The sequence below is a fragment of the Salvelinus alpinus genome, chromosome 3 (genome assembly GCF_045679555.1).
Source record: "Salvelinus alpinus chromosome 3, SLU_Salpinus.1, whole genome shotgun sequence".
Classification (NCBI taxonomy): domain Eukaryota; kingdom Metazoa; phylum Chordata; class Actinopteri; order Salmoniformes; family Salmonidae; genus Salvelinus; species Salvelinus alpinus.
Window position 1 is genome coordinate 81,113,926 of NC_092088.1, and position 144,179 is coordinate 81,258,104.

The 144,179-nt window shown below is 43.0% G+C and overlaps 3 protein-coding genes and 2 pseudogenes across 8 annotated transcripts; 3 read left to right on the top strand and 2 right to left on the bottom strand.

Annotated features, from left to right (window-relative positions):
• Positions 1 to 9,582: 9,582 nt before the first annotated feature.
• Positions 9,583 to 32,374, bottom strand: LOC139571436 (uncharacterized). 3 transcript variants are annotated; one of them, XR_011674294.1, is made up of 4 exons: positions 30,435 to 32,374; positions 30,028 to 30,139; positions 20,178 to 21,734; positions 9,583 to 11,544 (listed from the first exon to the last, which is right to left on the bottom strand). XR_011674294.1 is itself a non-coding variant. In XM_071394308.1 (3 exons), exon 3 carries the CDS (start codon positions 21,711 to 21,713, stop codon positions 20,574 to 20,576), a length of 1,140 nt encoding a protein of 379 aa, XP_071250409.1. In that variant the 5' UTR covers positions 21,714 to 21,734; positions 30,028 to 30,139; positions 30,435 to 32,374; the 3' UTR covers positions 19,366 to 20,573. The 3 variants fall into 3 exon arrangements, 1 of the variants encoding a protein (XP_071250409.1); XR_011674295.1 differs by lacking the exon at positions 30,435 to 32,374 and having other exon boundaries at positions 30,028 to 30,420; XM_071394308.1 differs by lacking the exon at positions 9,583 to 11,544 and having other exon boundaries at positions 19,366 to 21,734.
• A 321-nt stretch (positions 32,375 to 32,695) lies between these two features.
• On the top strand, positions 32,696 to 105,088 carry LOC139571437 (centrosomal protein of 170 kDa-like). Of its 2 annotated transcripts, XM_071394309.1 has the most exons (18): positions 32,696 to 32,906; positions 56,155 to 56,301; positions 61,595 to 61,684; positions 63,416 to 63,494; positions 63,741 to 63,799; positions 66,732 to 66,915; positions 71,045 to 71,182; positions 75,715 to 76,179; positions 80,361 to 80,944; positions 83,106 to 83,246; positions 92,965 to 93,100; positions 93,267 to 94,835; positions 99,831 to 100,089; positions 100,919 to 101,120; positions 101,922 to 102,172; positions 102,281 to 102,374; positions 102,518 to 102,569; positions 102,737 to 105,088. In XM_071394309.1, the coding sequence occupies exons 2-18, from the start codon at positions 56,197 to 56,199 to the stop codon at positions 102,991 to 102,993; spliced, it is 4,665 nt and encodes a 1,554-aa protein (XP_071250410.1). In that variant the 5' UTR covers positions 32,696 to 32,906; positions 56,155 to 56,196; the 3' UTR covers positions 102,994 to 105,088. The 2 variants fall into 2 exon arrangements, with proteins under 2 accessions (XP_071250410.1, XP_071250411.1); XM_071394310.1 differs by lacking the exon at positions 75,715 to 76,179 and having other exon boundaries at positions 32,699 to 32,906.
• Positions 105,089 to 106,519: 1,431 nt separating this feature from the next.
• Positions 106,520 to 113,227, top strand: dync2li1 (dynein, cytoplasmic 2, light intermediate chain 1). 3 transcript variants are annotated; one of them, XM_071394311.1, is made up of 13 exons: positions 106,520 to 106,663; positions 106,927 to 107,062; positions 107,723 to 107,757; positions 107,852 to 107,921; positions 108,005 to 108,093; positions 108,222 to 108,417; positions 108,525 to 108,593; positions 110,501 to 110,578; positions 110,838 to 110,917; positions 111,089 to 111,159; positions 111,287 to 111,384; positions 111,488 to 111,583; positions 112,509 to 113,227. In XM_071394311.1, exons 1-13 carry the CDS (start codon positions 106,650 to 106,652, stop codon positions 112,569 to 112,571), a joined length of 1,095 nt encoding a protein of 364 aa, XP_071250412.1. In that variant the 5' UTR covers positions 106,520 to 106,649; the 3' UTR covers positions 112,572 to 113,227. The 3 variants fall into 3 exon arrangements, with proteins under 3 accessions (XP_071250412.1, XP_071250413.1, XP_071250414.1); XM_071394312.1 differs by having other exon boundaries at positions 106,930 to 107,062; XM_071394313.1 differs by lacking the exon at positions 110,501 to 110,578 and having other exon boundaries at positions 112,509 to 112,741.
• A 5,544-nt stretch (positions 113,228 to 118,771) lies between these two features.
• Positions 118,772 to 123,360, bottom strand: LOC139569763 (ATP-binding cassette sub-family G member 5-like; annotated as a pseudogene).
• Positions 123,361 to 132,828: 9,468 nt separating this feature from the next.
• LOC139569857 (ATP-binding cassette sub-family G member 8-like) lies at positions 132,829 to 140,721 on the top strand (annotated as a pseudogene).
• The last annotated feature ends 3,458 nt before the right edge of the window (positions 140,722 to 144,179 follow it).

The following is a 144,179-nucleotide window of genomic DNA, read 5'->3' on the forward strand; positions in this document are numbered from 1 at the left end:
CTTTCGTGGTAGAAACTGTTGTTGTGCGTCATCCCTCAACGCTGATCTGATCTGTTTCACCTGTCTTTGTGATTGTCTCCACCCCCCTCCAGGTGTCGCCCATCTCCCCATTATCACCTGTGTACTTATTCCTGTGTTCTCTGTTTGTCTGCCAGTTCGTCTTGTTTGTTCCGAGTCAACCAGCGTTTTGTGTCTCAGCTCCTGTTTTTCCCAGTCTCTCTTTTCCTGTCCTCCCAGTTTTGACCCTTGCCTGTCCTGACTCTGAGCCCACCTGCCTGACCACTCTGCCTGTCCCTGACCCTGCCTGCCGATCTGTACCTCTGCCGCCCTCTGGATTACCGACCTCTGCCTACCCTGACCCTGAAGTACAAAGGACAGGACTTCTGTCGCCCAAGATGGAGGAATTTCAAATTGACACAGGAATAACAAAATGGTTGCTCTCCCTTTGTTAGCTGTAGCATCTCGTGCAATCTAATCCTACTTTGTACACTTTCAAGCATAACATAGGATCCCTTTAAACAAGGGAATGGTTTTACTAATAATGTCTTACGATCAAACCCTTTTCGGCATTATTTTTGCGATGTTTTAACCAGAACGCGCGGAAAACAACGGAATACACAGTGGTATCCTCACGAATGAAACACGAGAGACAGAAGTAGCACCTTTGGCCCAACGCATCTATTTGTCAAATTTCTATAATTAGCTGGATCGTGTCCTAGCACTAAAAATGTAATCTAACCCAACACTGACTATGTCAGAGAAACAAGATGGAGGGAACCTCCTTGTATTGTTCAAATGCAGCACACGTCAACAAATCCTGTCTACAACTCCCATATTGTATAACATAATCTGAGTGCAAGATGTAATCTGCTTTCCAATTTTATATAGGCCGAATCAAAATAAATGCCTCATTCTATCTTAGATTCCTAACACGGGGCACCATGTGTTGATCGAATGGGCCCTACCTAAATTATTAATTTAGGTTTATAAATTGCTTCAATTATTTATTTACTAACTAACTTAAAACTTCTTGCAACTATAGGGGGTGCTGTTCCGCATTAGCATTTTTGGGTCTCCAAATTAAACTGCCTCGTGCTCAATTCTTGATCGTACAATATGCATATTATTGTTATTATTGGATAGAAAACACTTTCTAGTTTCTATAGCCGTTGGAATTTTGTCTCTGAGTGGTACAGAACTACTTCTACAGCACTTTTCCTGACAGGGAGTCAGATTTCAGAAATTTTGACCCCTGATCTGGGGTCGGTTTTAAGGTGCCTGTAAATGCTATGGAGAAACCGACACTGCCTACGTCTTCCTCTGGGTGTCAGTACGTCATCACGCTTTGAATGGAGTCGATTGCACAATCAGAGCCACTATAAAACAACAAAACGTGGAAGTACCGTCCTTTCCCTTCGCGCGTCTTACGCAAGATGGACATCGGACTTGCCTCCTTCCAAATGGTTGTTTAGCCAGTGATATTTCTCCGGTCATGTTTTTAGTCGTTATAGTTGTTAAAAACATCATAATGTAGTTAATTTGAACCGTTTTATAGCAATTTATATCCGTTTAGTGCGATTTTGAGGAATTTCTTTGTCGTGCACTTTGAAGCTTTGGTCACGTTTCGGGGTCTCGGTCGATGTTAGTGGACATTTCGAAGGACAGAGGACATCTATCGACCAAAAGAAGATTAGACCCAAGAAAGGATACATTGCCCAAGAATCTGATGGAAAATCACCTCATAGTAAGAAATATTTAATATGATAAATCGTTGTTCTGTCGAAATATTTTAAACGCATAATCCGCCATTTTGTTTGTTATCGCTTCACTTGGCGAACCCTGTATTGCACAGTAAGGATAATTTTAGAAATGTAAATCAGCGGTTGCATTAAGAACTAATTTGTCTTTCGATTCCTGTCAACCCTGTATTTTTTAGTCAAGTATATGATTAGCTTTCGATTAAACTAGATCACTCTGAAAGATGACGTCCGACATTTTGAGGCTTGATTTGCTAGTATTTTCATTGTATAACCACGGTTTTGTATGGCTAAATATGCACCTTTTCGAACAAACTGTATATGTATGTTGTAAAATGATGTTACAGGAGTGTCATCGGAAGAATTCTGAGAAGGTTAGTGAAAAAATTAATATATTTTGGCGATGATTACGTTATAGCTCTCTTTGGCTTGAATCGATGCTCTGGTAACGTTTGCACATGTGGTATGCTAACTTATCAATTTATTGTGTTTTCGCTGTAAAACGCTTAGAAAATCTGAAATATTGTCTGAAATCACAAGATCTGGGTCTTTCCATTGCTATGCTTTGTCTATTCTTATGAAATGTTTTATGATGAGTAAATTGGTCATACACGTTGCTCTCTATAGTAATTCTAGTCGAGTTGTGATGGTCGGTGCAATTGTAAACTGTGATTTCTACCTGAAATATGCACTTTTTTCTAACAAAACCTATCCTATACCATAAATATGTTATCAGACTGTCATCTGATGAGGTTTTTTATTGGTTATTGGCTATCAATATCTTAGTTTAGCCGAATTGGTGATAGCTACTGGTGGAGAGAAAAAATGGTGGACAAAGAAATTGTGTATTTTGCTAACGTGTTTAGCTAATAGATTTACATATTGTGTCTTCCCTGTAAAACATTTTAAAAATCTGAAATGGTGGCTTTATTCACAAGATCTGTATCTTTCATCTGGTGTCTTGGACTTGTGATTTAATGATATTTAGATGCTACTATCTACTTGTGAAGCTATGCTAGCTATGCTAATCAGTGTGTGGGGGGGGTGGGGGGTGATCCCGGACCCGGGGTAGAGGCTCGTGAAAGGTTAAACAATCACAGAATTACATAATCAAACACAACTAGTTCATACATGGGTTACTACATGATAAAGAAAAAGTCCCTAGCGGACGAAACCAATATGACGGCTTGGTAGACAAAGGAAAGGGGGTGGGCACCGCTCAAGAGCGAGAGACTCATAGCTGATAACTACACTCATATAAATTGCTAATACTTTGAATATGAACAACCGCTCTTTCGAAAAGAAATTACAGTTTACATATTGACGAGTGTATGTCTTGTTGTCTCTCTCTGTGGTCGCCTGTCCCCACGGACCATTCCCACATTCTCAAATATATAAATATTGTTTAATTATCAAAACTTTTGATTGTCCAAGTGTCTCTCTGTTTTCCACAGTTTACATTCCAAACTCGAACACTACAGAGCATAGAGGCAGCATATTTTACGACTGCCATAAAACAGCCGACTTCCCGGTCTCCCCCCTCTACGGGAGAGAGCACACTGTAGAGCGGACCCACTGTAACCTGATCCTTCAGATGGTCACAGGAGAGTTATGACACTACACTGTTTGTATTCGGCCATATTCCCAGTCACCTTGCCATGGTTAAATGCGGTGGTTTGCACTTTCAGTTTTGCGCAAATGCTGCCATCTATCCACGGTTTCTGATTTTGGTAGGTTTTAATAGTCACAGTGGGTACAATATCTCCTATATACTTCCTGATGAACCCAGTCACCGTATCCATGTATTCGTCAATGTTATTCTCAGAAGCTACCCGGAACATATCGCAGTCCACGTGATCAAAATGGTCTTGAAGCATGGATTCCTATTGGTCAGACCAGCGTTGAATAGACCTTAGCACGGGTACTTCCTGTTTGAGTTTCTGCCTATAGGAAAGGAGCAGCAAAATGGAGTCGTGATCAGATTTTCCAAAGGGAGGGCCTTGTAGGTATTTCGAAAAGTTGAGTAGCAGTGGTCAACTGTTTTACAAGCTCGAGTACTACAGTCAATGAGTTGGTAGAACTTCGGTAGTGTTTTCCTTAAATTTGCTTTGTTAATATCCCCAGCTACAATAAATGCGGCTTCAGGATATCTGGTTTCCAGTTTGCATAAAGTCCAGTGTAGTTCTTTGAGGGCCGTCATGGTATCGGCTTGAGGGGGAATATACACGGCTGTGACTATAACCAAAGAGAATTCTCTTGGCAGGTAATGTTGTTAGCATTTGATTGTGAGGTATTCTAGGTTGGGTGAACAAAAATACTTGAGTTTCTGTATGTTATCACAATCACACCATGAGTGGTTAACCATGAAACATACACCCTCGCCTTTCTTCTTACCGGAGAGGTCTTTATTTCTGTCTGCGAGATGTACTGAAAACCCAGATGGCTGAATGGATGGGGACAGTATATCCCGAGAAAGCCATGTTTCCGTGAAACAGAGTATGTTACAATCCCTGAAATCTCTCTGGAAGGAGATACTCGCCCTGAGCTCATCTACTTTATTATCCAGAGACAGAACATCAGCGAATAATATACTCGGAAGTGGTGGATGGTGTGCACGCCTCCTGAGTTGGACTAGTAGTCCACTCCGAATACCTCTTCTCTTTGTATGCGTCTCTGTGTGTGGAGTAAAGGTGGTCTAGAGTTTTTTTCCCTCTGTTTGCACATGTGACATGCTGGTAGAAATGAGGTAAAACAGATTTAAGTTTGCCTGCATTAAAGTCCCCGGCCACTAGGAGCGCCACTTCTGGATGAGCATTTTCTTGTTTGCTTATGGCCTTGTTGAGTGCGGTCTTAGTGCCAGCATCGGTTTGTGGTGGTAAATAGATGGCTACGAATAATACAGATGAGAACTCTCTTGGTAGATAGTGTGGTCTACAGCTTATCATGAGGTATTCAACCTCAGACGTAGCTGCTCTGTCCTGCCGATGCATGGAGAAGCCAGCCAGCTCTATATTATCCGTCTTGTCGTTCAGCCACGTCTCGGTGTAACATAGGATATTACAGTTTTTAATGTTCCGTTGGTAGGATAGTCTTAATCGTAGATCTTCCAGTTTGTTTTCCAATGATTGCACGTTGGCCAATAATACGCAGGGAAGTGGTGGTTTACCTACTCAACTGTGAATTCTTACAAGGCACCATGCCCTCCTCCCCCTATTCCTCCGTCTTTTCTTCACACTGATGACATGGATTTGAGCCTTGTCTTGACAAAGCAGTATATTCTTTGTGTCGGAGTCATTAAATAAAACATATTTGTCTAATTTGAGGTGAGTAATCGCTGTTCTGATGTCCAGAAGCTCTTTTTGGTCATAAGAGACGGTAGCAGCAACATTATGTACAAAATGAGTTACAAACAATGTGAAAAAACAAACAAAATAGCATAGTTTGTTAGGAGCCCGTAAAATGGCAGCCTACCCTCCGGCACCATTATTTGTTAATTTGTTAATTTTAACAGGAGCCAGACACAGCCGTCTGCAATGGGTGAATAGTATCAATATAGCTGTCTCAGACTCAGACTGGCAGCAGGGCCTGCATGGTCATAGAACCACACTGAGTCAAGTAGTTTCCTTATCAATTTAACCACACAAACAACACTGATCCACCAAGTGAACTGGCCAGATGACCGTACCTTCTCGGAGAGTGCTGTATCTAGAATGTTCTGTCCATCTGTTCACCACAAACAGGTAGGCGGCTTGTCTGGGTTTGCTATGACAGAGGCATCATGAATATTTGGGAGTTTGATGTGCATGTTTACGCCTGCAGGTCCCTCTTTCGAGTAGGGACATGATTATCAATCTATCCAAACGCTGGGCCCCACATTGCCAACGACAGTTGGCAAACACCAACATTAAAATGGACGCAACATTTAATGTAGATGAAATGGGGGGGAATTCAGGGGTGTACAGTATGTTTCCCTTCCAAGCCTCAGTATAGATCATTACCACCAAACAGAAAGAGGTTTTGAATAGTGATGGGAGTTCAAGTGTGTTGGTCGGTTTTTAGGCATGTTTTTTGTCCCGCACTATGGGGTCCCCCGAGAAGAGCAGAGGAGGGAAGGGGAACGACAAAAAAACAGGAGTAAACAAACCAACAAACCAAGGGACTAGGAGCTGAACAGAGTGGGGGGATTAGGACAGATCCTCTTCTGTCAGAAGGAGCTGAACGCAGTGGGGGGGGGGGGGGGGATTAGGACAGATCCTTAACTGTCAGAAGGAGCTGAATAGAGTGGGGGATTAGGACAGATCCTCTTCTGTCAGAAGGATCTGCACAGAGTGGGGAAATTAGGACAGATCCTCAGCTGCCAGAAGGAGATGAACAGAGTAGGAGGATTAGGACAGATCCTCAGCAGTCAGAAGGAGCTGAACAGAGTGGGGGGATTAGGACAGATCTTTAGCTGCCAGAAGGAGCTGAACAGAGTAGGGGATTAGGACAGATACTCAGCTGTCAGAAGGAGCTGAACAGAGTGGGGGGATTAGGACAGATCCTCAGCTGCCAGAAGGAGCTGAACAGAGTAGGAGGATTAGGACAGATCCTCAGCAGTCAGAAGGAGCTGAACAGAGTGGGGGGATTAGGACAGATTCTCAGCTGTCAGAAGGAGCTGAACAGAGTAGGAGGATTAGGACAGATCCTCAGCAGTCAGAAGGAGCTGAACAGAGTAGGGTATTAGGACAGATCCTCAGCAGTCAGAAGGAGCTGAACAGAGTGGGGGGATTAGGACAGATCCTCAGCAGTCAGAAGGAGCTGAACAGAGTAGGGGAAATTAGGACAGATCCTCAGCAGTCAGAAGGAGCTGAACAGAGTGGGGGGATTAGGACAGATCCTCAGCAGTCAGAAGGAGCTGAACAGAGTGGGGGGATTAGAACAGATCCTCGACTGTCTGAAGGAGCTGAACAGAGTGGGGGGATTAGGACAGATCCTCAGCTGTCAGAAGGAGCTGAACAGAGTGGGGGGATTAGGACAGATCCTCAGCTGCCAGAAGGAGCTGAACAGAGTAGGAGGATTAGGACAGATCCTCAGCAGTCAGAAGGAGCTGAACAGAGTGGGGGGATTAGGACAGATTCTCAGCTGTCAGAAGGAGCTGAACAGAGTAGGAGGATTAGGACAGATCCTCAGCAGTCAGAAGGAGCTGAACAGAGTAGGGTATTAGGACAGATCCTCAGCAGTCAGAAGGAGCTGAACAGGGTGGGGGGATTAGGACAGATCCTCAGCAGTCAGAAGGAGCTGAACAGAGTAGGGGATTAGGACAGATCCTCAGCAGTCAGAAGGAGCTGAACAGAGTGGGGGGATTAGAACAGATCCTCGACTGTCTGAAGGAGCTGAACAGAGTGGGGGGATTAGGACAGATCCTCAGCAGTCAGAAAGAGCTGAACAGAGTAGGGGATTAGGACAGATCCTCAGCAGTCAGAAGGAGCTGAACAGAGTGGGGGGATTAGGACAGATCCTCAGCTGTCAGAAGGAGCTGAACAGAGTAGGAGGATTAGAACAGATCCTCGACTGTCTGAAGGAGCTGAACAGAGTGGGGGGGATTAGGACAGATCCTCAGCTGTCAGAAGGAGCTGAACAGAGTAGGGGATTAGGACAGATTCTCAGCTGTCAGAAGGAGCTGAACAGAGTAGGGGATTAGGACAGATACTCAGCTGTCAGAAGGAGCTGAACAGAGTGGGGGGATTAGGACAGTTTCTCAGCTGTCAGAAGGAGCTGAACAGAGTAGGGGATTAGGACAGATACTCAGCTGTCAGAAGGAGCTGAACAGAGTGGGGGGATTAGGACAGATACTCAGCTGTCAGAAGGAGCTGAACAGAGTGGGGGGATTAGGACAGATCCTCAGCTGTCAGAAGGAGCTGAACAGAGTGGGGGGATTAGGACAGATCCTCAGCTGTCAGAAGGAGTTGAACAGAGTAGGGGATTAGGAAAGATCCTTGGAATAAAGTCCAACTGTATGCAATCTTCGTGTCACATGATCTCAGAATATATACACCTGTTCTGAAAGGCCCCAGAGTCTGCAACACCACTAAGCAAGGGGCACCACCAACACCACCAGCAAGCGGCACCATGAAGACCAAGGAGCTCTCCAAACAGGTCAGGGACAAAGTTATGGAGAAGTACAGATCAGGGTTGGGTTATAAAAAAATATCAGAAACTTTGAACATCCCACAGAGCACAATTAAAACCATTATTAAACATTTTAAGAATATGGCACCACAACAAACCTGTCAAGTGAGGGCCGCCCACCAATGGACCAGGCAAGGAGGGCATTAATCAGAGGCAACAAAGAGACCAAAGATAACCCTGAAGGAGCTGCAAAGCTCCACAGCTCTGTCCATCGGACCACTTTAAGCCACACATTCCACAGAGATGGGCTTTATGGAGGAGTGGCCAGAAGAAAAAAAAAGAAACAAAAAAAGCAAACACGTTTGGTGTTCGCCAAAAGGCATGTGGGAGACTCCCCAAACATATGGAAGAAGGTACTCTGGTCAGATGAGACTAAAATGTTGCTTTTTGGCCATCAAGGATAACGCTATGTCTGGAGCAAACCCAACACCTCCCATCACCCCAAGAACATCACCACAGTGAAGCATGGTGGTGGCAGCATCATGCTGTGGGGATGTTTTTCATCGGCAGGGACTGGGAAACTGGTCAGAATTGAAGGAATGATGGATGGCGCTAAATACAGGGAAATTCTTTTGGGAAACCTGTTTCAGTCTTCCAGAGATTTGAGACTGGGACGGAGATTCACCTTCCAGCAGGACAATGACCCTAATTATACTGCTGAAGCAACACTTGAGTGGTTTAAGGGGAAACATTTAAATGTCTTTGTAACGATTGTCGTCCTCGTCTGATGAGGAATATGAAGGATCGGACCAAAATGCAGCGTTGTAAGTGTCCATGATAATTTATTATATCAGGAGACCTACAGGAGGCCTGGTGCGTAGAGGAGGCACCGGATGGACAGGGCTGTGGGGGAGAACTGGAGCTCTGGTGCGCATCCTTGGCACCACTCCTCCAGGCTGGATGACCACTTTAGCCCGGACCCTCCAGAGTGCAGGCACAGGTTGAACCGGGCTGGGGGAGAGCACTGGAGCTCTGGTGCATACCACTCGCACCTCTCCCTTAGGCTCAATGCCCACATTCGCCCGGCACGGGCGGAGCGCAGGCATAGGGCGAACTGCACCCTCCCAGCGCCCCAGAGACACAGCACGCAGAGCCGGCGCAGGATACCCTGGGCAGAAACGGCGTACCGGAGACCAAACACGCTGGGCTGGCACAATCCGCCCTGGCTGGATGCCCACTCTCGCATGGCACTTGCGGGGGGCTGGCCTATAGCGCTCCGGGCTATGAGCGCGTACTGGCGACACCGTGCGCTTCACCGCATAACACGGTGCCTGACCAGTACTGCGCTGCTTTCGGTAAGCACGGGGAGTTGGTTCAGGTCTATCGCCTGACTCCGCCTGACTCCACCAATGTCCCCGTGTGCCTCCCCCCAAATTTTTTGGGGGGCTGCCTCTCGTGCCTGTTGCGCTGCCTTACCTCATATCACCGCCGCTCAGCTTTAGCTGCCTCCAGTTCTTCTTTGGGGGCGGCGATATTCCCCAGCCTGTCTCCAGGGTCCCTTGCCGTCCAATATCTCCTCCCATGTCCATTTCTCCAGATATTGCTGCTCCTCCTTACCCCGCTGCTTGGTCCTTTGTTGGTGGGTGGTTCTGTAACGATTGTCGTCCTCGTCTGATGGGGAATATGAAGGATCGTACCAAAATGCAGCGTTGTAAGTCTCCATGATAATTTATTATATCAGAACATGAAAAATACAAAATAACAAAGTGAATGACAGAAATGAAAATCGAAACAGTTCTGTATGGTGAAAACACAGACACAGAAAACAACCACCCACAAACAAAAGTGGGAAAACAGGCTACCTAAGTATGGTTCTCAAACAGAGACAATGATTGACAGCTGCCTCTGATTGGGAACCATACCAGGCCAAACACAGAAATACAAAACATAGAACAAAACATAGAATGCCCACCCCAACTCACGCCCTGACCAAACCAAAATAGAGACATAAAAAAGGAACTAAGGTCAGAACGTGACAGTCTTGGAATAGCCTAGTCAAAGCCCAGACCTCAATCAAATTGAGAATCTGTGGTATGACTTAAAGATTGCTGTACACCAGCGGAACCCATCCAACCAGAAGGAGCTGGATTAGTTTTGCCTTGAAGAATGGGCCACAATCCCAGTGACTAGATGTGCCAAGCTCATAGAGACATACCCCAAGAGACTTGCAGCTGTAATTGCTGCAAAAGGTGGCTCTACAAAGTATTAACTTTGGTGGGGTGAATAGTTATGCATGCTGTTTTCAGTTTTTTTGTGTTATTTCTTGTTTGTTTCACAATAAAAAATAGTTTGCATCTTCAAAGTGGTAGGCGTGTTGTGTAAATCAAATGATAAACCCCCCCCAAAACCCCCCTCAATTTAAATTCCAGGTTGTAAGACAACAAAATAGGAAAAATGCCAAGGGGGGTGAATACTTTCGCTGCAATGGAAACAACTACTTCAAGGTCTCAGAGCAAGTGACGTCGCCGATTGAAACGCTATTAGTGCGCACCCAGCTAACTAGCTAGCCATTTCACACTGGTTACACTGCAACACCATACAACCTCAGATATGCCAAGTTCTCCAATTTGAAAAAGGGAAAGGCATCCTCATGTTTTCAACATGACCAATAAGGATGAATCATAAATCAATCCCAAATGAGGATGAATCATAAATCAATCCCAAATAAGAACAGAAATACTGAGGCAGAGATTGAGAGAGGCTGTCAATGTTTTACACAAACACCTGAGAACAGTCAACTTTCTAAGATTCCTTCATTTCATCTGACACCAGCACACAATCAATACAAATATTGTGCAATTTTTTTGTGTGACAGAGAGGACGATGGTAACTATATAGTACTGTAAATTGAGCATTAATAAGAGACAGAATTGACTTAATTGGAGATCAATGCACAGTCTTCATTCAGTAAATAATGATTGCGTTGTTTGTAATCATTGCTTAATTTGTCAATTATTAGGCGGCCCAATGAATCAATTCTTAGAATGTCAGGCACGTTTTCACTTTACGTTGTTTAGTGGGCAGCTGAATTACAGAGGAGGCAACTTGAATTAACTGATTGATTTTATTCAAATTGTTAATTTGCAAACAGTGAAAATTATTTTGTATGCCACGAGGTACCGAATCCTGGCAAATGGCTTCCGGAACGAAACCGTCCAAAAGTGAGAGGCGCCTCAGGATCCTGTTCAAATTAAGCACTAGTTGTAATGATCTACCCTCAATAAACTCAACTGCCTCCTAGACCTACATAGAGCTTGACACTTCAAAATAATATTTTTAAATAAACAAGGCTTTGGTGCCACCCAGCTGCATTAAAATGCATTACAACAATGTTACTGAAATCACTCTCAAGTTTTGAAAACTCTGTGATAGTAGTGTGTACTGTGTCTGCAACTGCCAGTTCAACAGCTTAACCATTCCACCAACAGGCTACAACCTGGAACTTCTTTAGGTGTTGACAGCAGTAAGGTGTCTCCGGAACCTTGCTGCTGGTGTCCTGCTCCTGTGATGTGAGTTTGCATAGGGTCTCGTCCAGCTGGGAGCTCAGGGAGCCCCTCTCTCTGTCCCCCCTGGCCAGATGACTGACCAGCTCTGCTACCCTCTGGGACAAGCTGGCCACCTGTGAGTGGAGACACAAACAAATTAATCCTACTGTCTTGAAGAACACTCCATCAATTTTAAATGGGTGTAATTGCATAGTTATTCTACTAGGTATGTGGAGACATATATATGGTGGAAAATATGATAACTGGCCTCTGGGATCTGAGGTCAATATAATTTATTCAGAGGACAAAAGTAACTTTGTTTTACATATACATTTTACATACAGTACATGGTACTTTTTTTGACAAAGTAGTTACATAGCAAAGATAGTTTTTAAATAATCTAATATTGCATCTTCAATATGTTCTATTCTTGGTGCTATTGGAATGTGGCCACGAGTTGGTCTCTAGGCTACAATGTTACGCAAACCCAGTGGTGACGCATCATTCAGGGCAAGTGTCACATATCAGAATCAAAATGTAATATTGAGTTAATAAAGCCACATACAAACATGGTCTCTTTTTTGCTTTCTTGAGTAAGGCAGCTAAAAAATGCAGGTGTTTCAGCCTAGATCAGTGCTTTCTGTGGTGGTGGTGGGACAGAAATACAGAGCGTAGGGGTTGGTAATGTTCTCTAGTTGCGCCGTGATTGGCTCAGTGTTCTGTCACTCATGGGGACTCTACGTCACCGCAAAATCTACCAGCAGAGCTCGAAAATTCAAACTCATGGATGCTGCCATAGAGTAAATGAAATGTTTAAAAATATATATTTAACCCCTCCACCACCACCTCTTCAGAGGACAAATATCTTAGTTATTTTACAGCTTTTTTGCTACATATACATGCATATACATATCCATTTTACATACATGGTCCTTTTAAATAAAGCAGTCACATAACAATAATACATTACCAAACATAAGATTTTTAATCCCAACCCTCAGCCCATCCCACCTATCACCATAGACCACCCTCATTTGGTTTCCATGTGCCATATATTTTTCAATTGTGCTGTGATGTTTTACAACATTTCTGAACCTTTCTAATCTAATCTAATTTCTAATTCTATTCTATATATTATCCACAGATTGTGAGCTAAAGATGAAAACCTTTCCTACTAGTATTATTATATTATTTACTGACTGACTATGGCTTTCCAAATCGCCCAAAACTGCTATTTGTAAGGTTAATTTTAAGTGCATGTTGTGATTTTTTAACCATCCATGAACCTGTGACGAGAAACAAGCTACATAGGGCAATACCAGAATAAATGATCTATTGATTCTGTCTCTTCGCGGCAAAATCTAGAGCTGAGATTGTTGTATGCCCCATATACAGTGGGGCAAAAAAGTATTTAGTCAGCCACCAATTGTGCAAGTTCTCCCACTTAAAAAGATGAGAGAGGCCTGCAATTTTCATCATAGGTAGACTTCAACTATGACAGACAAAATGAGGGGGAAAAAATCCAGAAAATCACATTGTAGGATTTTTTATGAATTTATGTGCAAATTATGGTGGAAAATAAGGATTTGGTCAATAACAAAAGTTTATCTCAATACTTTGTTATATAACCTTTGTTGGCAATGACAGAGGTCAAACGTTTTCTGTAAGTCTTCACAAGGTCTTCACACACTGTTGCTGGTATTTTGGCCCATTCCTCCATGCAGATCTCCTCTAGAGCAGTGATGTTTTGGGGCTGTTGCTGGGCAACACGGACTTTCAACTCCCTCCAAAGATATTCTATGGTGTTGAGATCTGGAGACTGGCTAGGCCACTCCAGGACCTTGAAATGCTTCTTACGAAGCCACTCCTTCGTTGCCCGGGCGGTGTGTTTGGGATCATTGTCATGCTGAAAGACCCAGCCACGTTTCATCTTCAATGTCCTTGCTGATGGAAGGAGGTTTTCACTCAAAATCTCACGATACATGGCCCCATTCATTCTTTCCTTTACACGGATCAGTCGTCCTGGTCCCTTTGCAGAAAAACAGCCCCAAAGCATGATGTTTCCACCCCCATGCTTCACAGTAGGTATGGTGTTCTTTGGATGCAACTCAGCATTCTTTGTCTTCCAAACACGACGAGTTGAGTTTTTGCCAAAAAGTTATATTTTGGTTTCATCTGACCATATGACATTCTCCCAATCTTCTTCTGGATCATCCAAATGCTCTCTAGCAAACTTCAGACGGGCCTGGACATGTACTGGCTTAAGCAGGGGGACACGTCTGGCACTGCAGGATTTGAGTCCCTGGCGGCGTAGTGTGTTACTGATGGTAGGCTTTGTTACTTTGGTCCCAGCTCTCTGCAGGTCATTCACTAGGTCCCCCCGTGTGGTTCTGGGATTTTTGCTCACCGTTCTTGTGATCATTTTGACCCCAAGGTCCTCTCCTCTTGCGTGGAGCCCCAGATCGAGGGAGATTATCAGTGGTCTTGTATGTCTTCCATTTCCTAATAATTGCTCCCACAGTTGATTTCTTCAAACCAAGCTGCTTACCTATTGCAGATTCAGTCTTCCCAGCCTGGTGCAGGTCTACAATTTTGTTTCTGGTGTCCTTTGACAGCTCTTTGGTCTTGGCCATAGTGGAGTTTGGAGTGTGACTGTTTGAGGTTGTGGACAGGTGTCTTTTATACTGATAACAAGTTCAAACAGGTGCCATTAATACAGGTAACGAGTGGAGGACAGAGGAGCCTCTTAAAGAAGAAGTTACAGGTCTGTGAGAGCCAGAAATCTTGCTTGTTTGTAGGTGACCAAATACTTCTTTTCCACCATAATTTGCAAATAAATTCATAAAAAATCCTACAATGTGATTTTCTTTTCCTCATTTTGTCTGTCATAGTTGAAGTGTACCTATGATGAATATTACAGGCCTCTCTCATCTTTTTAAGTGGGAGAACTTGGACAATTGGTGGCTGACTAAATACTTTTTTGCCCCACTGTACATAGCATTCTGTTGGTGGCAATAATTGAATATAATAATTTAAATTGAAAACACTAAGTGTTGAATCAAGTGTAGTTTTTTGTACCAGATCTTAAACCATATGCCATGGAATTGGTACATCGAAAATTATCCTCCCATTTATTTTGCAACCTGTATGGTGCAGCTGTCAACATTTTTGTCCTCAGATGAAAATGGTATATTTTTCTATTTATGTAAGTTCCTTTCAGCCAATTTGAATCTTTAATATATGGCAGGCAAACAAGTTCCCTACCTTCTCCCTTTTCCACTTGCCTCCTCCATTTTTGTGGTAGTGCTGCAATCAGTTGGTTGTAAGTTTGGATTGAGCAGATATTCCCATATATTTTCGATAACTGCATATGTGACATAACTCCTCCATTTCTATTCATAATATCCCGAATTAATATAATACAATAAAAAAACATCTATAAAGAATGTTTTTTCATTAATGAGTATATTTGAGTTGAACCATAACATTTGTTGTAATATTTGTTCTATCTTTTCTGGAGGTTAAAACTGAAATTGTAACCAACTTTGTATGGCTTGTTTAAGAAAGGGCCATACTTTAAACAAAATGTCATTTTCAATTAGTCGGAATTGATAAATTGGAATCTGTATAAAGGAAAAAGGGCAATTTTTGAACAAAGGATGAGCCTTATTTAATAATCTACTGGAGAACCATTTGGGGTTTAAGTATATCTTATGTATGAGTGAAGCTTTTACTGAGAGGCTTAAAGCTTTAATATTTAATAATTTTAGCCCCTCAAACTCATATTCATTATATAAATTGGTTTAATATTGTCTGGCTTAGCATTCCAAATAAAATGTAATATTTTTTGCTCATATGATTTAAAAAACGAGTCATCTGGATTAGGCTGTGCCATTATTAAGTAACCATGGAGAGGTAAATACTTGTCTATTTATGGAAAAATCCCATTGATTAACTCTTTGGTCCTATCACAGTGATAGTGATAATCAATGGGATTTTTCCATAAATAGACAAGTATTTACATCTCCATGGTTGCAGAATCTTATCTATTTTTGCTAACTTTCTATTGAAATTACTTGTGGTGAGTTAATTTATATATTTTTAGATGTGAATATGTAAATATGTCTATTTCACCATCCACCCATTTTATTAAGGTAGTATCAACACTGTATTTTTTTAACGACCCAATACGTAACATGGTACACTTGTCATAATTAGGTTTTAATCCAGAGAGGCTAGACACGTGATCAAGATGTTCAATGAACTTGTGCAGGGATCCAGATTGCAGACTTAAGAAAAAACTAGAGTCATCAGCATACATTTACACTTTTGTTTTTATCCCCTGGATTTCTGACCCTTTGATGTTCTTGTTGGATCTAATTTTAATAGCTAGCATTTCAATGGCCATGATACATAGATATGGAGACAACGGACAGCCTTGTTTTACTCCTCTTAAAAGCTCAAAACTTTCTGAGAAGTAACCATTACTTACTATTTTACATCTGGGGTTGCATCTAGGTTACACAACTTTAACCCATTGTATAAGAGATTCACCAAAATTAAACTAATCCAGGCATTTATATATACATTCTAGTCGTACTTTATCAAACGCATTTTCAAAATCTGCTATGAAGACCAGGCCTGGTATCTTCAATGTTTCAGAATGTTCAATTGTTTCAAGTAACTGTCGTATATTATCTCCAATATATCGTCCATGTCAAAAACCTGTCTGAGCAGCATGAACAATATCTGGTAAAACCTTTTTTATTCTATGTGGTATGCATTTCGCCAGAATTTTCGCATCACAACATTGAAGTGTTAGAGGCCTCCAGTTTTTTAAATGGACTGGATCTTTATATTTACCACCTGGGTCCTGTTTTAGTAGTAATGAAATCAGACCTTCTTGTTGAGTACTTGAAAGTCTACCATTTGTATAAGAATAATTAAAACATGCTAGTAATGGATCTTTGAGTACATCAAAAAATGTCTGATATGCCTCTACTGGTATTCCGTCAAGCCGCTGGTGTTTTTCCTATTGCCTCAAAAAGTTCCTCTTCTGTAAGTTGGCCTTCACACAGGTATTTCTGTAAATTTGATAACTTTACATAATTATTATTATTAGGAAAGAAATCCTTACAGTTAACATCATTCAGTGGAAATGGAGGAGACTGAAAAGAAAACATATGCTTAAAATAGTCTGCTTCCTCTTTCAAAATATAATTGGTTGAATCATGGATAACTCCATCATTTGTAACGAGTTTCTGTCAAATCTTTGTGGTAGAATTTCTATGTTGAAGATTCAAGAAAATGTTTGTGCATTTTTCACAATTTTACGTACAATTTGCTTTATTTTTGTAATACATTACACTTGATCATTCTTGAACAAGTACCTCCAATTCTTTTTGTTTTACCTCTAATCTATTTTGTGCCTCTATGGTGCAGTTTCCATTACCATCTACCTGCACTGTTACTTCCTCTATTTCCCTTATTAGTCTAATCTCTTTTGACCTAAACTGCTTTTGTTTTAATGATGAGTATTGTATTGAATGGCCTCTAAAAGTACATTTAAAAGTGTCCCATACAATAAGGGGATCTGCTGTACCTATGTTGTACGAGAAAAGTAAATTATGAGTTATTTTGTCTTAGTTAAGAACAAATTGTCATGCAATAGGCTTTGATTCAATATCCCCGTCCACGTGGAAATTCTGTAAGAGTTATATGGAGGCCAATTAGATGGTTGTCCGATCGCATTCGGTCTCCTATTAATACTTGTTTTACTTTTGATGCCAGCAAGAACGAGAGTGCCATAGAGTTACATTAGAAGTGCCCATCCAAGAAGACTCAATGTCATTGGCTACATATAAAATGAGGTCAAATCACGTTATAGCTACAGTAGCTTTGATTTGACTGACCATGTCAATGTCATACTTTCATAATCTTAGCTAGCAAGCAAGCAGTCATCATCATGAGTCAAGTCGACGATCTACTGGCAAATACTTTTCAATCTTTGTCATTTAAAGACAAATTAGAGATAAAATGTTTCGGTGCTCTTCAGCCATTGGACATAAACATTACACAAGTCGGAAATTGCAAATTCAACAATGAGTGGTTTGGAAGGAAGCAGTGGCTAACTGCAAGCATCTCAAAGCAATCACTATTTTGCGTCCCCTGCCTGCTATTCAGTGGAGAGGGTGTGTGGTACAAGTCTGGGCTTAAAGATTTAAAACATGAAAGGGTCTGAAAACATGAGAATTGTGCATCACATTTGGACAACGCTGTTAAACTGGGATTACTGGGGAAATCAAACGATGTGGCTCAGCTAGACATATAGACGACCCATCGACCTTCACAACCAACAAACGGAGGAGAATAGCTTTGACACAATTATAGCATGCATTAAACTGTGTGACAATTGTGAGACAGCACTGCGAGGCCATGACGAGTCGGCCGACTCCATGAACCCAGGCGTTTTCAGGTGTATTTTTGAGACCGTGAAGGAGATTACAGGCTACAAAGGCATTATGACAACCAACCAATTTTTAAGGGTACATCAAGCACGATCCAAAATGAACTTTTGGATTGCATGTATGAAGTGTACAGAGAAGCTATAGCTAAGGAGGTGTCTGAGACGAGGCAGACGAGACCACTGACGTCTCCTGTAAATCACAGATGGTAATAGTGCTGCGCTACATGTTACCAGACAACAGTGTGTGAGAGAGGTTTTGGGAGTTTGTAGAGGTGAAGGACAAAACTGGTGTTGGCATCTCTAACAGCATCAAACAAGTCTTAGTGCCACTGAATGTCAAGGAGAAGCTGGTTGCACAAACCCACGACAGGGCAGCGGTGATGAGTGGTAATGTATGTGGTGTCCAAACACTACTGAAGGATTCCTTTCCGACCGCAGAACTCCAGTGTGCTACCAAGCCATGACCTGTGTGCATCCTGAGCTGCACACTACAAAGACAACACTTACTTTATTGAAATCACTCCACGAGAACAACCTGCAGGCGGCCTTGTCTGAGACATTCTCTCTTCTCAAAATCATCATCACCACTCCGATGACAACCGCTGAGTCAGAGAGAAACCTTTCCACCCTTAAAAGGATCAAATCCTTCATACGCAACTCCAAGGGCCAGAAGATTTTAAATGCATTGGCCATGCTGTCAATCGAGAATGACTTCATCCAGAGAATGCCAGACTTTAATGACAAAGTAATTGAGATGTTTGCCCACAAGGACAGCCGTGCCAACTTCTTGTTCAAGTCAACACAGCACAACAACTGTGAGTCCATAAATATTTCTAGAACGCTACATAAGTGATGTAATATGCCAGGGAGATATGTATACTGTAGCTAAGAAAGTAATACTAAGTGTATGTTGTGTAGTAAGCAGTTAGTAGCCCATGTGTCTCACCCTAAGAATGTGGTCCCTTTCCCCCCTTAGAACGTAGCCTACTGTTCTGACTTGGTGCACATGTAGCCTATAGCCTGTTTTAGAAAAGTCTCATCTTCAAATACCTGCCCCCATTGTAAGAGCTTTCGTTGTCTGCTTATGTGCCCCTGTTCATTTAGCCCTTTGATGTGTCTGGATGGTTTAATACATCATCCACAGTATCATTATTAACTTGACCATGCTTAAAGAGATATTCAATGTTTGCTTAGTTATTGTTAACCATCTATCAATCACTGCCCTTCTTTGAGGCTTTCCAAAAGCTCCCTGGTCTTTGTAGTTGAATCTGTGTTTGAAATGCAATACTTGACTGAGGGACCTTACATATGTTTTACCTATGGGGGACAGAGGAAGGGTTAGTCATGAAAAAATCGTGTCAACCCCTATTATTCACACAGAGTAAGTCCATGTAACTTATTATGTGACTTGTTAAGCCAAATTTGACTCCTGAACTAATTTAGGCTTTCCTAAACAAAGGGGCAGAATAATTACGCAACGTATATTACGCACTATATTTTAGTTATTTAATTTCTACTTATCTTAAAAAATATATATATAAAAACTCACTTTAACATTACAGAGTATTTTGTGCAGATGGTTGACAAAAAATGACAATTAAACAAATTTTAATCCCACTTTGTAGAAGAAATCCAAGGGTATGAATACTTTTGCAAGGCACTGTATTCTATCAGGTACAGAGGGGTCCAAGCCATTAAAGTGTGTAGTTGAGAAGCCAGACCAGTAGATGTTGCTGTTGCTCAGTAATGCTCCATTAGTGAGTGGTTGTTTGACACCCTGGTCTTTTCAAGGTTGGCCTCCTGAGCCAGTTTGACCTGCTGGTAGGCAGCCCACTCCCTCTGCTGGGTCTCCCTCTGAGCAAAGCACACTCATCAGCTCATCATGCTCTATGTGACACACACACTTTTCAATGTGAGCAAATGTTTTCTAACAATGTCACTTGTAGACATGCCATGCCCTGTCAAAGCCAGATGTATCATTTGTGATTGACATGGAGACTAAATTCTTGACACCTTGCTAAAGGGGGATGAAAATTGATTGCATTATGTCAGATGCAAACTGGATTGATTGAGATGACATCTCAATTTGAACATCCTTCCCTTGACATAGCTCAGAGACTCTTACCAGTCAACATGGGAATCAATAAAGTGTGATCAATGGCAAAACCTTAGGTGTCAATGGGTAGGAAAAATGTCCCTTGGTAGCTTGCTGTTATGAGATGGAAGAAACCTTGAAGGAACCCAACTACTCTGATCAATAAAGAACAAAAGATCAGGAAACAAATGCATGATCACACTGACTTGGTGACTCTCCGGATGGCCTGGACTTTGGAGTGTGTTTCTGCCTGCACCACCTCGTTCTGGGCACACTTCAGACAGAGGCAGCCTATGCACTGCCATCACCTCCTAAAGTCACAGATGACCTTTCACCTTCTCACACTCCTTCTGAATGCTGGCCAGGTCCTTCCTGAATGGAATGATCAAAACAACATAAACAGGATGTACGAATAGAGGATGATGAAAAATGAAATCCTGATTAATCAGATATGCAAGATCTCTGTGCATTAATGCTGATCTCTAAAGTCATACAGTTCACTTGCTTCAGTGACCTTATTTGAGCCTCCAGTGTCCCTGTCTGGGCTAGATAGAGGGATTTGAGCTGCTCCTGAGGCCAAGTTGAAAATGTGATGTTTGATGTTAGGTGACAGTATGGAATGAGAAAGGTGACAGTATGGAAGGAGAGAGGTGACAATATGGAAGGAGAGAGACGACACTATTGAATGAGAGCTGACAGTATGGAATGAGAGAGGTGACAATATGGAAGGAGAGAGGACAATATGGAAGGAGAGAGGTGGCAGTATGGAAGGAGAGAGGTGGCAGTATGGAAGGAGAGGTAACAGTATAGAAAGAGGGAGATGACAGTATGGAAGGAGAGGTAACAGTATAGAAAGAGGGAGGTGACAGTATGGAAGGAGAGGTGGCAGTATAGAAGGAGGGAGGTGACAGTATGGAAGGAGAGGTAACAGTATAGAAAGAGGGAGGTGACAGTATGGAAGGAGAGGTAACAGTATAGAAAGAGGGAGGTGACAGTATGGAAGGAGAGGTGGCAGTATAGAAGGAGGGAGGTGACAGTATGGAAGGAGAGGTGGCAGTATAGAAGGAGGGAGGTACAGTATAGAAGGAGAGGTAACAGTATAGAAAGAGGGAGGTGACAGTATGGAAGGAGAGGTAACAGTATAGAAAGAGGGAGGTAACAGTATAGAAAGAGGGAGATGACAGTATGGAAGGAGAGGTAACAGTATAGAAGGAGAGAGGTGGCAGTATAGAAGGAGGGAGGTGACAGTATGGAAGGAGAGGTGGCAGTATGGAAGGAGAGGTAACAGTATAGAAGGAGGGAGGTGACAGTATGGAAGGAGAGGTAACAGTATAGAAGGAGGGAGGTGACAGTATGGAAGGAGAGAGGTGGCAGTATGGAAGGAGAGGTAACAGTATAGAAGGAGGGAGGTGACAGTATGGAAGGAGAGGTAACAGTATAGAAGGAGGGAGGTGACAGTATGGAAGGAGAGAGGTGGCAGTATGGAAGGAGAGGTAACAGTATAGAAGGAGGGAGGTGACAGTATGGAAGGAGGGAGGTGACAGTATGGAAGGAGAGGTGGCAGTATAGAAGGAGGGAGGTGACAGTATGGAAGGAGGGAGGTGACAGTATGGAAGGAGAGAGGTGGCAGTATGGAAGGAGAGAGGTGACAACAGTGATACAGGCCCACCAGTTCTTTCTTCCACTTCTGTTCCTCTGCTTGCTGAAAGACACTGCTGGTAAGGGTGTTGGTGTTTGAGCATTGTCTGCTCTAGGCTGTTTACCTGGGAGGGAATACAAGCATTCATTGCCATGACAATTTGAACAACAAATAATTGGGGTGTAGCTGTATTGAAAAGACATAAAAAAAAAAATCCTGTTCCTCTTTGGCAGCTTTAGTCACCTCCATTCTTCCTCTCTCAGCTTCGCACTACAGATCTAATTCAATTGGTTTCAGTACTGTTGAAATGTGGACTCAATTCCTATTCAAGGTCCTATATGTCATAATCCCCTCTTCCTTCCAGCTAAACTGGATTCAGCTTTTAGGCTGTAACAGAGGAATGGCCTTACCACGTTTTTTACCTCTATATTGACGTCATCTTTGCCAATTTTAACGACTTGCCAAAAAATGGTATCTAACTATTTACGTTTATTTAGGTATTCCCAAATTCGCCAGTTTATTTGCACTCAAAACCCCACCTTTCCAATTCTACCACCCGGATTGGGTTTGGAAGCCCTTTTGAGAACACTCTTTAAACTAAAGTGACTCATATTTTTTAGATAATCATGTCTCTTGATAACCCATCGCTCAGTAAAATCTGATCTGATAGGGAAAAGAAACTTGGTGGAGAGATCTCTGACGAAGTCTGGAATAATGCCTTACTGAGGGTAAATGGAAGCTCCTCTTGTGCCCGGCTCAGCCTTGTACAGTTGAAGGTACTTCATCGTATCTATCACAGTAAGGCCAGATTATCCCAATACTACCCAAATATTGATGGTACATGTGACAGGTGTAAAAGCTCATTGGTGGACTTGACCTACACTGTATGTTCTGCTCCTGTCCCCGTCTGGCAGATTACTGGTCCACTACATTCATATTCATGTAAAAAAAATATTTCTGTTTTTTATTTTTAATACATTTGAAAAAATGTCTAAAAACACGTTTTCGCTTTGTCATTATGGGGTATTGTGTGTAGATTGATGAATAAGGCTGTAACGTAACAAAATCTGGAAAAAGGGAAGCGGTCAGAATACTTTTTACGACACTGTATATCAAATGCTTCAGAAAGTACTGAGAAACAGAGCAGAAACAGCTATTATAAGGTTGTAGGCCAGAGCAGAAACAGCTATTATAGAGTTGCAGGCCAGAGCAGAAACAGCTATTATAGAGTTGCAGGCCAGAGCAGAAACAGCTATTATAGAGTTGCAGGCCAGAGAAGAAACAGCTATTATAGAGTTGTAGGCCAGAGAAGAAACAGCTATTTTAGAGTTGTAGGCCAGAGCAGAAACAGCTATTATAGAGTTGTAGGCCAGAGCAGAAACAGCTATTATAGAGTTGCAGGCCAGAGAAGAAACAGCTATTATAGAGTTGCAGGCCAGAGCAGAAACAGCTATTATAGAGTTGCAGGCCAGAGCAGAAACAGCTATTATAGAGTTGCATGCCAGAGCAGAAACAGCTATTATAGAGTTGCAGGCCAGAGCAGAAACAGCTATTATAGAGTTGCAGGCCAGAGCAGAAACAGCTATTATAGAGTTGTAGGCCAGAGCAGAAACAGCTATTATAGAGTTGTAGGCCAGAGAAGAAACAGCTATTATAGAGTTGTAGGCCAGAGCAGAAACAGCTATTATAGAGTTGCAGGCCAGAGCAGAAACAGCTATTATAGAGTTGCAGGCCAGAGCAGAAACAGCTATTATAGAGTTGCAGGCCAGAGCAGAAACAGCTATTATAGAGTTGCAGGCCAGAGCAGACACAGCTATTATAGAGTTGCAGGCCAGAGAAGAAACAGCTATTATAGAGTTGTAGGCCAGAGAAGAAACAGCTATTATAGAGTTGTAGGCCAGAGAAGAAACAGCTATTATAGAGTTGTAGGCCAGAGAAGAAACAGCTATTTTAGAGTTGTAGGCCAGAGCAGAAACAGCTATTATAGAGTTGTAGGCCAGAGCAGAAACAGCTATTATAGAGTTGCAGGCCAGAGAAGAAACAGCTATTATAGAGTTGCAGGCCAGAGCAGAAACAGCTATTATAGAGTTGCATGCCAGAGCAGAAACAGCTATTATAGAGTTGCAGGCCAGAGCAGAAACAGCTATTATAGAGTTGCAGGCCAGAGCAGAAACAGCTATTATAGAGTTGTAGGCCAGAGCAGAAACAGCTATTATAGAGTTGTAGGCCAGAGCAGAAACAGCTATTATAGAGTTGTAGGCCAGAGAAGAAACAGCTATTATAGAGTTGTAGGCCAGAGCAGAAACAGCTATTTTAGAGTTGTAGGCCAGAGCAGAAACAGCTATTATAGAGTTGTAGGCCAGAGCAGAAACAGCTATTATAGAGTTGCAGGCCAGAGAAGAAACAGCTATTATAGAGTTGCAGGCCAGAGCAGAAACAGCTATTATAGAGTTGCAGGCCAGAGCAGAAACAGCTATTATAGAGTTGCATGCCAGAGCAGAAACAGCTATTATAGAGTTGCAGGCCAGAGCAGAAACAGCTATTATAGAGTTGCAGGCCAGAGAAGAAACAGCTATTATAGAGTTGTAGGCCAGAGCAGAAACAGCTATTATAGAGTTGTAGGCCAGAGCAGAAACAGCTATTATAGAGTTGTAGGCCAGAGAAGAAACAGCTATTATAGAGTTGTAGGCCAGAGCAGAAACAGCTATTATAGAGTTGCAGGCCAGAGCAGAAACAGCTATTATAGAGTTGCAGGCCAGAGCAGAAACAGCTATTATAGAGTTGCAGGCCAGAGCAGAAACAGCTATTATAGAGTTGCAGGCCAGAGCAGACACAGCTATTATAGAGTTGCAGGCCAGAGAAGAAACAGCTATTATAGAGTTGTAGGCCAGAGAAGAAACAGCTATTATAGAGTTGTAGGCCAGAGAAGAAACAGCTATTATAGAGTTGTAGGCCAGAGAAGAAACAGCTATTATAGAGTTGTAGGCCAGAGAAGAAACAGCTATTATAGAGTTGTAGGCCAGAGCAGAAACAGCTATTATAGAGTTGCAGGCCAGAGAAGAAACAGCTATTATAGAGTTGCAGGCCAGAGCAGAAACAGCTATTATAGAGTTGTAGGCCAGAGAAGAAACAGCTATTATAGAGTTGTAGGCCAGAGCAGAAACAGCTATTATAGAGTTGCAGCCCAGAGCAGAAACAGCTATTATAGAGTTGTAGGCCAGAGCAGAAACAGCTATTATAGAGTTGTAGGCCAGAGCAGAAACAGCTATTATAGAGTTGTAGGCCAGAGAAGAAACAGCTATTATAGAGTTGTAGGCCAGAGAAGAAACAGCTATTATAGAGTTGTAGGCCAGAGAAGAAACAGCTATTATAGAGTTGTAGGCCAGAGAAGAAACAGCTATTATAGAGTTGTAGGCCAGAGCAGAAACAGCTATTATAGAGTTGTAGGCCAGAGAAGAAACAGCTATTATAGAGTTGTAGGCCAGAGAAGAAACAGCTATTATAGAGTTGCAGGCCAGAGCAGAAACAGCTATTATAGAGTTGTAGGCCAGAGAAGAAACAGCTATTATAGAGTTGTAGGCCAGAGCAGAAACAGCTATTATAGAGTTGCAGCCCAGAGCAGAAACAGCTATTATAGAGTTGTAGGCCAGAGCAGAAACAGCTATTATAGAGTTGTAGGCCAGAGCAGAAACAGCTATTATAGAGTTGTAGGCCAGAGAAGAAACAGCTATTATAGAGTTGTAGGCCAGAGAAGAAACAGCTATTATAGAGTTGTAGGCCAGAGAAGAAACAGCTATTATAGAGTTGTAGGCCAGAGAAGAAACAGCTATTATAGAGTTGTAGGCCAGAGAAGAAACAGCTATTATAGAGTTGTAGGCCAGAGCAGAAACAGCTATTATAGAGTTGTAGGCCAGAGAAGAAACAGCTATTATAGAGTTGTAGGCCAGAGAAGAAACAGCTATTATAGAGTTGTAGGCCAGAGAAGAAACAGCTATTATAGAGTTGTAGGCCAGAGCAGAAACAGCTATTATAGAGTTGTAGGCCAGAGCAGAAACAGCTATTATAGAGTTGTAGGCCAGAGCAGAAACAGCTATTATAGAGTTGCAGGCCAGAGCAGAAACAGCTATTATAGAGTTGCAGGCCAGAGCAGAAACAGCTATTATAGAGTTGCAGGCCAGAGCAGAAACAGCTATTATAGAGTTGCAGGCCAGAGCAGACACAGCTATTATAGAGTTGCAGGCCAGAGAAGAAACAGCTATTATAGAGTTGTAGGCCAGAGAAGAAACAGCTATTATAGAGTTGTAGGCCAGAGCAGAAACAGCTATTATAGAGTTGTAGGCCAGAGCAGAAACAGCTATTATAGAGTTGTAGGCCAGAGCAGAAACAGCTATTATAGAGTTGCAGGCCAGAGCAGAAACAGCTATTATAGAGTTGCAGGCCAGAGCAGAAACAGCTATTATAGAGTTGCAGGCCAGAGCAGAAACAGCTATTATAGAGTTGCAGGCCAGAGCAGACACAGCTATTATAGAGTTGCAGGCCAGAGAAGAAACAGCTATTATAGAGTTGTAGGCCAGAGAAGAAACAGCTATTATAGAGTTGTAGGCCAGAGAAGAAACAGCTATTATAGAGTTGTAGGCCAGAGAAGAAACAGCTATTATAGAGTTGTAGGCCAGAGAAGAAACAGCTATTATAGAGTTGTAGGCCAGAGAAGAAACAGCTATTATAGAGTTGTAGGCCAGAGCAGAAACAGCTATTATAGAGTTGCAGGCCAGAGAAGAAACAGCTATTATAGAGTTGCAGGCCAGAGCAGAAACAGCTATTATAGAGTTGTAGGCCAGAGAAGAAACAGCTATTATAGAGTTGTAGGCCAGAGCAGAAACAGCTATTATAGAGTTGCAGCCCAGAGCAGAAACAGCTATTATAGAGTTGTAGGCCAGAGCAGAAACAGCTATTATAGAGTTGTAGGCCAGAGCAGAAACAGCTATTATAGAGTTGTAGGCCAGAGAAGAAACAGCTATTATAGAGTTGTAGGCCAGAGAAGAAACAGCTATTATAGAGTTGTAGGCCAGAGAAGAAACAGCTATTATAGAGTTGTAGGCCAGAGAAGAAACAGCTATTATAGAGTTGTAGGCCAGAGCAGAAACAGCTATTATAGAGTTGTAGGCCAGAGAAGAAACAGCTATTATAGAGTTGTAGGCCAGAGAAAAAACAGCTATTATAGAGTTGCAGGCCAGAGCAGAAACAGCTATTATAGAGTTGTAGGCCAGAGAAGAAACAGCTATTATAGAGTTGTAGGCCAGAGCAGAAACAGCTATTATAGAGTTGCAGCCCAGAGCAGAAACAGCTATTATAGAGTTGTAGGCCAGAGCAGAAACAGCTATTATAGAGTTGTAGGCCAGAGAAGAAACAGCTATTATAGAGTTGCAGCCCAGAGCAGAAACAGCTATTATAGAGTTGTAGGCCAGAGCAGAAACAGCTATTATAGAGTTGTAGGCCAGAGAAGAAACAGCTATTATAGAGTTGTAGGCCAGAGAAGAAACAGCTATTATAGAGTTGTAGGCCAGAGCAGAAACAGCTATTATAGAGTTGTAGGCCAGAGAAGAAACAGCTATTATAGAGTTGTAGGCCAGAGAAAAAACAGCTATTATAGAGTTGCAGGCCAGAGCAGAAACAGCTATTATAGAGTTGTAGGCCAGAGAAGAAACAGCTATTATAGAGTTGTAGGCCAGAGCAGAAACAGCTATTATAGAGTTGCAGCCCAGAGCAGAAACAGCTATTATAGAGTTGTAGGCCAGAGCAGAAACAGCTATTATAGAGTTGTAGGCCAGAGAAGAAACAGCTATTATAGAGTTGCAGCCCAGAGCAGAAACAGCTATTATAGAGTTGTAGGCCAGAGCAGAAACAGCTATTATAGAGTTGTAGGCCAGAGAAGAAACAGCTATTATAGAGTTGTAGGCCAGAGAAGAAACAGCTATTATAGAGTTGTAGGCCAGAGCAGAAACAGCTATTATAGAGTTGTAGGCCAGAGAAGAAACAGCTATTATAGAGTTGTAGGCCAGAGAAGAAACAGCTATTATAGAGTTGCAGGCCAGAGCAGAAACAGCTATTATAGAGTTGTAGGCCAGAGAAGAAACAGCTATTATAGAGTTGTAGGCCAGAGAAGAAACAGCTATTATAGAGTTGTAGGCCAGAGAAGAAACAGCTATTATAGAGTTGTAGGCCAGAGAAGAAACAGCTATTATAGAGTTGTAGGCCAGAGCAGAAACAGCTATTATAGAGTTGTAGGCCAGAGAAGAAACAGCTATTATAGAGTTGTAGGCCAGAGAAGAAACAGCTATTATAGAGTTGTAGGCCAGAGAAGAAACAGCTATTATAGAGTTGTAGGCCAGAGCAGAAACAGCTATTATAGAGTTGTAGGCCAGAGCAGAAACAGCTATTATAGAGTTGCAGCCCAGAGCAGAAACAGCTATTTTTGGAGTACCAGAAGAAAATCATTTCCAGTCCAATAGACAACTAGATGCTATTGCCTTTGCCTCCTTGTTAGCCCGCAGAAGGATTTTATTGAATTGGAAATCTGTCAATCCTCCCTTAACCTCTCTTTGGCTCAAAGATTTGATGATAATTCCTAAAGTTCGAAAAAATTAAGTATACCATTTGAGGGTCAACCAACATTGTATTCCACCTGGGACCAGATAGTATCCTATTTTGACCAGCTCCAAAAACTTGCAAAGACACAGTCACAAACAACAGATACACAGTCACAAACAACAGATACAGTGCATTCAGAAAGTATTCAGACCCCTTGACTTTTTCCACAAAGACTCTTCCTAGAGCTGGCAGCCAGGCCAAACTGAGCAATCGGGGGAGAAGGGCCTTGATCAGGGAGGTAACCAAGAACCCGATGGTCACTCTGACAGAGCTCCAGCGTTTTGCTGTTGAAGATTTCCTCTGGCGAAGGTTCACCTTCCAACAGGACAACAACCCTAAGTACACAGCCAAGAAAACGCAGGAGTGGCTTCAGGACAAGTCTCTGAATGTCCTTGAGTGGCTCAGCCAGAGCCCGGACTTGAACCCAATCGACCATCTCTGGAGAGACCTGAAAATATCTGTGCAGCGACGCTCCCCATTCAACCTGACAGAGCTTGAAAGGATATTTTATTTTTTATTTTATTTCACCTTTATTTAACAAGGTAGGCTAGTTGAGAACAAGTTCTCATTTACAACTGCGACCTGGCCAAGATAAAGCATAGCAGTGTGAACAGACAACAACACAGAGTTACACATGGAGTAAACAATAAACAAGTCAATAACACAGTAGAGAAAAAAAGAGTCTATATACATTGTGTGCAAAAGGCATGAGGAGGTAGGCAATAAATAGGCCATAGGAGCGAATAATTACAATTTAGCAGATTAACACTGGAGTGATAAATCATCAGATGATCATGTGCAAGTAAAGATACTGGTGTGCAAAAGAGCAGAAAAGTAAATAAATAAAAACAGTATGGGGATGAGGTAGGTGAATTGGGTGGGCTATTTACAGATGGACTATGTACAGCTGCAGCGATCGGTTAGCTCCTCAGATAGCAGATGTTTAAAGTTGGTGAGGGAAATAAAAGTCTCCAACTTCAGCGATTTTTGCAATTCGTTCCAGTCACAGGCAGCAGAGAACTGGAAGGAAAGGCGGCCAAATGAGGTGTTGGCTTTGGGGATGATCAGTGAGATATACCTGCTGGAGTGCGTGCTACGGGTGGGTGTTGTTATCGTGACCAGTGAACTGGAGAGAAGAATGGAGAGAAGAATGGGAGAAACTCCCATGGGAGTTTGCTACGCGTGCTACGGGTGGGTGTTGTTATCGTGGCCAGTGAACTGGAGAGAAGAATGGGAGAATGGGAGAAACTCCCCAAATACAGGTGTACCAAGCTTGTAGCCACATACCCAAGAAGACTTGAGGCTGTAAACGCTGCCAAAGGTGCTTCAACAAAGTACTGAGTAAAGGGTCTGAATACTTATGTAAATGTAATATTTCTGTTTTTTTTTAATTTGCTAAAATGTCTGAAAACCAGTTTTTGCTTTGTCATTATGGGGTATTGTGTGTAGATTCGTGAGGGGGAAAAAACAATTAAATCCATTTTAGAATAAGGCTGTAACGTAACAAAATGAATGCACTGTACACAGTCACAAACAGAGACACAGTCACAAACAACAGATACAGTCACAAACAACAAGAAATACACAGACCTACAAACAACTGTGCTTTCTTAGGACAGTAGACAACGGTAGAAACTTCATGGATTATAAACATCCAACAAGATGAACATCTACCACTGTAATTCATTACATGACATGAATATCCATTGGTGAACAAATTGCGTAAGAAGAACTTTCATGAGACTCTGAGGTGGGTTCATCAGACAGACCTTACTGAACTTGACCTCAGCCTCCAGGTGCTGGATGTACTGACTGGTTGTGCAGAATGTGGACCAGGTCTTGAATGGCAGGCATGCTAGAGCTCACATTATCTTGACAACTCTGGTAAAATTGATTACAGAGGGATTGCCTGTGTCAGTCATGAACAAATATACAATGGGACAATAACAGTGCTGCACCCACCGAAAGTGGGAGAAAACTTAGTTAGTCTGCCACACCACCAGTGTCTAAACTCAATAATGCAATCACGATGTGATAACATTTCCAATATGGTTTTTGGTGATCAATAAATATATTGCCCTAGGCTGATAAAGGGAAAGGACATCTAGACATCTGTGTTGTGTTCATTGTCTTAAGTCTTATCATAGATGCTTATGCACAGTCTTGAAGATAGTACCTTTGGAAAATATTTTCTCTTTGAAGGAAAAGTTTTTCTTTTTGTTTCTTTTGCAGGAGTGATCACAGTTGATTGACTGAAACACAACATAATTAATTAGTATATGTACCTTTACAAATACAAAGGTAAAAGGTTGATTGTGACACTAATCCTACTTCTGACATCAATGTAATTGTAATGAAACAGGCGGGGAGCAGGTCTCGAATCCTCAACCTTCTAGCCCGAAGTCCAGCGCGCTATCGACTGTGCCCGAAAAGCATGCTCGAGCGGCAGAGTCGATATCCTCTCTTATAAACCCAGGGTTGTTACACTACTCCCTACTTTCAAAGAGCGCATCCTCGCGCTAGCTAGCGACTCCACGTCTTATAGGAATGCGCTCACCGGCCAAGCACCTGCACTGTCGTGGATGCAGGGTCCGATCACTTCTGACACCAATGTAATGAAACAGCAGGGAGCAGGTCTCGAACCCTCGACCTTCTATTCCGAAGTCGAGCGCGCTATCGACTGTGCCACAAAAGCATGCTCGAGCGGCAGAGTCGATATCCGCGTGTATAAACACAGGGTCGTTACACTAGTTACAAAACATCCAAGGATATGTATAATGAAGTGAGCATGTAATTCTGGGAAATCAGTGCTGATGGACGATTCCATGCCAGCATGGTTAGAAAATATTTTTGGTATCTCCGATTGTTCTGGTAATTCTCATATACAAACATCTGCAAATAAAGCTCACATAAAAACTTCTGCAAATAAAGCACACTATTTGGAGAATATTGACACCAAGGTTTTGTTTTTATCATGTATGGTTCACAAATCAATGGGTTGTACAGGAAGCATGTATAGGTCTAAACGGGGACTAAGATGGCCACTTTATTTATGATTTTCCCAAAAAATTGTGTGTTATAAATGTAAAAAGCATATCAAAAATCGTTCCACCCAGTGAAGCTTCTATGTGAAAATTGCCAGAACAATTGGAGATACCAAAAATAGTTTGGGTCTATCCTGGCATGGAATCACCCTGATCCATAATGCTTTGTGTCTTTTGCAGGGTTCTCCAATTCCAGTCCTGGAGAGCTGCAAGAGATGTGCAGGTTTTTGCTCCAGCCCATCCCTTACACATCTGATTAAAGTATTCAGCTAAGCATAGTCCTGAGTCTGGAGTATGAGAGTCCTCAATCTGGACTATGATAAATTAAATTAGCTAGGTATGTTACTGCAGGGCTGGAATGAAAGCCTGCACACCCAGTAGCTTTCCAGGACTGGGGTTGGAGACCACTGGTCTATGGTACTGAAGTGATGACATTGATCACAGGCAGTGAGTGGGGTTGTGGCTAAAGTACCAGCTTCACTCTGTTGCCTTCTGTTCATGAGTCCTCTCCAGTCGTGCTGCCTGGTTGCATGCCTTCTGCATCTGAGCTGCTGGATGCTGCGATTGGCTCTCTTTCGAGGTCAAATCATCATGTTGAAAGGTTTACTGTGCAACAGATATGACTGTGTATTTGCACGGCTCAATAACAAGCAAATTACATTGTATCTATATTTTGAAGAGACAGGCTAGAGTACATTTGGGGATGTTTTCATATTTAGCAAGCTCTTGCAACACCTGAAGTAGCTAGGCCTATGGCTAATGTCAACCACAAATACAACAAAAAGACCACCTAGCTAAAGTTAGTTATAGCCCAAAATGTTAACCCTCATCTTTAGCTAGCTAGCCTAACGTTACCTCTTCCGTTTATTTTGATACGCTCCCAACTCTTCTTCCTCCTAGGCTCAACAGAATCGAACGGTGGCTTCGTGGATAACGTGTGAACGTATCTATATGTGTGTCCTTGATGTATTTAGCTAGCTAAGTTACACATACAAAATAAGTCAGACCAAAAATGTTGCTACCATGTAGATATCAGCAGAGATGATGTATGTCTAGCTTCAACTCAGCTGTCAACCGTTGAATCAAGCAGGTTTCCAAATACTTCCTTGAACCAAGCAATGGGCCTTGGAACTTGTAGTTTTAGATGATACTCAACTTTTGTTGAACTGTTTAAAATAAAACTACAACCACAATATCGCGTTAGTAGGTCTATCTGAATGTAATGATCGCGAGATCAGTCTTCACAATCACAAACAATAGCTTTTATTCGGCCAAAACAATGTACACTAATACATATGTATTGAATTTATTAGCAGAATGTAACAAAATTGTTGAACATCTTTGTTTTTGATAGTTGCATTTATTGTATTAGCCAATCAATCTGGAAAACACGCCCACCGGGTCGAGCTGGAACTGCAGACGCTGGCGACTCGTGGAGGATGTAGGAAACTGCTATTTGTAAGGAAAAACGTTATTGCTGAGCAACTGAGAGAAGACCAACGTACATAGGCTACTAGGTCTGGGCACCGAGATCAGTGTACAGTTCCATTGGATATTGCAAGCCTCCACCATAAAAGCCAGCGAAATAGAGCAGTAAATAAAAGGTAAGTGAGAAATACAAGACAATAACACGTTTTCCACAGCTGTATGATTGTCTTGGAGAGAATGGTATATTGCTTCCAAGTAAACCAACTGTACAAATGAATAAATAAATGCAGTTCTTGGAATTCCCACTCCATCTTTTCTGTTTTTAGGCCTACTTTCTGACAATGTAACTGGAACCATGATACAATTGGCTACGTTTTCATTCCAGGGCATATATGTGATTTATGAAATAACAGATGAAAGTCTTAAATTATACAACTCAAAATTCACAATGGAGCTGTGCAGAAGGATTAGCCTATAAAGGCTGATGTTTTATTGGCTAACGTTATGTAGAGAGAGTAGTGAGACTGGTTAGGCTGGTTGCAGTGTATTGTCATGCTGCATGCATGGCCACTTCTCCAGCTTTTGTGGGCTTGCTGAATTGTTGCAAATCTCCCTTGCCATGTAATCGGCTACTGTGTATCTGAGAAGATAACGCTGACCTGTAGCTACTGTAGTGTTTGATTATTTGCTACATTTCCTTTAGTTGATACAATGTGATAGTCTAATGCTTGCCTTTAGCTTTAGCCAACCAAGCTATGCTCAGGCTAGGCAGTACTGGACGGGTCGGGAATCGAAATGTCCTGTTGTTCCCAGTTAATCAGTGGCCGGGGCTTTCAGCTGATTGGTTCGTCTATTTGTAATATCAGAGGATTTTTCTGCGTATTTGCCTTTCTTTTCGGTCAGTCGTTTCTTTCCAGAGATGAAGCCCCTGTGTGTTCTGTAGTGGGGGGCTTTATTTTGAAGCCAGACAGCTTGCCTCATTGACCTGGTTTACTTCACATCGGCTCTCTTTGTGTAATATATAGGTTTTCTCACCACACAAGACTTCAACTTAAAAAGTGCTGCCAATGCATCTGAATAATTAGATATTTTTGGTTTAGTTGGGAATGCATAGTCCTCTCCATGAGACAATCTCGAACCTCTTTCAAGACGTCACCTAATGTCAAACTCCCATGAATTAGAGGGGTGTTTCGATTAGAGCTCTCTTATTTTTTATCAGAAAAGCTCGAGATTCTGCTTTGTCCATTATGCTCATGAAAAGTGATCAACTAATGTGAATCAGGCAGGCGGTGGTCTGTGAAATAATACTATATAAACATTTTAGAAACACAATAGTCAGACAAATTGATTGTCTTACAATAGCTAGAACCTTAAACCGATTTATTAAAGCTACACAGAACTTCTGGTACAGCTCCTGCATTAAACAGCCATTTGTCTGTGTGAAACAGACTGGTATTCTTTGAGAGCGGGACATTATGAAACAGACTGGTATTCTTTGAGAGCGGGACATTATGAAACAGACTGGTATTCTTTGAGAGCGGGACATTATGAAACAGACTGGTATTCTTTGAGAGCGGGACAGTGTGAAACAGACTGGTATTCTTTGAGAGCGGGACAGTGTGAAACAGACTGGTATTCTTTGAGAGCGGGACATTATGAAACAGACTGGTATTCTTTGAGAGCGGGACAGTGTGAAACAGACTGGTATTCTTTGAGAGCGGGACAGTGTGAAACAGACTGGTATTCTTTGAGAGCGGGACATTATGAAACAGACTGGTATTCTTTGAGAGCAGGACAGTGTGAAACAGACTGGTATTCTTTGAGAGCGGGACAGTGTGAAACAGACTGGTATTCTTTGAGAGCGGGACAGTGTGAAACAGACTGGTATTCTTTGAGAGCGGGACAGTGTGAAACAGACTGGTATTCTTTGAGAGCGGGACAGTGTGAAACAGACTGGTATTCTTTGAGAGCGGGACAGTGTGAAACAGACTGGTATTCTTTGAGAGCGGGACAGTGTGAAACAGACTGGTATTCTTTGAGAGCGGGACAGTGTGAAACAGACTGGTATTCTTTGAGAGCGGGACAGTGTGAAACAGACTGGTATTCTTTGAGAGCGGGACAGTGTGAAACAGACTGGTATTCTTTGAGAGCGGGACAGTGTGAAACAGACTGGTATTCTTTGAGAGCGGGACAGTGTGAAACAGACTGGTATTCTTTGAGAGCGGGACAGTGTGAAACAGACTGGTATTCTTTGAGAGCGGGACAGTGTGAAACAGACTGGTATTCTTTGAGAGCGGGACAGTGTGAAACAGACTGGTATTCTTTGAGAGCGGGACAGTGTGAAACAGACTGGTATTCTTTGAGAGCGGGACAGTGTGAAACAGACTGGTATTCTTTGAGAGCGGGACAGTGTGAAACAGACTGGTATTCTTTGAGAGCGGGACAGTGTGAAACAGACTGGTATTCTTTGAGAGCGGGACAGTGTGAAACAGACTGGTATTCTTTGAGAGTGGGACAGTGTGAAACAGACTGGTATTCTTTGAGAGCGGGACAGTGTGAAACAGACTGGTATTCTTTGAGAGCGGGACAGTGTGAAACAGACTGGTATTCTTTGAGAGCGGGACAGTGTGAAACAGACTGGTATTCTTTGAGAGCGGGACAGTGTGAAACAGACTGGTATTCTTTGAGAGCGGGACAGTGTGAAACAGACTGGTATTCTTTGAGAGCGGGACAGTGTGAAACAGACTGGTATTCTTTGAGAGTGGGACAGTGACCATCTGCTTTTGAATCGTTGTCTCCTCCTGCAGGAATTCAAGTGTTGGACCTGTGCCACTGATAATCATAGCCAGCACTCCTCCAACTGTAACCACTGGCTGTAGGCAGCTGTGTCCGACTCATTGGATGACTGGACAGGCAGCACACTGAAGTAGCCTACGCCTAAGTACTGACCCATTTTTACCATGCTTTAGTTAGAGTACTTTAAATATAGTTCTGCATCAATTTTAGAGTATACTGTAAATTATTATCAAGGTCCTCATGCCACTCATGAAGCTCTTTTTGGAGTCTAGTCTCAATGACCTCCTGGTAACAACAAGGTATACAGTATACTGTAATATATTATCAAGGTCATCATGCCACTCATGAAGCTCTTTTTGGAGTCTAGTCTCAATGACCTCCTGTTAACACCAAGGTTGTTTTCTTCAAGAATATCTTCATTTTTTATGTTTGAGGACTTTGTTGTCCGGCCCTGCCATTGTTTCTTAACAGCCAAGAGGAAGCTTGGGAAATGAGTTCACTTTACTACAGCATTTTCTATGTTGTTCATGAGACCCTCCTACTTCACTCTGCCTTAGACACTGCCATGAGGCCAGTTCCCTTTTCAGTGTTGTTATAATAGTGTTGTTATAATAGTGTTGTTATACACACTAAGAATATAACTGAAGCTTCCACCAGGTCTGTTTTACTAGAGGTTTATGGGTTAATTGCCTGAAAGAATAATGGGCTCTTGTTTTCAAGGATAAGGATAATTAAGCAATAAGGCCCAAGGGGGTGTGGTATATGGCCAATATCACGCCTAAGGGCTGTTCTAACGCACGACGCAACTCGGAGTGCCTGGATACAGCCCTTAGTCGTGGTATATTGGCAATATACCACAAACCCGCGGTGCCTTATTGCTATTATAGACCGGAATTAGAGCAGTAAAAATAAATTATTTGTCATACCGGTGGTATACAGTCTGATATACCACGGCTGTCAGCCAATCAGCATTCAGGGCTCAAACCACCAGTTTATAATTGTAGTTATACCATGGGTAGGCTAGTTGCATCTATTTCATCAGCCATGTTATAGAACAATAACGTCCACTTTTTCCACATGTAGAATAAGTGTCTCAAACTACATGCAATCAACTTCACATCCGTTTTGGGGTGTGACATTGGCCTATTATCTTTGCCAGTATGGATGATATCTTTCCACGTGCCAGTCTCTGTTTCTGTGTGAGTGACCTGGCTATTTTTATTGTCCTGTGAAAATAGGAAGGCCATCTCTGTACAACATTAGAGGTGGTGTCATAGTTAACTTGGAATGCCTAGTTAAGTGCTAATGTCACTAGTAAGGCCAGAGCCGAGCAAGGTGGAGCTAATGTTTTAGCTTCACAGGCTGTGGTCAGTGTATTTACTGAATCAAACATTTGCTTTACTTGCTCTATAATAACCTGTATGAGCTTAACATACACTTTTCTGCTTATGCATCATGTTTTTCTAAAATAAACATGTATTTTTGTGTCTGGAGTAATGTAGCCTCCTTTCACTGCTAATGGACCAGATCCTAGATGGTGCATGCCTGTGACCAATGAATTCAGTGTCATCTATTGATGTCCACATCCTTATGTCTGGCACCAGCCAGTAGGGTCACCATTAGTGCAGGTTCCCCATATCCCTAGAGAATGTTATGATTATATCCATCATGACATTGTTGCATGTGTGCTAAATCACCAGTGACCTATATCAATATAGCTTATTATAATACTATGATTAATAATAATAATAATAATAATATATACCTTAGCTGGTCATTTTTCCATGCTGCTTTTCACTAGGCTACCGCTACTTGAGGCAGTATGTTATGTTAAACAGTTGAATTAGGGATTTCTATGAACATCTATCAATGACGTTGTAAAAGGATTGTAATCTATTGTTTGATGTGAATGGATGTGAATGGATGCCCAATCGGGATTCACTTGAATATAAGTTTTCATTGCTATTTTTAAATGTAAACAATTATGCCATGCTGCACTTAAAACATGTACTGTAAGACATTTTAATATCAATAGTATTACAGGCATCAATTACAGTCTATACGGTGAAGCCTATCTGAGTAAACATACAGTACGCCCAGCATGTATTTCCATATGTAGGTCATATGGATAATTAAGGTCAACGAGCATGTGTATTAAATAAGGGTTTACATACTGATCACAATCAGGCTCAGTTTAAGATGCAGGATTATTGCACAGTTTGGTTTTTCTCACAAGCTGCTCAGGTGATAGATGAGCTGTCTGGATGCTGTCTAGGTGCTGTCTTGGTGATGTCTATGTGCTGTCTGGGTGCTGTCTAAGCTCTGTCTGGGTGCTGTGTGGGTGCTGTGTGGGTTCTGTCTGGGTGCTGTGTGGGTGCTGCCTGGGGGCTGTCTGGATGCTGTCTGGATGCTGTCTAGGTGCTGTCTATGTGCTGTCTATGTGCTGTCTACAAGGAAAAGATAGGGGCTCTTTGAGCTAATTTGGTCAAACAGAGTTGGTCTGTAGAGCTTGTTTTCCATAGCAATTCTCCCTATAAGGTTTCCTGTCCCCATACTGTAGCACCCAGCAACATGGTTCACTAACAAAGGGAGACTGTTAGCTATTGTTCAACTTTGTAGTCAGCCTATCTTAGCCTATCCTGGGGGCTCTTGAATGAAACAAAAATGGATGAGATTGCTTATCTCACCTAGACGTACCTCTCCTAGACGTATCTCACCTAGCCCTATCTCACCTAGCCCTATCTCACCTAGCCCTATCTCACCTAGCCCTATCTCACCTAGACCTATCTCACCTAGACGTACCTCACCTAGACGTACCTCTCCTAGACGTACCTCTCCTAGACGTACCTCACCTAGCCCTATCTCACCTAGCCCTATCTCACCTAGACGTACCTCACCTAGACGTACCTCACCTAGCCCTATCTCACCTAGCCCTATCTCACCTAGCCCTATCTCACCTAGCCCTATCTCACCTAGCCCTATCTCACCTAGACGTATCTCACCTAGACGTATCTCACCTAGACGTATCTCACCTAGACGTATCTCACCTAGACGTATCTCACCTAGACGTATCTCACCTAGACGTATCTCACCTAGACGTATCTCTCCTAGACGTATCTCTCCTAGACGTATCTCACCTAGACAGCCATGTAAGTGCTGAGTCCTTTGTGATAGTTATTTTGTTCTGTCACCAAATAATAATTATTGCATTTATGAATAAAGCCATGTTATTACGGATCCATAGTCTAACTGAGATCATATAAGGATATGCTGATTAAAGGATGGCAATACAAATACTATTCTATGTGAGCAGTTGGCATAGTGGCACATTGTGGTTAGGTAAGTGAGTGACACATCAATATGTTTTTCATGTATGAGCACAGGAAAAGTAGTCTGTTACAAACTTCAAAGTGAATTGTCTCCATACAGACAGTCAGCATGAGTCGTACAGACAGTCAGCATGAGTCATACAGACAGTCAGCATGAGTCGTACAGACAGTCAGCAGGAGTCATACAGACAGTCAGCATGAGTCATACAGACAGTCAGCATGAGGCATACAGACAGTCAGCATGAGGCAGCAACACGCCCCTGGGAATAAGCCATTGTACCCTCAATGTGTGCCCAGTAGTTTAGTTGGAAGTCTTCCTATTGCATAGTCACATTTCCCCCCAAATTACCAGACACTGACCATACTTGCGACCTAAATAGTAGGCCATTTGAGTACGCCAAAAAAATAATGTTTTATAGTATGTGACATTTTGAAAATTGAGTATACTTGAAATGCCCGGATTTCATACTCATTAAGGCTTTGACAACAGCTGATCAATTAGATATGGGGATGAGCTCCCAAAATTGACCAATTAACGCGAAACAACACAATAGAGCATGACGCATTCTCATGATACCAAAATAGAAACTTTTAAGTATGGTTTAAATGCCAGGACATTCTTATAATTTCAGCTCTTCATCTAGTAGGATTAGATGCACACTTTTCCACAATGCATTGGAAGAGGTGGGCTGCGAGTGATAGGCCCTAGTTCTCTTCAAGTAGCCAAACAATAGAACTAGGCTACATAATTGGGAAGATGCCAAATAGCGATGGTGTTCAAATGTAGGCTATGCCGTTTTTGTATAGTATCGAGTTTTGTATCATAGGCTACATTTTAGAAAACAGAAGCCTTTTTAAAATGTATTTTTTACCCAAAGTGGATTTCTGTTTTCTCATTGAAAAGTGTTTCTTGTTCTCCTGGCCTTCGCCCGAGCTTTTAAACAAAATACTAAACCACCTTTTGATTTCTGAACGTGTAGGCACCGGGGACTCGGGATGTGACTGAGTTATTGAGTTATTGAGTTTCCCAAAAGCATCGTAGCACGAAGACCATCTTTCGTTCTTTTAGTTTCAATGGAATTAAGATTATTTTAGTGCTACGATGCTTTTGGGAAAACCAGCCCAGGACTGTTTTTTTAACATATGGATTGGTTTAGTTTTGTAGGCTTGGCTACCTATTTAATTATTACATTTATGGATCAAGCCTTAGCAGTCATTCTGACCTTGTTCCCAATGAACAGTGCTTTAGTTTATTATGTTGCTGTCCAGCGGTTCTGAATTTGCGACACACCTGACTGTCTACATTTTTCTGTGCTATAGCCTTTTGATTTGAACATTTGAAAAGTTTCTGTGTGTGTACTAGGCTATTTGATTTAATTTATACAGTGGGGAGAACAAGTATTTGATACACTGACAATTTTGCAGGTTTTCCTACTTACAAAGCATGTAGAGGTCTGTAATTTTTATCATAGGTACACTTCAACTGTGAGAGACGGAATCTAAAACAAAAATCCAGAAAATCACATTGTATGATTTTTAAGTAATTAATTTGCATTTTATTGCATGACATAAGTATTTGATACATCAGAAAAGCAGAACTGAATATTTGGTACAGAAACCTTTGTTTGCAATTACAGAGATCATACGTTTCCTGTAGTTCTTGACCAGGTTTGCACACACTGCAGCAGGGATTTTGGCCCACTCCTCCATACAGACCTTCTCCAGATCCTTCAGGTTTACGGGGCTGTCGCTGGGCAATACGGACTTTCGGCTCCCTCCAAAGATTTTCTATTGGGTTCAGGTCTGGAGACTGGCTAGGCCACTCCAGGACCTTGAGATGCTTCTTACGGAGCCACTCCTTAGTTGCCCTGGCTGTGTGTTTCGGGTCGTTGTCATGCTGGAAGACCCAGCCACGACCCATCTTCAATGCTCTTACTGAGGGAAGGAGGTTGTTGGTCAAGATCTCGCGATACATGGCCCCATCCATCCTCCCCTCAATACGGTGCAGTCGTCCTGTCCCCTTTGCAGAAAAGCATCCCCAAAGAATGATGTTTCCACCTCCATGCTTCACGGTTGGGATGGTGTTCTTGGGGTTGTACTCATCCTTCTATTCCTCCAAACACGGCGAGTGGAGTTTAGAGCAAAAAGCTCTATTTTTGTCTCATCAGACCACATGACCTTCTCCCATTCCTCCTCTGGATCATCCAGATGGTCATTGGCAAACTTCAGACGGGCCTGGACATGCGCTGGCTTGAGCAGGGGGACCTTGCGTGCGCTGCAGGATTTTAATCCATGACGGCGTAGTGTGTTACTAATGGTTTTCTTTGAGACTGTGGTCCCAGCTCTCTTCAGGTCATTGACCAGGTCCTGCCGTGTAGTTCTGGGCTGATCCCTCACATTCCTCATGATCATTGATGCCCCACGAGGTGAGATCTTGCATGGAGCCCCAGACCGAGGGTGATTGACCGTCATCTTGAACTTCTTCCATTTTCTAATAATTGTGCCAACAGTTGTTGCCTTCTCACCAAGCTGCTTGGCTATTGTCCTGTAGCCCATCCCAGCCTTGTACAGGTCTACAATTTATCCCTGATGTCCTTACACAGCTCTCTGGTCTTGGCCATTGTGGAGAGGTTGGAGTCTGTTTGATTGAGTGTGTGGACAGGTGTCTTTTATACAGGTAACGAGTTCAAACAGGTGCAGTTAATACAGGTAATGAGTGGAGAACAGGAGGGCTTCTTAAAGAAAAACTAACAGGTCTGTGAGAGCCGGAATTCTTACTGGTTGGTAGGTGATCAAATACTTATGTCATGCAATAAAATGCAAATTAATTACTTAAAAATCATACAATGTGATTTTCTGGATTTTTGTTTTAGATTCCGTCTCTCACAGTTGAAGTGTACCTATGATATAAATGACAGACCTCTACATGCTTTGTAAGTAGGAAAACCTGCAAAATCGGCAGTGTATCAAATACTTGTTCTCCCCACTGTATATGTTACAGAACTTTGGTTTCACTGATAAATATGTTGAAATGGACCCAAATGATCTGTTTCTGTCGTCAGTCCTTTTTAAATAGGATAGATGTGCTATATGGTCTACTACAGTATAGGTCCAATGGTGATAGTCTGCCTATAACCAGCCTGAGTAGGCTTATAACTCCATTGGGTCCAATGGTGATAGTCTGCCTATAACCAGCCTGAGTAGGCTTATAACTCCATTGGGTCCAATGGTGATAGTCTGCCTATAACCAGCCTGAGTAGGCTTATAACTCCATTGGGTCCAATGGTGATAGTCTGCCTATAACCAGCCTGAGTAGGCCTATAACTCCATTGGGTCCAATGTGATAGTCTGCCTATAACCAGCCTGAGTAGGCTTATAACTCCATTGGGTCCAATGGTGATAGTCTGCCTATAACCAGCCTGAGTAGGCTTATAACTCCATTGGGTCCAATGTGATAGTCTGCCTATAACCAGCCTGAGTAGGCCTATAACTCCATTGGGTCCAATGTGATAGTCTGCCTATAACCAGCCTGAGTAGGCTTATAACTCCATTGGGTCCAATGGTGATAGTCTGCCTATAACCAGCCTGAGTAGGCCTATAACTCCATTGGGTCCAATGTGATAGTCTGCCTATAACCAGCCTGAGTAGGCTTATAACTCCATTGGGTCCAATGTGATAGTCTGCCTATAACCAGCCTGAGTAGGCTTATAACTCCATTGGGTCCAATGTGATAGTCTGCCTATAACCAGCACGAGTAGGGCTATAACTCTATTGGGTCCAATGTGATAGTCTGCCTATAACCAGTTTAGAGAAATGTATTGAATTGAAAACAACTATTATCAGGCTGGCTAATGCGATGCATTTCTGTTGAATTTGGAACGATCCACCCTCACTTGACCCCGCCCCATCTACTCAGCCAGTCAGGAGCCTCTACTGCGTTGCGGCCGTGGCATACTGCATACATTTTACTAAACGGTATATGCTAAATAGTATGCAACAATGAGTACATAGTATGCGGTTTAAGTATGTAGTAAGCTAGTATTGGTATTCGGACACGGCCAGTGTCTGCGCTATCTGTTGGTATTGTAATCAGGTCTAATATTAGCAAGGGATGTTGTCTGAGGCCATGGTGCCCTCAAGGAATGGATACACAAGATCAATTGATTGTGTGGTTATATAAAATGTAGCCTGCTAGTGATGAGTAATCACTCCCATACCAAAAACATAAACAGATTTAGATGGGATTGCTGTGCAGCCTAGCTGTACATCATTTAATAAAGAAAGGATCCTTGTGTTTGATCTTTCCTTTTGTGAAAAGTTAGATATATACCTCTGTGTTTGCTGGTCTGGCCTGGCCTCATCTGGTATGGTCTGGTCTGGCCTGACTGTAAATAATAGTGCAGTCATCTGGGACCAGACTACTACTCTGTCTTATTCTGGTTGATCCAGTCCTTTTTGTTGTTTATTGCCCTGGCCTGTTGTCTTGCCTCCCTATTCTTTCTGACTGTCGATGCAGCCATGTATCAAAGTAAAGGGCTCTCATTAGCTTTGGGCCTGCTGAAGCAAATAGGAAGTTCAGGCAAGCTATTTCATTTATGAGGTTTTACAATCTAGTTCATTTTAGTTGACACTAGGCCACATTTTACATGGCAGCCTTTACTGAAACACCTGCCTCAGCATCTTGGATATATGTGGGAGTGCTTGCACAGATTGCCTATGCGTTATTTTGTGTGTGTGTGTGTGTGTGTGTGTGTGTGTATGTGCAGCTGGCAGTGATAGGTGGTCTGAGTCAGTAGTCCTGGCCTATGATGGGATAAGGAGGCTGAGGGACTGTTGCATCATGTGACCATGGCGCTACTTGGAGGATCCATGGTCACAGGAGAGGAACACATTAGAGACACCCGGAAGAGAACGCTCCATTCATATCTGTCACTTTCTCTCAGAGGGAGCCTGAAATATGATTGGCTTAGAGAGGAGGGAAGGATTTTGAATGGCTGGAATGAGATCACTATACTACTTATACAATTTGTCATGTTGTATTTAGATAAAGTAATGCCATGGCTTAGAAGGGGATTAGCCAAAGAGCTGATTATGCTAGATTCGCTTGTGCTTTCTCCAATTATTTTTCTCCTTTAAGGGATGAGTTCATTGTCTTGGCTGGTAGAAAGACACCCCCCCCCCCCCCCCCCCCATGTCAGAGAGTTGGATTGTTCTGAGCTGACTGTGCATGCTTTAAAAAAATATATTATTATTATTTATTACAAAAAACACAAGGAAGGGGTAACATTAAAGTATTAGAACATGAAGGACAAACAATACAGCATCAAGCCACTATCAAACATGTGACTGTGCATGCTTTGTGAGGAGGAGAAGGCATGAGAAGCAGGAAGTAAGCTCAATGCTTCCTGAGGATGGCCTTCGCTCATCTTTGAATCCTCTTGGACAGGAAGTTAGATTGTTACACTGCATGTGTGATTTGAAAAACTACTCTGTGTTTTAAACAGATTCTCATGCAGTAACAGTAGCCCCTTGAAGGCAAGACAAGCTAATTTTCTACTGAGCCAGGTACTCTCATAAGATTTCACAATGTGTATGATTAGCTGTTAACCTCTTACACGGAACCCAAACCGGCTGCGCGCGTGTGCCATCGTGCGCTATCGTGCGCTATCGTGCATACATTTATTTTGTCCCCCTACACCAAAAGCGATCACGACACGCAGGTTAAAATATCAAAACAAACTCTGAACCAATGACATTCATTTGGGGACAGGTCGAAAAGTATTAAACATGTATGGCAATTTAGCTAGTTAGCTTGCACTTGATAGCTAATTTGTCCTATTTAGCTAGCTTGCTGTTGCTAGCTAATTTGGCCTGGGATATAAACATTGAGTTGTTATTTTACCTGAAATGCACGAGGTCCTCTACTCTGACAATTAATCCACACACAAAATGGTCAACCGAATCGTTTCTAGTCATGTCTCCTCCTTCCAGGCTTTTTCATCTTTTAACTTATATGGTGATTGGCATCTACATTTTCATAGTATTACCACGACAACCGGCAAAACAGTTAGTCTTTCAATCACCCACGTGGGTATAACTATTGAGGAGATGGCACTTGGGTACCTGCTTCTATAAACCAATGAGGAGATGGGAGAGGCAGGACTTGCAGTGCGATCTGCGTCAGAAATAGGAATGACTTCTATTTTAGCCCTTGGCAACGCAGACGCTCGTTTAATAACATATATTCCTAAACTTATTTTTGCAATGCTCGCGCACGCAACGCGAGCGGTGTAGTCAGGGTATTAGAGCGAAAACCCCGTTATCGGGATCAAATTCAACAACATCCGGTGAAATTGGAGCGCGCCAAATTCAAAATACAAAATCATAATATTAAACATTCATGAAAATACAATTGTTTTACATCGTTTAAAAGCTTACCTTCTTGTTAATCCAGCCGCTTTGTCAGATTTCAAAAGGGCTTCACGGCGAAAGCATACCATGCGATTATCTGAGGACAGTGCCTTGCATACAAAAGCATTCCAAACATTTTCCAACCAAGCAGAGGTGTCAAGAAAGTCAGAAATAGCGATACAATTATTCACTTACCTTTGAAGATTCACTTACCTTTGAAGATTTTCACTTACCTTTCCTCTTTTTGCAATCCCAGCTACATAACAAATGGCCCTTTTGTTCGATAAAGTCCTTCTTTATATCCCAAAAAAGTCAGTAAAGTTGGCACGCTTGATTCAGTAATCCACCGGTTGCTCTCGTTCAAAATGCATCCAAATGAATCCCAAAGGTTACCAATAAACTTCGTCCAAACAAGTCAAACAACATTTCTAATCAATCCTCAGGTACCCTAATATGTAAAAAAAACACAGACAGAGAATAGTATGTTCATTACCAGAGATAAATAACGAAGTGCGCGCCCTCACCGACGTGCACCACAACACTACAGCCAAAATGGGAGCCACTTAGAAAAACTACAAATTCCAGCAAAAAAAACAAAAAAACAAGCCTGAACCTCTTTCTAACGACTGTTGACATCAACTGAAAGCCCTAGGAACTGCAATCTGGGAGGTATTCCTTTGGTATTCCCATAGACAGCCATTATAATGAGTGGTAAGCTCAAAAAAATTAATCCCAGATGGTTTCTCCTCGGTTTTTCAAATGCTATATCAGTTCTGTTATACTCACAGACATTAACTTCAGAGTGTTATCTATCCAATAATACCAATTATTTGCATATCCTAGCTTCTGGGCTTGAGTAACAGGCAGTTTACTTTGGGCACGTCAGTCATCCAAAATACAGAATACTGCCACCGGCCCACAAGAAGTTAACCTCACTAGGGTACTCGTTATAAAAATTCTGAAAACATACAAGTGTTATACATCGATTTAAATATTAACTTCTTGTTAATCCAACCACGGTGTCAGATTTTAAAAAAGGCTTTACGGCGAAAACATACCATGCGACTATCTGAGAAGAGCGCCCACCAGACATATCATTACAAACAGTTACCAGCCAAGTAGAGGAGTTACACTTACCTTTGATGATCTTCATATGGTTGCACTCACAAGACTCTCATTTACTCAATAAATGTTCGTTTTGTTCGATAAAGTCCCTCTTTATAGCCAAAAACCTCCGTTTTGTTTGCGCGTTTTGTTCAGTAATCCACAGGCTCAAACGCAGTCACAACAGAAAGACAAAAATCCAAATAGTATCCGTAAAGTTCGTAGAAACATGTCAAACAATGTTTATAATCAATCCTCAGGTTGTTTTTAGCCTAAATAATCAATAATATTTCAACCGGACAATAACGTTATTGTATAACGTCAATATAAAAGGTAAACAAGAAATGCGCCCTCTCGGTCGTGCGCATGAAAAACCTCTGGGACACTGTAGGGTCCACTCATTCAGAGTGGTCTTACTCTCTCATTTTTCAGAATACCTGAAACAATTTCTAAAGACTTTTGACATCTAGTGGAAGCCATAGGAAATGCAATTTTAGTCTTAAGTCAATGGATACTGTTATGGCATTCAATAGAAAACTACAAACATAAAAAGAATCCCACTTCCTGGATGGATTTTTCCCAGGTTTTCGCCTGCGAAATCAGTTCTGTTATACTCACAGACATTATTTTAACAGTTTTGGAAACTTTAGAGTGTTTTCTATTATATGCATGTCCTAGCTTCTGGGCCTGAGTAGCAGGCAGTTTACTTTGGGCACGCTTTTCATCCGGAGGTGAAAATAGTGCCCCCTACCCTAGTGAAGTTAAAGGTTCAATGCAGCTGTTTAAAAACAATCTTATTATCAAATTATTTGTAACAATTAAGTACCTTACTAGCTAGGTTGCCATACAGATCTTCAATGTGAATATTCAAAAATCTTCATAAAAACAAAATGTGTTTCCATCAAATTGACTTGTTGCACGCAGTGCACATAAAAATAACTTTTGCGTTGAAATTCCCTTGAACTGAATACAAAATACAAGTGAAATGGGTTTCCATCACATTTTCAACTCTAGTGATTTTTTTGTCACAAAAAATGTTACGTTATATAAATGAGTCATTGCAGATGGCGCCGATAGACATGGCCACCATGTTTCAGGCTTCTAAGCAACTTTACAGTATTATTTGTAATGTTATTTCTCACATTATTACATTATTACATTATTACATACAGCTGGAAAGAAGTTTTGCATATCAGAGAGGCAGTAACTCACCAGCATTTCGACCAAGAATACGACTTTCCTGAATTGGATCCTTTGTTCGTACCTTCCAAGGCGATTTAACTTATCACAGAGGCAGCTCCAAGATTCCGCCGGCGGAGAAGAGGTATTTGGAGAGGACTTTTAGTCCGACTCAGGAGGCGTGCACACCATCCACCACTTCCGAGTATATTACTCGCTTCAGTCCCTGGACAATAAAGTAGACGAGCTCAGGGCAAGGATCTCCTTCCAGAGAGATATCAGGGACTGTAACATATTCTGTTTCACAGAATCATGGCTCTCTCTGGATATACTGTCCTCGTGCATACAGACAGCTGGTTTTTCAATACATTGTGTAGATAGGAATAAATTATTCTCCGGTAGGAAGAAAGGCGGAGGTGTATGTTTGTTATGAGAATTTCGTTATCAATGTTCATAAACTTAAATTAATCTACTCAGTCTGCAAACCAGAATTTGTAAGGTTCTGGTTTAAATGAAACAGACAGAGTCCCCAGCTTACAATAGTCAAAATGTTTATTCACGAGAGCACTCCGAAGTCCATTATACAAAGACATCCATTTTATACCTTGCTCCTTACTTACGCACATACTTCCACACAAACAGTAGATATCCTACGCACTTACATACACACGAACAGTAGGTGAGTTGTATCCTTCTCCAGAGTTCTCACCACTGTGTATCACTATCCAGCCGACAGTTCCATTCCCCCGAGATGAGGGAAACCTTGAGAAGTACTCCCTGTCCTATCATAAGTTTTTAGCCAGGTCGGGTCAAACACAGTTTAATTGTTCTCGTATTTTCTTAGGCACACACATACACACACATTTCTCTCCCTCCCAGGTTTCTTCTGAACCTAGTTGGACTTATGTTTAATACTTCAATTATTCCTTATACATGCTACATAAACTATAATCCCTAATGGTTAAGGTTCAGGGTGGAATTATTTAATCATTATCTTTAAACATATAAATTCCTTTATCAATGTTTCATGATTAACTACTCATGGTGTGATTGGGGTAACATATAGGAATCAAGTAATTTTGTTCACCCAACATGGAATACTTCACAATCAAATGTTGACCGCATTACCTCCCTAGAGAATTTTCTTTGGTTATCATCACAGTGTATATTCCCCCTCACATATCCTGAGGCCGCATTTATTATAGCTGGGGACTTTAATAAAGCAAATCTGAGGAAAACGCTACTATTAATACATTGCCTGCAGTACTCACACTCCCCCAACCTCACTTCGGCAAATCAGATCATGACTCCATTTTGCTCCTCCCTTCCTATAGGCAGAAACTCAAACAAAAAGTACTCGTGTTAAGGTCTATTCAACGCTGGTCTAACCAATCAGAATCCATACTTCAAGACTGTATTGATCACGCAGACTGAGACATGTTCCGGGTTTCCTCTAAGAATAACATTGACGTATACACTGACACGGTGACTGAGTTCATCAGGAAGTGTATAGGGGATGTTGTTCCCACTGTGATGAATGAAACCTATCCAAACCAAAAACTGTGGATATATGGCAGCATTCGCGCAAAATTGAAAGCGCAAACCATCGCATTTAACCACGGCAAAGTGACTGGGAATATTATTGAATACAAACAGGCCAGTTATGCCCTCCGTAAGGCAATCAAACAGGCAAAACATCAGTATATAGACAAAGTGGAGTCGCAATTCAATGGCTGAGACATGAGACGTATGTGGCAGGGACTCCAGACAATCACAGACTATAAAGGGAAAACCATCCACGTCGCGGACACCGATGTCTTGCTCCCGGACAAGCTAAACACCTTCTTCCCCCACTTTGAGGATAACACAGTGTCGTCAACACGGGCCGCTCCCGAGGACTGTGAGCTCTCGTTTTCTGTGGCCGACTTGAGTAAGACGTTCAAGCGTGTTAACCCTTGCAAGGCTGTCGGCCCAGACACAATCCCAAGCCATGTCCTCAGAGAATGCACAGACCAGCTGCCGGAAGTGTTTACGGACATATTCAATCTCTCCCTATTCCAAACTGCTGTCCCCACTTGCTTCAAGATGTCCACTATTGTTACTGTAACCTAGAAAGTGAAGGTAACTGAACTAAATTACTATCATCCCGTATCACTCACTTCTGTCATCATGAAGTGCTTTGAGAGGCTAATTAAGGATCATATCACCTCTACCTTACCTGACACTAGACCCACTGCAATCTGCATACCTCCACAATAGATCCACAGATAATGCAATCACCATTGCACAATGACACTTGCCCCATCTGGACAAGAGGAATACCTATGTAAGAATGCTGTTCATTGACTACAGCTCAGCCTTCAACACCATAGTACCCTCCAAGATCATCATTTATTTTTGTGCCCTGGGTCTGAACCCCGCCCTGTGCAACTGGGTCTTGGACTTCCTGACGGGCCGCCCCCAGGTGGTGAAGGTAGGCAACAACACCTCCGCTACGCTGATCCTCAACACATTGGCCACACAAGGGTGCGTGCTCAGCCCTCTCCTGTACTCCCTGTTTACCCATGACTGCTTGGCCATGCACGCCTCGAACTCAATCATCAAGTCTGCAGACTAAATAGTGGTAGGCCAGATTACCAACAACGACGAGACAGCCTACAGGGAGGAGGTGAGGGCCCTGGCGGAGTGGTGCCAGGTAAATAACCTCTCCCTCAACGTCAACAAAACAAAGGAGGTGATTGTGGATTTCAGGAGACAGCAGAGGGAGCACATACCTATCCACATCGACGGGCCCGCAGTGGTGAAGGTGAAAAGCTTCAAGTTCTTCAGCGTACAAATCCCTGACATTCTGAAATGGCTGATGAAATTTGGCTTGGCCCCTAAGACCCTCACAAACCTTTACAGATGCACCATTGAGAGCATCCTGTCAGAGGGTGGTGCGGTCAGCCCATTGTAAATCCAGGAGCACACTGCCTGGCCTTCAGGACATCTACTGCACCCGGTGTCAAAGGAAGGCCAAGAAGATCATCAAGGAACTCAGCCACCCGAGCCACACAATGTTCAGGTCAGTACAGGTGCATCAAGCTAGAACTGAGAGACTGAAAAACAGCTTCTATCTCAAGGCCATCAGACTGTTAAATAGCCATCACTCTCCGGTCTCCACCCAGTACCCTGCCCTGAACTTAGTCACTGTCACTAGTCGGCTACCATCCGGTTGCTCATTCCTGCACCCTAGAGGCAGCTACCCTATGTACTTAGTCATGGAACACTGGTCACTTTAATAATGTTTACATACTGTTTTACCCACTTCATATGTATATACTGTGTTCTAGTCAAGTCCATCCTATTCAATTATTGCTGTACATATACTATTCTATCCACGTATTGTTCAGATATACTACATATTCTATCCACATACTGTCCATAATGTCTATACATCCCATCACATATATAAAGTACCAGTCAAAAGTTTGGACACACCTACTCATTCAAGGGTTTTTGGAGTGTGCAAAGCTGTCATCAAGAGTTTAGCACTTCTTTGGTAACAACATGATTCCATGTGTTATTTCATAGTTTTGATGTTTTCACTATTATTATATAATGTAGAAAATAGTACAAATAAAGACAAACCCTTGAATGAGTAGGTGTGTCCAAACTTTTGACTGGTATTGTATATATGTATTTGTACTCCAGACTCCGACATTGATCGTCCTAATATTTCTATATTTATTAATTCCATTATTTTACTTTTAGATTTGCATTTATTGTTGTGAATCGTTAGATATTACTGCACTGTTGGATCTAGGAACACAAGCATTTTGCTACACCCGCAATAACATCTGCTAAATATGTGTATACGACCAATAAAATTATATTTGATGTGCCCACTGGTCTTGGCACGTGTGCTCTAGTGAACAGATAGCCAGATACAGTGCTGCTATAGCCTACATGATGAGATTATTATGGACAAGAGACCGATTTTTTTATTTGTAAGTTGGCAGCCAAAACATCAATCATCATGTCACCAGAATAAGAACATCAATATTTATTGGACAGGAGCATCAAGCTCTTCACCATGCACTTTCACCACCATGTGAAGTTCATCATAACTTATTTCATCTGTAGCCTAATAAACTGCATGGCTTCCCGAGTCGTGGGAGGACCACACAACACATATATCATCGAAGTCTACTTCAATATGATGGTTATTATATCAATATTTGCATTCCACTGCATTTTCTCGCATAATTCATTTTAAGACACAAAAAGATCCCACCATGTCTAGCGTATTTTGTTTTGTTGAAATTTGAAAAGTTAACTGACAAATTTGCTGTTTCCATCAGGCCTGTTGTGAAATTTTTTTCGAATATGTACTGTACTTTACTCGCGTAAAAAGTTGTATAGAAACCTGGTTACTGTGAATGTTTTAAATTAAAATAGTCAAAAAGAGGCACAAATGGCTTCTTAGCGAAAAGCAAGAGTTTAGCTAGGCCTGTCTGGGAGTGGTCTGAGTGGGGAGGGGGAAACTGAAAATTAGCTGTTATTAGCAGAGAGGTTTGGAACTCTCTTATTGGTCTATTAACTAATTTACCATATGGTAAACCATATCGCCATGGAAGGCCAAAAATCCCTCCCACAAAAACAGGCTGAAATTTCAGGCGGTGTTTTCAAACAGCTCTTACACTAAAAGGGCATTATTATAATGTTCACAAGTTCACAGTATTATTCCAAACTCATAGTGTAGAAATATAGATAAAACACCGGAAAATCACATTTTTGACTGCACTGAGTCTTTAACTTCTCTGGGATAGGTGGGACGGTAGCGTCCCACTTGGCCAAAATCCAGAATAAATGTAGCGCGCCAAATTCAAATATATTACTATAAAAATCAATCTTTCATGAAATCACACATGAAAGACACCAAATTAAAGCTACACATGTTGTGAATCCAGCCAACATGTCTGATTTCAAAAAGGATTTACGGGGAAAGCACACCAAACAATTATGTTAGCTCAGTATATAGCCACAGAAAAACACAGCCATTTTCCCAGCAAAAGATAGTAGTCACAAAAAGCAGAAATAGAGATAAAATTAATCACTAACCTTTGATGATCTTCATCAGATGACACTCATAGGACATCATGTTACACAATACATTTATGTTTTGTTCGATAATGTGCATATTTAAATCCACAAATCTCGGTTTACATTGGCGCCATGTTCAGAAAATCCTCCAAAATATCCGGAGTAATTGCAGAGAGCCACGTCAAATAACAGAAATACTCATCATAAACTTTGATGAAAGATACATGTTTTACACAGAATTAAAGATACACTTGTTTTTAATGCAACCGCTGTCAGATTTAAAAAAAACTTTACGTAAAAAGCACACCATGCAATAATCTGAGACGGCGCTCAGATTTAACAACATTTCTCCGCCATGTTGGAGTCAACAGAAATACGAAATTACATCATAAATATTCCCTTACCTTTGATTATGTTCATCAGAATGCACTGCCAAGAATCCTAGTTCCACAATAAATCGTTGTTTTGTTCGATAATGTCCATTACTTATGTCCAATTAGCTACTTTTGCTAGCATGTGTAGTACACGTGTCCAAACGCTCGCGCAGATGCAGGCAAACGTCGGACGAAAACTTTAAAAAGTTATATTACAAGTCGAATAAACTGGTCAAACTTAGTAGAGAATCAATCTTCAGGATGTTGTTATCATTTATATCCAATAAGGTTCCAACCGGAGAATTCTTTTCAGTCTCTATAAGTAATGGAACGCATGGCGATATCATGAGGATTGGCAATCTGGCAATGGCAGATTGCCAGACCACTGACTCAAACACCTCCCATCCGGTCCCACATCACAGTATAGGCTTCATTCAGCGTTCTACAGACTGTTGACATCTTGTGGAAGGCATAGGAAGTGCAAACAGATCCATATATTACAGGGAATTGAATAGGCGATGTATTTAACAATGACCAGTCTCAGAATTCTCACTTCCTGTTTGGATTTTTCTCAGGTTTTTGCCTACCATATGAGTTCTGTTATACTCACAGACATCATTCAAACAGTTTTAGAAACTTCAGAGTGTTTTATATCCAATAGTAATAATAATATGCATATATTAGTATCTGGGACAGAGTAGGAGGCAGTTCATTATGGGCACGCAATTCATCCAAAAGTGAAAATGCTGCCCCCTATTATTGCAAGTGTAGCGAAATGCTTGTGCTTTTAGATCCGACAGTGCAGCAGTATCTAATAGGTAATATCTAACAATTCCACAACAAAACCTAATATACAAAATCTAGTAAAGGAATGCGATAAGTATATATAAATATAAAATATATGGATGAGCAGTAACAGAGCGGCTAAGATGCAATAGATAGTATAGAATAGATAGTGGAGGATGCCGTATACAGTATATACATACAGATGAAGTCGGAAGTTTACTTACGCTTAGGCTGGAGTCATTAAAACTATTTTTTCAACCACTCCACAAATTTCTTGTTAACAAACTATAGTTTTGGGAAGTCAGTTAGGACATCTACTTTGTGCATGACACAAGTAATTTTTCCAACAATGTTTTACAGACAGATTATTTCACTTATGATTCACTGTATCACAATTCCAGTGGGTCAAAAGTTTACATACACTAAGTTGACTGTGACTCTAAACAACTTGGACAATTCAGAAAATGATGTCATGGCTTTAGAAGCTTCTGATAGGCTAATTGACATCATTTGAGTCAATTGGAGGTGTACCTGTGGATGTATTTCAAGGCCTACCTTCAAGCTCAGTGCCTCTTTGCTTGACATCATGGGAAAATCAAAGGAAATCAGCCAAGACCTCAGAAAAAGAATAGTAGACCTCCACAAGTCTGGTTCATCCTTGGGAGCAATTTCCAAATGCCTGAAGGTACCATGTTCATCTGTACAAACAATAGTACGCAAGTATAAACACCATGGGACCACACAGCCGTCATATCGCTCAGGAAGGAGACGTGTTCTGTCTCCTAGAGATGAATGTACTTTGTTGCGAAAAGTGCAAATCAATCACAGAACAACAACAAAGGACCCTGTGAAGATGCTGGAGGACACAGGTACAAAAGTATCTATATCCACAGTAAAACGAGTCCTATATCGATATAACCTGAAATGCCGCTCAGCAAGGAAGAAGCCACTGCTCCAAAACCGCCATAAAAAAAACAGACTACGGTTTGCAACTGCACATGGGGACAAAGATCGTACTTTTTGGAGAAATGATCTGGTCTGATGAAACAAAAATAGAACCTGTTTGGCCATAATGACCATCGTTATGTTTGGAGGAAAAAGGGGGAGGCTTGCAAGCCAAAGAACACCCCAACCGTGAAGCACGGGGGTGGCAGCATCATGTTGTGGGGGTGCTTTGCTGCAGGAGGGACTCTTAGGTCAGGAGGGACTCTTAGGTCAGTGATCCTAACTGACCTAAGACAGGGAATTTTTTACTAGGATTAAATGTCAGGAATTGTGAAAAACTGAGTTAAAATGTATTTGGCTAAGGTGTATGTAAACTTCCGACTTCAACTGTAGGTAAGAGAATTTCCTTTAGAATTTCTCGTTAAATGTAAAATGTTCCTGTTTTGATAAATTTAATAGAGTGAGTTAGGTCTGCTCTATATCAAATTAGCATACCCCCTGAGTCCCTTCCCTGTTTCACACCTGGTAGGTTGGAGGATGGGACTTCCATCTCTCTGTAACCTATAGGGCAACCAGTGGATCCATCTCCTCTATACCATGTTTCTTGTAGGATGACAATGTCTGTATTTCTGATTTCTTTGGTGAAGTCAAGGTTCCTGCTCTTTAGGCCAAAGGCAGAGGACCTCAGGCCTTGGGTATTCCAGGATGATATAGTGACGGCTTTGTGTTCCATAAAGTGTCCAATGTTGTTGGTTGTGTGGTTTGGCCTCAGACCAGTAAGTGTTAGCAGAGCCTGCTGAGCATCTGGTACATTGCCAATGGCTTGGGATAGTGTAAGAAGAGTGGGGGTTGGGCCTGTTTGCCTGCTCACGGCCTGGGCGTATGTGTGAGTTCCATGTTGAGGCCCTCTGTGGGAGTGGGAGGCATGGGGTGGGCAGGAGGGGCATAGGTCTGATCTGAGGGGGCCTAAATGAGGTGTGGGCATGGTTGACTTGTGGGCTATTGATTGGTTGGGGTGGGGGTGTCTATTGATCTGTTGCTCCTGTGTGAAGTGTTGGGGTTGCGTTTGAGAGCGATGTCCTTTAGGGTATGGGCGAAGGTGGGCTCTGCTGCCTTGTACAGGTGGACCTGGTCGTAAAGGCTGTTCAAGTTCAGGGTGGAGTGGTGGGCCAAGTAAACATTTGGTTTTGAGGCACAGTCACGGGAAATACTTGCGTTTACCCGCTGAATGGTAGCAGGGTGGAAGTATTTTCGTGGTAGCAAGGTTGAGATAACCACTTGTGCGTTGGGGAAAGTAGAAGAAGCTTTTTCAATCAATCTCTCTCTCTCTCTCTCTCTCTCTCTCTCTCTCTCTCTCTCTCTCTCTCTCTCTCTCTCTCTCTCTCTCTCTCTCTCTCTCTCTCTCTCTCTCTCAGGATGACATATGGTTGGAGGTTGGAGTGAGTAGCGTAGCAGAGATGAGTCTCACATCATGGTTCCTGGTGAGCAGCGGGGGCACTCGTCACCGTCTGCCACTGGAGATGATCTTCGTCGGCCGAGACGACTGCGAGCTCATGCTGCAGGTGAGCATGACTCCAATTGATACAACACAACATGTTACAGCATCACATGATACAACACAACATTTTACAACACCACCCAACATGATACAACACAGCAAAACATCATACAATACAACACAACATGATACAACACAACATGATACGACACACCATGACACAACACGATACACCACAACATGATACAGTACAACACGATACAACACAATGCAACATGATACAACACAACACAACATGATACAACACAACACAACATGATACAATGCAACATGATACAACACAATGCAACATGATACAACACAATGCAACATGATACAACACAATACAACATGATACAACACAACACACCATGATACAACACACCATGATACAACACAACACAACATGATACAACACACCATGATACAACACACCATGATACAACACAACACAACATGATACAACACACCATGATACAACATGACACAACACAACATGATACAACACAACATGATACAACATGATACAACACAACATGACACAACACCGCATGATACAACACACCATGATACAACATGACACAACACAACATGATACAACACAGCACAACATCATACAACACAACATGATACAACATGACACAATACAACATGACACAACATGATACAACACACAACATGATACAACACAACATGACCAAACACAACATGTCACAAAACAACATAACACAACACAGCACAACATCATACAACACAACACAAGATGACACAACACAACACAACATGATAAAACACAATATGACACGACACACCACAACATGATACAACACAACACAACATGATACAACACAACATGATAAAACACAGCACACCACAACATGATACAACACAACACAACATGATAAAACACAACGCAACATGATACACAACATTTTTACTAGGATTAAATGTCAGGAATTGAGTTTCATGTTTTTGGCTAAGGTGTATGTAAACTTCCGACTTCAAATGTACATACACCTCAGCCAAATACATTTAAACTCAGTTTTTCACAATTCCTGACATTTAATCAGAGTAAAAATTCCATATCTTAGGTCAGTTAGGATCACCACTTTATTAAAAAAATGTGAAATGTTTTTCTTTTGGTGAGAATAATTAATTTCAGCTTTTATTTCTTTCATCACATTCCCAGTGGGTCAGAAGTCTACATACACTCAATAGGTATTTGGTAGCATTGCCTTTAAATAGTTTATCTTGGGTCAAACGTTTCGGGTAGTCTTCCACAAGCTTCCCACAATAAGTTCGGTGAATTTGGCCCATTCCTCCTGACAGAGCTGATGTAACTGAGTCAGGTTTGTAGGCCTCCTTGCTCGCACACGCTCTTTCAGTTCTGCCCACACATTTTCTATAGGATTGAGGTCAGGGCTTTGTGATGGACACTCCAATATCTTGACTTTGTTGTCCTTTAGTCATTTTGCTACAACTTTGGAAGTATGCTTGTGGTCATTATCCATTTGGGAGACCCATTTGCGACCAAGCTTTAACTTCCTGACTGATGTCTTGAGATGTTGCTTCAATGTATCCACATAAATTTCCTACCTCATGATGCCATCTATTTTGTGAAGTGCACCAGTCCCTCCTGCAGCAAAGCACCCCCACAACATGATGCTGCCACCGCCATGCTTCACAGTTGGGATGGTGTTCTTCGGCTTGCAAGCTTCCCCCTTTTTCCTCCAAACATAACGATGGTCATTATGGCCAAGCAGTTCTATTTTTGTTTCATCAGACCAGAGGTTATTTCTCCCAAAAGTACGATCTTTGTCCCCATGTGCAGTTGCAAACCGTAGTCTGTTTTTTTTATGGCGGTTTTGGAGCAGTGACTTCTTCCTTGCTGAGCGGCCTTTCAGGTTATGTCGATATAGGACATGTTTTACTGTGGATATAGATCATTTTGTACCCGTTTCCTCCAGCATCTTCACAGGGTCCTTTGCTGTTGTTATGGGATTGATTTGCACTTTTTCCACCAAAGTACATTCATCTCTAGGAGACAGAACACGTCTCCTTCCTGAGCGGTATGACGGCTAAGTGGCCCCATGGTGTCTATACTTGCGTACTAATGTTTGTACAGATGAACGTGGTACCTTCAGGCATTTGGAAATTGCTCCCAAGGATGAACCAGACTTGTAGAGGTCTCCAATTTTTTTCTGAGGTCTTGGCTGATTTATTTTGATTTTCCCATGATGTCAAGCAAAGAGGCACTGAGTTTGAAGGTAGGCCTTGAAATACATCCGCAGGTACACCTCCAATTGACTCAAATTATGTCAATTAGCCTATCAGAAGCTTCTAAAGCCATGACGTCATTTTCTGGAATTTTCCAAGCTGTTTAGAGGCACAGTCAACTTAGTGTATGTAAACCTCTTACCCACTGGAATTGTGATACAGTGAATTATAAGTGAAATAATCTGTCTGTAAACAATTGTTGGAAAAATTACTTGTGTCATGCTCAAAGTAGATGTCATAACCGACTTGCCAAAACTATAGTTTGTTAACAAGAAATGTGTGGCGTGGTTGAAAAACGAGTTTTAATGACTCCAACCTAAGTGTATGTAAACTTCCGACTTCAACTGTGTGTGTGTGTGTGTGTGTGTGTGTGTGTGTGTGTGTGTGTGTGTGTGTGTGTGTGTGTCCGCGCATGCGTGTGTGTGTGTGTGTGTGTGTCCACACTTTCAATTTTAATCGCACTACAGCGTGGATCTTTAGTGCTACGGTTTGAATCTAGGCCTTAGGCATAGGTTTCAAAGCAACCGCAATGGTAGTAAAACTAATTGTTAAACCTATTGCGTGTATGTCAACCCTTAAAATAGTGTCACAGTACAACTTAAATAGAATATATTAATGTACTTTCTGTGCTCCTTGATGTCAACTCTGAATCTAACTAAATTACACTTTCCAAGCCAACTTAAGTAGTTGATTACTCACTGGTCAGGTTTCTGCCAGGCCCTGGCTCTGTATAACGAAGAGTACATTTATTTTCAAGGAACTGAGTTGCCTGTGTGTGATAATACCGACAGTGCCTCAGTCCTTAACTCTGAGACACTAGAAACCCTGGCTTCACAGACACTTAGGAGACACTAATCAAGGAGTCCTCCTTCAACCTCCTCAATCCTCAGTTTGTCCCTGTCTACTAATGAGCCTATAATTAAGCAGCAGGTCATTAATACATCAGCACATCTCCAATAGGAGTTAGAAGGTACCATGCTAAATGGCTTCTAAAGAACAAGCAGTTCAGAGTGCAGCAAGATACTTCTTGCTGGCACTCTGCAGTTTAACTGCTGAAATCAGCAGGGTTGGAATGAAAGGAACAAGGAGGCTGTTTTTCTAGTGTTTGTCTCTCTGATGACCAGGGGGAAGAGAGGAGAAGACTGGGTACTTTGTTTAGTGTGAGTCTGCCAACGGAAAATACGCCAAGAGGTCCGGGCCATGTGACTGTTTTTACTGGCCTCAGTCTTTTTGGTGTCACATGGGTGTCTCAGTAATATACGTGTTTAAGAGCCGTTCCCAACGCAAGGGTATCAGACTCAAATCTGTACCACTCCCAACTAGGCCACTTCTAGTTAGTAACAGTCAAATCTGTACCACTCCCAACTAGGTCACTTCTAGTTAGTAACAGTCAAATCTGTACCACTCCCAACTAGGCCACTTCTAGTTAGTAACAGTCAAATCTGTACCACGCCCAACTAGGCCACTTCTAGTTAGTAACAGTCAAATCTGTACCACTCCCAACTAGGTCACTTCTAGTTAGTAACAGTCAAATCTGTACCACGCCCAACTAGGCCACTTCTAGTTAGTAACAGTCAAATCTGTACCACTCCCAACTAGGTCACTTCTAGTTAGTAACAGTCAAATCTGTACCACTCCCACTAGGCCACTTCTAGTTAGTAACAGTCAAATCTGTACCACTCCCAACTAGGTCACTTCTAGTTAGTAACAGTCAAATCTGTACCACTCCCACTAGGCCACTTCTAGTTAGTAACAGTCAAATCTGTACCACTCCCAACTAGGCCACTTCTAGTTAGTAACAGTCAAATCTGTACCACTCCCAACTAGGTCACTTCTAGTTAGTAACAGTCAAATCTGTACCACTCCCACTAGGCCACTTCTAGTTAGTAACAGTCAAATCTGTACCACTCCCAACTAGGTCACTTCTAGTTAGTAACAGTCAAATCTGTACCACTCCCACTAGGCCACTTCTAGTTAGTAACAGTCAAATCTGTACCACTCCCAACTAGGCCACTTCTAGTTAGTAACAGTCAAATCTGTACCACTCCCACTAGGCCACTTCTAGTTAGTAACAGTCAAATCTGTACCACTCCCACTAGGCCACTTCTAGTTAGTAACAGTCAAATCTGTTCCACTCCCAACTAGGACTCTTCTAGTTAGTAACAGTCAAATCTGGACCACTCCCACTAGGTCACTTCTAGTTAGTAACAGTCAAATCTGTTCCACTCCCAACTAGGACTCTTCTAGTTAGTAACAGTCAAATCTGTTCCACTCCCAACTAGGACTCTTCTAGTTAGTAACAGTCAAATCTGTACCACTCCCAACTAGGTCACTTCTAGTTAATAACAGTCAAATCTGTACCACTCCCACTAGGCCACTTCTAGTTAATAACAGTCAAATCTGTACCACTCCCAACTAGGTCACTTCTAGTTAGTAACAGTCAAATCTGGACCACTCCCATTTTCTACAATAGGCTATGCTATCTACAGTAGATTTATGTTAGTGTAAAGACTATGTTATATTTTCTACAATAGGCTATGCTATCTACAGTAGATTTATGTCAGTGTAAAGACTATGTTATATTTTCTACAATAGGCAATGCTATCTACAGTAGATTTATTTCAGTGTAAAGACTATGTTATATTTTCTACAATAGGCTATGCTATCTACAGTAGATTTATGTCAGTGTAAAGACTATGTTATATTTTCTACAATAGGCTATGCTATCTACAGTAGATTTATGTCAGTGTAAAGACTATGTTATATTTTCTACAATAGGCTATGCTATCTACAGTAGATTTATGTTAGTGTAAACCCTGTGTTCAAAGCGGAATCTGACTTCAAAGCAGAATTGTGTCAACAATACATGTGATTCCTCCTCCAAACACTGACATTGTCACAAGGTTGATGTTTAAACCATAACACTGATAACACTGTTATCATCATGTCAAAAACATTTCAAGTTCATCATTGATGTCAAGTTACCATTCATTGTTGAATGGTACCATTACTGACTGTGACTGTTGGGTTTGTGTTTACAGTCGCGGAGTGTTGACAAGCAGCATGCGGTCATCAACTATGAGGTGACCAGCGATGAGCACAAAGTCAAGGACCTGGGCAGCCTGAACGGGGTGAGTAAAAGGGGAGGAGAAGACATGTTTACAGGTCAGAGCTGCAAACATGTCAGAGGTTGTGCTTCATCTTTAGGCCAATCAAATTTGCTCCAGCTTTGACTTGAGAGGAATTGACAGGGCTGAGATAATTACCTGACCTGTAAATGTGTGTCACATGGCATTAACAGAATGCATTCTCAAATGACATGCCCCTTTTTTCCACACCATGATCTTTTCACGGCAGAGAAAAAACATGTTGAAGTGCTCTTCCTGCCACATGGTGTGTGTGAGTCATGTGTTAGTTGTCCTAGTTCTGCTGATGGCTCAGTGTGTAACTTACTCAGTGTGTAGGCTAACCCACTAGCCTGGAAAAACTGTGAAGCATTCTCCCAGGCAGGAAGCTGGATTCATAAGCTCTTCCTCCTGAGTCATGCTTCAGGATTCCTCCCCTGTCGTTCGAGGGCCCATGGCGACAGGAAGTAGCACTACATCCCATGCTGGGCCAATCAGAGCCTGACTGCTGAATGCCCTGCACATTTTACTCATCTTTATGATGGATCTACATCCCATGCTGGGCCAATCAGAGCCTGACTGCTGAATGCCCTGCACATCTTACTCATCTTTATGATGGATCTACATCCCATGCTGGGCCAATGCCCTGCAATTCTTACTCATCTTTAGGATGGATCTACATCACATGCTGGGCCAATCAGAGCCTGACTACTGTCTGCCCTGCACATCTTACTCATCTTTATGATGGATCTACATCCCATGCTGGGCCAATCAGAGCCTGACTGCTGAATGCCCTGCACATCTTACTCATCTTGAGGATAGATTTTGAATCAACAGTGTATGTTCAATCTATATGTCCAGGACTCTGTTTTGATAAATCCTGATAGCAACAACAGCTAGCCTACAGTCATAACTGTCTCTTCTAATTAGACACTGCAACCACCTCTCAGCTAACACTTCTATTACCCATTGTAACCGTTCTTCTCTTTTAGAGTGACTTTAAACTGGACTTGTGACTAAAAAAAGTTTGATTATTATTTCTATGCTCTCCATGAAGGACCCAGGTAGAAACAAGTACCTATTGTCCCTTTCATCAAGTTCTGTCACACTATTTAGAGGTCAGACAGAGACAGGCACAGAGTCAGGAAACTTAATCGGTGTCAGTGATTGAAAATGCTTGGTCAGTGAGGCCAGCGCTGCCAATGTTTTCCTGGCCCCGCTCTGCACCCATCATCTGACATACCTTCCATAAACAGACCCCGTCAGCTGATTCAATGTCTCTGGCTGCAGTGTGGGACATTTTTCACATCACCTGATTATTTAAGGCGCTCTCTTTCCTTTTATAATGGCACTATGGCTGGTTCTTATGGGGGTTGGAGAGATCTGCAAGAAAGACAGAAATCACATTTACTTAAGATTTTTACAGTACCGATGTAATACGGCCCTAATCCAATTTCTCGCCATCAACTTTTGCCTGCAGGTTTGTGGTGATTTGTAACTGAGCATGAAAGGTAATGTATTCTGGTTTAAATGTAGCCTGAAATGAAGTTTGCAGGGAACAGTTTCCCTAAATTCATTATGTAACTCAAGTCTGAGCCACAAGGGTTTTAAGCAATGAGAACTGGGCTGGCACGCCTGGCACTGGAGAGAGGCGGAGGGCAGTCAATTTATAATGTGCTATTTATAATGTGCTCCAAGTCCTTACAAACAGGTTTTCCCTCTTTTCTCTCCACACAGACATTTGTGAATGATGTCCGAATTCAGGAGCAGATGTATGTCACGTTAAAGATTGATGACAAGCTGAGGTTTGGATATGATATCCTTTCAATCATTCAGTCCTTAACATTTTAATGACACAACATTACTGCAATCTAAATAACCTGACATGAGGCATCTTTTCATTTCATTGCTCTCGTCCACTGATCATTTGTCAAGCTGTATAATCTGCAAATGTCAAACTGTCATCCACTGTGGCTTCGGCCTGACTGTTGTTGTGTATAATGAATTGGCTGTGAGGATAGATGCAAACAGTGTGAAAGTGTATTTCCTTAACCTGTTCCACATATCAACCTGTTCACGGTGTTGCAAGGGGAGATGACTGTCCCAGACGAGGCTCTTCAGGTATGACACTACACAGTACATACAACCCTTTACATGTTGTACTGGAATGGAATGTACACTACCATTCAAAAGTTTGGGGTCACTTAGAAATGTTCTTGTTTTTGAAAGAAAGGCAATTTTTTTGTCCATTAAAATAACATCAAATTGATCAGAAATACAGTGTAGACATTGTTAATGTTGTAACTGACTATTGTAGCTGGAAACAACATATTTTTAATGGAATATCTACATAGGCGTACAGAGGCCCATTATCAGCAACCATCACTCCTGTGTTCCAATAACACATTGTGTTAGCTAATCCAAGTTTATCATTTAAAAGGCTAATTGATCATTAGAAAACTATTTTGCAATTATGTTAGCACATCTGAAACCTGTTGTGCAGATTAAAGAAGCAATACAACTGGCCTTCTTTAGACTAGTTGAGTATCTGGAGCATCAGAATTTGTTGGTTCGATTACAGGCTCAAAATGGCCAGAAGCAAATACCTTTCTTCTGAAACTTGTCAGTCTATTCTTGTTCCGAGAAATGAAGGCTATTCCATGCGAGAAATTACCATGAAACTGAAGATCTCGTCCAAAGCTGTGTACTACTCCCTTCACAGAACAGCGCAAACTGGCTCTAACCAGAATAGAAATAGGAGTGGGAGGCCCCAGTGCACAACTGAGCAAGAGGACAAGTACATTAGTGTCTAGTTCGAGAAACAGACACCTCACAAGTCCTCAACTTGGCAGCTTCATTAAATAGTACCCACAAAACATCAGTGCAAATGGAGGATTCTTTGGCGAAAGCAAAGTTTGAAGGACATAATTATTATTTCAATTTAAAATCATTATTTATAACCTTGTCAACGTCTTTATTATATTTCCTATTCATTTTGCATCTCCTTTCATGTATGTTTTCATGGAAAACAAGGACATTTCTAAGTGTCCTAAATCTCCACCCGGCACAGCCAGAAGAGGACTGGGCACCCCTCATAGCCTGGTTCCTCTCTAGGTTTCTTCCTAGGTTTTGGCCTTTCTAGGGAGTTTTTCCTAGCCACCGTGCTTCTACACCTGCATTGCTTGCTGTTTGGAGTTTTAGGCTGGGTTTCTGTACAGCACTTTGAGATATCAGTTGATGTAAGAAGGGCTATATAAATACATTTGATTTAAGTGACTCCAAACTTTTGAGCGGTAGTGTATGTAACCTTTTCCCACTTTGTAACACATCAGAATGTGGAAAAAGTCAAGGAGTGTGAATACTGTTTGAAGTCGCTGTATATCAGAATATCTATGTTGTACTCAATATCAGGGCTATCTGGGGTGCTAAGTTCTGCTAAATATGAAGTAGCAACGGTTATACCATAGTATAACAAAGTGTCTGTAAGTACAGGGTCTTCAGAAAGGATTCACACCCCTCGATTTTTTTCTAAATGTTGTTGTGTTACAGCCTAAGTTTAAAATCGATTACATTTAGATTTTTGGTTGCTGGCCTATAGACAATACCATATAATGCCAAAGTGGAGGTGAAATTATGTCTTTTGACATTTTTACAAATTAATAAAAAATGAAAAGCTGAAAGGTCTTGAGTCAATAAGTATTCAACCCCTTTGTTATGGCAAGCCTAAATAAGTTCAGGAGTAAAAATGTGTTTAACAAGTCACATAATAAGTTGCATGGACTCATTCTGTGTGCAATAATAGTGTTTAACATGATTTTTGAATGACTACCTCATCTCTGTACCCGAGGGAGATTTTCCAATGCCTTACAAAGAAGGGGACCTATTGATGGGCAAAACATTATTAATTACACGGTGAAGTCATTAATTACACTTTGGATGGTGTATCAATATACCCAGTCACTACAAAGATACAGGCGTTCTTCCTAACTCAGTTGCCGGAGAGGAAGGAAACTGCTCAGGGATTTAACCATGAGAACAATGGTGACTTTAAAACAGCTACCGAGTTTAATGGCTGTGATAGGAGAAAACTGAAAATATTCCATAACATGCATCTGTTTGCAACAAGGCACTAAAGTAATACTGCACAGAATGTGGCAAAGCAATTCACTTTTGGTCCTGAATACATAATATTATGTTTGGGGCAAATCCAATACAGCATATTACTGAGTACCACTCTTCAAATTTCAAGCATAGAGTGGCTGCATCATGTTAACGGTATGCTTGTAATCCTTAAGGACTGGGGAATTTTTCAGGATAAAAAACGACCGTAATGGAGCTAATCACAGGCAAAATCCTAGAGGAAAACCTGGTTCAGTCTGCTTTCCACCAGACACTGGGAGATGAATTCACCCTTCAGCAGAACAATAACCTAAAACACAAGGCCAAAACTAAACTGGAGTTGCTTACCAAGAAGACAGTGAATGTTTTTGAATGGCCGAGTTACAGTTTTGGCTTAAATCTATTTGAAAATCTATGGCAATACCTGAACATGGTTGTCTAGCAATGATCAACAACTTATTTCACAGCTTCAATCATTTTGAAAAGAATAATGGGCAAATGTTGCACAATCCAGGTGTGGAAAGCTCTTAGAGACTTACCCATTAAGCTCACAGCTGTAATCACTGCCAAAGGTGCTTCTACAAAGTATTGACTCAGGGGTATGAATACTTATATAAATGAGATTTCATTTTCAATACATTTGCCCCCAAAAATCTAAAATTATGTTTTCACTTTGTCATTATTGGGTATTGTGTGTAGATGGGTGAGAAACATTTTACATTTTGAATACAGGCTGTAACACAACAAAATGTTGAATAAGTCAAGGGGTATGCATACTTTCTGAAGGCACTGTAGGTTCTTGAGATTGTATCTTGCCCCATGCAAATATAACTTTAAGCTGTGTGTGTCAGCATTAGATGAAAGATGATATTTTTGGCTCTGACGGTGTTCCACTCTCTTTCTCCATCGCTCCATCCCTTCCTCCCTCCATCAGCATGAGAAGTTCACCAGCCAGCTCCAGCTGACTAAGAAGCACTTCAACGGTGAGCCCACCAAGTCACCTGCCAAGTCCCCCGCTAAGACCCCCAGACCAGCCGAGACCAAGGCAGCCGAGGGGACCACCATGGAGCCATCGGCCAAACCTGCTGATTCACACCAGGGAGATGACAAGATGGCAGGTGAGAGCAGGAAGCACATATAAGAGATTACATGTATGTTGTACGGTATGACCCAGTCATTTCAGGGAAATAATGAATGGGATATTTCAGTTTTGATTTTCAATCATGACACAGTATTTGGAAATAATATCAATTTTATAACGATAGCATTTTAGAATCTGTATTCTGAATGAGTAAGCAATGAATGTCCTGATCCTACCATAGATTGGACAGTGATACACATGTCTGGACTACCAGTCATCTAAAAGACTAATAAACCTTTCACTGCCTGTCTCTTATGGAGACTTGTTTATCTATTGACTGTAATAAAAGAGGGAGGGTTTAGGGTGTTTAAATTACACATTGTCATTAAAAACATCACACTAATCTGAGCTACTGTCCTGTACCACTGGGGTGTCTTATCTGATTAGCCAGCCCAGCATGCCTCTGGTCCCACTATCAGTAGACACTGGGCAAAGACGTCAATTAAACGTCTATTTCACGTTGGTTCAACGTAATTTCATTGAAATGACGCATAAACAACATTGATTCAACCAGTGTGTGCCCAGTGGGAAAGAGCTATATTTATCTACAGGATGCAGCAGAGTGGCTGCAGCTGCTCCTATCTCTCCATGTGCAGCTGACAGTGAGAATGTCTCCTACACTTGCATCGTTTACGCACTATCGTCAAGTCACTCAGCTGGAGGGAGGGTTTATGCTGGTGTTGGTGTGGATAGCAGTTTAGTATCTCTTACAGTAGATGGTACAGCTGTTGGAGTTATTTCACTGTCAGGTCTACACCTGTTGTATTCTGCACATTGACTAATGAAATGCGATTTGGAGATTTTTGGTCCCAACCGCCGTGTCTTTGTGAGACGCAGAGTAAGTGAACGGATGATCTCTTCATGTATGGTTCCCACCATGAAGCATGGAGGAGGAGGTGTGATGGTGTGGGGGTGCTTTGCTGGTGACACTGTCAGTGATTTATAAAAAATTCAAGGCACGCTTAACCAGCATGGCTACCACAGCATTCTGCAGCGATCCCATCTGGTTTGCGCTTAGTGGGACTATCATTTGTTTTTAGACAGGACAATGACACAACACACCTCCAGGCTGTGTAAGGGCTATTTGACCAAGAAGGAAAGCGATGGAGTGCTGCATCAGATTACCTGGCCTCCACAATCACCCGACCTCAACCAAATTGAGATGGTTTGGGATGAGTTGGACTGCAGAGTGAAGGAAAAGCAACCAATAAGTGTTCAGAATATGTGGGAACTCCTTCAAGATTGTTGGAAAAGCATCCCTCATGCTGGTTGAGAAAATGCCAAGAGTGTGCAAAGCTGTCATCAAGGCAAAGGGTGGCTATTTTGAAGAATCTCAAATATGAAATATATTTGTTTAACACTGTTTTGGTAACTACATGATTCCATCTGTGTTTTTTCATAGTTTTGATGTATTCACTATTATTCTACTAAGTGGAAAATAGTAGAAATGAAGAAAAACCCTTGAATGAATAGGTGTGTCCACACTTTTGAGTGGTATTGCACATATACATTATTTATTTTGCTCAGAAACTTAAACCACCCGCGGTCCGCCAGTTAAGGAACCCTGGTCTATAGTATCAGGATCAAAACAACAGATGTTCTAACACTGTCATATGGGGCATCAGACTTAACACATAAGTCAAGTGAACATTACATTTAACCCGGCTTGCCACCCATTATGTGTCTAATTACAGCATCTGCAGTGGGGGCCTTCAGCAGAGGGCCTGTAATGATAGGGGGAGCCACATCCACACATGTCTCCTTTATTACTCGACAACCATTAAAAAATAGGAGGCGGGAAGTGTTTACATGTGTTCCTCCTTGTCGGGTTCTCTGCCACCTGGATATTGAAGCCTGCTAATTGTCCTTTTAATACTAATGTATTATTCCCCCCGCTGATTCACAGACAGGCAGTTACCGTATGTTCCCTTTCCTCTCTGCAGTCAGACAGTCACCTTATGTTCCCTTTCCTCTCTGCAGTCACAGTCACCGTATGTTCCCTTTCCTCTCTGCAGTCAGACAGTCACCGTATGTTCCCTTTCCTCTCTGCAGTCAGACCGTATGTTCCCTTTCCTCTCTGCAGTCAGACCGTATGTTCCCTTTCCTCTCTGCAGTCAGACCGTATGTTCCCTTTCCTCTCTGCAGTCAGACCGTATGTTCCCTTTCCTCTCTGTAGTCAGACCGTATGTTCCCTTTCCTCTCTGTAGTCAGACCGTATGTTCCCTTTCCTCTCTGTAGTCAGACCGTATGTTCCCTTTCCTCTCTGCAGTCAGACCGTATGTTCCCTTTCCTCTCTGTAGTCAGACCGTATGTTCCCTTTCCTCTCTGTAGTCAGACCGTATGTTCCCTTTCCTCTCTGCAGTCAGACCGTATGTTCCCTTTCCTCTCTGTAGTCAGACCGTATGTTCCCTTTCCTCTCTGCAGTCAGACCGTATGTTCCCTTTCCTCTCTGCAGTCAGACCGTATGTTCCCTTTCCTCTCTGCAGTCAGACCGTATGTTCCCTTTCCTCTCTGTAGTCAGACCGTATGTTCCCTTTCCTCTCTGTAGTCAGACCGTATGTTCCCTTTCCTCTCTGCAGTCAGACCGTATGTTCCCTTTCCTCTCTGCAGTCAGACCGTATGTTCCCTTTCCTCTCTGCAGTCAGACCGTATGTTCCCTTTCCTCTCTGCAGTCAGACCGTGTGTTCCCTTTCCTCTCTGCAGTCAGACCGTATGTTCCCTTTCCTCTCTGTAGTCAGACCGTATGTTCCCTTTCCTCTCTGCAGTCAGACCGTATGTTCCCTTTCCTCTCTGTAGTCAGACCGTATGTTCCCTTTCCTCTCTGCAGTCAGACCGTATGTTCCCTTTCCTCTCTGCAGTCAGACCGTATGTTCCCTTTCCTCTCTGTAGTCAGACCGTATGTTCCCTTTCCTCTGCAGTCAGACCGTATGTTCCCTTTCCTCTCTGTAGTCACAGTCACCGTGTGTTCCCTTTCCTCTCTGCAGTCAGACCGTACCGTATGTTCCCTTTCCTCTCTGCAGCACACCACCATAGGTTAACTGGAGATGTTATGCAGGCAGGCAAAACTCCTCACCAATCTTGCAGCATTTATAGGCTCGTCACTAATCTTGTAGCAATAATAGGCATTTATATGCATTTTGAACACAGTCCTCTGTGAATGCACACTGCAATTAGTGCATTCTTTGGATTAGTGCATTCTTTGGGTTTTGTTCATATGCAAAGTCAGTGCTTGCTTACACTGCAGCCCGAAGTGAATATTGGGTTCCATTTTGCTATTGCGACATTGTTGGCAGTAAATGGGCCTACACATTGTGTCCCAGACCTGGCTTCAACTAACAAATACTATTTGCATGGTCTGTAAAGTCACACCCATATTAACATCCCAGCTGGATTTAGCTGGGTGAAGTCAAAGTGGGGAGAGGAGAAGGTAGTTAGAAGTTCAGGTCTTTGGCAGTGGGGAGAGAAGGTAGTTAGATAGTGGAGCAGAGGTTGGTGTTGATGGGTTTGTGCCTCATTTTTCTGCTGATTGGGTAATGTAGGTCAGGGGAACGTCTAAAGCCAAACCACTGATCTAAGTCCCATCATCCAGGACAGATGAATTAAAAGTGTCATGACTTCCACCGAAGTCGGTCCCTCTCCTTGTTCGGGCGGCGTTCGGCGGTCGAAGTCACCGACCTTCTAGCCATCGCTGATCCTCTTTTCATTTTCCATTGGTTTTGTCTGGTCTTCCTTCACACCTGGTTTCAATCCCATCAATTACATGTTGTGTATTTAACCCTCTGTTCCTCCTCATGTCCTTGTCGGTGATTGTTTATTGTAAGTGTTTGTGCACGTCTGTCCTGGTGTGCGTTGGGTTATGTACCATTTTATTGTTTTGTTAATAAACTGCGCTGTTGGAAACACAGTAATTTCTCTCCTGCGTCTGACTTCTCTGCCGCCAGTTCACACCCCTTACAAAAAGACACAGTGCAGCTGCTCAGGAACAGTCACAGTAACTACTGGCCAGTTACTGTACCAATTGACTTCATTCATTTTGTCAAACACCCCTTGACGAATGTCATACATTAAATCTAAACTGTGTGATACCTCTTGTGTTTGTGTTATAGGGGACATAGCAGCATCGCACCGGGGAACACCTCTGTATGGACAGCCATCTTGGTGGGGGGATGGGGATGCAGACGATGAGAACTCCTTCAAGCAGGAGACCAAGACGTATGGGAAGAAGCATGACAGCTCTGCAGCAGGTAAGAACCAACTTGACCTCATCATATCTCAAGTATGAAATTATATGTTTGAAATGTTGGCAAGATGATCAGATGCATGCACACATGTTTCAGTACATTAGATGAGCTACTCTAGGACATGATTAAATGTACAGTACATTAGATGAGCTACTCTAGGACATGATTAAATGAACAGTACATTACATGAGCTACTCTAGGACATGATTAAATGTACAGTACATTAGATGAGCTACTCTAGGACATGATTAATTAAATGTACAGTGCATTACATGAGCTACTCTAGAACATGATTAATTAAATGTACAGTGCATTAGATGAGCTACTCTAGGACATGATTAAATGTACAGTACATTAGATGAGCTACTCTAGGACATGATTAAATGTACAGTACATTAGATGAGCTACTCTATGACATGATTAAATGTAGTGCATTATATGAGCTACTCTAGGACATGATTAAATGTACAGTACATTAGATGAGCTACTCTAGGACATGATTAAATGTACAGTACATTAGATGAGCTACTCTAGGACATGATCAAATATTAATTGGCACTCTTTCATGAACACAAATGACAATTAAATGACATTCTTGATGGCTCGAGGTCAAATCAACATGAACTATCTTTTTCCGTGGGATCTCTTTTTCTGAACTGGCAGGTGTTCCTGGTTGATTATTGGCCTCTATGTAATGTGTGTTCTGAAGTATTGCTGGTGTTCTAACAGAACTATATGCCAATTTGGAACATAAAGAATACTTTCTGTAAGTAGTGAGATGGTGGCTTCATGTTAATTCCCAGGCTCATCCGGTCTTTGTGTATGGAGGGTAATGTGACTCAGTACACCGTGTGGATATGCATGGTGTGTGTTTGTGTTGGTCCAAAGGATCCCATTAAGTTGTGCTGGGCAGGAGTAACAGGATTAAAGATTAGGCCAGGCTTGGTGGCTGTAGGACACCCAATAGGTGCTGGGGTGGAGTGGGGGAAGGCCGTCCAGACGTCTTCACAACTGTCTTGGTGTGTGTGCACCATGATAGTTCATTAGTGATGTGGATACCAAGGAACATGAAACTCTCGACCCTCTTCACTACAGCCCCGTCAATGTTAATGGGGGTCTATTCGGCCCTTCTTTTCCTGTAGTCCATGATCAGCTCCTTTGTCTTGCTCACATTGAGGGAGAGGTTGTTGTCATGGCACCACACTGCCAGGTCTCTAACCTCCTCCCTATAGTCTGTCTCACCGTTGTCGGTGATCAGGCCTACCACTGTTGTGTCATCAGCAAACTTAATGATGGTGATAGAGTCGTGTTTGGCCACGCAGTCGTGGGTGAACAGGGAGTACAGGAGGGGACTAAGCATGCACCCGTGAGGGGCCCCAGTATTGAGGATAAGCATGGCAGATGTGTTGTTGTCTACCCATACCACCTGGGGGCGGCCCATCAGGAAGTCCAGGATCCAGTTGCAGAGGGAGGTGTTTAGTCCCAGGGTCCTTAGCTTAGTGATGAGCTTTGTGGGCACTATGGTGTTGAACGCTGAGCTGTAGTCAGTGAACAGCATTCTCACATTGGTGTTCCTTTTGTCCAGGTGGGAAAGGACAGTGTGGAGTGCGATTGAGATTGCGTCATCTGTTGGGGAGGTATGCAAATTGGAGTGGGTCTAGGGTTTCTGGGATGATGGTGTTGATGTGAGCCATGACCAGCCTTTCAAAGCACTTCATGGCTACCGACATGAGTAGTACAGCGTTGTAGTCATTTAGGCAGGTTACCTTCGCTTTCTTGGGCACAGGGACTATGGTGGTCTGCTTGGAACATGTAGGTATTACAGACTCGGTCAAGGAGAGGTTGAACATGTCAGTGAAGAGGTTGATTAATAAGGGTAAAACAGTTAAAAGTCCTACCAGACTACTTAGGTTTATACTGTTATGTGGTTACTGTCATAAATATGTATTAATATGGGTGTTAGTAATGCTCTGTCATAAATATGTATTAACATGGTTGTTGTTAGTAATGCTCTGTTATAAATATGCATTAACATGGGTGTTGTTAGTAATGCTCTGTCATGAATATGTATTAATATGGGTGTTAGTAATGCTCTGTCATAAATATGTATTAATATGGGTGTTGATAGTAATGTTCTGTCATGAATATGTATTAATATGGGTGTTAGTAATGTTCTGTCATGAATATGTATTAACATGGGTGTTGTTAGTAATGCTCTGTCATGAATATGTATTAACATTGGTGATGTTAGTTATTCTGTGTGTGTGTCTCATGCACTCTAATGCAGTGGTTCCCAACCAGGGGTACTAGGACCCATGGGGATACTTGAGAAGACTCATGAGACCATAGACCTACTGGTAAAATGCACATGAGGGGGTACTTCAGGGGTACACCGGACAGTTGGTGGTATAGTAACTGAAAAAGGTTGGGAACCACTGCTCTAATGTACAGTGTTCCTGTTAAATGAATGACCACTGTGACCCTCAGTGCTTTAGAATTGAGTCACATGATTCATCATGAAATCTTTAGAGGAAGAGTGGTAGTATTTATTTAAAAAAAGGGAGGTTCTAAGCTTAGGTTGTGGTGGTCTTGTTTGTGGAAGCAGTGGGTATTTGTTTGATGCTTGGATAGGATGAAACCTGAAAGCCTTATTTACCACCAGACCTGTTGGTGACTATAAAGTAGGACCTGATGCAAGGGGTATCAGTTTGAATATAGTTCTCTAAATGGACAACGTTATGTCCCATTTCACTCCATTTTTTACTTTGTTGAAAGCCACAGTTATTTGCAGTCATGCTTTCAGGAGCATATCTGTTTTCAAAGAGATACAAACATTACTTACTTTCAAGTTGAATTGAAAGATATAACTTTCGAGAAAGATTTGGCCTTATAGGGGGATCCTAAATCCCAGTAGGTATTATACTTTGAATATTTGACTTTGATATTGTTCCCTTACTCCATAAGGGAGGAAATGTACAAAACTAACTTGTATTTTCCAAGAACAACTCAGCTGCTCGCTTTGTCATACGTATAAACTAGATGGTCTACATTTGCCATTGTAACAGTATAACTTTATGGCGTCCCCTCGCCCCGGGCGCGAACCAGGGACCCTCTGCACACATCAACAATGGTCGCCCACGAAGCATCGTTACCCATCGCTCCACAAAGGCCGCGGCCCTTGCAGAGCAAGGGGAAACCCTACTTCACGTCTCAGAGCAAGTGACGTAACCGATTGAAATGCTATTAGCGCGTACCCGCTAACTAGCTGCCATTTCACATCCGTTACACTCACCCCCCTTTCAACCTCCTCCTTTTCCGCAGCAACCAGTGATCCGGGTCACGGCACCAATGTAACAGTATAACTTTATGGCGTCCCCTCGCCCCGACCCGGGCGCGAACCAGGGACCCTCTGCACACATCAACAACGGTCGCCCACGAAGCATCGTTACCCATCGCTCCACAAAGGCCACGGCCCTTGCAGAGCAAGGGGAAACCCTACTTCACGTCTTAGAGCAAGTGACGTAACCGATTGAAATGCTATTAGCGCGTACCCGCTAACTAGCTGCCATTTCACATCCGTTACACCATAATGCCTTGCCACATAATCAAATGAAGTTACACAATCATTATTAAGTAAGTGACATTATTAAGTAAGTGACACTACATGGCTTTGTGCCTGTCTGCCTGGGCCACAGCACAGCCTGACCTGTTTTCCCACCAATGCTCCTTATAGGACACATCACTGCACTCTATACTCCTCTGTAAACTGGTCATCTCTGTATACTCGTGCCAAGTCACACTGGTTGATGCTTATTTATAAAACACTCTTAGGCCTCACTCCCCCCTATCTGAGATATCTACTGCAGCCCCCATCCTCCACATACAACACCCATTCTGCCAGTCACATTCTGTTAAAGGTCCCCAAAGCGCACACATTCCTGGGTCGCTCGTCTTTTCAGTTCGCTTCAGCTAGAGACTGGAACGAGCTGCAACAAACTCTCAAACTGGACCGTTTTATCTCCATCTCTTCTTACTGACAGTTGTGGCTGCTTTGCGTGATATATTGTTGTCTCTACCTTCTTGCGGTTGTGCTATTGTCTGTGCCCAATAATGTTTGTACCATGTTTTGTGCTGCTACCATGTTGTGTTGCTACCATGTTGTTGTCATGTTGTGTTGCTACCATGCTGTGTTGTTGTCTTAGGTCTCTCTTTATGTAGTGTAGTGGTGTCTCTCTTGTCGCGATGTGTGTTTTGTCCTGTATTTTTTATTTTAAGCCCTGCCCCTGTCCCCACAGGAGGCCATTTGTCTTTTGGTAGGTCGTCATTGTAAATAAGAATTTGTTGTTTAACTGACTTGCCCAGTTAAATAAAGGTTACATGAATAAATAGAGGGCTGTGTTCTGCCAGGGCCTCAGACACTGATTCAGACTAATGGTGAGACTCAGAACAGACACAGCTCAGCGGCCCATTTGGGGCCTGTGACCTCTGACCTCTAGATACTGATCCCCAGTGTTCTCCTCTCTGTGAACCTACAGACGGCAGAGAGCCTAAGAGGAGTGAGAGGCCTATGGAGGATGGTCTGGGTCCTGAGCCCAGCTACTTTGAGATCCCCACCAAGGAGACTCAGATGGCTGAGGACAGCATTCATGAGATCCCCACCAAAGACACTGAGGGGGCTGCTGCTACCACCGCCAGCAGCGCTCAGGGCCACGCCTCACCTCACGCCTTCACCATCGAGTTTGATGACACCTCCCCTGGCAAGGTCAGGATTAAGGACCATGTGTCCAAACTGACTCCGGACCACCGGCCCCGGCCTAAGAAGACCCCCCAGCCGGGGAGCAAGGATCTCAGCACCCTACAGGCCGCCATGATGGCCTCTGAGAGCAAGGTGGCTGATTGGCTGGCCCACAATGACCCCCCCACGGTGCGCACTGAGTCCACAGAGGATGACAGCAAGAGCATCAAGAGTGATGTTCCCGTCCACTTCCACAGGCTCAAAGGTGAGGGCCAAATCTTGCCTGTCAATGTCCTCAGGCTGGTCATTGTAAATATAATTTGTTCTTAACTGACTTGCCTAGTTAAATAAAGGTAAAATATATATATATATTTAAATATGCCCCATACCTGTCATTGTTCTCAGGCTTTTTATGTAATCTGCTGTGTGTATTGGAGCAGGAGATCCTTGCTTAGCATTGGTTCAGATCTTTCCCACATTAAAGAATTACTTCCACTTTTCTAATGCCTGTAGCTACAGTCTCACTCCAAGCTGCAGTACAGCAGGCAGTCAGACAGGAGAGAAGGCAGGAAATGCCATGGCGTGTTTACTCCTCCTGTAGGCAGTCAGACAGGAGAGAGGGCAGGAAATGCCATGGCGTGTTTACTCCTCCTGTAGGCAGTCAGACAGGAGAGAAGGCAGGAAATGCCATGGTGTGTTTACTCCTCCTGTAGGCAGTCAGACAGGAGAGAAGGCAGGAAATGCCATAGCGTGTTTACTCCTCCTGTAGGCAGTCAGACAGGAGAGAAGGCAGGAAATGCCATGGCGTGTTTACTCCTCCTGTAGGCAGTCAGACAGGAGAGAAGGCAGGAAAGGCCATGGCGTGTTTACTCCTCCTGTAGGCAGTCAGACAGGAGAGAAGGCAGGAAATGCCATGGCGTGTTTACTCCTCCTGTAGGCAGTCAGACAGGAGAGAAAGCAGGAAATGCCATGGCGTGTTTACTCCTCCTGTAGGCAGTCAGACAGGAGAGAAGGCAGGAAATGCCATGGCGTGTTTACTCCTCTTGTAGCCTGATCTGACTTTCATCCTGCTAGAAGGCTTTACACGCTACTCATCTGAATGGCTTTATCTAGCTGTATGATTCCTCTTCTCAAGGAGACTCTGCGCAGACAAAATTCACTGTGAAGCCATATCATCTCCATGATGATATGATGTAACTCTAAAGTTCACTTATAATAAATAGTGTCTGTTTATGTAATTCTATAAAGGTCCCTTATATTAAATAGTGTCTGTTTTTGTAATTGTATAAGGTCCCCACCCTGTAGCAAATAAAGTCCAACCCTCCTTTGTACTGTATATCGGTGACAGAGACACACCTCTATGACTCTCTATGTACAACCTCCCACTCTTTCTAATGATTCTTCAGTCTTAAATCTCTCAGCCTTCCATTTACAGTAATACGAGAGAGACCAGGCATGGCTCTGTTAATGGCAGTCCGAATTGTCTACTTCCTCAGGATTAGTCCCCAGCACTTCTAAATCCCCCAGCCATCTCCCAGCTCTGACACCCATTGACTGAGCTTAGCATGGATGGCACAGTAGGCAACCTGCCTTTCTGCCTGCCTCCCCCATTCTCCCCGCCTAAGGCACTCATTTTCTGCTGTACACCAAGGAGCCAAGCCGTATCCATCCCATCTCCTTAATGATTCATCCACATAGTGCTTTAGTTGTGCTTTCCCTTTGTTTCATATTTTAATTGGAGCCTGGACACTATCTCTGTCTGCATCTTCATGACCATCTCTGGGCCTTTTGTGGGACGCTGTTTGACAGGACTCAATAGAGTGTGGGCTGGGCATTAACTACTCTTTGGAGCTGGCTAATTAAATGGCTGCTAATTTCTGGTGTACGATAGCTGTGTCTGGGGGTGGGGTGCAGACAGAGTGGTATAAATGGAGATTTATGAAGCACAAAGCACGTACAAAGGTGAAGTCAGAGGCTGAGCTGCTGAGTGCTACAGTGCATACAATGTTTGGCTGCTGTACTTTGAGGCGTTTCTCCTGTAACTCAATTTTTGGGGTGTATTCTGAAGCTGTACCTTCCAGAGGCTATTGTGGGAGTCTAGCTGTGGGATCGAGGGGAGGAAGAAACAGGGGTCAGTGTTGCAGTTGGAGTTCTCGTGCTGCAGGCGGTCAGGACTGTGAGCTTTGGAGGTGTGCATGTTTGTGTGAGGCATGCTCAGTGGAGCTCAGTGGAGCTGTGGTGCTCAGTGCAGTCACCACCCGCAGGGAGAAAGAGCTGTGCGTGTGAGGCATGCTCAGTGGTGCTCACTGCAGTCATCAGCCCCAGGGACAGAGAGCTGTGTGTGTGCGGTCAATCGTGAGGACGGGAAAGCAAGACGAGCCTGAAGCTGCTGAGTGTTAATATTCATGTTCTCAGGTGGGTCTCAGAAATACAATGGATGGAGAGGGGGCTGGTAGGTGCATGGGGAAAGCATGACGATACTGTGTAGCTTTTACACTGCAGAGTAAGGGTTAACTTTGTTGTTTGTGATGTAAATGAACAGTTTAATATCTGTTACGTTTTGGTGGTCTTAGTCTCTGTTAACCTGTAGAAGGTTAACAATACCATCCCTGTTTAGTCTCTGTTAACCTGTAGAAGGTTAACAATACCATCCCTGTTTAGTCTCTGTTAACCTGTAGAAGGTTAACAATACCATCCCTGTTTATGTCGTGAATGTTGTGTGTTTTAAAACTGTGTGATGGAGATTTGACATTTGTCTGTGTTAGTGTTTGCGCTGCTGTGCTGTGTGTACTATGGTTAATTGTTGTTTTGTTGGCTGTCTTCTATATTTTATGTTACAGTTAACTTAGTTTTTTTGTCGGCAAATTGTATATAGTATGTATAAGCTGGAAGTAGAAGCCTAACTATTGTTGTCCATTAGTTTACTACAATTAGGGGAGGGGTGGTAGGGTTAGGGGAAAATAATAAAGAAATATGTATTTTGTTATATACTATATAGTGCATTCGGAAAGTATTCAATTCCTTTGACTTTTTACACATTTTGTTACGTTACAGCCTTATTCTAAAATGAATAAAAAATATATCAATCTACACACAATACCCCATAATGATGAAGCGAAAACAGGTTTTTAGAAATATCTATTAAAAATAAAAACAGAAATACCATATTTACTTAAGTATTCAGACACCTTGCTCTGAGACTCAAAATTTAGCTCAGGTGCATCCTGTTTCCATTGATCATTGACCAAGCCATGAAATCGAAGGAATTGTCCATAGAGCTCCGAGACAGGATTGTGTCAAGGCACAGATCTGGGGAAGGGTACCAAAACATTGAAGGTCCCCAAGAACACATTGGCCTCCATCATTCTTCAATAGAAGAAGTTTGGAACCACCAAGACTCTTCCTAGAAGCTGGCCGCCCAGCCAAACTGAGTAATTCGAGGAGAAGGGCCTTGGTCAGGGAAGTGACCAAGAACCCGATAGTCACTCTGACAGAGCTCCAGAGTTCCTTTGTGGAGATGGTAGAACCTTCCAGAAGAACCATCTATGCAACACTCCACCAATCAGGTCTTTATGGTAGAGTGGCCAGATGGAAGCCACTCCTCAGTAAAAGGCATATGACAGCAAGGTTCTCTGGTCTGATAAAACCAAGATTGAACTCCTTGGCCTGAATGCCAAGCGTTACGTCTGGAGGAAACCAGGCACCATCCCTACGGTGAAGCATGGTGGTGGCAGCATCATGCTGTGGGGATGAACGGAGGGAAAGATGAATGGAGCAAAGTACAGAGGAATCCTGCTCAGGACCTCAGACTGGGGCGAAGGTTCACCTTCCAACAGGACAGCAACCCTAAGCACACAGCCAGGAAGTAGATTTAACTGTGTTGATTGTCTCTGTACTGTGTAGTAGAGTTAACTGTTTTGTTTTTGCTTGATGTGTCTGTGTGCTGTGTGTGATGAGGTGGAGTGGAGGAGATGCACTCTGACTCATGTGGGGCGGGCGGGGTTGTGGCCGGGGCCAGCCAGCTCTAGTCACTCAGAGACATGCAGCGCTGTGAGGCTCCTAACAGATTGTTTGTCTGCTGCTGCATGAAAGGCCTCTGTTTCCAGAGTGGCCTGGTGATATTCTGTCTCTGAACCCACCACTGTCACGTCTGACTGCATGCTACTTCCTGAGCCCCTGCTTTCCCTCCCTCCTCCCTTCCTGCTCCTGCTCCACCCTCCAACCCCCTCCTCTCTCCCCCTCTGCCCACAGGGAGGCAGGGCTAGTAGTACTGTGGCTGTGTGAAGTCTGGAGACATTAGATTCCATCATAGAGGACTATCTGTCCTTTCTTTCTCTAGGTCATGATTAGCAGTTGAAAGGTCAGAGGTTAGATGTTATAGGTTGTGTGTTTCCTGTAAGTGCAGTAACTCAGGTCTGTGCTCTCCTCCTGTCTTGGTTCTCCCAGGCAGCAAGCATGAGGACGGTACCCAGAGTGACTCTGAGAACGGGATTGGCCTGCGCTTCGGCAGCCGGAGGCTGGCTCTGGAGGAGAGGCTGAGGTCGGCACAGGGAGGACAAGGAGGTCAGTGGGGTCGGACTACCGGCAACAGGACTACCTTCATGATCGAATTCTACAACGATGATAACCCCCGCAAGCGACGCTCCTACTCCTTCTCCCAGACTGCACCGCTGCTTGGGGGTGCGGCCAGGGAGGCTCTTTGCCCCACCCCCCCCTCCCACTCTAAGGCCCCTTCCACCATGACCACAGAATTCAGTAAGGCCCCGTTATCAGCGGCCCTGATAGCGGGAGCCCCCACTGCCGCCCGAGTTCTGATGAAGCAGAGGTCTGAGGACCACAGCATGGGGAGGAGCTCGGTCAGTACAGGCCACCAGACCACTGAGCCCAGCCCCAGTGAGGAGGGTCTGAGGAACCCTCGGTCCCAGGGGGACAGGGAGCAGCAGGATGACCAGAGCGATAAGGGAACCTACACCATCGAGTTGGAGAACGGCAACCCTGAGGAGGAGGAGGCCAGGCGCATGATAGACAAGGTCAGCTTTCTGATATATATTCACACTCAGCTCAAGGATATATCATTGTGGGTTGGGTTGCTGTGAAAATCGGAAGCAATACAAATTTCATTTTATTTTTATATTATCTGAATTGCATGTAGGAAAGCTGACTTGGTTTGAAAGTAAGAATGACCAAGTTCTCCTTGTCTTGAATTAACGTAATTGAATTAACTTTATTGAACGGGGCATTCAAAGGGCATGCTATTTTTCTATAGTTTTCTGAAATATCCGCCATAAATAGCGTCCACTAAGCATGCTGAGCTTTTGAGCTGTAATGATCTGTCGTCACATTGATTTATTACATTGCTATTTTCCGAATGAAAAGCATTTGACTATGTCCTCTAGTCCTCTGTGACCCATGGGTAAAGGGACATTGGATTTCATTTTGTAATGTATTTCATTTCCAACAATGTGGTCATTACGAGACTATTTAAAATATTTACCTTGTACAATATAGAATCTAAAATTCCTTTCAAACTTTGGTGCACTGAAGTTCTTGATCGGGCACTTTCACTAATACTCTAATTTTCAATAGTATAGAAATAAAGAAATGTCACTGTTAGTATTAGGAAATGGTACATCTCGCTCTGAGATGGAGGTCTATTTCCATCAAGTCTCTCTGTTCTTATTAGGATTAGCTCATATGAACAGCCATACACATTAAGAGAGTGGGCTATCATACACTCTTAGGGAAATAAGGTGCTATCTAGAACCTTAAAGGGTTCTTCAGCTGTCCCCATAGGAGAACCCTTTGAAGAACCCTTTTTGGTTCCATGTAGAACCCTTTCCACAGAGGGTTCTACATAGAACCAAAAAGGGCTATCGTACAATCAAAGAACTCTTTTGGAACCCATTTTTCTAAGAGTGTAGTGTGTATAACTTGGCTGACACAATCCAGCGTAACAGCTGCCATCATAAAAAAACACTATTAAAACCACATACGACTCATAAATCCTTTAAAGGAATAATATATTTTGGTATTTTTTTCATTAGTCCACTGCTGATAGTCCCAAAATGTTTTGCATGTCAGCAATCAAGTTGTCAAGATATATGACTTTCAAAAAGTAAATTATAACTTGCCACATCATCACGCGTGTTTCATCATATGATGCATTTTGTGTCATCATGGTTATGTGGCAAGTTACAATTATCTTTTTGAAAGTCCAATATCTTGAAAACTTTTTGGGACTGTACCCCTTTGAAGAACCCTTTTGGGTTCCATGTAGAACCCTTTCCACAGAGGGTACTACATAAAACCCAAAAGGGTTCTACCTGGAATCAAAAGATTTTTCTACGAGTGTAGTGCTCAGTCTGATCACAGCATGCCATGTTACATACCGCTATAGAGCAAATCTAACATTTTGAGGCTCACCATCGAGCTCTCTCCATTATTTGCTCATGTAACAGCTGCCTGCGTGCTTTCTCATGCTGAATGAAAAGATTTCTAGAAGGGAGAGTCTCGGAAGTAGAGGAGAGTTTACTGCTGAGGCGGGGCTTAAGATTACCCCAAATAAAATCGGTTTAAACATGTTGCCCTGATATGTACTTTTTTCTCTCATTAAACATGTATATGGGACATAAAATATGGTATTTGGGGCATGGATGAAGAGGGGAGTGGGTTGGGGGGGGCATTGGTGGTAGATAGCCTAGTGTGGCAGGTAGCCTAGTGGTTAGAGCATTGGGCCACTAACCGAAAGGTTGCTAGATTGAATCCCCGAGCTGACATGGTAAAAGTCTGTTGTTCTGCCCCTGAACAAGGCAGTTGATCAACTGTTCCTAGGCCGTCATTTTAAATAAGAGTTTGTTCTTAACTGACTTGCCTAGTTAAATAAAACAATTGGTTGTCAGTTTTATTCAGAGCATAGACTGGGTAGTCTTCTCTGAACTAGAAGTGTGATTATGGTAATTCCTATAATTAGCTGACACACTAATTGGCACACTGCTCTCAGTTTTCTTTACATGGCTGTAATGTGTGTTCTTTCTCGTGCTGTTACCATGGCACTGGCCTTGTGTGGATGTATGGGGCAGTGCTTTAATTGTCTCTGGCCCTCATGTTGGTCCAATATCAGCCACCTTTGTCTATTGAGTAGAATAGACTACAGTGAAAAGTCATGTAGCTCTTTATTACCTTAATACTCAGGTGTTCGGGGTGGAGCAGAACCAGGATCTGTCTGTCTCAGGACCAGTAGAACTACAACAAGGAGGAGGGGGGAAGGAGAAGAAGGACAGGAAGACCACAGAGATGGAAGAAACGGTGAAACCAAGCTGCCTTCCATCCGAGGTAAAACACCACTTCCATAGAGACTGCATAGAGATTGCACCCAATCGCTCACGGCTTTTAGTCATCATAGCCTGCCAGGCTACCAACACCTGATAGCATCTATCTCATTCAGTGATGTGATGCTTGAGAAATGTATCCCATCACTAACATTCATTATTATGGCCTTGACATACTTGGGTCGAGTCACTCGCTGTCTCTTTCCCTGACCCTCACACTCCTTCTCAGGGACGGGGCAGCCTCTGAAAACTGTTGTGTTACTATGCCAAAATACAATTTATTTTCCAGTGGAACTCCTATTGTTTTAGTTTTCTGAGGAGAGTGATGCACAAACCACCCACTGCACACACACTGGTTGAATCAACATTGTTTCAATGAAACTGCATTGTTGGTTAAGGGCTTGTAGGTAAGCATTTCACGGTAAGGTCTTCACCTGTTGTATTCGGCGCATGTGACAAATACAGTTTAGTTTGATTTGAATAGACGTTGAATTGATGTCTGTGCCCAGTGGGCAGGAATGAGGCTGAGATCACAAAAAGTTAACAATGCTAGTGCTGATTTCCTCATGACAGAGCAAAAATATAAACGCATCATGCATTCCAAGATTTTACTGAGTTCCAGTTCATAGAAGGAAATCAGTCAATGTAAATACATTCATTAGGCCCTAATCTATGGATTTCACATGACTGAACAGAGGCGCAGAAATTTTTTAAACATTTTATTTCACCTTTAACCAGGTAGGCCAGTTGAGAACAAGTTCTCATTTACAACTGCGACCTGGCCAAGATAAAGCAAAGCAGTGCGACACAAACAACAACACAGTTACACATGGAATAAACAAACATACAGTCAATAACACAATAGAAAAGTCTATATACAGTGTGTGCAAATGAAGTAAGATTAGGGAGGTAAGGCAATAAATAGGCCGTTGTGGCAAAGGAATTACAATATAGCAATTAAACACTGGGGTGACAGATGTGCAGAATATGAATGTGCAAGTAGAGATACTGGGGTGCAAAGGATCAAGAAAACCAAAAAATAACAATATGGGGATGAGGTAGTTGGGTGGGCTATTTACAGATGGGCTATGTACAGTTGCAGTGATCTGTGAGCTGCTCTGACAGCTGATGCTTAAAGTTAGTGAGGTAGATATGAGTCTCCAGCTTCAGTGATTTTTGCAATTCGTTCCAGTCATTGGCAGCAGAGTGAGCTGAGAAGGCGGGGCTTTACCTAGCAAAGACTTATAGATGACCTGGAGCTAGTGGGTTTGGCGACGAATATGTAGCAAGGACCAGCCAACGAGAGCATTGCCGCAGTGGTGGGCAGTATATAGGGCTTTGTTGACAAAACTGATGGCGCTGTGATAGACTGCATCCAGTTTGCTGAGTAGAGTGTTGGAGGCTATTTTGTAAATGACATCGCCAAAGTCAAGGATCGGTAGGATAGTCCGTTTTTGGCAGCATGAGTGAAGGATACTTTATTGCAAAATAGGAAGCCCATTCTAGATTTAATTTTGGATTGGAGATGGTTAATGTGAGTCTGGAAGGAGAGTTTACAGTCTAACCAGACACCTAGGTATTTGTAGTTGTCACATATTCTAAGTCAGAACTGTCCAGAGTAGTGATGCTAGACGGTCGGGCAGGTGCGGGCAGCGATCGGTTGAAGAGCATGCATTTAGTTTTATTAGCAGTTAAGAGTAGTTGGAGGCTACGGAAGGAGCGTTGTATGGCATTGAAGCTCGTCTGGAGGTTTGTTAACAGTGTCCAAAGAAGGGCCAGAAGTATACAGAATGTTATCGTCTGCGTAGAGGTGGATCAGAGAATCAGCAGCAGCAAGAGCGACATCATTAATGTCTACAGAGAAAAGAGTCGGCCCGAGAATTGAACCCTGTGGCACCCCCATAGAGACTGTCAGAGGTCCGGACAACAGGCCCTCCGATTTAACACACTGAACTCTATCTGAGAAGTAGTTGGTGAAACAGGCGAGGCAGTCATTTCAGAAACCAAGGCTGCTGATGAGAATGTGGTGATTGACAGAGTCGAAAGTCTTGGCCAGGGTGATGAATACAGCTGCACAGTATTGTGTTTTTTCAATGGCGGTTATGATATCGTTTAGGACCTTGAGCACGGCTGAGGTGCACCCATGACCATCTCTGAAAACAGATTGCAAAGTGGAGAAGGTACGGTGGGATTCGAAATAGTCGGTGATCTGTTTGTTAACTTGGCTTTCGAAGACCTTTGAAAGGCAGGGTAGGATAGATATAGGTCTGTAACAGTTTGAGTCTAAGGTGTCTCCCCCTTTGAAGAGGGGGATGACCACGGCAGCTTTCCAATCTTGAGGGATCTCAGACGATACAAAATATAAAATAAAATCAAAAGAGAGGTTAAACAGGCTAGTAATAGGGGTTGCAACAATTGCGGTGGATATTTATAGAAAGAGGGGGTCCAGATTGTCTAGCCCACCTAATTTGTAGGGGTTCAGATTTTGCAGCTCTTTCAGAACATCAGCTATCTGGATTTGGGTGAATGAGAAATGGGGGAGGCTTGGGCAAGTTGCTGTGGGGAGTGCAGAGCTGTTGATCGGGGTAGGGGTAGCCAGGTGGAAAGCATGGCCAGCCGTAGAAAAATGCTTACTGAACTTCTCAATTATTGTGGATGTATTTGTGCTGACAGTGTTTCCTAGCCTCAGTGCAGTGGGCAGCTGGGAGGAGGTGTCCCAGAACTTTTTGAGTGTGTGCTACAGGATGCACATTTGTGTTTGAAAACGCTAGCCTTTGCTTTCCTAACTGCTTGTGTATATTATTGAAAATCTGCATATCGCAGGGTCTATTCGATGCTAATGCAGTACGCCACAGGATGTTTTTGTGCTGGTCAAGGGCAGTCGGGTCCCGAGTGAACCAAGGGCTACATCTGTTCCTGGTTCAAAATGTTTTGAATGGGGCATGCTTATTTAAGATGGTGAGGAAAGCACTTCTAAAGAATAACCAGGCATCCTCTACTGACGGAATGAGATCAATATCCTTCCAAGATACCCGGGCCAGGTCGATTAGAAAGGCCTGCTCGCTGAAGTGTTTTATGGAGCGTTTGACAGTGAGGAGGGGTGGTCGGGTTGACCGCGGACTCATTACGGATGCAGGCAATGTTGGGGGTTCCGTTTCTCAAGTATAGAAAATAGCAGATCCATACCACATTGATGCTCTGTATGTTGAAATTGAGGCAAAGAAAAAAAAAGATATATACACGGGACACAACAAGATAAAGACATCTGACTGCTACTCTATCTTGGATTATTAGCTTTATTACAGACATAAATACTCCTCAGCATTCCTGCAGTCAGCATGCCAATTGAATGCTATCTCAACTTGAGACATCTGTGCCGTTGTATTGTGTGACAGAACTGCACATTTTAGAGTGGCCTTTTATTATCCCCAGCACAAGTTGCACCTGTTTTTTTATATATTTTTAATTTTAATTTTATTAGGATCCCCAAAAGGCTGTTGCAAAAGCAGCAGCTAATTTTCCTGGGGTCCCCACAAAAGATGAAACATAATACAGAATGACATAATACAGAACATCATTAGACAAGAACAGCTCAAGGACAGAACTACATATGTTAATGATCATGCTGTTTAATCAGCTTCTAGATATGCCACACCTGTCAGGTGGATGGATTATCTTGACAGGGGAGAAATGCTAAATAACAGGGATGTAAACAAAGTTGTGCACACAATTTGAGAGAAATAAGCTTTTTGTACATATGGAACTTTATTGGGACCTTTTTATTTCAGCTCATGAAACATGGGACCAACACTTTACATGTTGCGTTTACATTTTTGTTCAGTATATTTACAGTTGATCCATTTCTCACAGTCGGAAAATAATAAATAAATGTGAATTATTTTATGGATTATAATGAATGGACATTTTTGTAGGCATTGATACATTTTTAGTTGGTGCAAATGAAGTCAGACATTTTAAAGTGGAAATTACAAACTTTAGAATCCTTTTTAAAACGTGAATAACCTACACAAAATGTCCTGCAACAACAGTGGGATCAAATTAATTACATCTGTACTATAAATATAGGAAAGCAAGAGCTCCAGATTGCATTAAGATTACTCTATTGGAAGGGGAGTAGTGGAGTAGTTGTGTGTCAGCCAGGCACTCCCCGCTTCCTTGTTATTCACAGAGTAGGCCACTCAGTCTGTGACCTAGTTCATAGAGAGATGAGAAATAATGCTCTGTCCCCTCCAGGCAAGTTCCATACAAGTCACAAAGGGAGGAAGGAGACTGTATATAGTCCACAATAGGCTAGGATGGTCCACAACAGTCTAGTATAGTCCACAACAGTCTAGTATAGTCTACAATAGTCTAGTATGGTCTACAATAGTCTAGTATGGTCTACAATATTCTAGGATAGTCTACATCAGTTTAGTATAGTCCACAACAATCTAGTATAGTCTACAATATTCTAGGATAGTCTACATCAGTTTAGTATAGTCCACAATAGCCTAGTATAGTCTATAATCGTCTATCTGATGTATATTGGGATCCATTTGCGGTCGGTGCCGTTTTTTTTTTAAATCAACATTTGTTATGAACATATTTCTATTACAGCATATTGGATGACTGTCATTTGTATTACATATTGGATGCATATTGGATGACTGTCATTTGTATTACATATTGGATGCATATTGGATGACTGTCATTTGTATTACATATTGGATGCATATTGGATGACTGTCATTTGTATTGCATATTGGATGCATATTGGATGACTGTCATTTGTATTACATATTGGATGCATATTGGATGACTGTCATTTGTATTACATATTGGATGCATATTGGATGACTGTCATTTGTATTACATATTGGATGCATATTGGATGACTGTCATTTGTATTACATATTGGATGCATATTGGATGACTGTCATTTGTATTGCATATTGGATGCATATTGGATGACTGTCATTTGTATTACATATTGGATGCATATTGGATGACTGTCATTTGTATTGCATATTGGATGCATATTGGATGACTGTCATTTGTATTACATATTGGATGCATATTGGATGACTGTCATTTGTATTACATATTGGATGACTGTCATTTGTATTACATATTGGATGCATATTGGATGACTGTCATTTGTATTACATATTGGATGCATATTGGATGACTGTCATTTGTATTACATATTGGATGCATATTGGATGACTGTCATTTGTATTACATATTGGATGCATATTGGATGACTGTCATTTGTATTACATATTGGATGCATATTGGATGACTGTCATTTGTATTACATATTGGATGCATATTGGATGACTGTAATTTGTATTGCATATTGGATGACTGTCATTTGTATTGCATATTGGATGACTGTCATTTGTATTGCATATTGGATGCATATTGGATGACTGTCATCCATTCACCCAGTTCAGTGTAACATCAATAGGTTTAGGCTACTACATGATGCTCAAATTTTCCTTATGCCCATCATGAGGTTGCTGCAACCTAGCCTATGGATGAAGGTTTACAACATACAGTTGAAGTCGGAAGTTTACATACACTTAGGTTGGAGTATTTAAAACTCATTTTTCAACCACTCCACACATTTCTTGTTAACAAACTATAGTTTTGGCAAGTTGGTTAGGACATCTACTTTGTGCATGACACAAGTCATTTTTCCAACAATTGTTTACAGACAGATTATTTCACTTATAATTCAATGTATCACAATTCCAGTGTGTCAGAAGTTTACATACACTAAGTTGACTGTGCCTTTAACCAGCTTGGAAAATTCCAGAAAATTATATAATGGCTTTAGAAGCTTCTGATTGGCTAATTGACATAATTTGAGTCAATTGGAGGTCTACCTGTGGATGTATTTCAAGGCCTACCTTCAAACTAAGTGCCTCTTTGCTTGACATCATGGAAAAATCAAAAGAAATCAGCCAAGACCTCGGGAAAAAAATTGTAGACCTCCACAGGTCTGGTTCATCCTTGGGAGCAATTTCCAAACGCCTGAAGGTACCACGTTCATCTGTACAAACTATAGTACACAAGTATAAACACCATGGGACCACTTAGCCATCATACCGCTCAGGAAGGAGACGTTTTCTGTCTCCTGGAGATGAACGTACTTTGGTGCGAAAAGTGCAAATCAATCCCATAACAACAGCAAAGGACCTTGTGAAGATGCTGAAGGAAACCGGTACAAAAGTATCTATATCCACAGTAAACCGTGTCCTATATCGACACAACCTGAAAGGCCGCTCAGCAAGGAAGAAGCCACTGCTCCAAACCGCCATAAAAAAGCCAGACTACAGTTTGCAACTGCACATGGGTACAAAGATTGTTCTTTTTGGAGAAATGTCCTCTGGTCTGATGAAACGAAAATAGACCTGTTTGGCCATAATGACCATAGTTTTGTTTGGAGGAAAAAGGGGGAGGCTAGCAAGCCGAAGAACACCATCCCAACCGTGAAGCACGGGGGTGTCAGCATCATTTTGTGGGTGTGCTTTGCTGCAGGAGGGACTGGTGCACTTCACAAAATAGTTGGCTGTCACGTCCGTCGTTAGAATGAGACCAAGGCGCAGCGTGGTATACGTACATTCTCTTTTAATGAATGAACACCGAACAAACCAACAAAATGAACAAACGAAACGTGAAGCTATACAAAATAGTGCTGACAGGCAACTACACATAGTCAAGATCCCACAAACACAAATGAGGAAATGGCTACCTAAATATGATCCCCAATCAGAGACAACGATAAACAGCTGCCTCTGATTGGGAACCATATCAGGCCACCATAGAAATACAAAAACACCTAGATGACCCACCCAAGTCACTATCACGCCCCAACCAACACAGAGAAAAAACAGCTTACTATGGTCAGGGCGTGACATTGGCATCATGAAGAAGGAAAATATGTGGATATATTGAAGCAACATCTCAAGACATCAGTCAGGAAGTTAAAGCTTGGTCGTAAATGGGTCTTCCAAATGGACAATGACCCCAAGCATACTTCCAAAGTTGTGGCAAAATGGCTTAAGGACAACAAAGTCAAGGTATTGAAGTGGCCATCACAAAGCCCTGACCTCAATCCTATAGAAAATGTGTGGGCAGAACTGAAAAAGCGTGTGCGAGCAAGGAGGCCTTTAAACCTGACTCAGTTACATCAGCTCTGTCAGGAGGAATGGGCCAAATTCACCCAACTTATTGTGGGAAGCTTGTGGAAGGCTACCCAAAACGTTTGACCCAAGTTAAACAATTTAAAGGCAATGCTACCAAATACTAATTGAGTGTATGTAAACTTCTGACCCCCTGGGAATGTGATGAAAGAAATAAAAGCTGAAATAAATAATTCTCTCTACTATTATTCTGACATTTCACATTCTTAAAATAAAGTGGTGATCCTAACTGACCTAAGAGAGGGAATTTTTACTAGGATTAAATGTCAGGAATTGTGAAAAACTGAGTTAAAATGTATTTGGCTAAGGTGTATGTAAACTTCTGACTTCAACTGTAGGTACACACAGGTCGAGAGAAAGATTTGAGGTGACCGCATTCAATACCGCCTTGCACAATCTTACCTGCATCTAGCTGATCTAGGGTGTAATCAATAGTTGAAAACAACAGTTTCTATTGCACAAATTCAGTTATGTTTATCCCCGTTTTGTTCCGTTTGCTTCCATTTAAGAAAAGATTTTCAACGGAATCGGCAGAATGAATACACCCCTGATCACATGCAAATAGTTAACTTTCATAGCCACATACAAACAGCTCATTTTATTCCTTCTCGCATGTCTGTGACCAGGCGAAAAAACCTTTCCATGCCAAACCTTCATATCATTGATGCTACACACAGACTACATCGCTGTCATCATATTAGCTAAAGTAACGTCATAGTCAGCATAGCTAATAGAACTTACGTGTTAGTAAACCCGCTACAAACATGCAGTACAGTGTACAGTCAGCAAGCAGTTTAGCAGTTACACTTGCGTGCCCCGGTGGCAATAAATTAGTAAAACCAAAAGCTTACTTTGACTTGGAAGAGGTCCAGTGTTGGATAGTCATAGCCAGCTAGCGAACATAGCATTTGCTAGTTAAGTAAGTGAAAGTGAGTGAAAAAAATGAAGAAATATAGCTCTCTCTCTCTCTTGATCCTTCATGCTTGAAGAATTTAATTTGTTCAAATTTGTTCAACTATTGTCTTTCTCTATCTTTGAGTCAACTACTCACCACATTTTATGCACTGCAGTGCTAGCTACCTGTAGTACTATATTAATTCTCTGATCCTTTGATTGGGTGGACAACATGTCAGTTCATGCTGCAAGAGCTCTGATAGGTTGGAGGATGTCCTCCGGAAGTTGTTACTGTGTATGTCAATGGAAGGGGGTGAGAACCATGAGCCTGCTAGGTTTTGCATTGAAGTCATTGTATCCGGAGGAGAACGGAAGCTAGCTGTCCTCCGGCAACACAGTGGTGCTACCCTACAGAGTGTAATGAGGCAGCCTGGCCTCATCACCATTTTAAAAGGTCTTAATTCATGAAGTTAATATTTTCTAAATTGCTTATAGGTATATTCATGTGTGTTTTGGATAAAGTGCACTAGTCCATTTCCATGAAAGCTATCTACCATTTTAGGTGTTCCTGACCTTAATTGTTTGCTTAAGAGTTAGTTTGTCAGGTTTAAGCCAGGTGTGGTAGGTTAGATAATTAGCATGTCGTTCACCCATGCATCCATTCTCCCTCAGTAGTATTTCTAATCATGTTCAATTTGATTTAGCTCTCTCTTTTAAACTAAAGTGGACATGACTAAATATGGTAATTTAAATGAATTAATGCAATAAACTTAAATAACGTTTCCCATAGTGCTACCTGGTCTAATTTAACAATTAAAGTTCTTCAAATGAAATGCGCATTCTCATTGGTTAATAAGTGTTGGTGGGGTTGAGGAGTGAAGAGATACATGCTGTCCTTTTCTCTCAGCTCAGGGTTGAACACCATTTTATAATGTGCTCCATAGCAGTTTGTTTGTTGCGGCCTGTATGTACAGGCAGTTGATTTAAGCTGTTCTGGTAGACTCTCTTTAGTCCCAGTAATGAGAGAGTTGCTCTGTTTAGAGCTGGAAAAGGGGTAATCCCTAGTTATACTGTTTAGCATTTAAGCCCAGTCTAAGATGAAGTAGGAACCCTATTAAGGGGCTGAGCTTTAGACTCGCTGTCATTTTTGTGAGATTTCGTATCCTGAATGTTGCTGCTATGGACAACTGTGTGAGACAAGCCATTTATTCTGAAATCCTGCACCTGTAATAAATTCAAGTATTGTTTTTGTACAATCATGGGTCTTCATTCCCACCTATCACCTCCCTTGGCTACTCTGGGTCCGCTATTCTACACCATGCTTGGTTTAAAATATGAATTAGCTAATACGTAATGAGTATGATAACTCTTCAGGCTCATCACTTAAACATAAGACCACTCAGAGGTGAATGAATGGCAGCAGAGTTGTCTTCTGTGTCCTCCGCTACATGTGAGTACTTCCTCCAGCTCTAGGTGGCCAGTAGCAGGGATCCGGTTGATTTAGTAGGTGTACTGTAGTCTTTTCCCACAACCGCTGTTTCTCTAAATGGAGTGGAATGCCACGGGTCTGACAAGAGACTAGGCTAACTGTGTCTGCGCTCTCTTCTCTCCTGTCAGAGTATGTCTGAGGACCCGGTGGCAGTGGGCAGTAGTCGCTGGGTGTCTCAGTGGGCCAGTCCAGCTGCTAACCACACCAGAACCGACCCAGAGGGGTCTGGTGCTGAGTCACCTGCCTTCGTCCATCAGCAGAGAGGTACAGTAGGGCTCCTATATTTACCAAAATCAGGGGAATGTTAATCTGCATCTGTCTTAGCTAAGGTGTATTTTCATCACATAATGGCACTAAATTACTATGGTTGAGCAATATTTATTTAATTTGATTAAGAAATTTAGCTTTACTATTTGTTTTTTTCTTCCAGAAGCGGATGCCTTTGAGTCGGGCGTTTCCATCCGAAGTACCAGCTCTGCCAACTCCAGTCTCACCGAGCGTAAGCGCAGGACCCTCCCCCAGCTCCCCATCGACGACCCCCGGGCCAAGCCAGGGAAGAGCTTGTGCGGCCTGGGCCTGCATCGCTCAGAGATGGGGGAGAAACAGGACACGGAGCCCCAGGAAAAGGAGAGGCAGGTGGAGCATGAAGGAGACGGGGCGTGTTTTACCTCCATAGAGGAGGGGGATATGATGAACCAGACCAAGGCCCCACTACAGGCCTCCGCCAAGCCCTCTCTCAGACCTATGAGCAGCAGTGAGAAGAGGTCTGAGGAGAGGAGGAGGCGGGCGGAGGACAGGATTCAGCACCACAACAAAGGAGGAGGGGACAGGGGGGAGAAGTCAGGGGGCAAGCCTCTGGTCCGTCAGGGCAGCTTCACCATTGAGAAGCCCAGCGGTGTGGTACCCATTGAGCTGATCCCTCGGATCAAAGGTGATGCCGGTATCCTGGGCCGCGAGCACAGCGAGCGCAGTGACTCTGTGGGCAGCATGGACACAGCCACCCTGCTGAAGGACACAGAGGCTGTCATGGCCTTCCTGGAGGCCAAGCTGAGGGATGAGAACAAGCTGGACAGAGCCAACCGGGCAGGCTTCTTCTCCCCTGAGTCAGACGTGGACACGGCCAGCACCTACAACCAGGCGGCAGGGGAGGGAGAGAAGAAACCAGCTCACCAGAAACGCCGCTCCCTCAGCAGCCTGTACAAGGAGAAGAGCAACCTGAGCTCAACCTCCAAAACCGCTGCCAGCACCAATGCTCGCGAGCGCTTGGAGAGGAAGACCAAGACCAGAAATGATCCCAGCCGGCTAGATGCTCGCCGCTCCGTTCAGCCTGCCTCGTCGCGGGCACGCCAACCCTCCCAGGATCTCACAGATGACGACCAGACCTCGTCCTTCCCCATCTCCGACATTCTTTCCTCTGACCAGGAGAGTTTGCATAGTTGCACATACAGCCGCAGCCACTTCACCTCTACGGATGACCTGCTACATTCCAAACTGGAAGCCAAATCCAGCTGCAAGACCAGCTCCAGTAAGTCTAGTAAGACTCTCCAGGCCGCCACAGCTTCCTCCCTGGGGAAACAGGCCTCTCTGCCCCAGCCACGGCCTACCAGAACCTCCCTGCTCCGCCGGGCCCGGCTGGGGGACACATCCGACACGGACCAGGCCGATGCAGACAGGATGTCTGTGGCCTCCGAGGTGTCCACCACCAGTTCCACGTCCAAGCCTCCATCTGGTCGTAAAGGGCCCTCGCGGCTAGACATGCTGGCCCAGCCCAGGAGGATGCGGCTGGGCTCTATCTCGGCCCGTAGTGACTCAGAGTGTACAGTAGGCCGGAGCAGCACCTCCTCCCCTCGCCTGTCTGCAGAGACCATACTGCGCCTGGGCCTCCGCTCCTCCACTCCCACCGACAACAAACTGGCTCCTCGCATGAGGGCCAACAGTGTGTCCAAGCTGACCGAGGCCAAGTCCAGAATCAGCCCCTCCATCCACAGCACTCCCTCAGGTGAGATCAGGTTCTCATCTCTGATAGGTTCACTCAGAAAATAAAGGACAGATTGAAACACTCAGTATTTTATTATTTAATGTAAACAGTTAAAGAGCAAGTCAACTGTGTTTTTTCATCCCGTTGTTTCCAAATCCCCCACACCCTCCATCCCACCGTACCTTCTCCGCTATGCAATCTGGTTTCCGAGCTGGTCACGGGTACACCTCTGCCACGTTCAAGGTCCTAAATGATATCATAACCGCCATCGATAAGAGACAGTACTGTGCAGCTGTATTCATAGACCTGGCCAAGGCTTTTGACTCTGTCAATCTCCACATTCTTATCGGCAAACTCAATGGCCTTGGTTTGTCAAATGACTGCCTCGCCTGGTTCACCAACTACTTCACAGACAGAGTTCAGTGTGTCAAATCGGAGGGCCTGTTGTCCGGACCTCTGGCAGTCTCTATGGAGGTTAAAAAACATGAGCTGGCGCACACCCAGAATAATAGTTTGTGTGGAGGTGCTGACTAACGGCGAATAAACTATAAACTATCAAAATAAAGTCGCACACTCCATGTATAATCTCCCAGCAATTTAATGGGTATTTATCACTTTTCGGCATCACTGTGCCTTCCTCAGGGTAATGTCATGAATACTTTAACCAGGTTATGTAAACACACAGTGCAAGCGCCTGGTGCAAGTATTCATGACATTACCCTGAGGAAGGCACAGTGATGCCAAAACGTTGATAAATACCCATTAAATTGCTGGGAGATTATACATGGAGTGTGCGACTTTCTTTATTTTGATAGTTTATAGTCTATATGGGGGTGCCACAGGGTTCAGTTCTCGGGCCGACTCTTTTCTCTGTACACATCAATGATGTCGCTCTTGCTGCTGGTGATTCTCTGATCCACCTCTACGCAGACGATTACATTCTGTATACTTCTGGCCCTTCTTTGGGCACTGTGTGAACTAACCTCCAGATGAGCATCAATGCCATACAACTCTCCTTCCGTGGCCTCTAATTGCTCTTAAATGCAAGTAAAGCTAAATGCATGCTCTTCAATTGATCGCTACCAGCACCTGCCCGCCCGTCCAGCATCACTACTCTGGACAGTTCTGACTTAGAATATGTGGACATCTACAAATATCTAGGTGTCTGGTTAGACTGTAAACTCTTCTACCTCCAACACTCTACTCAGCAAATTGGTTGCAGTCTATCACAGTTTTGTCACCAAAGCCCCATATACTACCCAACACTGCGACCTGTATGCTCTCGTTGGCTGGCTCTTGCTTCATATTCGTCGCCAAACCCACTAGGCTCCAGATCATCTATAAGTCTTTGCTAGGTAAAGCCCCGCCTTATCTCAGCTCACTGGTCACCATAGCAGCACCCACCCGTAGCACGTGCTCCAGCAGGTATATTTCACTGGTCACCCACAAAGCTAATTCCTCCTTTGGCCGCCTTTTCTTCCAGTTCTCTGGATTGCAAAAATCACTGAAGCTGGAGACTTCAAGCCTATCAACTCCCGGACTTCAAGCCTATCAACTCCCGAGATTAGGCTGGTGTAACCGATGTGAAATGGCTAGCTAGTTAGCGGGGTGCGCGCTAATAGCGTTTCAAATGTCACTCGCTCTGAGACTTGGAGTAGTTGTTCCCCTTGCTCTGCATGGGTAACGCTGCTTCGAGGGTGGCTGTTGTCGATGTGTTCCTCGTTCGAGGCCAGGTAGGAGCGAGGAGAGGGACGGAAGCTATACTGTTACACTGGAAATACTAGAGTGCCTATAAGAACATCCAATAGTCAAATGTATATGGAATACATATGGTATAGAGAGAAAAGTCCTATAAATACTATATTAATTCTTATGGCTGAAGTCCCGTTAACGGGATCGATATGACAACAGCCAGTCGAAGTGCAGGGCGCCAAATTCAAAAAACAGAAATCTCATAATTCAAATTCCTCAGACATTCATGTGTCTTATATCATTTTAAAGGTAATCTCGTTGTTAATCCCACCAAAGTGTCCGATTTCAAATAGGCTTTTCAGCGAAAGCACTACAAACGATTATGTTAGGTCACCACAAAACCACAATAATCACAGCCATTTTTTCCAGCTAAAAATAGCTTCACAAAAACCAGAATAGAGATAAAATTAATCACTAACCTTCGATTATTTTCATCAGATGACACTCATAGGACTTCATGTTACACAATACATGCATGTTTTGTTTGATTAAATTCATATTTATATAAAAAAATCGGAGTTTACATTGATGCGACTAGATTCACTAGTTGCAAAAACATCAAGTGACTTTGCATAGCCACATCGTTTCAACAGAAATACTCATCATAAATATAGATGATAATACATATATACACAGGGAATTATAGATATACCTCTCCTTAATGCAACCGCTGTGTCAGATTTCAAAAAAACTTTACGGAAATATAAACCATGCAATAATCTGAGACGGAGCTCAGGTGATTAGCCAAATTAGCCACCATGTTGGACTCAACAGAAACCAGAAAATACATGATAAATGTTTCCTTACCTTTGAGGAATTCATCAGAATGCAGTCCTAGGAATCCCAGGTCCACAATAAATGCTTGATTTGTTCGTTCATGTCCGTTATTTATGTCAAATTAGCTACTTTCGAATTGTTTACCAAAACCCTAACCAAAGTCTCAAAGCGTGACCACTATAATGTGACGAAATGTCCAAACGTTTCGTTACAGTCAGTAGAAACATGGCAAACAATGTACTGAATCAATCTTTAGAATGTAGTTAACATACATCTTGAATAACGTTCCAACCGGAGAACTACATCGACTTCAATTGAGAGATGGAACGGAGCTGTCTCTCACGTGAACGCGCGTGTTGAATGCATGGTCACCTCATGGGACCTCATACTAAATTCTGTCTCCTTCGACCCCCCTTCACATTAGAGTCATCAGACTTAGTTCTGTTGACTGCTGACATCTAGTGGAAGCCGTAGGAAGTGAAAACGAATTCATATGTCTCTGTATTTTGAATAAAAGCTTGGTTGAAAATATGGCACCCCCAGAAAAAATACGAACAGGCAGTGGAACTTCTCAGGTTTTTGTCTGCCATATGAGTTCTGTTAATCTCACAGACTTAATTCAAACAGTTTTAGAAACTTTAGAGTGTTTTCTATCAAATACTAATAATAATATGCATATTGTAGCAACTGAGACTGAGGAGCTGGCTGTTTACAATGGGCACCTTTCATCCAAGCTACTCAATACTGCCCCTTCAGCCATAAGAAGTTAACTACAACCTAAAACCTCTTACCTTGGAATATTGAAGTCTCATGTTAAAAGGAACCACGAGCTTTCATATGTTCTCATGTTCTGAGCAAGAAACTTAAACGTTAGCTTTTTTACATGGCACATATTGCACTTTTACTTTCTTCTCCAACACTTTTGTGCCAATACAATAGCTTCCGTCTGTCTCCTCGCTTCTACCTGGGCTCGAACGAGGAACACATCGACAACAGCCACCCTCGAAGCAGCGTTACCCATCGCTCCACAAAAGCCGCGGCCCATGCAGAGCAAGGGGAACAACTACTCCTAAGTCTCAGACTAAGTCTCAGAGCGAGTGACGTTTGAAACACTATTAGCCCGCACCCCGCTAACTAGCTAGCCATTTCACATCGGTTACACCTGCCTAATCTCGGGAGTTGATAGGCTTGAAGTCAAACAGCGCAATGCTTGAAGCTGAGTGAAGAGCTGCTGACAAAACGCACGAAAGTGCTGTTTGAATGAATGCTTACGAGCCTGCTGCTGCCTACCACCGCTCAGACTGCTCTATCAAATCATAGACTTAATTATAACATAATAACACACAGAAATACAAGCCTTAGGTCATTAATATGGTCAAATCCGGAAACTATAATTTCGAAAACAAAACGTTCATTATTTCAGTGAAATACGGAACCGTTCCGTATTTTATCTAACGGGTGGCATCCATAAGTCTAAATATTGCTGTTACATTGTACAACCTTTAATGTTATGTCATAATTACGTAAAATTCTGGCAAATTAGTTCGCAACGAGCCATGTTGCCCAAACTGTTTCATATACCCTGACTCTGCGTGCAATGAACACAAGAGAAGTGACACAATTTCACCTGGTTAATATTGCCTGCTAACCTGGATTTCTTTTAGCTAAATATGCAGGTTTAAAAATATATACTTCTGTGTATTGATTTTAAGAAAGGCATTGATGTTTATGGTTGGGTACACGTTGGAGCAACGACAGTCCTTTTTCCGGGAATGCGCACCGCATCGATTATATGCAACGCAGGACACGCTAGATAACTACACATGGTTGATGATATTACTAGTTTAACTAGTGATTATGATTGATTGATTTGTTTTTTATAAGATAAGTTTAATGTTAGCTAGCAACTTACCTTGGCTTCTTACTGCATTCACGTAACAGGCAGGCTCCTCGTGGAGTGCAATGAGAGGCAGGTGGATAGAGCGTTGGACTAGTTAACTGTAATGTTGCAAGATTGAATCCCAGAGCTGACAAGGTAAAAATCTGTCGTTCTGCCCCTGAACAAGGCAGTTAACCCACCGTTCCTAGGCCGTCATTGAAAATAAGAATGTGTTCTTAACTGACTTGCCTAGTTAAATAAAGGTGTAAAAAAAAACAAAAAAAACATGATTTGTGTTGAGATCATTATGTGCCACTGTTAAAATCACATCTATCTTGTCATGGTTTGTGTTGAGATCTTTATATGCCACTGTTAAAACCACATCTATCTTGTCATGGTTTGTGTTGAGATCTTTATATGCCACTGTTAAAACCACATCTATCTTGTCATGATTTGTGTAGAGATAAGAGTTACAGAAGTCTGCTTGGCTTGCTTTAAGATAGAATGCTTTAGACAATGTGAGCATCCGCTGCTTTTTGAATGACTGAAATAACCTCAAATACAGTTATCAAGAGATAATTGTGTTGTATCTTTCTCCCTGACCTTAGCCTCTAACAGGTGGAGACGGCTGCCCCCAGAGTATGGATCCACCTCCGAGGAGGAGTTTGGCTCCAACAGGACTTCCCCCAAACCCGGGCGCCCCCTGCGCCCACACCCGGTCCTGAGGGGTACCAGACTGGGGGGCTCCACCAGCAGCCTTAACTCTGGTCAGGTTGGCCCTGGAGGCGTGGTCCTCAAACACCGCATGAGAGAACAACAGGGGGAGTACGTCAAGGACTGGACCGCTCACAGCGAGGAGATTGCCAGGTACTCATCTACTGAAGCTTATACACACGACGGCATGTGTACACACACACACACACACAAGGAAGCTCAGTTCAGTTTATATGCCTCATGGACATGGCACAGGTGGTAAATATGATCTGGAGATAGAGCATCCCCAGGAATAGGTTAGTGTTTTCACTCTCATTAAACAATTGTGATCTTTAGTTAGTCCACTCTAACTGAGGTGCTCTGTTTTGTCAAGCTGTAATAAATTGTTCCCGACTCAGCAGGGACTTTCACATAGTATGATGGTCATGAGATAGAACCATCCCACTGGGCAAAAACTGCTTGAATCAACATTGTTTCCACAAAAAAAGTGGAAAACTGATTGGATTTGGATCAGGGAGACTGAACTGGGCAGACAGAGGTGAGAAAAGGACAGATTCATACTGCCTCAGAGCAAGCACAAGATATTTCTTACAAAAGAAAGGACCTACATCAGACAAGGAGATTGAAAGTAATGGAAGATAACGTTATGTTATCGCAAGCATCTCTTAGTGTAAATTGTTTTTTGTTCAGGTTCCCTGCATACAATGCCCGTGTAGGATATTGTCGTTTACAAGTGAATATTGTCAATTCACTTCGGCCTCTAGATGTAGGTTAGACAATTGTCAATCTTTAGAATGGTTCTATGTGCTGTGTCAATTGATTATACAGTAGGCTAAGTGCTTTTTGTTGAGGCTGACATACAGAAGTTCCTCAATGTCTAATGAGTAGTCTTGGGTAATACTGTATCATTGTGAGATATCTGTGTGTACTGATTTAGAGAAGTGTTGCAGCAACCTGTCTGGTTATTTCCCTGTGTGCGTAGGATCAGTCAAGACCTGACCAAGGACCTGGCCATCCTCGCCCGGGAGATCCACGATGTGGCCGGAGAGATCGACTCGGTCAGCTCCTCTGGCACGGCTCCCAGCACCACGGTCAGCACCGCCGCCACCACACCCGGTTCCACCATTGACACCCACGAAGTGGTAGGCCGCACGCAGGAAGGCACGCAGGAGGGCTTGCAAAAGGTGTTTGACTTCTTCCTTCCTTCTACTACTAATGCTCAACATACTGCTTCAGCATCACTTTGGCTTTGATCTGCTGCACAAGGTGTGGACTGTGAACTGGCATTATGCTTTGATCTGCTGCACAAGGTGTGGACTGTGAACTGGCATTATGCTTTGATCTGCTGCAGAAGGTGTGGACTGTGAACTGGCATTATGCTTTGATCTGCTGCACAAGGTGTGGACTGTGAACTGGCATTATGCTTTGATCTGCTGCAGAAGGTGTGGACTGTGAACTGGCATTATGCTTTGATCAGCTGCAGGAGGTGTGGACTGTGAACTGGCATTATGCTTTGATCTGCTGCACAAGGTGTGGACTGTGAACTGGCATTATGCTTTGATCAGCTGCAGGAGGTGTGGACTGAACTGGCATTATGCTTTGATCAGCTGCAGGAGGTGTGGACTGTGAACTGGCATTATGCTTTGATCAGCTGCAGAAGGTGTGGACTGTGAACTGGCATTATGCTTTGAGCTTTCCTCTATCCCATTTTGAGTATGCTATATACTGTTCAGATATAACTAAAGTGTGTATATTAAAATGTTCTTAACGAGCTTTCATTGACCTTTCTCTGCTAACTTCTTTAATACCTAATTAATCTAACTCATATTATGATAATCTGGATAATCTGTAGCATGGTGATAGTATACATTAATACCGAGTAGATACAGTATAACATGCTCCAGTCGTGGTTAAGTTGTGGAAACCACAGCATCATACAGATGCCACATATAACTGGCCCTCATCACTTCCTCTTCCCCTCATAGCTGATTGACTGTGTGTTTGACGAGAGCCTCAACTTCAGGAAGATCCCTCCCATGGTGCAGAACAAGGCCCCTGAGATAAACGGACACCCTGTGGAGCGCCGCCCCCGCGCCCCAGACAGCCTGGACTGTGTCCTCCAGAGACGCACATGGAACAGAGATGAGGCGGTGTTGGACAGTCTGCTGCTCACATCTGTCTCTCAGCTGTCAGCCCAAATCAGACAGTCTGTTGACAAAACAGCAGGAAAAATACGGTAACAATCAAGCTCTTTATGTTGTTTATCTCTATATCTGACATTCACAAGAGATCAAGGAGATGTTAGCAAAGCAAGTCTTAGCTCTATGAACTATGATTTTTCCAGAATATTGTTCAAAGACAAGGACAGGAATTGGGATGAGATTGAGAGCAAACTCCGATCTGACAGCGACATACCACTCCTCAAAACCTCCAACAAGGTAAGGAAAAAACAGGTTGTACATGTATTTTTTCATTATTGTTAAAAAATAATAATAATGCATCATAACAAAGCAATTTTTATAAGGAAGATACTTTTATTCCTCTCTAATGCCACGACTTCCCTTTACCTCTCTTGGAGTAGAACATCTCCTCTATCGTCTTGGAGCTGAAGAGAGTGGAGAAGCAGCTACAAGGTGTGAGAGCGCGGCAGACCACCGCTAAGAGGAGTGTGCATTGCAAATAGATTCAGACTTATACACACATTAGTTTCACTACATGCATTCCACCTGCTTCAACATATATGATCACAACCAAACACAAGCTCATCTTTTTCAACCATTCTCCTGTATTTCTCATACAGTGATAAATGTCATGGTGGATCCTGAAGGCACCCTGGATGCCCTGAGCAGCCTTGACCTGACCAGCCCCCTTACACCCAAGCCCTCTCCTGCTTCTCAGGGGCCCCAGAAGACCCTCCCAGGCCCTGCAGCCAAGGGCTACACCGCCTCTTCGGCACCCACTGAGGGGTCAGGGTCTGTGTCAGCCAGAGACCTGGGAAGCCCGCACTTCAACCGCATCCACCCCAGTGGAGAAGAGAGTGCCATCACTCAGAAGTGAGGAGGTTCCCACCCTCTGCGATGCTTCGTATATAGAACACCTGCCTCATAGAACATTTTCCCCTCTTTCGGGAATATTTCAGAATGAACATCCACCACCCTATAACCAGTAACCTACCAAAGCTAACAGTAAAGAGTTTTTTTTTAATGTGAAATAATCGTGAATAAAATAAACGTGAAATAAGTGTACAGTGGAGCAAACTCAAAATGTTACTTATTGTATTTTGAATGATAATGTATCTGTTTTGCTGGTAATCTGTTTTCTATCTATTTTCTGCACACATTTGTCTAAAATACTGAATTTCAACTTCTCCGAGCAATTCTGTACCCAGAGAATCTTATATGGTAAAATGCAATTTTCATGAAAAAATGTTTTTACTGTTAAAAACTATTTAAGACTGTTACAGTAGCATGTTAAACTATGTTACAGTACAGTAATGCTTGTATGTAGTCTAAACGATTCATTTTTGGAACGCGACGCAAACGGACCTCCGTTGGCTCCGTTTGCGTAGACATTGAGTAGAGCCCTTACGCCTGGTCCTTGACCTGAATTACATATTTCATATGATTGGCATTACTTGATATTTTTCCTGTTATGACTATGCGGTATCTTTGTAAACTGGAAGTGAAAACGAAAATGTGACGTCGACCGGATCTTTTTCATCTTGGACTGTTCTGAATCCCTCCTCTTTACTGTAGTACTTTATACAGTAACATGAGTCCATAATAGTTTATAAGATGTACACCCTGAATGGCCTTTGTTGGAGAGAGCTGGTTGGTCTTCTACCAAAAGGACCTCTGTCTGTTTAGTGTTGATTTACAAGGACTTTAAATTGGTCTTTGAAATTGTATGAAACAACATGACTGCAACAAAGTTACCGTCAAAGCTTCATTAGCTGTAACCACTGTCATTAAAGAAAGAAGTTACCGTCAAAGCTTCATTAGCTGTAACCACTGTCATTAAAGAAAGACGTTACCGTCAAAGCTTCATTAGCTGTAACCACTGTCATTAAAGAAAGAAGTTACCGCCAAAGCTTCATTAGCTGTAACCACTGTCATTAAAGAAAGAAGTTACTGTCAACGTTGCATTAGCTGTAACCACTGTCATTAAAGAAAGAAGTTACCGTCAAAGCTTCATTAGCTGTAACCACTGTCATTAAAGAAAGAAGTTACCGTCAAAGCTTCATTAGCTGTAACCACTGTCATTAAAGAAAGAAGTTACCGTCAAAGCTTCATTAGCTGTAACCACTGTCATTAAAGAAAGAAGTTACTGTCAACGTTGCATTAGCTGTAACCACTGTCATTACTACATATATGAATGAGGATCATAAGACTTCTATAGCAAGCCTTTTACTGACATTGAATCGCTCACTATTCTACATTTCCATAAGGGAGGGTGTTTTCATGTACTCATACAGTATGTGTGTATAGACTTGACATCCTCACTGTGTTTGCTGCTTCTCTTTAGTTCCCTTTTGGAGGGTTAGCCTGACCATTTTACAAGCCTTTCATGTAAAGTTATATGTCCTAGAATAAAATGTATTCAAGATAGTGCAACAGTATTTAGATACTTAAGCAATAGTGAAGTTAGGTACCAGAAGACATGCTCCATCTTTTCTGCTTCGTATACAGACTTTGATGTCACTAAGTGCCCAGTTTGAATAGTAAAATGGCATAATGTTTTTTAAAGATGAGGAATCATCAAGAGTGGGCTGAAATTGTATAATTTGTCAAATGTGTCAAAGGCTCTTCTAGTGTCACCGTGAGTGGTTTTAGGATTCAAAAGGACAAAACCAAAAACCTAAATGGAACAGCTGATATCAGAATGAGATGCCTCTGTACCTATCCTCTGCACACCATCATGTTTGTCAGTATATTACATTAAAAAAAGAAAGTGATGGGAATACTGAAGTGCTCGGTACACTTTTTTTGTTCATTTGAAAGTTTACACATCTTATCAGTGTTTTACTTTTCTGTTTCATGTTTTGTATAAACCACCATTTTATTTATTTTGTTAATTCAATGTATTTTATTGTTGCAATTCATGTTTTTTGTTATGTTACTTTTTTTCAATGAAATAAAAAGTTTAGATTCTTCCCTTATTTACATGGATTTTTGCTGTAGAAACAAGACAGGTTGGTATTCAATGAGTTATAGTTTGCACACCTATTTCATGGTGACTCATACGTTTTCATACTGAGCAATTTTTAGACTGGTTTGTGTGCTCACCTTAACACTGATGATGGTTTGATACCTAAACATTTGAATTTAGTTTTTCACCTTTCATTTATGCACTTTTCTGCTCAATGCACTTTTTTAGGTATAATCATCATGTCCAAATCAATCATCTCTATTTTTGCAGCCTCCGTTTTGGATTTGTCCACAAGGTCTGAGAGGTCTCCATCTCTCCTAATAATCATGTTGTGTAACCTATGCACCTGTAACAGAAACTATTTGATATAAAGGACATTTAAATAGCGCAGACGGCCATCCATAATTGCTCTGCCGTAGCATTTTTTTTTTTATCAGGAAAAATGTATGAGTAAAATTTCCTTTAGGAATGTACAGGAGTAAAAGCAAAAGTTGTCACAAATATAAATATACCCCTAAAAATATACCCCTAAAACTAGCCTACTTAAAGGAATACTCCAAAAACTGTATTTTGGTATTTGTTTCATTAGTTCATTGTTGACATAGTTCCAAAATATTTTGCTTATCAGCAATCAAGTTTTCGAGATATGTAACTTGAAAACTTCATTGCTGACTTCCAAGACTTGTGAGCTACTGCCTGGGATTTAGCTAAGCAGGGGTAACATTGCACTCTTGGAAGACTCGGGTTCGTAAATAATTCTCAGCCGTTAGCTTCGTCCACGACTGCCTCATGTGAACTATAATCCCGACGCAGTGTTTTAACTTTTAATAACATCAATATGGCTTTTGAAACATTTGGCCCTTATCTTTCATCAGCGAGGAAGAATCCTTTAAAAAAAAGTAATATTTAACTGTAGCAGTTAGAGATCCATACAGCTATGGGAGCCTCCATCCTACTAAACTACACTGTAGCAGTTACAGATCCATACAGCTATAGCGGCCTCCATCCTACTAAACTACACTGTAGCAGTTACAGATCCATACAGCTATGGAGCCTCCATGCGACCAAACTACACTTCCCCAGTTAAGGTTAGACACAGGTGTTCATAACATGCTAGATAGCTAATTAGCACAGGTGGTCGTCTCTTGTCTTCCGTCTGTTTTCTGGAGATCTGGCTGTGTGGGAACACTAACCATAATCCCTATCAAGGTGTGTCTCCTTTTTTAAACTTTTAATATATGTTTTATTTCTCGCTAATATGAAAGATAAGGTCCTTATGGTTCTAAAACCGTACATCCTTCCATCACCAAAAAGTACAGAATTACTGTGGATCACCCTGTAAATTATTATCTTTTTCATCTAACGTTAGTCTCTGACTCTTGAAACTACCTTTCCCACAAACCCTTTGGGCAAAGTGCTCAATTCCATCATCGAACTGCGACGTTGCCCAGCGCAACGTTTACCGATCCGAGGCGACTGATATGTAAACGTCAAGCTAGACCTTCATATTTTCAAACAACGGGGCAATCAAACTCAAGTCTTTACATTTAATTTAAAGGTAGTCAATGCCAAAAATAAGGTAAGATCTTGTTTGCCACTTTGGTCTTCTAATTTTGCATGTTTTTCTAAACTAACGTTAGCTAACTAACTAGCAGCAGAGGACCGTCCTTTTTAGCAAACCATTTAACCACAGTTAAACGGGTTTTAGCTAGTTACCAGTATATTTTATATAATGTTACGCTTGCGAATGTTAGCTAGCTACCCAGCTATTAACAACATTGTTTTGGGAGACAACAAACTATCAGAATGAACAAATAAGGTTACATCGTGACGTTTGTCTAGTAGTGACACGCTATGGGAGTTGGCCTCTGCGGAGGTTCAGAGTCGGGAGGACGGGACAGGAAGGGAGGAGGATGGCGGAGTTGATCCAGGGTCACTCAACGAGAGAACCGTGTTCTTCATTGGGAATAAAGCAGGGGTAAGCTGTAGCCATCTTTATGACTGTGTGTCTGGAGAAACTAGCTAACAGTCCTCCTAATAGTGAGATCCGGGTTCTCTAAATCTGGTCCTGGAGAGCTACTGGGTGTGAAGGCTTTTGTTCCAGCACAGCAGTAACCTACAAATCAATTTTATGTGTCACATACACATGGTTAGCAGATGTTAATGCGAGTGTAGCGAAATGCTTGTGCTTCTAGTTCCAACAGTGCAGGAATACCTAACAATTCCCCAACATCAACCTAATACACACAAATCTAAAGGGGTGAATGAGAATATGTACATGTAAGTATATGAATGAGCGATGGCTGAGCGGCATAGGCAAGGTGCAATAGATGGTATGAATTACAGTATTTGCATGTGATATGAGTAATGTACGATATGTAAACATTTTGAAGTGGCAATATTTACAGTGCATTGTATAAAGTAACTTGTGATCCATTTCTTAAAGTGGCCAGTGAGTGGGTTTCAATGTAGGCAGCAGCCTCTCTGAGTTAGTGATTGCTGTTTAGGAGTCTGATGGCCTTGAGATAGGCCCGGCGTCGATGCACCCGTACTGACCTCGCCTTCTGGATGGTAGCTGTGTGAACAGGCAGTGGCTCGGGTGGTTGATATCCTTGATAATCATATTCCCCCCTCTTAGGGTAAAACTACAATTTTGCTCCGGTGCCTCGACAGGTGAGTTTATTCTCAGTACCACTGATGTATTTTTATAGTGAGATACTAGTATAGCTGTCTCTATTTCTGTGAATTATATGTTGTTCTCTTCTAGGGATGAACCTCCTAAACCAACTCTAGCGTTGGAGTACACCTTTGGTAGACGGGCGCGAGGACACAACACTGTATGACACCGCTTTCATTTGTACAATTCCAGGGAGCTGATAGTGTGTGATTATCAGTCTGACCTGTTGTTCTCCTCCTCCAGCCCAAAGACATAGCTCACCTGTGGGAGCTGGGAGGAGGTACCTCCCTGTCAGACCTGGTTCAGATCCCCATCACTGCTCAGAATGTTAGGTCAGTCCCAGTCCCACTACCTAAACTGCTTCTTAAATGAGTAGTTCATCACATGCCCTCTTCTCTAAAGCCACTCTGCAGAGACATTGTGCTGATGAAAGTAAAGAGGTTTGTGTGTGATTTATCAGGTCTCTGTCTGTGGTGCTGGTTCTGGACCTGTCCAAGCCCAATGCTCTATGGGGAACCATGGAGAGGCTGCTTCAGACAACACGGACCCAGGTGGAGAAAGCTTGCTCCAAGCCACAAAGGACACTAGAGTCCAAAGCTGGGTCCAAGCAGCAGGCCCAGAACAGACCCCTAATGGTCCTCCCTAAAGACCACCCGGTAAGACAACAACTTTTTCTAGTAGTTATGATTTAAAAAAAGCACAGCATTATTAATGTAAAAGGAGTCTTTGCTACATAGGATATTAACTATGAGTCTCCCAACAGGACAGAGAGCTGATCAACCCCTTCCCTGTTCCACTGCTGATTATTGGCAGCAAGTTTGATATATTTCAGGTGAGATATGTTTTCTACTCATCTGAGAGGTATTGATATAAAAAAGTACACTACCGGTCAAAAGTTTTTGAACACCTACTCATTCTAGGGTTTTTCTTTATTTTCACTATTTTCTACATTGTAGAATAATAGTGAAGACATCAAAACTATGATATAACACATATGGAATCATGTAGCAACCAAAAAAAGTGTTAAGCAAGTCATATTTTTTGTATTTGAGATTCTTCAAATAGCAACCCTTTGCCTTTTTTAAAAATGTTTTTAACTAGGCAAGTCAGTTAAGAACAAATTCTTATTTTCAATGACAGCCTAGGAACAGTGGGTTAACTGCCTTGTTCAGGGGCAGAACGACAGATTTTTACCTTGTCATCTCAGGGATTCGATCTTGCAACCTTTCGGTTACTAGTCCAACGCTCTAACCACTAGGCTACCTGCCTTGATGACAGCATTGCACACTCTTTGCATTCTCTCAACCAGCTTCATGAGGTAGTCACCTGGAATGCATTTAAATTAACAGGTGTGCCATCTTAAAAGTTAATTTGTGGAATTTCTTTCCTTATTAATGCATTTGAGCCAATCAGTTGTGTTGTGACAAGGTAGGGGGGTATAGAGACGATAGCCTTATTTGGTAAAAGACCAAGTACATATTATGGCAAGAACAGCTCAAATACGCAAAGAAAATGAAAGTCCATCATTACTTTTAGACATGAAGGTCAGTCAATACAGAAAATGTGCAGTTGCAAAAACCATCAAGCGCTATGATGAAACTGTCTCTCATGAGGACCACCACAGGAATGGAAGACACAGTTACCTCTGCTGCAGAGGATAAGTTCATTAGAGTTACCAGCCTCAGAAATTGCAGCCCAAATAAATACTTCACAGAGTTCAAGTAAGACGCATCTCAACATCAACTGTTCAGAGGAGACTGTGTGAATCAGGCCTTCATGGTCGAATTTCTACAAAGAAACCACTACTAAAGGACACCAATAATAAGAAGAGACTTGCTTGGGCCAAGAAACACGAGCAATGGACATTAGACGGTGGAAATGTGTCCTTTGGTCTGGAGTCCAAATTGTAGATTTTTGGTTCCAACCTCTTCTTTGTGAGACGCGGTGTGGAGGAAGGGATGATCTCTGCATGTGTATTTCCCACCGTAAAGCATGGAGGAGGAGGTGTGATGGTGTGGGGGTGCTTTGCTGGTGACCTATGTGATTTATTTAGAATTCAAGGCACACTTAACCAGCATGGCTACCACAGCATTCTGCAGTGATACGCCATCCCATCTGGTTTTGGCTTAGTAGGACTATCATTTGTTTTTCAACAGGACAATGACCCAACACACCTCCAGGCAGTGTAAGGGCTATTTTACCAAGAAGGGGAGTGATGGAGTGCAGCATCAGATGACCTGGCCTCCACAATCCGCCGACCTCAACCCAAATGAGATGGTTTGGGATGAGTTGAACCGCAGAGTGAAAGAAAAGCAGCCAACAAGTGCTCAGCATATGTGGGAACTCCTTCAAGACTGTTGGAAAAGCATTCCAGGTGAAGCTGGTTGAGAGAATGCCAAGACTGTGCAAAGCTGTCATCAAGGCAAAGGTTAGCTATTTGAAGAATCTCCTATAAAATATATTTTGATTTGTTTAACACTTTTTATGTTACTACATGATTCCATATGTGTTATTTCATAGTTTTGATGTCTTCAGTATTATTCTACAATGTAGAAAATAGTAAAAAATTTAAGAAAAACCGTTGAATGAGTAGGTGTGTCCAAACTTTTGACCGGTAGTGTATATTCACCCTGAAGAATGTAGTTGTTGGATTTGTTTACAATTGTTGGCTATTTCTGTTGATTTCTGGTTTTGTGGAAAAGTTAGCGTATTTGACGGATAAATACATTTTCTTTGTAGGACTTTGACTCGGAGAAGAGGAAGGTGATCTGCAAGACCCTTCGGTTTATTTCTCATTACTACGCAGCTTCTTTAATTGTAAGAACCGTAGTGCTAATAGTCATAATCACAGTTGCCAATGTGCCTATGCATATCAGTATTTCACTGTAGGCTATATCAAACAAGTATCTCAAGTGCTATGTATGAGTGATGGTATCGTTTCATTACACAAGATGTTCTATTATTTCTGCCTCACCATCTGTCCATCCTTTCACCTGTCTGTTCTCTCTCCCTCACCATTGTTCCATCCTTTCACCTGTCTATTATCTACACCATCTGTCCATCCTTTCACCTGTAGTTTACCAGCAGCAAGTCTGAGAGCTTGATGTCCAAAACTAAGAGCTTATTCACACAACTAGGATTCGGGACAGAGAAGGGGTAAGAGCTGTTGTACCCTCCATCTGTCTATGCCACAGTTTGTCAATGCCACAGTTTGACAGTGCCACAATTTGTCATAATTTGAGAGGACTAGACTTAGGCTCAGTATAATTAATGTCCACTGTCATTCAACATTAACACAGATGTACATGTTTCCTCCTATACTGACAGGAAATCTATGTCCTCTGACCTCAGTAAGCCTCTAATCATTCCTGCTGGGATGGACTCTCTCAGCCAGATAGGTGAGTTGTGTTTAGCACCCCCTTGTGGTAACAATCATTATGGCATTGTTAAAGTGCCCTACTGTTTATCATACTGATACTGTGTGTGTTATTGTAACATGACACAGTTGATGTCACTACTCTCCAGGTTCTCCCCCAACCACAGATGTGGACATTGGGACTCTTCATGCTAAAAACCCTCTAGATCTGTGGAAGAAAGTGTTTGAGGTCGTTTTCCCTCCTGAGGTAATTCCTGCATACGGACAAATACCCTCTCATTCACACACACAGGTTAATATATATATATGTGTGTGTGTGATACTGATCCATTACTCGTGTCGTCCACCAGAACACCAGTGACCACCACAGAGAGCTGAAGGACCCAGCAAAGGACCCCCAGTATAGTGAGCCCCAGATTGACTCCATGAGGGCCCAGAAAGACACGGTATGAACCCTGTCTTAACTCCAATGTTTCTGATCTGATTGGTCAAAAGCAAAAGTGGAAAAAAAATCTGAATTGGGCTGCCTGTGTAAACGCAACCCTAGGGTTAGAAGAGTTGGCTACAGCACACATTGTATGGGTCCATGGAGACTGTCAAGATTATCATGTTCTTCTAATCTAGCTCAAACATCTCTACTTGTCTTCTAGTAAGCCCAGTTACACTGCTTGTCTTCTAGTAAGCCCAGTTACACTGCTTGTCTTCTAGTAAGCCCAGTTACACTGCTTGTCTTCTAGTAAGCCCAGTTACACTGCTTGTCTTCTAGTAAGCCCAGTTACACTGCATTGCCCCGTAATAACCCTGAACTAAAGTAACCTCAGGTGTGTATCTGGCTGTAAGAGTCCAGATGATGTTTTATTGTCACTGAATCAGATAGCACTTCCATTGGACAGGGATCATGTGATGGGTGGAGTCAGCCAATAGGAGTTGAGAGGCTGGGGTACTGAATCCATGCCAGTATACAGAATGTGGATACTAAAGACTCAAACATGTACCTTGATAGATGAGTCTAGAAACCCAGACAGAGCCAATCGGTGGAACTTGCTTCAGATGCAACCTTTATAGATGGGTTTTTATGAGGTCAGAATTCAGTTCCGGGTCACACTGAGTTCATATGTTTTTACCAGCAATACTGATTGACTCTCTGTCATATACAGCATGTCAGATGTATCACCTAACTGAATCAGTCAGCTGAACCCTGAGCTCAGCATCCAGAACAGCTTTCTGTTATACTGCTTACGTTGTTTGACAGTCGTCTTGCATGGTATCCTGACATGGTTTTAACACTATAGGATTCTATAGGATAGATAAACCATGTAGAATGAACCCAGAACACTCATGATAACATTGTGCCTTCTGTCTTTTCTACAGGAACTGGATCAGTACAGGAGAAACGCGTCCAAGTCTTGGAAAGGCCTGGAACTGGAGACCTAATTTAATGGACTCATCAGCTCTCTCATCCAATGAGATCAAAACAACAGAATGTTCTAAAGCAACGGCAGACTTCAGCCATGGCAGATACCTATCCAGTCTTTTAATAAACTGTACAGACTTCAGCCATGGCAGATACCTATCCAGTCTTTTAATAAACTGTACAGACTTCAGCCATGGCAGATACCTATCCAGTCTTTTAATAAACTGTACAGACTTCAGCCATGGCAGATACCTATCCAGTCTTTTAATAAACTGTACAGACTTCAGCCATGGCAGATACCTATCCAGTCTTTTAATAAACTGTACAGACTTCAGCCATGGCAGATACCTATCCAGTCTTTTAATAAACTACAGACTTCAGCCATGGCAGATACCTATCCAGTCTTTTAATAAACTGTACAGACTTCAGCCATGGCAGATACCTATCCAGTCTTTTAATAAACTGTACAGACTTCAGCCATGGCAGATACCTATCCAGTCTTTTAATAAACTGTACAGACTTCAGCCATGGCAGATACCTATCCAGTCTTTTAATAAACTGTACAGACTTCAGCCATGGCAGATACCTATCCAGTCTTTTAATAAACTGTACAGACTTCAGCCATGGCAGATACCTATCCAGTCTTTTAATAAACTGTACAGACTTCATTATCATATACTGTAGAACATTTCATATTGATTGTTTTGGCTTCATACAGTTGAAGTCGGAAGTTTACATACATCTTAGCCAAATACATTTAAACTCAGTTTTTCACAATTCCTGACGTTTAATTATAGTAAAAATCCCTGTCTTAGGTCAGTTAGGATCACCACTTTATTTTAAGAATGTGAAATGTCAGAATAATAGTTGAGAGAATGATTTATTTCAACTTTTATTTCTTTCATCACATTCCCAGTGAGTCAGAAGTTTACATACACTCAATTAGGATTTGGTAGCATTGCCTTTAAATTGTTTAACTTGGGTCAAATGTTTCGGGTAGCCTTCCACAAGCTTCCCACAATAAGTTAGGGGAATTTTGGTCTATTCCTCCTGACAGAGCTGGTGTAACTGAGTCAGCTTTGTAGGCCTCCTTGCTTGCACTCGGTTTTTCAGTTCTGCCTACAGATTTTCTATAGGATTGAGGTCAGGGCTTTGTGATGGCCACTCCAATACCTTGACTTTGTTGTCCTTAAGCCATTTTGCCACAACTTTGGAAGTATGCTTGGGGTCATTGTCCATTTGGAAGACCCATTTGCGACCAAGCTTTAACTTCCTGACTGATGTCTTGAGATGTTGCTTCAATATATCCACATAATTTTCCTACCTCATGATGCCATCTATTTTGTGAAGTGCACCAGTCCCTCCTGCAACAAAGCACTCCCACAACATGATGCTGCCACCCCCGTGCTTCATGGTTGGGATGGTGTTCTTTGGCTTGCAAGCCTCCCCCTTTTTTCTCCAAACATAATGAATGTCATTATGGCCAAACAGTTCTATTTTTGTTTCATCAGACCAGAGGACATTTCTCCAAAAAGTACGATCTTTGTCCCCATGTGCAGTTGCAAACCGTAGTCTAGCTTTTTTATGGCTGTTTTGGAGCAGTGGCTTCTTCCTTGCTGAGCAGCCTTTCAGGTTATGTCGATATAGGACTCATTTTACTGTGGATATAGATACTTTTGTGCCTGTGTCCTCCAACATCTTCACAAGGTCCTTTGCTGTTGTTCTGGGATTGATTTGCACTTATCGCACCAAAGTACGTTCATCTCTAGGAGACAGAACGTGTCTCCTTCCTGATCGGTATGATGGCTGCGTGGTCCCATGTTTTTTATACTTGCGTACTATTGTTTGTGCAGATGAACGTGGTACCTTCAGGCGTTTACTCCCAAGGATGAACCAGACTTGTGGAGGTCTACAATTTATTTTCTGAGGTCTTGGCTGATTTATTTTGAGTTTCCCATGATGTCAAGCAAAGAGGCACTGAGTTTGAAGGTAGGAATACATCCAAAATACATCCACAGGTACACCTCCAATTGACTCAAATGATGTCAATTAGCTTATCAGTAGCTTCTAAAGCCATGACATAATTTTGGGGAATTTTTCAAACTGTTTAAAGGCACAGTCAACTTAGTATATGTACATTTTTGACCCACTGGAATTGTGATACAGTGAATTGTAACATTAGAAGTGAAATAATCTGTCTGTAAACAATTGTTGGGAAAATTACTTGTGTAATGCACAAAGTAGATGTCCTAACTGACTTGCCAAAACTATAGTTTGTTGACAAGAATTTTGTGGAGTGATTGAAAACGAGTTTTAACGACTCCAACCTAAGTGTATGTAAACTTCAGACTTCAACTCTACATAGATGTTCCTATTCATACATACAACTTGTAGTGGCTTCCTTTCCTCTTTACCATAGCCACTGCCCAAGCCTGAAGCGGGGTTGTTTCGGACGCATACAGTCCACACTCAACGTTTCCAAACGGCCAAACATTCAATGAGATCCAGGGATATGGTGCAACAAAAAATGTTTATTCTTCTTATCTAACAAAAAGGTATTCTCCAATCAACTTAAAGCAGAGATGACTTGAAATGCAAATACATAATATAATATGACCTGTCTGTCTGTCTGTATTTCTGTATGTACAGTGGGGAGAACAAGTATTTGATACACTGACAATTTTGCAGGTTTTCCTACTTACAAAGCATGTAGAGGTCTGTAATTTTTATCATAGGTACACTTCAACTGTGAGAGAAGGAATCTAAAACAAAAATCCAGAAAATCACATTGTATGATTTTTAAGTAATTAATTTGCATTTTATTGCATGACATAAGTATTTGATACATCAGAAAAGCAGAACTGAATATTTGGTACAGAAACCTTAGTTTGCAATTACAGAGATCATACGTTTCCTGTAGTTCTTGACCAGGTTTGCACACACTGCAGCAGGGATTTTGGCCCACTCCTCCATACAGACCTTCTCCAGATCCTTCAGGTTTCGGGGCTGTCGCTGGGCAATACGGACTTTCGGCTCCCTCCAAAGATTTTCTATTGGGTTCAGGTCTGGAGACTGGCTAGGCCACTCCAGGACCTTGAGATGCTTCTTACGGAGCCACTCCTTAGTTGCCCTGGCTGTGTGTTTCGGGTCGTTGTCATGCTGGAAGACCCAGCCACGACCCATCTTCAATGCTCTTACTGAGGGAAGGAGGTTGTTGGTCAAGATCTCGCGATACATGGCCCCATCCATCCTCCCCTCAATACGGTGCAGTCGTCCTGTCCCCTTTGCAGAAAAGCATCCCCAAAGAATGATGTTTCCACCTCCATGCTTCACGGTTGGGATGGTGTTCTTGGGGTTGTACTCATCCTTCTTCTTCCTCCAAACACGGCGAATGGAGTTTAGAGCAAAAAGCTCTATTTTTGTCTCATCAGACCACATGACCTTCTCCCATTCCTCCTCTGGATCATCCAGATGGTCATTGGCAAACTTCAGACGGGCCTGGACATGCGCTGGCTTGAGCAGGGGGACCTTGCGTGCGCTGCAGGATTTTAATCCATGACGGCGTAGTGTGTTACTAATGGTTTTCTTTGAGACTGTGGTCCCAGCTCTCTTCAGGTCATTGACCAGGTCCTGCCGTGTAGTTCTGGGCTGATCCCTCACATTCCTCATGATCATTGATGCCCCACGAGGTGAGATCTTGCATGGAGCCCCAGACCGAGGGTGATTGACCGTCATCTTGAACTTCTTCCATTTTCTAATAATTGTGCCAACAGTTGTTGCCTTCTCACCAAGCTGCTTGGCTCTTGTCCTGTAGCCCATCCCAGCCTTGTACAGGTCTACAATTTATCCCTGATGTCCTTACACAGCTCTCTGGTCTTGGCCATTGTGGAGAGGTTGGAGTCTGTTTGATTGAGTGTGTGGACAGGTGTCTTTTATACAGGTAACGAGTTCAAACAGGTGCAGTTAATACAGGTAATGAGTGGAGAACAGGAGGGCTTCTTAAAGAAAAACTAACAGGTCTGTGAGAGCCGGAATTCTTACTGGTTGGTAGGTGATCAAATACTTATGTCATGCAATAAAATGCAAATTAATTACTTAAAAATCATACAATGTGATTTTCTGGATTTTTGTTTTAGATTCCGTCTCTCACAGTTGAAGTGTACCTATGATAAAAATGACAGACCTCTACATGCTTTGTAAGTAGGAAAACCTGCAAAATCGGCAGTGTATCAAATACTTGTTCTCCCCACTGTATGTCTGTATGGTCAAAAAACTATACCGCTCCCGCATCTAGCAAGGACTCCTCCCCCCGAAGGCCCAACTTCCTGCCTTTATACTAACACAATTAACACAGTACAATGAATGGGCAAGAGGGGGGTCCAAAAACTGAGTTACACTAACAACAAATGAATATATCTCAATCAGGTAAATATAAATCATAAAGGTACGTACCTAATATTTCATTAACATTAACATTTAATATATTTACACAAATGTACATGGAGCTCAGTATGTTCAGTCTTTTATACAAATATGTCCAAATCGGCTCTAACACAACTGTTACAAGTAGGCTATTTTGAAAAAGATTGTTTACTTGACTTTTTTACAACAAGAAAGAAAAACAAATTATTTATTTTTATAAGGAGATCCCAACAGATTGCAACATACTGGGATGTCACTTTCTGCGAGTGTGGAAATACATTAGATATACAACAATATACCTTTAAGTAATAACAGCATTACAGTAGTATTACTTCTTTATACTGTCAGAATCATTTACTAGATTTGTTGCCATACTTCCAGTAGAGACGTCACATTTACAGTGCATTCCGAAAGTATTCAGACCTCTTGACTTTTTTCACATTGTGGTACGTTATAGCCTATTTCTAAAATGGATTAAATATAGTTTATGTCTCATCAATCTATACACAATACCCCATAATAAAGCAACAACTGTTTTTTAGATTTTTTTCCAAATGTATTAATATTTCTAAACATAAATACCTTATTGACATAAGTATTCAGCCCCTTTGCTATTGGAGTTGAAATTGAGCTCAGGTGTTTCCTTTGATTATCCTTGAGATGTTTCTACAACTTGGTTAGAGTCCACCTTTGGTAAATTCAATTGATTGGACATTATTTGGAAAGGCACACACCTGTCTATATAAGGTCCCACAGTTGAGAGTGCATGTCAGAGTAAAAACCAAGCCATGAGGTCAAAGGAATTGTCCGTAGAGCTCGGAGACAGTATTGTGTCAAGGCACAGATCTGGGGAAGGATACCAAAACATGTCTGCAGCATTGAAGGTCCCCAAGAACACAATGGCTGCCATCATTCTTAATTGGAAGAAGTTTGGAACCCCCAAGACTCTTCCTAGAGCTGGCTGCCCGGCCAAACTGAGCGATCAGGGGAGAAGTGCCTTGGTCAGGGAGGTGACCAAGAACCTGATTGTCCCTCTGACAGAGTTCCTCTGTGGAGATGGAAGAACCAACCATCTCTGCAGCACTCCACCAATCAGGCCTTTATGGTAGAGTGACCAGACAGAAGCCACTCCTCAGTAAAAGGCACATGACAGCCCGCTTGGAGTTTGCCAAAAGGCACCTAAAGACTCAGATCATGAGAAACAAGATTCTCTGGTCTGATGAAACCAAGATTGAACTCTTTGGCCTGAATGCCAAGCGTCACATCTGGAGGAAACTTAGCACCAACCCTACGGTGAAGGATGGTGGTGGCAGCATCATGCAGTGGGGATGTTTTTCAGGGACTGGGAGACTAGTCAGGATCAAGGCAAAGATGAACTGAGCAAATTACAGAGAGATCCTTGATGAAAACCTGCTCCTGAGCACTCTGACTGGGGCGAAGGTTCACCTTCCAACAGGATAACGACCCTAAGTACACAGTCAAGACAACGCAGGAGTAGCTGGCACCTGCAGAGAAGAGGATCTGCAGAGCAGAATGGGAGAAACTCCCCAAATACAGGTGTGCCAAGCTTGTAGCATCATACCCAAGACTCAATGCTTTAATCGCTGCCAAAGGTGCTTCAACAAAGTAATGAGTAAAGTGTCTGAATACTTCTGTACATGTGATATTTCAGTTTTTTTTTTTTTATATATGAACAAAAATTTCTAAAAACCAGTTTTTGCTTCATCATTATGGGGTATTGTGTGTAGATTAATGAGTATTTTCTATTTTTTATATACATTTTAGAATAAGGCTGTAACGTAAAAAGCGTAGAAAAAGTCTCTGAGGCGGTTTCTGTTTCAGTGTCGGACGAGGCGGTCTCTGTTTCAGTGTCGGACGAGGCGGTACCCTGTTTCAGTGTTGGACGAGGCGCCCTCTGTTTCAGTTTTGGACGAGGCGTCCTCTGTTTCAGTGTTGGACAGGGTGGCCTCTGATCTGGCAGATGATGACTCCCAGCAGCACCAGGGCAGGCAGGAAGGAGTAGAGCAGGAGAAAGTCCAGGGTGTAGCAGTCCAGGGCTCCTGGGTAATCCTGGTCTATGATGTAATCTCCTGGACAAGCACACCTGATTCAACGTGTCTACTAATCAACAAGCCCTCAATGAGGTGTGTTTGTCAAGGGCTACAATGAAACTGTGTACTGTTGGGGGTACTCGAGGACCAGGGTTGGGAAACACTGGATTAGGCGATACAGTACAATGCAAGATCTCGACATTGGCTCTTTAGGGAAACCTGATAGGAATGTTCCATATTGTTACAGTACACGCATCACAGAATCCTGATTCATTTGGGCACTGGTTTCACTGGCTTCTTTAATTGGAGAAAGAGGTTTGGAATGAGTCTTACTGCAGGTGAAGTTGAGGCCATGAGCAGCTTACAGCCGTACTTCTGAAAGGTTTGGTAGCTGAGCCACTGGAGCAGCACATGCATCTGCTGGTTACTCCTATAGAGGGAGAGGAACAGGACAGGACCATCAGTTCATTTATGGTCTGTAGTTTACATATTTGGTGATGGGAGCCCAAATAAAATGTCACCAGTACCAATCATTTCCTATCAGCATCAGATACATTAATTGTTAATGGGTATGTGCAATAGCATGACAATTAAGACACTGAAAACACAAGTCCATATTTCCTAGTAGTGGTCTGACCTGAGGAATCCGGAGCCCACCTTAACGCCAGTCACATTGAGAAGGGCCTCTCATGTGTTGACCATGTTGGGGTCCTGCACCACTCCCACAGCACCAGGGTCAGCAGCTCCGCCGCCACATGGGGCACCAGGAACCTCCACATATCTGAGCTCACCTCCAGCGTCCTGGGAGAGAGGGAGACGCATATGCATGGACACACAGTCGCATGTGGGGGACTATGAATGCAAATCTGCATGGTGAACATGGACATACAGACACCTCAGAGGCCGGTGGGAGGAGTTATAGGAGTACTAAATGGAAACCACACCGTTGTTCTATTTATTCCATTCCAGCGAGCCCGTTCTCCTACAGCTCCCCCCACCAGCCGCCTCTGACACATTCACACACAGAGAGCTACCAGTACAGGAAGGAGAGGAAGATGAGCACGCTGACAATGCTGAAGGGGAGGATGTGGAAGATGTAGGCGAAGAACATCTGCCACTTCTGGTACAGACCATCCTTACTCTCCTGGTCAGCCATGGCCCTCAGAGCAGGAACTAGAGGACAGCATCATTAGGCCAGTAGTGATTATGATATGAACACACCTCCTGCTATTGCATCCAGGTCAGTATTACAAGGTTACCTTTAATTGTTTTTACCATCATACTTTTACACTGATTGGATTACACTTTCTCTTGTATAATGTAATTTCAGAGCATAGATTTGTTCAAGACCTTTAACCATTATAAACCCATTGCTGCTATCTACAGGGGTTTGGGTGCTTATTGACTCATGGTGTCCCTTATCTCCTTCCCTATCCCTTATCCCTACTCTGTGAGATAGGGGACGGAGAGAGGTAGGGGGTAAAAGAGAAGGGTTCACTGTTCTAAGAGATCCAGAGGAAAGTCCCTGACCAGGGTCCTCTAACCAAATACAGTAAGGTCCACGTGACCAGGACATCAATCCTTAAAGTTCTACTAGAGATAACCACAGGTTATGACAACATTGGACCATTTTGTTGTTATTGTAACTCAATATTTTATAAATTGTTTCTCCACAGATGTACATTAGCATAAATCAGCCTGATCTCACTTACTGAGTGAGGATCTACAACTGCAAAGCCTGGTGCACTGGTACAGGGAATAGGGTGCCCGTTCAGACCAAATGTAGTGCACTGTTACAGGGAATAGGGTGCCTGTTCAGACCAAATGTAGTGCACTGGTACAGGGAATAGGGTGCCTGTTCAGACCAAATGTAGTGCACTGGTACAGGGAATAGGGTGCCTGTTCAGACCAAATGTAGTGCACTGGTACAGGGAATAGGGTGCCTGTTCAGACCAAATGTAGTGCACTGGTACAGGGAAGACCCAGCAGAAACAACAAGATAAGTCACACAGAGCTACAGCGTTCAGCATGCCAGTGAAGGCCACGCCTCCATGGCTTGGTAGATGATTCCAATCCGGTCCTGTACCGCTCCCTTGGAAAAGTATTAATCTAGCTTCGTGACAAAGAAGGCCACAAGCAGGCCATAGATGAGGTTCTGGGACAGACGCATCAGGACACATCCAGTCTTGAGACAGGTTCCTCACAGTCCTCCTACAGAAAGAGAAAGCGAGAGGTTAGACAGGAGGACTGAGCCAAACAGTAAATCAGGAGGTGCCATCACGCACATCATAGGCTACTATACCCTCCTATACCCTCCCACATCATAGGCTACTATACCCTATAACCATATTTATTTCCCTTCATAATCAATAGCAGTACAGCAGATACCATAGATTGAGGTGGGTTAGCAAGCCAAATGTGACAGAGTAGTTTGACCTCTGACCTGAGAAGCAAAGCAAGTTTGGCCAGGCTGCTGGGCGACTATTTGCTCTTGAGTTTGTCGGTCCTCTGTCCCAGCATGCTCCTTTAGATCTTTGAGTCCTGATAGGACGAGGTGATCTTGTGCATGTAGCTGTAGGTGGTGGCCTCTCACTGCAGAGCGTTTCCACTGACGTCAGATCCACTGTAGGTGGTGGCCTTTCTCACTGCAGCGCGTTTCCACTGACGTCAGATCCACTGTAGGTGGTGGCCTTTCTCACTGCAGCGCGTTTCCACTGACGTCAGATCCACTGTAGGTGGTGGCCTTTCTCACTGCAGCGCGTGTCCACTGACGTCAGATCCACTGTAGGTGGTGGCCTCTCTCACTGCAGCGCGAGTCCACCGAAGTCAGATCCACTGTAGGTGGTGGCCACTCACTGCAGCGCGTGTCCACCGAAGTCAGATCCACTGTCGGTCAATCCATAGGACAGACCAGGAGGGAGGGTCAATAGAGAGATAGGGGCGGTACATGAATACATTGTGTGAAGTTAATATATTACTGTACCATAGATATCAAAGGGGTTCTACTATTCTGGACACTTGTAGCCAAAGATGTTGAAAAAGTTCACCATCTCCCCATGCCGGCCACAGAACACACCTTCTCCTTTACTCATTATGGCTATTCTACTGAGAGATGAGGAACACACAGGGCTGGAGTTAGTCCTCACCATTAACATAACTAAACAACAACAGAATATAATGCATTAACAGACTATTCTCATGGATGAAAACAGTCTGAAGATTGACATAACCACTGAACATACGGACATAACACTAAGCAGCTTCCTTCTCATTCCCTCACCCTGAACATTTCAGAGCGTGACTGGTGAATGGTCATTATGAAGATGCGGTCCCTTCTGGCCAGCTCAGCCAGTAAAACAACAATCTGATTGGCCGTCATGCTGTCGAGGCTCGTGGTTGGCTCGTCCAGAAGGATGACCTCTGTAACGACATCACATGTCGCAAAGTCACACATCAGGGAATATCTAACGTAGAAAGAAACACATAAAAATCCAAATGAATTTGTATAAATGTTACAAACAAAGTTGAACTTTGGCAAAGTCCCTCTCTAACGGACAACTCTTTAAGATAAGTGTGTTCTTTTCCGTTAATTTCTCCAATTAACACATTTAAAAGATTGCCTCTTTGTAAAGGATGAGTGAAATTAACAGATATATTAATTGTGTGATGATTTATTAATTTCCTGGTTGATTGGCGAGGCAGCGGACGGAAACCCTTCATTAATGTGGCCCAGTGTTTGGGTGGAGAGAGGTTCGTCTAATCCGAATGAGGCCTAAGACCCCCTCATCCCCCTGGGGGTTCACAGGCCCTGATAAACCCCCTGGGACCCCCCACAGGATTCACTCAGCTTAATCCTGAGTGTATGATAACCCTGCCTTTCATTAGCCCCCCGTCCTCCATCTCTCCCTCTCTCTTCCTCCCTCTGTCCATTCCTCTCTGTTTCCAGTTATTTTTGGACACACGTCTCATTGTTAGTGGTTGAACTTTGTGGGGACTTTTGATGATCAACGTTTTCCTCCGCTCAAGGTGAAATACTCTTATCCTAACAATGAACAGTATAATCCATGATGTTGAAAATTAGTATTCTTTGTTTTGTAAAACAACATATTTTGGTCATGTATGGTATAGCTAGCTATGTGTTTGTTAAAGGAACCTTTACATGCATGCCTCCTGAAATTTTGCACAGACAATGACCAAAGAGCTTCTTTGTCCTCACTAGGGTACTGAAGCAACTGCATGGCAATGGACACCCTCCTCCTCTCTCCCATAGAGATCCCTACAAGATGCATCCTCCGATCACACTGTGGGTCACGTGACCTAGACTCAGCTCCGCCATCACCTGCAGGCCAAGAGGTCAGGTGTCAACAACTTATCACAGTTGACACCATAATCAATTGAAAAAATCTAGTCTATCTTCTTTAATGTGTGTCTGTTGTAAGCCAGCCCTGGTCTAGAGGTCATCTCTAGTCTGTATCAGTTGTAGGCCAGCCCTGGTCTAGAAGTCATCTCTATTCTGTATCTGTTGTAAGCCAGCCCTGGTCTAGAAGTCATCTCTATTCTGTATCTGTTGTAACCCAGCCCTGGTCTAGAAGTCATCTCTATTCTGTATCTGTTGTAAGCCAGCCCTGGTCTAGAAGTCATCTCTATTCTGTATCTGTTGTAGGCCAGCCCTGGTCTAGAGGTTATCTCTATTCTGTATCTGTTGTAGGCCAGCCCTGGTCTAGAGGTTATCTCTATTCTGTATCTGTTGTAGGCCAGCCCTGGTCTAGAGGTCATCTCTATTCTGTATCTGTTGTAGGCCAGCCCTGGTCTAGAAGTCATCTCTATTCTGTATCAGTTGTAGGCCAGCCCTGGTCTAGAGGTCATCTCTATTCTGTATCAGTTGTAGGCCAGCCATGGTCTAGAGGTTATCTCTATTCTGTATCAGTTGTAGGCCAGCCCCGGTCTAGAAGTCATCTCTATTCTGTATCTGTTGTAAGCCAGCCCTGGTCTAGAAGTCATCTCTATTCTGTATCAGTTGTAGGCCAGCCCTGGTCTAGAAGTCATCTCTATTCTGTATCAGTTGTAGGCCAGCCCTGGTCTAGAGGTCATCTCTATTCTGTATCAGTTGTAGGCCAGCCCTGGTCTAGAAGTCATCTCTAGTCTGTATCAGTTGTAGGCCAGCCCCGGTCTAGAAGTCATCTCTATTCTGTATCAGTTGTAGGCCAGCCCTGGTCTAGAAGTCATCTCTAGTCTGTATCAGTTGTAGGCCAGCCCCGGTCTAGAAGTCATCTCTATTCTGTATCAGTTGTAGGCCAGCCCTGGTCTAGAAGTCATCTCTATTCTGTATCAGTTGTAGGCCAGCCCTGGTCTAGAGGTTATCTCTATTCTGTATCAGTTGTAGACCAGCCCTGGTCTAGAGGTCATCTCTATTCTGTATCTGTTGTAAGCCAGCCCTGGTCTAGAGGTCATCTCTATTCTGTATCAGTTGTAGGCCAGCCCCGGTCTAGAAGTCATCTCTATTCTGTATCAGTTGTAGGCCAGCCCTGGTCTAGAGGTCATCTCTATTCTGTATCAGTTGTAGGCCAGCCCTGGTCTAGAAGTCATCTCTATTCTGTATCAGTTGTAGGCCAGCCCTGGTCTAGAAGTCATCTCTATTCTGTATCAGTTGTAGGCCAGCCCTGGTCTAGAGGTTATCTCTATTCTGTATCAGTTGTAGACCAGCCCTGGTCTAGAGGTCATCTCTATTCTGTATCAGTTGTAGGCCAGCCCTGGTCTAGAAGTCATCTCTATTCTGTATCAGTTGTAGGCCAGCCCTGGTCTAGAAGTCATCTCTTCTAGATGCCAGGGGCTAATTCAGAAGATAGCCTGAAAGCTTAACCAGAAGCTACTCCGATAGCTAGCCAGAAGCTAATCTGTAGCTGCCCCGAAATTAGCCGGTTTGCTGGCTAGCGTTGGTGTTTCAGCTGCCCACGTTTAGTGGTCATCAGCTATTCCTTTAGCTCGATAATCTACCGGCACTTTTGTGCAACGCGACTCGGACCGGAGCATTCCGGGACTCTTTTTTTTTTTCTCTCAGTTTCCCCGGATTCCAGCCGCAGGCTCTGGACACTTGTACCTTGATTTCGCAGCTAGCTAGCTGCAAACCGTGTGACTATTGGCTTACGTCGACCCCGGAGCAAACTCTAATCATTCTGGAGCTAGCCAGCTGAGGAGTTCCATCACCACCCGGACCCGTTTCTTTTGTTGCTGCTGCAGATACGGAACCCCACCGGGCCTTCACGACTGACTGCCGCGACTGACTGCCGACGTTATCTGCCCGAGGGATTTATCCAACTGGCACCTCCGTCCCGACGTTACCTGAACGCTCATCTGAGGCCCGCTAATCGTTAGCTGTCTTATCGGCTGCTATTTGAACAAGTATATTGGACAACTATTATTATTATTATTATTTATTTATTTTATTTTTTCCTTGGGTCACTATATCTATTTTGCCAATTTGGATTGATCCCCTCTACCACACGGAACCCCACTACACGGAACCCCACTAACCTACCGACGGAAACGCACGAGGTATCTACAAACAGACCTCCATCCTATGCTGCTACCGATAGCCATATACCCGGCCAGCTGTCTGGATCGCCACGACCCCAACCAACCTCTACTCACTGGACCCTTATTGATCACTCGATTAGCATGCCTCTCCTTAATGTAAATATGCCTTGTCCATTGCTGTTCTGGTTAGTGTTTATTGGCTTATTTCACTGTAGAGACTCTAGCCCTGCTCTCTATACCATATCCAACCTCTCAGTTCCACCACCCACATATGCGATGACATCACCTGGTTTCAATGATGTTTCTAGAGACAATATCTCTCTCATCATCACTCAATACCTAGGTTTACCTCCACTGTATTCACATCCTACCATACCTTTGTCTGTACATTATTCCTTTAAACTATTTTATCGCCCCCAGAAACCTCCTTTTACTCTCTGCTCTAGTAGCTCTAGGCGACCAATTCTCATAGCTTTTAGCCGTACCCTTATCCTACTCCTCCTCTGTTCCTCTGGTGATGTAGAGGTGAATCCAGGCCCTGCAGTACCTGGCTCCACTCCTATTCCCCAGGCGCTCTCTTTTGATGACTTCTGTAACCGTAATAGCCTTGGCTTCATGCATGTTAACATTAGAAGCCTCCTCCCTAAGTTTGTTTTGTTCACTGCTTTAGCACACTCTGCCAACCCGGATGTTTTAGCCGTGTCTGAATCCTGGCTTAGAAAGACCACCAAAAATTCAGACATTTTCATCCCCAATTACAAGATTTTCAGACAAGATAGAACGGCCAAAGGGGGCGGTGTTGCAATCTACTGCAAAGACTGCCTGCAGAGTTCTGTTATACTATCCAGGTCTGTTCCCAAACAATTTGAACTTCTACTTTTAAAAATCCACCTCTCTAAAAACAAGTCTCTCACCGTTGCCGCCTGCTATAGACCACCCTCTGCCCCCAGCTGTGCTCTGGACACTATATGTGAACTGATTGCCCCCCATCTATCTTCAGAGCTCGTGCTGCTAGGCGACCTAAATTTGAACATGCTCAACACCCCAGCCACCCTACAATCTAAGCTTGATGCCCTCAATCTCACACAAATTATAAATGAACCTACCAGGTACCACCCCAATTCCGTAAACACGGGTACCCTCATAGATATCATCCTAACAAACTTGCCCTCCAAATACACCTCTGCTGTTTTCAACCAAGATCTCAGCGATCACTGCCTCATTGCCTGCATCCGTAATGGGTCAGCGGTCAAACGACCTCCACTCATCACTGTCAAACGCTCCCTGAAACACTTCAGCGAGCAGGCCTTTCTAATCGACCTGGCCGGGGTATCCTGGAAGGATATTGATCTCATCCCGTCAGTAGAGGATGCCTGGTCATTTTTTAAAAATGCCTTCCTCACCATCTTGAATAAGCATGCCCCATTCAAGAAATTTAGAACCAGGAACAGATATAGCCCTTGGTTCTCTCCTGACCTGACTGCCCTTAACCAACAGAAAAACATCCTATGGCGTTCTGCATTAGCATCGAACAGCCCCCGTGATATGCAACTTTTCAGGGAAGCCAGAAACCAATATACACAGGCAGTTAGAACAGCCAAGGCTAGCTATTTCAAGCAGAAATTTGCTTCCTGCAACACAAATTCAAAAAAGTTCTGGGACACCGTAAAGTCCATGGAGAATAAGAACACCTCCTCCCAGCTTCCAACCGCTCTGAAGATAGGAAACACTGTCACCACCGACAAATCCACTATAATCGAGAATTTCAATAAGCATTTTTCTACGGCTGGCCATGCTTTCCACCTGGCTACCCCCACCCCGGACAACAGCACTGCCCTCCCCTCTGCTACTCGCCCAAGCCTTCCCCATTTCTCTTTCTCCCAAATACAGTCAGCTGATGTTCTAAATGAGCTGCAAAATCTGGACCCTTACAAATCAGCCGGGCTAGATAATCTGGACCCTTTCTTTCTAAAACTATCCGCTGAAATTGTTGCCACCCCTATTACTAGCCTCTTCAACCTCTCTTTCGTGTCGTCTGAGATCCCCAAAGATTGGAAAGCAGCTGCGGTTATCCCCCTCTTCAAAGGGGGGGACACCCTTGACCCTAACTGCTACAGACCTATATCTATCCTACCCTGCCTTTCTAAGGTCTTCGAAAGCCAAGTCAACAAACAGATTACCGACCATTTCGAATCCCACCACACCTTCTCCGCAATGCAATCTGGTTTCAGAGCTGGTCATGGGTGCACCTCAGCCACGCTCAAGGTCATAAACGATATCGTAACCGCCATCGATAGGAAACAATACTGTGCAGCCGTATTCATTGACCTGGCCAAGGCCTTTGACTCTGTCAATCACCACATCCTCATTGGCAGACTCGACAGCCTTGGTTTCTCTAATGATTGCCTCGCCTGGTTCACCAACTACTTCTCTGATCGAGTTCAGTGTGTCAAATCGGAGGGTCTGTTGTCCGGGCCTCTGGCAGTCTCTATGGGGGTGCCACAGGGTTCAATTCTTGGACCGACTCTCTTCTCTGTTTACATCAATGATGTCGCTCTTGCTGCTGGTGATTCTCTGATCCACCTCTACGCAGACGACACTATTCTGTATACTTCTGGCCCTTCTTTTGACACTGTGTTAACAACCCTCCAGGCGAGCTTCAATGCCATACAACTCTCCTTCCGTGGCCTCCAACTGCTCTTAAATACAAGTAAAACCAAATGCATGCTCTTCAACCGATCGCTGCCTGCTCCTGCCCGCCTGTCCAACATCACTACTTTGGACGGCTCTGACTTAGAATATGTGGACACCTACAAATACCTAGGTGTCTGGTTAGACTGCAAACTCTCCTTCCAGACTCACATCAAACATCTCCAATCCAAAGTCAAATCTAGAATTGGCTTCCTATTCCGCAACAAAGCATCCTTTACTCATGCTGCCAAACATACCCTTGTAAAACTGACCATCCTACCAATCCTCGACTTCGGTGATGTCATTTACAAAATAGCCTCCAAAACCCTACTCAATAAATTGGATGCAGTCTATCACAGTGCCATCCGTTTTGTCACCAAAGCCCCATATACTACCCACCACTGCGACCTGTACACTCTCGTTGGCTGGCCCTCGCTTCATACTCGTCGCCAAACCCACTGGTTCCAGGTCATCTACAAGACCCTGCTAGGTAAAGTCCCCCCTTATCTCAGCTCGCTGGTCACCATAGCAGCACCTACCTGTAGCACGCGCTCCAGCAGGTATATCTCTCTAGTCACCCCCAAAACCAATTCTTCCTTTGGACGCCTCTCCTTCCAGTTCTCTGCTGCCAATGACTAGAACGAACTACAAAAATCTCTGAAACTGGAAACACCTATCTCCCTCACTAGCTTTAAGCACCAGCTGTCAGAGCAGCTCATAGATTACTGCACCTGTATATAACCCATCTACAATTTAGCCCAAACAACTACCTCTTTACCTACTGTATTTATTTATTAATTTATTTTGCTCCTTTGCACCCCTTTATCTCTGTCTCTACTTTGCACTTTCTTCCACCGCAAACCAACCATTCCATTGTTTTTTTAGTTTTTATTTTACGTGCTGTGTTGTACTCACTTCGCCTCCATGGCCTTTTATATTTTTATTTATTTATACATATATTTGTTTGCCTTCACCTCCCTTATCTCACCTCACTTGCTCACATTGTATATAGACTTATTATTTATTTTTTTCACTGTATTATTGACTATATGTTGTTTTACTCCATGTGTAACTATGTGTTGTTGTATGTGTCGAACTGCTTTGCTTTATCTTGGCCAGGTCGCAATTGTAAATGAGAACGTGTTCTCAATTTGCCTACCTGGTTAAATAAAGGTTAAATAAAAAATAAATAAAAATTCTGTATCAGTTGTAGACCAGCCCTGGTCTAGAGGTCATCTCTATTCTGTATCAGTTGTAGACCAGCCCTGGTCTAGAGGTTATCTCTAGTCTGCAGATCTGTTTTAGGCCAGCCCTGGTCTAGAAGTAATCTCTATTCTGTATCTGTTGTAGGCCAGCCCTGGTCTAGAGGATATCTCTATTCTGTATCAGTTGTAGACCAGCCCTGGTCTAGAGGTCATCTCTATTCTGTATCAGTTGTAGACCAGCCCTGGTCTAGAGGTTATCTCTAGTCTGCAGATCTGTTTTAGGCAAGTCCTGTTCTAGAGGTTATCTCTAGTCTGCAGATCTGTTGTAGGCCAGTCCTCTTCTAGAGGTCTATTCTGTATCAGTTGTAGGCCAGCCCTGGTCTAGAGGTCGTCTATGGTCTGCATCTGTTGTAGGCCAGTCCTGTTCTAGAGGTCATCTCTAGTCTGTATCTGTTTTAGGTCAGTCCTGTTCTAGAGGTCATCTCTAGTCTGTATCTGTTGTAGGCCAGTCCTGTTCTAGAGAACTATTCTGTATCTGTTGTAGGCCAGTCCCGGTCTAGAGGTCTATTCTGTATATGTTGTAGGCCATCCCTGTTCTAGAGGTCATCTCTATTCTGTATCTGTTGTAAGCCAGCCCTGGTCTATAGGTAAACTCTATTCTGTATCTGTTGTAAGCCAGCCCTGGTCTAGAAGTCATCTCTATTCTGTATCAGTTGTAGGCCAGCCCTGGTCTAGAGGTCATCTCTATTCTGTATCTGTTGTAAGCCAGCCCTGGTCTATAGGTAAACTCTATTCTGTATCTGTTGTAAGCCAGCCCTGGTCTAGAGGTTATCTCTATTCTGTATCAGTTGTAGGCCAGCCCTGGTCTAGAAGTCATCTCTATTCTGTATCAGTTGTAGGCCAGCCCTGGTCTAGAGGTTATCTCTATTCTGTATCTGTTGTAAGCCAGCCCTGGTCTAGAGGTTATCTCTATTCTGTATCTGTTGTAAGCCAGCCCTGGTCTAGAGGTCATCTCTATTCTGTATCAGTTGTAGGCCAGCCCTGGTCTAGAGGTCATCTCTATTCTGTATCAGTTGTAGGCCAGCCCTGGTCTAGAGGTCATCTCTATTCTGTATCAGTTGTAGGCCAGCCCTGGTCTAGAGGTCATCTCTATTCTGTATCAGTTGTAGACCAGCCCTGGTCTAGAGGTCATCTCTATTCTGTATCTGTTGTAAGCCAGCCCTGGTCTAGAGGTCATCTCTATTCTGTATCAGTTGTAGGCCAGCCATGGTCTAGAGGTAATCTCTATTCTGTATCAGTTGTAGGCCAGCCCTGGTCTAGAGGTCATCTCTCGTCTGTTTATGTTGTAAGCCAGCCCCGGTAAGCCAGCCCCACTCCACTGGAGTGGATAACTGAAATCAATGGCGCCAACTAAACAGACTTTTTTAGATAGAAAGAAGGACTTTATCTAACAAAACAAACATTCATTGTGTTGCTGGGGCCTTGGGATTGCAAACAGAGGAAGATCTTCAAAGGTAAGTGATTTATTTTATCGCTATTTGTGATTTTTGTGAAGCCGGTGCTGGTTGAAAAGGTATTTTGATGTGGGGCGCTGTCTTCAGATAATCGCATGGTATGCTTTCGCCATAAAGCATTTTTAAAATCAAACAACGCGGTTGGATTAACAAGAAGTTAAGCTTTTAATTGATGTTCATGAATGTTTAATATTTAGATTTTCTTATTTTGAAATGGGCGCTCTGCAATTTCACTGGATCTTGTCGCATGTAGACGACTAGCGGTCCGCGATCCCTAAGAGATTATAACAAACTATAGTTTTGGCAAGTCGGTTAGGACATCTAATTTGCGCATGACACAGGTCATTTTTCCAACAATTGTTCACAGAAAGATTATTTCACTTATAATTCACTGTATCACAATTCCAGTGGGTCAGAAGTTAACATACACTAAGTTGACTGTGCCTTTAAACAGTTTGGAAAATTCCAGAGAATTACGTCATGGCTTTAGAAGCTTCTGATAGGCTAATTTACATAATTTGAGTCATTTGGAGATGTACCTGTTGATGTAATTCAAGGCCTACCTTCAAACTCAGTGCCTCTTTGCTTGACATCATGGGAAACTCAAAATAAATCAGCCAAGACCTCAGAAAATAAATTGTAGACCTCCACAAGTCTGGTTCATCCTTGGGAGCAATTTCCAAACGCCTGAAGGTACCACAATCATCTGTACAAACAATAGTACGCAGGTATAAACACCATGGGACCATGCAGCCGTCATACCACTCAGGAAGGAGACGCGTTCTGTCTCCTAGAGATGAACGTACTTTGGTGCAAAAAGTGCAATCAATCCCAGAACAACAGCAAGGACCTTGTAAAGATGCTGGAGGAAACAAGTACAAAGTATCTATATCCACAGGAAAACAAGTCCTATTTCGACATAACCTGAAAGGCCGCTCAGCAAGGAAGAAGCCACTGCTCCAAAACAGACATAAAAAAGACAGACTACAGTTTGCAACTGCACTTGGGACAAAGATCGTACTTTTGGAGAAATGTCCTATGGCCTGATGAAACAAAAATAGAACTGTTTGGCCATAATGACCATCGTTATGTTTGGAGGAAAAAGGGGGAGGCATCCCAACCATGAAGCACGGGGGTGGCAGCATAATGTTGTGGGGGTGCTTTTCTGCATGAGGGACTGGTGCACTTCACAAAATAGATGGCATCATGAAGTAGGAAAATTATGTGGATACATTGAAGCAACATCTTAAGACATCAGTCAGGAAGTTAAAGCTTGGTTGCAAATGGGTCTTCCAAATGGACAATGACCACAAGCATACTTCCAAAGTTGTGGCAAAATGGCTTAAGGACAACAAAGTCAAGGTATTGGAGTGGCCATCACAAAGCCCTGACCTCAATCCTATAGAAAGTTGTGGGCAGAACTGAAAAAGTGTGTGCAAGCAAGGAGGCCTACAAAGCTGACCCAGTTACACCAGCTCTGTCAGGAGGAATAGGCCAAAATTCACCCAACTTATTGTGGGAGGCTTGTGGAAGGCTACCCAAAACGTTTGACTCAAGTTAAACAATTTAAAGGCAATGCTACCAAATACTAATTGAGTGTATGTAAACTTCTGACCAACTGGGAATGTGATGAAAGAAATAAAAGCTGAAACAAATCATTCTCTCTGCTATTATTCTGACATTTCACATTCTTAAAATCAAGTGGTGATCATAATTGACCAAAGACAGGGAATTTTTACTTGGATTAAATGTCAGGAATTGTGAAAAACTGAGTTTAAATGTATTTGGCTAAGGTGTATGCAAACTTCCGACTTCAACTGTATGTATGATATTTCAGTTTGGGGTCTGAATACTTTCCGAATGCACTGTCTTCCTTCTCTGGTCAGCTCTTTGTGTCCATCCATATGTCTCTATATCTTCCTTATCTTGTCTTCCGTCTCTGGTCCGCTCTTTGAGGCCATCCTGTATAGGTGGATGATGTCATTGCGGAGCTTTGTCTGCGGCCATGTGCCCACACCCAGATTGGTAATGACTATGTGAGAGGGGTGTCTGCGGGAGAGAGGAGGAGGGTCAGCATCGCTGTGCAGCTGCTCTGGACCCCTGGTGGGAGCTGGAGTGAGGGATTGCAAGAAATGTATATAGCAATAGGACTTATTTTATATGAGTTGATATAATCCACATGGGGGATATTTTTTCCCCTCAACACTGTAATTCATATTGGTTCCTTTATGTAATGTTACTGTACTACTTCAGTTTATCATTGTACCCAGAACCCTGTATTGAACACAGTAAATCTTATCTCATTCTCTGTGTGCAGGTATCCTGATCCTATATGAGCCCACGTTGTGGCTGGACAGCTTCACGGCCCATAACCTGGTGATCACTCTGTCCCGGCTGGCCCGAGGGAACTGACTGGTACAGCTGTCTGTCCACCAGCCATGCTCAGACATCTTCCAGCTCTTTGACCTGGTGGTGCTCCTCTCCTCTGGCTCAGCTGTCTACTGTGGGCTGTTAAAGACATGGTACCAAACTTCACAGCCCTGGGTTACCCCTGCCCCCTGCTACTGCAACCCCTCTGACTTCTATGGTAGGTTGGGGGAAGGGATATACTGTATGTTAGTGGCAGAAAGGGGAAACTGTGAAGTCAGAGTGTATTCATGTGTGTGTGTCACAGTGTGTGTCTCTGATCATGTGGGTTTGTCACAGTGTGTGTCTCTGATCATGTGGGTGTGTTAGTGTATGTGTCACAGTGTGTGTCTCTGATCATGTGGGTGTATTAGTGTATGTGTCACAGTGTGTGTCTCTGATCATGTGGGTTTGTCACAGTGTGTGTCTCTGATCATGTGGGTGTGTTAGTGTATGTGTCACAGTGTGTGTCTCTGATCATGTGGGTGTATTAGTGTATGTGTCACAGTGTGTGTCTCTGATCATGTGGGTTTGTCACAGTGTGTGTCTCTGATCATGTGGGTTTGTCACAGTGTGTGTCTCTGATCATGTGGGTGTGTTAGTGTATGTGTCACAGTGTGTGTCTCTGATCATGTGTGTGTCTATCCCCTCAGTAGATCTGAGCCCTGAGAGAGAGGCTGAGTGTCTGAAGAGGACTAGCGTGCTGTCAGCCCAGTTTGTGGAGCAGGTAAGAGGGACAGGTGAAGAGCCAAGCACAACCCTGGAGGCTGTCACGAGATGAGTGCCTAAAAAAAGTTATATTTCTAAAACCTTCTCAGAGATGGTATTTTTTTCTTCAATGTGCTCATTTCAATGCATTGTATTAAACCTCTTCTTCTGCCTTTACATCATTGTAACGACCAAGTAATTATGTTTGTCTGTCCGCCACACATCAGTCCACGCCTCAGGAGAAAGTGATCACTATATCCAAACACAGGGACCGCCTGACAGGCCGACTACACCAGTTCACCATCAGGTAAGATGATGATGCACTGAGGACACTCTGTCTCAGTTCCCTGAGAAACCTCCCATTCACACCACTCCCCCTCGCACCACTCCCCCTTTGCACCACTCCCCCTCACACCACTCCCCCTCGCACCACTCCCCCTTTGCACCACTCATCCTCACACCACTTCCACCTCGCACCACTCCCCCCTCACACCACTCCAACCCTCACACCACTCCCCCTCACACCACTCCCACCTCGCACCACTCCCCCCTAACACCACTCCCTCCTCACACCACTCCCCCTCACACCACTCCAACCCTCACACCACTCCCCCTCACACCACTCCCACCTCGCACCACTCCCCCCTAACACCACTCCCTCCTCACACCACTCCCCCCTCACACCACTCCAACCCTCACACCACTCCCCCTCACACCACTCCCACCTCGCACCACTCCCCCCTAACACCACTCCCCCCTCACACCACTCCAACCCTCACACCACTCCCCCTCACACCACTCCCACCTCGCACCACTCCCCCCTAACACCACTCCCTCCTCACACCACTCCCCCCTCACACTACTTCTCCCCAAGCCGGTGGTTGTCAAAATGTTAATTTCCACATGAACCATTAGGGGTCAGTATAGCTCAATGCTTGCCTTACCTCAGTGAGGATTTCATACTATTGTTTAAAAACCCTTCACAGTGACAAAAGCAATGTTATGTAAACTGTGATCCAGTGAAAACAGGTGTTAGTGAGAATATCAGTTAGTGTGATACAGAAACGTAAAGTAAGCATTTCCCTGTTAGCCTACACCTGTTGTTTTACAAAGCATGTGACAAATAACATTTGATTTGATTTAAATGTGTGTTTATGTCACGCCCTGACCATAGAGAGCCTTTTTATTCTCTATGTTGGTTAGGTCGAGGTGTGACTAGGGTGGGTAATCTAGGTTGTTTTTTTCTATGTTGGCCTGGTATGGTTCCCAATCAGAGGCAGCTGTTTATCGGTGTCTCTGATTTGGGAGCATATTTAGGCAGCCATTTCCCCACTGTGTTTTGTGGGATCTTGTTTATGTGTAGTTGCCTGTGAGCACTCCATAGCTTCACGTATCGTTTGCTTTGTATTTATTGTTTTGTGCGTTTCACTAATAAAAAGATGTGGAACCCATATCACGCTGCGCCTTGGTCCGAATGTTATTTTGACGATTGTGACAGTTTATGCCTCACCCAGGTCCTGGGGGAGCTTCCGGAGCGCTGTCTGTTCACATTGGTCTACGGCCTGCCCATCTGTTGGCTGGCTGGCCTGAACCAGGCCCCAGACGGCTTCCTGCACAACTTCCTGCTGGATTGGCTCATGGTGTACTGCAGCATGGCAGTTTGTGGCTGCAGCCCTGCCCTGCAGACTTCAGCCTTCATGGGCAATGCTCTGTTCACTGTGTTCTACCTCACTGGAGGCTTTGTCATCTGCCTGGAGAACATGTGGTGAGGTGAGAGAGGAGGACAAGTCTCTGCTGTAGTCTTCATACATTGGGTGCGTTCTAGGCCTTTTTTTGCAATAAGATTCTGTGGTGCAACATGCAATACTAGCAATCCCAATCCCTCAGAAACATGACAGTTTCCATGAGAATGACAATATGTGACCCTTCCTCGCGTGTAATGTGGTTCTTCAACATCTGTGACCTCTGACCCGTGTCACTTTCCTCAGTGGTCATCCTGGTTCTCCCATGCCTCAGTCATGCAATGGGGCATCGAGGGAATGCTGCAAGTCCAGTTCAGGGGCCTCAAGAACCCAGTTTTCATTGGCAACTTCACCCTCAACGTCGACGGCATACATGTGAGTCATTAGAACCATAGCTCTCCAGTGTGAGACGACTACACTTCCGCCATGACAGTAAATACACATATCATAGAAGAGCTGAAAAGAGACAGAAGACAAGAGAAGGAAGATATAGAGACATATGGATGGACACAAAGAGCTGACCAGAGAAGGAAGACATTCAATGCATTCGGAAAGTATTCAGACCCCAAACTGAAATATCACATTTACAGTTGAAGTCGGAGGTTTACATAAACCTTAGCCAAATACATTTAAACTCAGTTTTTCACAATTCCTGACATTTACTCCTAGTACAAATTCCCTGTCTTTGGTCAGTTAGGATCACCACTTTATTTTAAGAATGTGAAATGTCAGAATAATTGTAGAGAGAATTATTTATTTCAGCTTTTGTTTCTCTCATCACATTCCCAGTTGGTCAGAAGTTTACATAAACTCAATTAGTATTTGGTAGCATTGCCTTTAAAGTGTTTAGCTTGGGTCAAACATTTCGGGTAGCCTTCCACAAGCTTCCCACAAAAAGTTGGGGAAATTTTGGCCCATTCCTCTTGACAGAGCTGGTGTAACTGAGTCAGGTTTGTAGGCCTCCTTGCTCGCACACGCTTTTTCAGTTCTGCCCACACATTTTCTATAGGATTGAGGTCAGGGCTTTGTGATGGCCACTCCAATACCTTGACTTTGTTGTCCTGAAGCAATTTTGGTTATTGTCATTTTTGTTTCATCAGACCAGAGGACATTTCTCCAAAAAGTACCATCTTTGTCCCCATGTGCAGTTGCAAACCGTAGTCTGGCTTTTTTATGGAGGTTTTAGAACAGTTTCCTCCTTGCTGAGTGGACTTTCAGGTTATGTCGATATAGGAATCGTTTTACTGTGGATATAGATACTTTTGTACCTGTTTCTTCCAGCATCTTCACAAGGTCTAGGAAACAGAACGTGTCTCTTTCTTGAGTGGAATGACGGCTGCGTTGTGTTTATACTTGCGATGGTGTTTATACTTGCATACTATTGTTTGTACAGATGAACGTGGTACCTTCAAGCGTTTGGGAATTGCTCCCAAGGATGAACCAGACTTGTGGAGGTCTACAATTAATTTTTTGAGGTCTTGGCTGATTTCTTTTGATTTTCCCATGATGTCACGCAAAGAGGCACTGAGTTTGAAGGTAGGCATTGAAATACATCCACAGGTACACCTCCAATTGACTCAAATTATGTCAATTAGCCTATCAGAAGCTTCTAAAGCCATTATATAATTTTCTGGAATTTTCCAAGCTGTTTAAAGGCACATTCAACTTAGTGTATATATAATTCTGACCCACTGGAATTGTGATACAGTGAATTATAAGTGAAATAATCTGTCTGTAAACAATTGTTGGAAAAATGACCTGTGTCATGCGTAAAGTAGATGTCCTAACCGACATGCCAAAACTATAGTTTGTTAACAAGAAATGTGTGGAGTGGTTGAAAAACGAGTTTTAATGACTCCAATCTAAGTGTATGTAAACTTCCGACATCAACTGTATATCGTCTAGCAGACACTTTTATCCAAAGCAACTTAGTCATGCGTGCATTCACTTTTTACAAATGAGTGGTCCTAGGATTTGAACACACCATCCTGGTGTTATAACAACACGCTCTACCACCCGAGGACCAACCATGAAGTATAATGATATCTTTGACCTTTGTGTCTGTCCAGGTGGTGGAAGCTACCTGGTTCACATTGCTGTTGTGGTGTGTTTCATGCTGCTCTAATTTATCAAGCGGAAGTCCAGCTAGGACTGGTGAAACCGTGGTTACGGAAACAGTCTGTTGTGCATTCTTAAGACTGTAAACGAACCAATGCTCTTGTTGGAGTACCACCCTCTGCTGCTGGATGGCAGCAAAGTACTATATTGTGTGAATTAGTTTAAATGACAGACTTATTTTTGTCTTTGCAAAAGATTAAATCACCCGTCTGGCAGATATCCATCAACAACTTTTGCTTGTTCCATTTTCAATCTCTTTCTCTCCTTATTTTTGTTTCTACAGCTCCTCATCTTTTTCTTAATGTATAAATGTAAGGTTATTAAAGCATAACAATGTGTGTGCCAGTAAAGGGTATCGTGAAAAGCTTCTGAAAGGTTTAGTAAGTCACACTTAGAAAACGGGTTGGTGTTGAAGATGGAAAAATGATGTAAGTTTTGTGCTGGTGCAAAATCGCGATAATTCTTGGGACAAAATTAGTAAAGGATTAAATCAACTGAAGTAATAAAACAACCAGGTATTCGACAAGATGTTTCTACAGCTTCTAAAAAACAACTAAAACAAAAGGACAGATAGTCTTATTCCTCTACTGCGGTGCTCGGCTGAGATACCTTAACTTCTCTTTCAGCTTGTCTGCATAAAACTTAAACGTCTCCAGGAAAGAGAGTGAGTCAAAAAGAAAGAGTTACCTGATAGCAATATAATATAGTAATATAACATATCCTTAACAAAAATATGATGCAACAAGCAACAATTTCCCAAAGTTACAGTTTATATAAGGAAATCAGTCAATTGAAATAAATTGATTAGGTCCTAATCTATGGATTTCACATGACTGGGCCTTGGAGGGCATAGGCCCACCCACTTGGCGGCCAGGCCCACCCACTCAGAATTAGTTTTTCCCCACTAAAGGGCTTTATTACAGACAGAAATACTCCACAGCACCCTCAGCACATGTTGCGTTTATAATTTGGATCAGTGCAGTAATATAATATGGTAATTTAGCAGACAGTTCATTGACATATATTCAGTATATGCAATAATAGTGTAAGGGGTGCGTAACTGGTGGCAGGGAAGTCGCAGGGGAGCAGAACTGGGTAATAACCAGAGCAGTTTAATTATCAAAGCAACAACATCCAGAAATACAATATATGGGTTCAAAACCCGTTGCGCACCAGTCAAAAATGTGCACAAGCACTACAACAAACAATTTCACACACAGACATGGGGGAAACAGAGGGTTAAATACACAACAAGTAATGAGGGAAATGTAAACCAGGTGTGTAGGAAAACAAGACAAAATGAAAGGTGGATCGGCGAAGACCGGTGACGTCGACCGCCGAACGCCGCCCGAACAAGGAGAGGAACCGACTTCAGAGGAAGTTGTGACAATACCCCCCCTTGACGTGCGGCTCCAGCAGCTCGCCGACACCGGCCTCGGGGACGGTGTCGGCCTGCTACAAAGCCATAAAAGCTAGAATATGCATATTATTAGTAGATTTGGATAGGAAACACTCTGAAGTTTCTAAAACTGTTTGAATGATGTATGTGAGTATAACAGAACTCATCAGGCAGGCAAAAACCTGAGAAAAAATCCAACCAGGAAATGGGAAATCTGAGGTTGGTCGATTTTTCAACTCAGCTCCTATTGAAGATACAGTGGGATATTGGTAATGTTGCACTTCCTAAGGCTTCCACTAGATGTCAACAGTCGTTAGAACCTTGTCTGATGCCTCTACTGTTTAGTGGGGCCGAAGGAGAGAGGAATGAGTCAGGTCTGCCATGACCTGAACATGCCCTGACCATGCGCGTTCACGTGAGAGCGAGCTCTGTTCCATCGCAATTCTGAAGACACAGGAATTCTCTGGTTGGAACATTATTGAAGAATTATGTTAAAAACATACTAAAGATTGATTCAATACTTCGTTTGTCAGGTTAAAGGTGATTTGAGAGCTCTGAAGGCAGGAGGAGAAGAAGGTGGGGGGGTTGATGTTTGACATCCCCTCCTCTCTCCCCTAGTGTGGCTGTACCTTTCCGACAGGTAGTGATTAATGCTTTGATCCTGTGATTTGTTCTCTCTGTATCTCTGTGGTTAGGAGGTTCAGGTTGACTCTACACCCCCCTAGGGGCCAAAGCATTGACAGAGAGCTTGCTCTGCAGGTGTGTGTGTGTGTGTGTGTGTGTGTGTGTGTGTGTGTGTGTGTGTGTGTGTGTGTGTGTGTGTGTGTGTGTGTGTGTGTGTGTGTGTGTGTGTGTGTGCGTGTGCGTGTGTGTGTGTTTGTGATGTAAACAACTCAAGTGGTTTACCTAGTCAATGAGAGAACTCCTGGAGTGCAGTGTGAATACTTTGGCTGATTGCCAATTTGAGGGTTTTGTGTTAATGTACTATAATGTCCTATGCTTCAAGTTCAGTAACTGCTGAATCACTACCTCTTACCATGCAGTGGTAAGAGAAGAGGCAACTCGGCAGTCTTCGGAGGCTCTTGGAGGAACTCGGGTAAGCGCGGATCCTCTCGGGGACTTCCAGAGTTCATCAGAGGCAAGGTGGTCTCCTTGAGTGAGCGATTGGGACTGCAATCAGACCTCTTCTCCCTCCTACGTTCCCGTAACTGTCCATCGATCCGGATGGTTAAGCCGATGAGTGAGTCGAGATCCGTTGGGAATTCCTGGGCTGCAAACTCGTCCTTTACCCTTGCCGATAATCCGTGCAGGAACGTGTTGAACTGCGCTTCCGGGTTCCAGGTACCCTCCACTGCCAGCCTGCGGAACTCCAACGCTTAGTCTGCCACACTGATGGAGCCCTGACGAAGCTTGGGTAACTTCCGGGCAGCCTCTCTCCCGAACACCGGAGCCTCAAAAACCTTTCTCACCTCCACCACAAATACCTCCAGACTGAGGTAGATGGCGGATTGCTGCTCCCACACCGCCGTGGCCCAGGAGAGTGCCCTCCTGGACATCAGCGTAAAAGTGTACGCTATCTTCGAGCGGTCCGAGGGGAACGAAGAAGTCTGCAGCTCGAAAACGAGGGAGCACTGGGAGAGAAAGGCCCGGCAGGTTCTGGAATCTCCATCGTAGCAGTCCGGGGGAGTTAAGTGGGGTTCCTGCGAAAACCGGGGTGACGGCGCTGCTACCAGCTGGGTTACTGAGGGGCTGGGATTTACCGTCGTGGTCGGCTGCCTAGTAGGCAACCCACAGAATTGCTCCCGCAAAGCATCCAATGCTAGGTCATGCGTTCGGCCACATCCTGGAACCCTTCCATCAGACCACGAAGCATCTCCTAGTGTCTACCAATGGTGGCTCCTTGGGAAGAGATGGCGTTGCGGAGCTGGTCCAAGTCTGCTGGGTCAGTCATGGTCAGTTCGTACTATCAGGAATCAAGGTAAGACCCAAGTGCAGACTGTGTGAAGTAACAGTGTTTATTGTAAACACAGGGGCAGGCAAATGACAGGTCAAGGAAGACAGGGGTCGATAATCCAGAGCAGATGCCAAGTGACAGGACGGCAGGCAGGCTCAGGGTAAGGTCAGGCAGAGGTCGGTAATCCAGAGGTGGAGCAAAGGTACAGAATGGCAGGCAAGCTCAGGGTCAGAGACAGTGGTACCTGGTACCGCCCACCTGACAGATAGTGGTCAGGTGGGCGGGTACAGGGTCAGGACAGGCAAAGGTCAAAAACCAGGAGGACGAGAAAAAGAGAGACTAGGGAATAACAGGAGCTGAGACAAAGCGCTGCTAGGCTTGAACAAACACGACGAACTGGCAACAGACAGACAGAAAACACAGGTATATACACAGGGGATAATGGGGAAGATGGGCGACACCTGGAGGGGGGTGGAGACAAGCAGGAGGACAGGTGAAACAGATCAGGGCGTGATAGTAACTACTAAATCACTACCTCTCTTACCATGCAGTAACTACTAAATCACTACCTCTCTTACCATGCAGTAACTACTAAATCACTACCTCTCTTACCATGCAGTAACTACTAAATCACTACCTCTCTTACCATGCAGTAACTATTAAATCACTACCTCTTATCAGCTTATTACAACATAATAGTACACAACTCACTGACATCCTTCTGTGCCAAAATGTAGCTGAACGGAGCAGAATGGACCAGAATGGAGCAGAACAGACCAGAACGGACCAGAATGGAGTAGAACTGAGCAGCCCGGAGCAGAACAGAACAGAACAGAACGGAGCAGAATGGAGCAGAATTCTGAATTGAGGCTCTCGGAGCAGGCAGACTGTTGGTTCTGATTACACCCAGTGCTCCCACTGAGACACACACACTGTGGCAGACATTAGGTCACCAGTGGAAAAGATGCCAACCCCAGTTAGGGCTGGGGTGTGTGTGGCCCGGTATACTACATGTGTGTGTTGTTGTTCTGTAGCCCAGTAGACAACACCAGCCGTGGACAACACCCAGCTGTGGACGCCAGGTTGTTGTTCACAGCTGGATGTGTGTGTGGGTGTGAGATCAACAAGAGTAGGGGGAGAGAGAAAGGAAAACCTCCAGAAAGTTGAGTAGAGTAACAGCAGAAGACAGAAAGAGGAGAAAAGTGTTATTGTACCACTGTTACCTCTGACCTCTTCTTGACCACCAGGAGAACATTACCACTGTCACCTCTAACCTCTTCTTAACCACCAGGAGAACAGTGATAATGAAATAGTCATGCTCCCTGTGAGGCAGGCAGATAGAACAGATAGATCAGATAATATCAGCAGGCCTGAAGTACTTCGACATGTCGCATTTCGCACGCTTCGCTGGCTGAGGCAGAACCACTCATTAGTGGACACGTGTTCCTGGTCTCCTAAAACACCTCTCAGGTTTCAGCAGATGCTCGGCTCCCCCTCGCCTGATGCATATTTGATCTGCTAGCTAAGTTCCCCCGCTATAACCAAGACAGGCCAGGGAGCGAAGCACCAAAATGATGTACCGAAGCCCATTATCCTGACCTCTCCACACAATGTGTGATGTACTTTATTCAACATCACTAAATTGGAGTCCGATTTGACTGAAAGATTAGGAAAATGACACAGAAGAATACATAAGTGGACGTTTATATTGAGTATTTCCTATGTATGAGTGCATTATGTCAAATGGTGAATGCTCTAGTCTGAGCATTGCTTAACACTGTTTTACCATAGAGCCTCATCAGGTAGGGATACAACATCTTATTCTCTGTGAAGTCAGGGAGGACGCATCAGGGTCATGATCCTGCCCACCTATAAGAGATACAGTTAGATGTATGTCACCAAGTCATAATACCACTGCAGAGAGACAGATGTATGTCACCAAGTCATAATACTACTACAGAGAGAGAGACAGATATATGCCACCAAGTCATAAATACTACTACAGAGAGACAGATATATGTCACCAAGTCATAATACTACTATAGATACAGTTCGAATTGAACTACAAAATTTGGATTTTTGAATATTCACATGAAAATCTGGAAACCTAGCAAATAACTGTGCAGAAACAAATGCAGACATACAAATGTACATAAAGCACAGATACGAACAGACGCAGCCATTCAGGGACTTATAGATATGAACAGACACAGCCATTCAGGGACTTATAGATACGTACAGACGCAGCCATTCAGGGACTTATAGATACGTACAGACACAGCCATTCAGGGACTTATAGATACGTACAGATGCAGCCATTCAGGGACTTATAGATACGTACAGACGCAGCCATTCAGGGACTTATAGATACGTACAGACACAGCCATTCAGGGACTTATAGATACGTACAGACGCAGCCATTCAGGGACTTATAGATACGTACAGACACAGCCATTCAGGGACTTATAGATACGAACAGACGCAGCCATTCAGGGACTTATAGATATGAACAGACACAGCCATTCAGGGACTTAGATATGAACAGACACAGCCATTCAGGGACTTATAGATATGAACAGACACAGCCATTCAGGGACTTAGATATGAACAGACACTGTAACGGTCCTGACCTGTTTTATGTTGTTTTTGTATGTGTTTAGGTCAGGGCATGTGTTTTGGGTGGGCAGTCTATGTTATCTGTTTCTATGTTGGTTGTGGTTGCCTGGTATGGCTCTTAATTAGAGGCAGGTGTTTTGCGTTCTCCTCTAATTAAGAGTCATATTTAGGTAGGGTGTTCTCACTGTTTGTTTGTGGGTGATTGTCTCCTGTGTCGTCGAATGTATGTACCATACGGGACTGTTTGGCTGTTCGTTTATTTTGATGT

Bases quoted from the DNA above. Each gene is read 5' to 3' on its own strand.
- LOC139571436 (XM_071394308.1), bottom strand. From the start codon at position 21,713: ATGCTCAAACACCAACACCCTTACCAGCAGTGTCTTTCAGCAAGCAGA.
- dync2li1 (XM_071394311.1), top strand. The intron at 108,418-108,524 runs GTAAGACAACAA...GTCTCCCAACAG, and splicing joins TCCTCCCTAAAGACCACCCG to GACAGAGAGCTGATCAACCC. The intron at 110,579-110,837 runs GTAAGAACCGTA...TTTCACCTGTAG, and splicing joins ACTACGCAGCTTCTTTAATT to TTTACCAGCAGCAAGTCTGA.
- LOC139571437 (XM_071394309.1), top strand. From the start codon at position 56,197: ATGAGTCTCACATCATGGTTCCTGGTGAGCAGCGGGGGCACTCGTCAC. The intron at 94,836-99,830 runs GTGAGATCAGGT...CCCTGACCTTAG, and splicing joins CATCCACAGCACTCCCTCAG to CCTCTAACAGGTGGAGACGG. The intron at 100,090-100,918 runs GTACTCATCTAC...CTGTGTGCGTAG, and splicing joins CACAGCGAGGAGATTGCCAG to GATCAGTCAAGACCTGACCA.